Genomic DNA, 102910 nt, shown 5'->3' on the forward strand with positions numbered 1-102910 from the left:
GTATCTTGATTCATTCGAGTCGTATCATTATTTCTTAATATAATAATAGATTCAATAATTATTAATAATAATTATTATTGATCAAAATCTGATATTGAAACTTTTTTAGGGTTATAGTTGTATATGCTCGAATTTGATGGTCTTGAGTCGTTATATGATAGAATTTTAAAAAAATAAAATTGAGATGGATTTTACGGAAGAAGTAGTTGACTTTTGTTAGTTCACGAAAATAAAAGGAGCCTTCACACCGAGGTATGCAATTTCATGACAAAATCATTCATGTAAGACCTTTCAAGGCCCGGTGCTAAAAGAAACTCTTTCCATTTAGCATGGTTAGCTTTCGCCTCTTTCCCCAACTCACTCTCATTGTCCATTACAGCTTTCACTGCCTTGCAAACACCGTCTTTTGTAAACAGTCCATCTTCTTCACCTTTCTCCACCTCTACTCCGATTCTCAAGTCTCCGGCCATCAATCTCGCGTTGATTATTTGATCCCCAACATGGGGTAGCAGCAACAGTTGACAGTCATTCACCATTGCCTCCGCCAATGAGCCTGAACCACATTGGGTCACGAAACACCCCACAGAAGGGTGGTTTAAGATCAGATGTTGTGGCACCCAACCTCCATGGACGAACCCTCTTCCTTTTACCCTTTCTTGGAACCCTTCCGGCAAGGCTGACTCGATTGTTTCGGCTCCCATTGGTTGTTTCAGGGCAACCAGAAGGCACAAAATATCAAGGTCTTGGCTTCGAAGTTGTTTAATAGCTTTTTCCATCGTTCTTCCAACGCCATTTTCGGCGGGTCCGGCACGACCGGACCGGCGTAAAGCACCGGCTTTCATAATTGGTTTCCGATGTATTCACAATAAGGCCCTTCAATCTCCTTGCATGTCTTGAAACCGAGAGCATCACATTCACTTAAAGATCTCTGCTGACGCTTGACGAATGAAAAACCACTGCCGTAATCCATCGTTGTTACAACAGTTAATCCTCGAGCTTCGTGCGCATGTAGCTTGATACTTGAAGAAGCGAAACCTTCGGGTGGCTCGAGGAGATCGGGTCCGGTTAATCCTCTCTCGACAATCTTTCTTGCAGGGGTAAGAAGATATCCGATTGTTGCGGAGCTAATGATACAATAAACCAGGGCCTTGATCCCTAGCTTGAGAGTCAATGCCGGCAACCAGCAAGCGAAATCAAAGAAAACGAAATGGGGTTTGCGATCGCGTAGGGAAGCTTCGATCTCCGGTTCCGTGAGATCCATGGCGGTCACAAGGAGTGGATGTAAAGGGAAAGGAACTTCGTTTGTTGTTTCGGCACCAAGAGGCAAACCTTGGACGTGTGGAACGATGACCGGGATAAAGGCTATGAGATGCGGGTGGATATTGAAAGGCTCGACCTTGCGCAATGTTCCAGCGGGCAAGAAGAAGGAAATTCTGTGGCCTCGTTCTGCAAGTTTGTTAGCCATGTGAATGAAGGGAGTAATATGGCCAAGGGCCAACCATGGATACATTGCAATGTGAAAGTCTTTCTTTGCCATTGTCGATGGGTGTAGAAGACGAGGTGGAATGCTTCAAATGCGATCCATGGAGTTGCTTATATAATACAATGCCTAGAAACCTACAACGCCATGCTTTCCATAACGACGCCTAGTTGGTTTCTTGCAAAATAGGAAGGGAGTAGTTAATTTCGTTACTAATGTTACAAAAACCTTTCTAAAAAAACCAATTTATGCCTAAATTTTATAACTATCTGAACCGGCAAATTTCGTGGGATAATGGTGTGGAAAAAAAAAATCATGAGATAATGTTATTGGAGAATTAATTGTTGAGATAGAGTGTTTGCTACAGGAAGAGCATTGGTCGCCAGGAGCTCCGGGCAACGTTGGAGGTCGCCAAGTATGCCAGGCGACCTATAAGGTCGCCATGTGATCCCCACCCATCCGATTCCCTCCTGCTCATGCTGCTGCTCATCCAACGTGAATTGGAGTTTAGTCACATGCATTGTTTTTGCTTTATTCTTTTAGAAATTTAAAATCCTAATTTATGCCATTTCTATTTTTATGTTCTTCAAATACTAGGGTTAAAAAAGAAGAAATCACCCTTTAGTCCTTTTTATTTCGGCGTGTTTTCACACTTAGTTCACCATTCCTTTGTTGCTTTCTATGATGTTCGAACATGTTATACCTATTTTGCAATTCTTCATCTTTGTTTTGTTGTTCTGATCACATTTTTTATTATTCAAATCTAATGTGCTTTGTTTATTTATCTTGTATTCGATCTGGATGTCTTGCTTGTCGTTGTTTCGAATATGGTCTAATATCTCTATGACGTCAAATATCAGTATTTGTCAGTCAACGTTTCCAAGTGGGATGGAATAGCAAACTGGTGGAATGGCAGAGCATAGTGGTTGGAATATAAATTCGACTATTTATAAATATAAATTCGACTAGTTATAAATTCAATTATTTATAAATTTGATTTAAATTGAATAAATTCTATTTAAATATTTAATCATTATTAAATAATTATTAGTAATCATTATTAGTCATTATTATGATTTCATTATTACTAATTATTACTAAATCATTAGTATCAAATCATTAAATATTAATAATAAATCATTATTAGTAATCATTACAAAATCTTATTATTACTAAATCATTAAATATTAATAATAAATCATTAGTAGTATCGGTACCATTTTGAGGTTGTTTTCATGGTTTCGGTACTGCCTTAGCAGTACCGGTACTACTTAGTCTAAATTGAGTTTTTTACTCAATTAAATTATCCTATACTATTTATAAAAAAATAATATTTTAAAATATATTTTTGTGAACCCTAAACTTTAAAATATTTTGGTTATTATTGAAAACCCTAAACCCTAACAATTCTCCCTCCAATCAATTTCTTCTTATAAAAAACAAATATGTAACCACCATCGTGGTAGATATCACCATCCTCTACCCCTTTAATTGCCCTCAACATACCATGAATTTATAAAGGTTTTAGTAACAACCAAAATATTTTAAGGTTTAGGGTCCACAAAATCAATATACAACAAATAATATAAGTAACTATTGATTTTGTGAACTATAAACCTTAACCCCTAAAATATTTTGATTGTTGCTAAAAACCCTAAATACTAAACCCTTAAACCCTAACAATTCTCCCTCCAATCAATTTCTTATAAAAAAACAAATTTGTAACCACCATTATGGTAGATATCACCATCCTCTACCCCTTTCATTGCCCTCAACATACCATGAATTTATAAATGTTTTCAACAATAACCAAAATATTTTAGGGTTCAGGGTTCACAAAATCAATAGTTACTTATATTATTTGTTGTATATTTTATTTTAATAATATATTTTAAAATATTTTTTTTATAAATAGTATAGGATAATTACAATATATCATCACTTTAGGATGTTGAGATGAACTCACACTCCCACTCGGTAGAGAATATTCAGCTTTATCAAATTAATATTTTATATAGAAAATACATATAGGTTATATATAAGATAAGGCACCAATATACAATGTATAGAAACTAAATATGTAAAAAAATATAAATAATTCGAAATTAATAAAATAATAAAAAAACGATGACAAAATTGTAAATAATAAGAGATATTAGACCAAATTCGAAACAACGACAAGCAAGACATCCGGATCGAATACAAGATAAATAAACAAAGCACATTAGATTCAAATAATAAAAAAATGTGATCAGAACAACAAAACAAAGATGAAGAATTGCAAAATAGGTATAACAGGTTCGAACATCATAGAAAGCAACAAAGGAATGGTGAACTAAGTTTGAAAACAAGCTGAAATAAAAGGGACTAAAGGGTGATTTCTTCTTTTTTAACCCTAGTATTTGAAGAACATAAAAATAGAAATGGCCTAAATTAGGATTTTAAATTTCTAAAAGAATAAAGCAAAAACAATGCATGTGACTAAACTCCCATTCACGTTGGATGAGCAGCAGCATGCGCAGGAGGGAATCAGATAGGTGGGGATCACATGGCGACCTTATAGGTCGCCTGGTATACTTGGCGACCTCCAATGCTCGAACGGCTTGGTCGCCCGGAGCACCGGGCGACAATGCTCTTCCTTGCAAACACTCTATCTCAACAATTAATTCTCCAATAACATTATCTCACGAATTTTTTCCCACACCATTATCTCATGAAATTTGCCATCTGAACCGGTACCTATAATATTATTTAAACTACTACTTGTAAAGTTAATTATACCATTCGTTTTTAAAATATAATTTTTGTTCTAAATTTGTCTCTATTTTTTTAATATCATTTTACATTAATTCTTAAGCTTTTAAATATTTCCATATAACTTTTAAATTATTATATTCATTTTAAATTAATCTTTAAACTTTTAAATATTTTATTTTATACAAAAGATTTATACTAGTCACTTCTCTTTTTTAATAAATTGTTAAAAAATTGTTATCTGTCATGTAAAAATGACTGAGAAGGCCTGTGGTGCTCTCTATTTTCTCGCTCAAGGTTATGAGGAGGTGGGTTCATCATCCCTTTTTGTTATTTTTTTTTTAGGGTGTCAACATGGATTGTTAAAGTTTGAGTTAAAGGTCAAAGGGTGCAACGTGTTTAGATAGTATCAATTCAGTTGTCCAAATGTGTCACGTGAGTTTTTTATTAATAGATAATAATAGTTAACAGTCAAGTGATTAATTTATTACAAAATGATAATATTAATGATCTTTTTGTTAATTTTAAAATTTAAATACTGGAAAAAAATTAACGAATACTTGAATGACCATTTATAGCGGTTAATCTTTTTCTAAAGTTGGCCAAACAGGAAAAAAAAACCCAGAAAATCCCGCTCAAAGTACTCTTATATTTTCAATTTCTCTCATTGTACACAACAATACTATAATTTTTTCATTTAATTTCTATTTTTCATTGTTGAGATTGTTGAATTTCACTCTCTGAGTTATCCACCAAATGACTGACGCTTCCGAGGAAGAAGCCAAGCAAAATCGAGAAGCTCTATGAGTTCGGGGAACGCCTCAACGAGGCCAAGGATAAGTTCCAGGTTCGCCCTTCATTCCTTTCTATTCCTAAGGTCCACTTTTCTCTCTATCTGTAACTTGTTTAATTTCTGATACAGAAGGTGAAAGAGTACTACGAAGGAATCATCAATTCCACTAAAACGAGCTTGAAGGCAAAGCAATTGGCTGCTCAGTTAATTCCTCGCTTCTTCAAGTTATTCCCTAACCTCTCCAGCCGTGCTCTCAATGCGCATTTCGATTTGATCGAGGAAGAAGATTTGGCGGTTAGTTCATATATGATCTAAGAACTTTTACCATATAAAGATTGGTGAATTAAAGTAGAATTGATGATAATTAAATTCGAATTTAGGTTCGGGTGCAAGCGATTCGGGGGCTCCCTTTATTTTGCAAGAATACAAATGAGTATATTACTAAAATAGTAGACATTTTAGGGCAGCTACTTACTACTGGTAAAACTATAGTTCTTTTTCAATAATTTGTACCATAACTATTTCAAAGAATGTGTTTATGTTGTGTATTTAGCCTTGCCTTCGCTTTGTTTCTTATAGATGAGATTGTGGAGCGTGATGCTGTTTATAAAGCCCTGATGTCTGTATTAAGGCAGGATGTGAAAGGTAATGTTGCATTCTCGTGAAACCTTGTTAAGGCTTTTGTAATGGCGAAATTTGAGTGCAAGTTATAGGAAGTATTACATGCTTGTGTTCTTAGCCTTGTTGATTAGATTGTCTTGTGAATGTAGAGTCCTTGACAGCACTATTCAAGCACATTTGAAATGTTGAGGAATCAAGTCAATATGACATTATTCGTGACAAGGTTTTATGCTTTATACGAGATAAGGTGAAGACTGCTTCTTTGTTTACCTGTTGTTGATATTCTTGTGCTTTGTACTGCGATGATAATTGAGGGGAAATCAACTATGTTTTTAGGTTTTTCCAATTAAAGCTGAACTCTTCAGACCTCAAGACAAAATGGAAAGACACGTAACTGATTTAATTAAAAAGGTACTGTGTTTTGGTTTGCTACAGCATTCATAATCAATCTGATCTCTCCTTCCCCCAACATAGTTAACTTTCAATTTTGAGCTCGGAATGCTAGATGCAGAATTGATTTTATTCAATTCCATTGAGAGTTTAGGAGATGTAACTGGAGCCGAATTCCGAATGTTTATAGACTTCTTATAAAGTTTGAGCATATTTGGGAAGAAAGCTCCTCCTGAGCGCTTGATGGAACTTATTGGAATAATTGAAGGGCAGGCTGATTTAGATGCACAATTTGATGTGAGTTTTTGTTCGCTGAATATTGTTTTTGGATATTTTCTTAATGATGCAGAAGCTGTAATACTTTACCTCTTTGCATAAATTAGTTTAGTTATTCATTAGAAGGGAAGTGGTACCATAAAATATTAAAAAGTAGTTTTACTAGTCAACATTGTCTCTTTGAGGTTCACCATTCCATTGTCATTGTTGTGAAATACTGAAATATGTAACTCTTCGAAATGCTTTTGAATGCAGGTCTCAGATGCAGATCATATAGATAGGTTGATATCATGCCAGTTCATTGCTCTTCCACTTTTTGCGGTAGGGGCTGCATTTGATATTACTGAATATCTGTTTTCCGTCCATTAAATATTCTTCTGATATATATAGCTCTTTGAGCTGTCTCTCACCTCTTAATCATTTTTCAGAGGGGTGCATCTGGCAGCAAGTTCCTCAACTACCTAAACAAACACATTATACCTGTTTTTGATAAGGTGACATACTATTTGTGTCCTCAATGACTGCAACACGTGTAATCTAAGTTTTTTTTTTGTTAAACCTGATTTAAGTACTGTATAAACACACTTAAATTCACTTAGGTGGCGTTTGGTTGGCATGAATCCCTTAGAATTAGGGGGAATTGGAATCCAATTTCATCACTTTCTCATGTTTGGTTCAAGTTTTCCAAGGGAATTGGAATCCCTCATGGCTTCAACTTTCTATCAAATGAGGGAAAGTGAATTACATCCAAGAATGGATAGAAATCAATTCCCTTGGAGGGAATTGAAATTTGACCATACTACCCTCATCAATATTTTGGTAACTTATTCATATATTGAATAAAAATATTTTTTTTATTTCGGGTCGGGTGAAATTTTATTTTGGTCGGGTCTGGTCGGTTTTTTTTAAGTGTGATATTTGGGCCGGGTCGAGTTCGGGTTTAGGGTGAAAAATACCCGACCCGAAAATATATATAATTTTACCTTATATATTTAGGAATAATTACAATAATACCCCTCTATATATAATTTTTTCAATTAAGTCATTGTTTTTATTGAATAAAAATATTTTTTTATTATTTTCGGTCAGGTCGGATTTCTAATTCATATATTCGGGTCGGGTCGGTTTTTTTTAAGTGTGATATTCGGGTCGGGTCGGGTTTAGGGTGAAAAATACCCGACCCGATCCAAAAAATATATAATTTTACCTTATATATTTAGGAATAATTATAATAACCCCTCTCTCTATATATATATATATATATTTTTCCAATTAAGTCATTGTTTTTATTGAATAAAAATAATTTTTTAATTATTTCGGGTCGAGTCGGTTTCTAATTCATATATTCGGGTTGGGTGAAACTTTATTTTGGTCGGGTCAGGTCTCGGATGGAGGTTCCCTTGTTCTCGGGTCGGGTCGGGTCGGGTGGACCAAAAACCCGACCCATGACCATCCCTAATTGGGATGATTTTAACTTATGATATTTATTAGCATGATTTTTATAATTTATTGAAATGAATAATCAATCAATAAAATTAAAAGTTTTTTTTTAAATTTTTTATAATATATTGCTACATGTAATTTATAAAACAAACTAAAATTAAACAAAAAAAAAAAGAAGGACAATCCTGTCATTTTACATTACTGAAATCAAATTCATCTGACATGTCTGCGAACCAAACAGAATATGAAATTAGATTCCAATTCAATTTTCTGCCAACCAAACAGAATATGGAATTTGATTCCAATTCTTGACAAATTTCAATTCCTTCACAGATTCCAATTCCCTCAGAAATATTCCAGCGAACCAAATGCCACCTTAGTTAATTTTGTTAAACCTGATTTAAGTACTATATAAACACACTTTAATTCACTTAGGGTGCGTTTGGTTCAAGGAATGTAAGATTATCAGTGGGAATAAAAGATTACCAGGGAATAAGATTAATGGGAATGTTACATTACTGTGTTTGGTTGGTTTGGCAGAAATGTAATATTACAATATTTGGTTGAAGGAATAAAAGATTACTGGAATGTATATTTTACCAAATTATCCTTGTTCTATATTTATTTTTTTAACAAGTGAAATTCTAAATATTTAAATAAAAATTATTTATATAAAAAATTTATTTGTTGATAATATATTACTTGAGTATTTAAATATATCATGCATTATTTTAATTAATATTAAATTTTACATAATTTATGTAAAAATATATTAAAATTTTACATCAACATTTAACTAAATGTTTACATTGTGGAAATTCTTCATAGATATTTATAATAATAAAAAGATGTAAATTATTTTTGTTATCTACGATATAATATTTACTATATCTTCTATATACAATAATTTACTTATTTTCTTTTATATTTATACTTAATTCTACCTACTTTATCATTATTATTTATCTCATTAATTTATATTACAAAAACATAATTTAAATAAGTAAGAAAATATAATACTAAAAATCATATTATTTTGTGCTCATTGTTTGATTCTTTCTACCGTCCCTTCATGTATTTTTGTGTTCATTGAGATTTAGAAAACACGCGAATAAAACCAAAGTTAATACGTGTCAAGTGTGCCCCCGACGCAAATCAATTTTTGTTGCATAATCTTTGTGCAGGGTAAAGCGAACTGCTGCCGGTAATGGGTCCAATAATTCGGCGACGAAGAAAGGTGGTGGAGCTGGAGGCATGCAAAACCAGCTTGTCAATAGAGCATTTGAAGGTATATCAAATGGTGGAAGAGGCAGGGGAGGGGTTGATCAGGACGTGGAAGAGGAAGAAGCTACTGGTAGTTCAATCCGTGCATCAAACTATGACGACGATTAAAATTTCAAGAATCCATTTTTTCCTCAAGAACATGGAGAAAAACCATTAACATGTTAAAAACCTAATCTCGTTTCGGGACAAGTTTTGCTCGATAAAGACGCTGGTGAGTTCTCTAGATTCATTTTAACTAAAAGGGTATTTGACTAAAAACCATTAACCTTTTATTTTGCTAGGTAAAAGGGAGTTGTCATGGGTATTTGGTTTTGTAAGTTAAGTAATAACTTGATTCCAACAATGTTCCGTATCTCAGTTGGTTAGAGCGTTGGTCTTATGAGCCGAAGGTCGCGGGTTCTCGAGCCCCGCCCACCAATGCTGTGCAATTGGATGAAGCATGAAATAGGTTTGAAAAGTTTTTAACAGTTTGTTCAAAAATTGTCTTCACCATAGGTAGGGTTGTCAATATCATTACTCTTCTTCAAGGGTATTAAAACGTTTCATCCAAACTCATTTTGTTGTCTTCATCTTCTTCATTAACCACATTAGTTTAGTTTCAAATTCTTCTCATTTTGGCTATCATGGCATATTTATCGCTATTCACCGATGGTAATGTTTGCCGGAAGCTCTAACCGAAGTTTATGTTGCACGGTTGTCGGTGCTTCTGAATTAAAACTCAAACCCCAAACCTTAGCATAAAAGCAAGGAACACTTACAAAATACTCTTTACATTTAATATATATTTTTGAAATCCAAATAAATAATTAATGCATTGCTAATAAAATTAGGATTGCCTTTTGGCATTACTTAATGAACAATTATTAATTCATTTATTAGCCAGAAAAGCAGTTGATGTAATCCATGTGGTGCGTTTGTTATTGGACTTCCAAGGTTTTTTTCAACTTCGGTATAATTTGGTTTCAGTGCATCTACTATGCTGAAGTTTTTATTGTTAATCCCTCTACTCTTATAACATTGTTAATAAATTCAAACTAATAACACCGATAGTGCTTTAATTAAAGTCATTACATAATTTATTTTTCTGTTGTTCGATCGTACAATCAAGTGACATAAAAATATGTCAATTATATTAATCGATAATAAATTATTAATTTTTGTCGGATTCATAAGGCTATTTTGAAGAAAAATATTAATTTAACGGCAACAACAACTAGCGGTATTATAAATTTGAACCTATTAAAAATAGAGATCAAATTGCGTAAAATTAAAGTAGATGGACTAAATATCAAGTTTCAGCATAGTGAAGGGATTATTAGAGCTTTACATTTTACCTACCGTTCATAATTGAAAGGTCAGCCATGGCTGCTGTAAAACCATAAATAAGACATCCGCGAGCACACAGAACAGGAAGAAACAGGACATCATGGGTTCTTACAACAATCCAAATCCTGGATCTGAGGCCCTTGTCAACTTAGCTCAAAGGCTTCGCCTTTATAAACCAACTCGCATTCATCAAATCCCAGACTCAGTTTCCCGTGAAACACGATTTCCCGTTGTAAAATCCATCAGCAACACCCCGGAATCAGATCACCGACATCCTCAAAATCTCAAGAGAGCTGCTGTTCTTGTCTGTGTTTTTCAAGGAAACAATGGCGATCTCCGTGTTATACTCACCAAACGTTCATCAACTCTCTCGTCTCACTCCGGTGAGTTAGTACAGATTTCGAAAAACATATAGATTTGAACCGCTGATTTTTGTTAATTTATTACATATGAATTGTTTAACTACTGATTTTTGCTAATTTATTGTATACAAATCGTTGAACTGTTAGATTTCATAAACCGGAGTGATGAAATTCAGACTTAGAATATATATAACATATGTTATGATGTTTTCTTTTGGTTAAAATATGTTTCATGTCCTTGGTATTCTTCTGACATTTGAAATTAGTCCCTCTATTTTTCGGATTAAAAATTCAATTCTAATTGTTAACCTCTAACAAAAAAGAATGTCAAGTCAACGAATCTAACCCAAAAATATTAAGGGTATAAATAATTAGACTTCAAATTTGAGATCTGAAAAGTAGAGGGACTAAATTTCTAACATACGAAAAGTACAGGGACTTTGAACATATTTTAACCTTTTCTTTCTTTCCCGGTGTTTATAAAGTGTTTGATTTTAGGTGAAGTTGCTTTGCCTGGAGGGAAACGTGATGAAACTGATGCTGATGATGTAGATACTGCATTGAGGGAGGCCAAAGAAGAAATTGGCTTGGACCCTTCCCTTGTCAATGTTGTTGTTGTCCTTGATCCAATTTTCACCAAGGTTCATCTAATCGAAATCCGCATATATATATATAGATTTCTACATGTTCATGTTAGTTCGTGTATTTGTGCTTTGCTTGTCGGTTTGTGCTTTGTGTTATGTCGTATAGTAATCGTGCCATAATTGGGTCGAGATCATGTGGACGAAAATCTTGAAACTGAGCAAACTATATCAATATGATCAGATGATGGAAAATCCACAGATTTTGGTTTGATAGATGCCGGTTTTTTTCCGCTCGCAGCATCGCATGATCGTCGTCCCTGTGGTGGGCATACTATCCGATGCAGAGGCGTTCAAGCCATCTCCATGTGCAGATGAAGTGGAAGTTATATTTGATGCTCCTCTAGAGATGTTTCTCAAGGTAGTATTTTCGTTACTGGTTTGGAGGAATCATGTTGCTTTACATGGCGATGATTTTCGGGTTTATTTTACGCCGAATGCAGGACGAAAACCGATGGGCAGAGGAGAAAGAATGGAAGGGAGAAAAATATTTACTTCATTACTTCGATTATGAAACAGAAAACGTCAGGTATCTGATATGGGCTTTAACTGCTGGTGTCTTGATCAGGGTTGCATCCGTAGTTTACGAGCGACCGCCGGCTTTTTTAGAGCTCAGGCCGAAATTCTGGGATATGGCGATTACCGAAGATGTCTCTGTGGGGTGAGTTCATGGCATTCCCATGTTTTCTTTACAGTCCTATCATAGAAGATTGTTTATTTTTATTTTTATGTAAAACAACTTTGATTAGAAATTGATGTCTTTCCCGTACTCGTCATCGAACAGTTCAAATACCACAAATCACTATGAATAACATTCTTTTTAGAACATCTTCGGGTCTTGAATATATTTGCAGCAACTTCGACCAGGAGTTCGAATGTCAACGATTGTATCGAAAGGGAGGCTAGCAAAATATGACGGGGGAACCAAAATGAGAAAAGAAAATGAGATAATTGCGTAGGAGGTCCCCGAACCATGATCTCCATTTTAAATTGATCTTTAAAATTTTGAAATATTTTATATTCATACTCAAATTATGAAAGCACCTTTAAATTACTCTTATACTTTAATATTTTATATATCAATTTTCAATCTATGGTATCTTTTCATTTTGATTCTTTTATTAATGCGTTATTTACTTTATTGGTTAAAAAATCAACCACGTTAATTTTTAAGATCATCGAGGTCCTAATTGTAAGAATCACCAAAGACAAACTCGGTTTTAGGTAGTTAACCGAACCAATGACCAAACAGTTGTGGATTTCTCGGTTCCCGTATCACCTTCCGATCTTGGGATCGATCACATTCAAATTCATCTCATCTTGTCCCACTAGCAGCAAATGGATTCACTGGTTTTGACGTTCTTTAGGAGCAAGCTTCTGAGCCAAAAAAAAAATCATTAAAATTAGAAGTTTAATCATGCTCCCATCCATGTACTCTTAGTGCTTTTAATTTGGTCCCCCTAATCTGACTTCAAGGAATATAGTCCTCCACTTGTTTAATTTGAAAATTAAAGTCTAATTGATAACACTACAAGTGGATTTTGGTTAGCTTGAATTTAAACCGAAAAGCTATATTTACAATTCTCCTAATTCAATAGTACTCTATACTAATTCTTGTCTGATAAAACATTAGGTACATGGTTACTAACTCTAATCTTAATATTGTGAATAGAAAAAACTGATTTAGAAGGATGGTCTCGTATAATAAATTTATATATATATTTTAAAAATTAAACAAACTTAATTATTAATAACATCCAAAACAGTAAGATTCAAAATATCATAAATAAACTAAATAGGAGAACGACAATTAGAAGCTTAATGAGCTAAGGCATAAGCGACACTATTTGCGTCTCAGCAGATGAAAGTAACTTTAATCCCAAGATGTAAGGCTAGTAATCTACGAGCTTCAAACATATGCATTATTTATTAATAATCACGTTACGTTATATGAAAAGTAAATTTAATGAACTTCTATAGGTAAAAAATTAATCGAACACAACTAAATATAAACATATTCATTATTTATTAATGATCACATTACATTATATCGTACAAACCATAGGGAATCATTTATTAAGACAAGACAAACCGAATTACGTCCTAAGAGTTGTTGAGATGTATGCATCTGTCAAACAACTTACTATTTAATTATTAATATTATAACATTGTTCCCTTAAACAAGCCGACAACACACACACATGCACGTGTGTGAATAATTAAGGAGTTGGAACAAACTTCCAGTGGCTGTTGTCCATTTGAACCATATTGCTGTGTTTGGCACCGTCCCACCATCTTGGAGGTATGTTATAGAAGTCTTTGAGGGCATCCAAATATTTGTTTACAAGTGCAAAATCATGGTCCACTTCAAAACCAAATCCAGTTTGGTCCAAAGCAATTGCATGCAGGTGAAGATCCAAATTATGAGCAGCCAAGTCTATGGTATTACCCCGTATGGTCTCGGAAACATCCTCCGGCGGTGGTTGTTTCACCTGAGACTTTAGGAAACCAGACTTACTGCTATCGATTTTCAGCTCTTGTCCCAAGTGGGTGTAAGGCCAAAAGAATATTCCAAATGGAAGCGAAGGAACAACATCCTTATTGTTTACGATCCGTAGGATATGAAGCTGATCTTGGAACGAATCGTATATTTGCTTTAAACCATCGTTCCCGACACGTGGGCTGGCGTACACAAACGCCGTGACCATGCAACCGGTGGGGAGTTTTGAACTGCCAGTCGGCTTGTTATAACAATTGGCCACGATGTCCATTGCGTTCAACGTCGCCAAGGCTGCCCCTAAACTGTACCCCACAATGGTGATGCTTATCTCCTCGCCCTTGTACTTGTCGACCAGCTCCCGCACTGCTTTCAAAACCTAAACAAAGGTCGATTGCTTCTTAATATATATATAGTTAAAAGGATCGCAAATCAAGTATCAGGATTCGAGATTTGACCTACCTGTTGTCGAGCACTGATAGGGGTTTTGGAGTTGGTTCCGGTGTAAAGAGAAAGGAAGCCGGAGTGAACTTTAGCGTTGTTATCATCACCAAATAGTTCCGACGGCGATGCTTGAAGGAAGTTGATATTTTTTATCCACTCGGCATCTGTTTCCGTCCCTCTCCAAGCAACCAAAATATCTCTCCTTCCAAGACCAACTTTTCCCTCATCCGTACTCACCGCCACATAGCCGAACCATGCCGATTCATTAGCATTGGAGGCGATGTCGAAGAAGTGAGTGACGACGTACTTGAATATATTATTGTTTTGGAGAGTGGCACCGGTGAAAAACACGTCTTCTGGGTATAGACTATGGAGGTAGCCATTAGATTGGTTGTCTTTGTTTAGGAGGTCTCCGACGGCCATGGTTCTTTGACCGTAATGAATGGCATAGCGACGGAGATCGGAATCGATAGGGTCAAGTAGACCCTCCCAGTTCTTCTCACCACTCAGTTCCCTCCAACGAGATGCAATGGAGATGGCCATCACCTTTATTTCTTCTTCTTTTTTATGAATAATTTGCGTTGTTGTTTGTGGGATTGCGGTTAGTAGCTTAAGTTTGGTTGCTTTATATAGTGCTCTCTCCTCTTAAAGAAAACAAATGTTATTTGATAAGTATGAGACTTGTTTATTGCCCTTAATTAGTAACATATGATTGAGGCGGCTATACAATTTGTATTCGAATTTTGTATTGTTTGATTTAAAAGGTTTATATTACGATTCGTTTAGTAAATAATTAGAGTTAAAAAAAAGAATAAATAATTTACGATGGATACAAAGGTTTTCTCATTAATAAAGTTTAATATTTAGGGATTATTGTTCATAAACTCATATGTATATATTTAAAAAAAATCTCACATCTTCCTTATAATCTTATATTAATTATATTAAATTTGTTATTTTCTGTTACCTTTTTTTTATATAAATCTATGTAAATTTACTGTCTATAATTTAGGATTTGTTATTACGAACGATGAATTAGGGTTTTCTATTATCCCACCAACTCTTTAATTTGACATTCTTTAAAGGTGGTGTTATTTATTTATTTGAACGATCTTATCTTTACTGGGTTTTTTCTTCTTTTGTTCGCAGTGATCTGTATTTGCTTATGCTTTGGAGACTTATACATTTAGCATGGAACATTCGAAAAACGTGTTAGACTGCAATTATTATTTATTATCAACTTGTAAGCACTGATTGTAGTATTTATACATTTAACCCAAATTATGAAAAAAAAAGACTTGTTTTAAAATTATTCACATGGTTGGTTTTTATAATTTAACGCGGTTATTCTTTTTATCATTTCAATTTTTAGATCGTATCATTTAAAAACAACGATATCTACTATAAATCTTATAGTTGAAATATCTAATTTTATTTATTTAAATTATCCTTAGATTATATTTGTAACACCCCCTACCCATACCCGACCCGGATATGAGTCAGAGATACTACATTGACTTTAAAACACAACTCTTAATAAATAATAGTAAAATATTTGAACTTATATTAAGAAAATACAATAATATACATACTGTAATATAAGTTCACCAAAATATTCAGAGCATACACAACTTAACCCTTTAATTACATGCCAACTGCTATTTACATAACAAAATGACCTACTGATTAAGTTGCTTCTGATCTGGTGGTTGCAGGAGTAATGCTGTCAAGCTGCTTCACCTGTCTCGTCTAATTCCTCGGATCCTACGTGTGAAACACTCACACGCTAAGTCATCGACTTAGTGAGGCAATAATAATAACAAGGCAATGTAATGAAATGAAAATGTCAGGATCATATGAGATGAGATGCAAACATGTACTTAATCAATGTAGTATACATCATCAATATCCATACCTGTAAGCGTATGACTGTAACATTCATGAATCTGTATTAATAAGTTTATTGGCCCATGATAGCATATTGAGAACCTAAGGTATCGGAGTAATGTGAGGTTGTGCACTATGCTGTCACCACAGCTCGTATAAATGCACCGAAGTGCCCCGTAGAATTGCACCGTAGTGCCATATAATGATGTCCATAAGGACCACATAGAATTCCTTAAGAATCATATACATATACTATGGATCAAGTATGTGTCTTTCAAGACTTCACACAGGTTCCAAAGGATATACATATGTCCTAAAGAACCGCGTAGAATTGCACCGTAGTGCCATATAATGATGTCCATAAGGACCACATAGAATTCCTTAAGAATCATATACATATACTATGGATCAAGTATGTTTCTTTCAAGACTTCACACAGGTTCCAAAGGATATACATATGTCCTAAAGAACCGCGTAGACCCTCTACCCTTGGCATGCCAATTATACCTATAGTTCTCATCTACATAACATGGGCTTTTACATTTCACGTAGTCTATATCGCGTAGACATGTAATTTCTTACCTTTTCACATAGCTCATAATTTTTCCCACATATTCATGTCATATAATGCATTTTATATGAATTCATGTCATGTCTCATAATACAGAATATGCTCATGTATCAAGATATAAATCTAGACTTATCACAAGTCTAGAATGCAGGATATTTCTATAATCATGCTATGCATATGCACTCACCTATACTTCTTTGCCTTTTCCTCGATCGATCCTACTTGTAGATTGTTCCCGAACTCGAGTAGGCTCGGTATCTACATAAACATAATTTTCAAGATGATCATCAGATGTCTATGTCTTGAAATTATGCTTTAATAGCTTACTAATTTAAGGAATTTATAGCTTAGTCTTTCTTTCTTTTCTTTCTTTTTTTTTTCTCATGGGGGAATCGGTTCCCCCTCCTGGGGGTATCGATTCCCCTCAAGCATTCTGGAATTTCATATACGATGAGGGGGTATCGGTTCCCCCCTGGGGGTATCGATTCCCCTCTAGCCTTCTGGAAATTCATATTCGTTGAGGGGGTATCGGTTCCCCTTGAATGGGTACCGATTCCCCTAACCCAGAAATCCTATTTTGAGCCCGGAAATCATCTCATTTCAGCTCAAACATACATATTTCAATCCCTTTAATACTCTTAGCTCTCATACACTTACTTAAACTAATTATTATCCATTCAATACCTCTAAAACTAAGAAAACTACTCATCCATATAGAATTGAAGAATCTTACTCCAATTCCAACTTGTTCTAATTTCAATTCTATTACTTCATACTTCTTAATTAGCTTATTGACAAGTCAAAAATCTGATTCAAACATCAAAAACTCATCCATATCAAAATTTCATCTAAAAACTCATTTTCCAAATCTATCTCTAAAACACTTATCTTGTAGTTTTAATGTCATATAAGCTTTCCTTTAGCTTATATAACATACAAACTTCATTTCCAATCTTAAAAATCAAAGAAACTACCAAGGTTCAGTTTCTTACCTTACTTGCAAGCTCCACGTTTGGAGAAGGAAGAGAAGAAGATAAGAAAGAAGAAATGAGAGTATTCTGGAAACCTAATACCCACGTGATTTCTAATATAATCCCCAAGGAATATTTATTTCATTTACTCAATTACTCTTTTACCCTCTTAATTCCCCTTCTTTATAATTACATCCTACACCAAATAACTCAAATAGATCATTACACTCTTCCATCATTTTACTTAAATCACCAAATATTGAAACTTTGCAAATTAATCACTAACCCGGCATGGAGGATGTTACAAATCTCTCCCCCTTAAGAAAATTCGTCCTCGAATTTTTCATTGTACGAACAAATGAGGGTATTGATGTCGCATATCCTCTTCACGCTCCCACGTTGCTTCTTCTACTTTGTGATTTCTCCACAACACTTTGACCAAAGGAATAGTCTTGTTCCTCAATTGCTTAACTTCATGGGCTAAAATTTGAATCGGTTCTTCCTCATAAGTCATATCTGGTTGTACCTCGATCTCTTCTGGATTTATGATATGGGAGGGATCCGATCGATATCTTCGAAGCATTGAAACGTGAAAGACATCATGTATCTTTTCCATCTCAGGTGGTAAAGCTAGCTGATATGCTACCGGTCCTACTCTCTTTACAATCTCATATGGTCCAATAAACCGAGGACTCAATTTTCCTTTCCGACCAAATCTCAACACCTTCTTCCATGGAGACACTTTTAAAAACACTTTATCTCCAACTTGAAATTCAATTTCTTTCCTTTTTAGATCTGCATATGATTTCTGCCTGTCTGCTGCAGCTTTGAGATTACTCTGAATTATCCGGACCTTTTCTTCTACTTCCTGAATCAACTCAGGACCAAGCACTTCTTTATCTTTAAGCTCATACCAGTTCAAAGGCGTACGACATTTCCTTCCATAAAGAGCTTCATAGGGAGCCATCTTTATACTCGACTGATAACTATTGTTGTAAGCGAACTCTGCCAGCGGTAAATACTTTAGGATTTGTTATTACGAACGATGAATTAGGGTTTTCTATTATCCCACCAACTCTTTAATTTGACATTCTTTAAAGGTGGTGTTATTTATTTATTTGACTATTATCCCACCAACTCTTTAATTTGGCATTCTTTAAAGGTGGTGTTATTTATTTATTTGAACGATCTTATCTTTACTGGGTTTTTTCTTCTTTTGTTCGCAGTGATCTGTATTTGCTTATGCTTTGGAGACTTATACATTTAGCATGGAACATTCGAAAAACGTGTTAGACTGCAATTATTATTTATTATCAACTTGTAAGCACTGATTGTAGTATTTATACATTTAACCCAAATTATGAAAAAAAAGACTTGTTTTAAAATTATTCACATGGTTGGTTTTTATAATTTAACGCGGTTATTCTTTTTATCATTTCAATTTTTAGATCGTATCATTTAAAAACAACGATATCTACTATAAATCTTATAGTTGAAATATCTAATTTTATTTATTTAAATTATCCTTAGATTATATTGTTTTACGATACAAACTCATTTCAAAAACCCTATCAGTGTTATTATAATAGTAAAAACCAGAATTATAGGGGCATTCTATTTTCATCTAGATATCAAAACAAAGAGTATAGTTATGTGAACTTATTAAGCGATCTCAGTGATAAAGATAATACAATTTTCTTTAGAGACAATGGGTTTGAACAACTGTGTCTATACGTTGTGTATACATTGTCAATTAATTAAGAAAATTTTGAATATATATTACTTTATAATTATTTCAGATTATTCAAAAAAGAACATAGCTATATATATAATAGCATATATCATGCATGCGTGTATATATTTATGCATGTTTGCATCGATTTCACTTTATCATTCACTAAATCTGTAATTTATATATATCATTCACTAAATTCGATGGTTTGTTTTTTGCTAGATAGAATAAAATGGGGTTATTGGTGAGATAGAAACATTAATTCTTATAATTAATAAATGATTGACCAACTAAATTAATTCATATATATTATCCATTGGATTTTATCTCAGTTTGTATTAATACATACATTAATTTAAAAAGGGTAAACCACATATTAGTACATAAACTATCAGTTTTTATCCGTTTTAGTATCTAAACTTTTAATTTTTGTAAAATTATACATAAAATTTAGTTTTTATTTCATTTTAGTACTCACCATTAAATTTTGAAAAAAAATGAAAATCTAGGTACCGAAACACGTTTAGTACCTAAATCATATTAAAGTTTTGATTTTTTTGTTGTTGAAAATTTAGGTACTAAAATAGATCAAAACTGATAGTTTAGGTACTAAACGCGTTAAGTTTTTAACAGCGTGTATTAAAATAAAACAAAAAGTAAACTTTAGGTATCGTTTTGAGAAAAATGAAAATTTAAGTACTAAAGTAGATTAAAACTAATTGTTTAGATGGTAACTGCGTGATAAAAATGTATTAATTTTTTGTTTAAAAATTTAAGGGAATATTGGGTAAGAAAAACATGGTCCCAAAAACAAGACAAGAGAGGCCTAGAGCAATACAACTCTTTTCCATAATATGATTAAATTTTGGCCGGCCATGACGTAAATACTGCAATCATTGCTTCCAAGATGATAATAAATACTAAAAATTACCCCTTTTTTTGTAATTTTTCCCACGTTGCATGCTCAATGAAATGATATAATCTATATTTAGTTGATGACACGCATATAAAACCTGCAATTCAACACGTTTTTCTTTTAATTTCTTTCAATAAATTATAGAGTAAATTTTTTAGATTGAAGTAGATGAAGTTTATATCAGTCTCTAACGTTGTCATGCCTCCTCAATCATATGTTACTAAGGGCAATAGACAAATCTCATACTTATCAAATAACATTTGTTCTTTTTTTTTAAGTGGGGATGGTGATGGCCATCTCCATTGCATCTCGTTGGAGAGAACCGAGTAGTGAGAAGAACTGGAAGGGTCTACTTAACCCTATCGATCCCCATCTCCGTCGCTATGCCATTCATTACGGTCAAAGAACCATGGCTGTGGGTTACCTCCTCAACATGGAGTCATGGACAACCAATTTAATGGCTACCTCCATAGTCTGTACCCGGAAGACGTGTTTTTCACCGGCGCCACTCTCCAAAACAATAACTATTCAAGTACGTCGTCACCCATTTCTTCGACGTAGCCTCCAATGCTAATGAATCGGCCATGTGGCGATGAGCACCGACGAAGGGAAAATTGGTCTCGGAAGAAGAGATATTTTGGTTGCTTGGAGAGGAACGGCAACAGATGCCGAGTGGATAGATAATATCAACTTCACTCAAACTTCGCCGTCGGAACTATTTGGTGATGATAACAACGCTAAAGTTCACTCCGGCTTCCTTTCTCTTTACACCGGAACCACTCCAAAACCCCTATCAGTGCTCGACAACAGGTAGATTAAATCTTGAATCCTGATACTTGATTTGCGATTCTTTTAACTATATATATATTAAGAAACAACCGCCTCCGTCAGAAGTTTCCGACACCGAACGAGGTGGAACCATAGACGTAGCGGCTCAAAATTTGGATCTTCATCTGCATGCAATTGCTTTGGACCAAACTGGATTTGGTTTGGAAGTTGACCATGATGTTGCACTTTTAAACAAACAGTTGGACGCCCTCAAAGACTACTACAACATACCTCCAAAATAAGAGTGGCGGCGGCAAACACAACAATATGGTTCAAATGGACAACGGCCACCGGAAGTTTGTTCCAACTCCTTAATTATGAGTAGGGGCGAAACTCGACATTATTTGTTGGGACATTTAAAAAGTATTTGTACATATTCATCAAAATAGCATACTAATAAAAGAAAATTTTAAAAATTTTTAAAATTTATCCGTTCGCATAAAGATTAAAAAAAATGCATCGATAATAATATTATCTAGAATTGTGAACGACGTTCTTTTAAAGAAACAAAATCCTCAAGAATTGAATTTGAAGTAAAAGTCTCAGCAATCTCTCTTTCGATATTAATAATCAAATTATCTGCAAGAAATTCATCATCCATCTTATTTCGCAGTCTTGTTTTGATGATCTTCATAGCTTAAGTGGATGAGAAGGAAGTTGCCATCCATGCTTCCTCATTTCTTATTAAAATGTTACAATTTAAGAAAAAGTAAAACTAAAATAAAACAGAGACAAAAAGTATGAAACAAAAACAAAACAAAAAAGTTAGATTTATGTTTATACTTATTTTCTTGTATTTTCTCTTATTTTCCAGGTAAAATAAATACAACTCATCTCACTTGATCACCAAACCAAACAAAAGTAGCATTACCCCTTTTTACTTTCGCGGATTTAATCATCAAATCAAAATGAAAAGAATAAAAAAAAGAACTAGAACTTGATGAAGATAGGTATGGATTGCAATGTTATTTTTTTATTATTTGTGTAGTTTCACTCAATCGTAGCACTGCCTCATGTAAGGAAAGAGAAGGGACTGAAAGAAGAAACAAGGGCTAATATGGGTTTTTGGGTATTCTTTGTTTCATGAAGATGAAGTTAATGATAAGTTTAGATAGGCGTTGAGGTTTGGAGATTTATGATTAAGAAAAAGGATTTTGATTTTGATTTTAAATTTTATTTGACATTAATAATAATAAATGTGTCATGTCATACTAAAAATAATAATAAAATAATCTATGTCATCAAGAGAGATCAAAATACAAGTAATTTGAAAATTTAATGATTAAATTGAAATTTTTTAAATTTAGTGATCAAATTAGAATTGAGAAGATAGTTGAGTGATAAATCGTGTAATTTACTTAAATAAATATACCGTGTTGTTAACTTTTAACGATGAGATACTAAAATGAAATAAAAAAATAAACGTTAAGTATGATTTTGGAAAAAAATTAAAGTTGAGGTATTAAATAGGAATAAAAGTGATGGTTTAGATATTAAACATATAGTTTATCCTAAAAATTATAATTTAATTATAATTCTATTAAAATTATAATTAATTTATAATAAATGCTTAATTTTAAATAAATCTTTATACTTTTTAATATTTATAGAATAAGAATAAATTTATTTATAATGTATTCCTATATATTGTGATATAGAACGTAAACTGTAAAATTTTCTCATTCAGCCGAATAATTGGGAAAACAAACATGGACTACTGAGAATATCGTTGGATAGTAAAGAAAACAACACGACACTAATTTCCATTGGCCGGTGACCTAAAATTAGGTAATCGAAGCGCTCTCCTTCCCTCACAGGCACTCCCAAGTTCCGCCATAATCCAAAAAACGGCTCCGTTTCGCCTAAAAATCCTACAGATATTATTACGTACACAACTAAATAATCCTATACATATTCCCCCAATTTTCCACCACTTTTTTGAAAATTTGAAAATTTGCTTTCGAAAAATAGAAAGGAAAATCCATCGATGGTGATAAGCTGCTAACATATCATCATCGTCATCGTATTCGTATACGAGTGTTCTGGTGCAGATGGTGACATAGCATCAGAGAACGCAAATCGAGGGGAATTTGTTTTTTTTTTCGTCTTTTCTTGTTCGCGCTTGTATTGGGAGAGGGTTTTAAGAGAATACATAAATAGAAAAACCACATGGCAACGGCTTCTTTGATTCAAGTAGGATGTAGGTTTTCTCCTATTTTAAGTAATGCTAGCAATAATTGTAGCTTTAAAACCTTTTTGGTAGGTCCGTTCGGTTCAATCTCGTCTTCTTCCTCCTGCTCCTGTTCTTCATCTTCCAACAATTTGAATTTCTCTACAGGTAATGTCCTTTTATTTGATTTTTTTCTCTTTTGAAGTCATGATTGAATCTACTCCAAGAAATTTGGGATTTGATTTCTTTAGTAAATTTGATTCGATTTTATTCTAGTTAAAGTATTATTATTAGTGATCTAAGTTCGAATTTATTCTGATCTAGATTTAAATTTACTCCGTTTATTTGTTCGATCAAATTTTATAATGGTTGATTATGGTTATAGTTATGGAATGTTATATTATTTGTAATTAAATTTTTTATAATTCTTGTAACTCGAAGTAAAATATATTTTTCACTCATTCATTCTTCTTCCTTTGAGGAATTGAGATTTAACTAGGAATTTAGGGAATTGAAATATGTTAATTGGTGATGAATGTGCCAAAATTGCATTAATGGTCATTTTGAATTCTTGATATTGCCTTTTATGTTTGACTGACTCTTGATTTTGTCTTTAAACTTTTTAAAGGAACAAATAGTCACTGTAAACATCAAGGCCTTAGAGCTCAAGCAATGAGTACCACTGCAAAAGGTGACTTTGCCGCATCCAACCTTGTTGGAAATGGAAAAAACGAGCCCGATCACCTTCTTGTTCTTGTTCATGGCATCTTAGCTAGGTATGCATAATAGTATTGAATCAACAACTGACACTAAAATGTGATTTGTTATGTTTTTTTCCCGATTTTGATGTCGAATTGGTTGAAACATTTCCATAATGCAGCCCTAGTGATTGGACATATGCAGAGGCAGAGTTGAAAAGGCGGCTTGGAAGGAACTTTCTTATTTATGGTCTTTGTTCAGATTTTCAATCTCATGTAATTTGTTTGTATAAATATATTCAATTATGACTTATTTGTTTAATAATTTCTTGCAGCGAGTTCGGTTAACAGCCATACTAAAACCTTTGCTGGGGTTGATGGAGCTGGGAAGCGCTTAGCAGATGAAGTGAGTAGTTAATTTCATCTCAAACTTTTGAGTTTTGCCGAAGGACTTTCAGTTTGTTGCAGTGTTGATTACTCCCTTCACCTTGTTTCGCTTTAACAGGTTCTGCAAGTTATTAAGACGACAGAAAGCCTGAAAAGGATTTCATTTTTAGCCCATTCTCTTGGGGGCTTGTTTGCACGATATGCAATTGCTATGCTTTACTCAGAAAGTGACTCAACCCAGTCTGATAATGTACCAAATTCTTCAGATGGATATTTACAAACTTCAGTCCCTTCAAGGCGAGGACTGATTGCTGGACTGGAGCCAGTCAGTTTTATTACCTTAGCAACGCCACATCTTGGGGTCCTAGGGAGAAAGCAGGTTAATTCTTAATGTTGTTGTCTATTAAGTTTATTTCATAATATTTTAGGGTACAAATTGATGTTCATGTCCTATAACTCCAATGTTATTGCCATGCTTCTGCTATCTCAAATCCTGTTTTCAATGATTAAAATGTTTATATAGCTTTGGGTTGTACTACAATCATCTTTCATATGCATTTTGCAGTTTCTAATATTACTCTTTGTGGTGCCTCAGCTTCCATTTCTCTTGGGAGTTCCCTTTTTAGAGAAACTTGCTGCACCAATTGCTCCATTTGTTGTTGGTAGAACAGGTAAGCAACTATTTCTCACTGATGGCAAACCCAGCAGACCACCACTGCTTTTGAAGATGGCATCTGATTGTGAAGACGGAAAATTTTTGTACGTAAAGTGAGCTTTTACAGGACTAAAGACGCTTTTTTTTTACTACTACTACTACCACCACTACTCGTGGGAATACCATGAAGCCAAGTCCAGGCTGTTTCTATGACTGAATTTATGATTATAATTTCTATTTTGCAGATCTGCCCTCGGTGCTTTTAGGTCTCGCACTTTGTATGCAAACATATCTTATGATCGTATCCTTCCGAATCATTCGTCTTTTACTATATTTAACTACATATGTTGCTTTTCTACTCGTTATTCGTCTCTGCCACCCGATTGGAACTTTCTTTGACATCGGATAGATATGGTCGGTTGGCGTACATCCTCTATTAGGAGGGAGAAAGAACTTGTCAAGGTAAACTTTCTTGTAGAACCATAGTTCAAAATTAATGGGGGAAATGAAGTACTGAAAATGAGTCACATGATTTAATGCATACGCCTGACATTTATATGAATTTGGCAGCCCCCTCTGCGATCTTTGGACGGTTACAAACACGTCGTCGATGTGGAGTACTGTCCACCGATTTCTTCTGACGGCCCTCATTTCCCTCAGGAAGCTGCCAAAGCAAAGGCTGTGGCACAGAATGCACCTGATGCAAAAAATACGGTGGAATATCATGAACTCATGGAAGGTAATCGTTTCGGCTAACATATGTCGGCGTGGCATCTATATGATTATGATTCTCCTCAGACATTAACACACCCCATTCATTAACAGAGGAAATGATACGAGGTTTACAGAAATTGGGATGGAAAAAAGTCGATGTCAGTTTTCATTCGGTGCTTTGGCCCTTCTTCGCGCACAATAATATCCACGTATCGTTTCGATATTAGAACTTTGGATTTGGAAATTTGTTTTTCCTTTCAATTTCTCACATGATCACATCTTCTTACTGTTTCAGGTGAAAAACGAATGGTTTCATAATGCTGGCGTCGGAGTCATCGCTCATGTTGCAGATAGTCTCAAGCAACAAGAATCGTCCCCCTCGTATATTTCTGCAAGCATGTAGCCATGAATTACATGTAAGTGCATTATGCCATTACGCTTGAAGTATACTGTAAAAAGTAAAGTGTAAGATAGGATGAAGGAAATGAATTCTCACTCATTTACTCTTATCGATACGAGTCCTCCATATCTTCCAAAAATAAGCATGGGATTTCAATGCTTTCTCGGTGATTATCTCGTTTAGTGACTGATCGGTACTAAATTAATCACATAAATCGAACATTTCTTCTAAAAAATTTTAAGTACATCAAGTAGCCATCTAAGAATAAAAAAGAGACCAAGAATAGTGTTAAAAATCCAGCTAACACTAAGATTAATATATATATATATATATATATATATATATATAATAATGATGTCTCGATAATTTGACAATACAACAATTCAATTAGATATATTTTTAGTGATTGCGAATGTTTATCAATATCTATCTCAAGAATTCAAAACACGTATAGATCAATAAGATAAGCAAATAAATGTCATCCGGATATGGAGATGCAACGTCGAATTTAACAATAAAAAGAAAAAAATGTGTTATAAGAATAGATAAAATCATCTACCATTTTCCTACAAAAAGAAAGGATTAATTAAACAAAGAAAAAAACATAATCCACATTATAAGAGAAGCAAAAAAGAGAAGAAAAATTCAACGACCAATCTAAAATCGTACTGCCATCAATAATAAAATATTATTTTAATACTTCTATAAATTAATTACTATCAATAATCTTTACATCTATAGAAAAAACGCATATCCTGAAATTTTAATGGCCTTTAATTATATTATAATATTATCAATTTATTGTGATTTTTAATAACTTTATTTTCAATTAGCATTTACAATAACTTTTATTAGTATAGGGATAAAATTTAGTCACTTTGGTGAGTTGATCTAATAAGGTTATAAAAGTTAAGTGTGGAAAGGTTTCAATTTGTTAATAAGGGTATTAAAATTGAGTGGGAAGATGTATGTAAAACATGAAGGACTCTAATTATGTAATAAGGAAAATATTATAAAAAAAATTAAAAGCATTATCACCCATGAAAACTCGAGAATCTTTATATTTACTATAATCTTCTTTTTTAATAATTCTTCACCAAACTGATAGTAAGATAAACTGTAAATCACAATCTTTTAACATATACCATTATGAATTAAGTTGTATTAAGAATATGATAGAAATACATGGATAAAAGCAACTCAAATACTAAGCTACTTTTCAACCTTGTAGCTTTTGTATTGGTTGGGTCCAATCCAAGAAATCGATTCATTCTACTTCCCTACAAAAAATATCCAAAGATGAGTGCTCATCATCCAATCTCTTCAGATTTCATATTGAAATGCTATTAGGCACTCCTCTGCATGAAACTCCAGGTTCCGAAGATGGCACCAACAGCTGATAAGGTGAAACCCCAGCCCCGCATCGATTTCTAAGCTTCGGGTCGCTGTTTCTTTTTTCAATCTCTTTCTCAATTGCCCTCATCTCCATTGAAAACTAGAAAAACGCTTCTCTAATCTCTGGGTTTCCTTTCCATGTCCATACATCTTTTCGATCCCCTAAGTACTCTTCATCAGCTGAATGTGTGGATAAGATATACAGTACCGACATTAACACCGTCATATCTTTTAAACTTGGCAAAGATGATAAGAAATACCCTTCCGGATCCGAAACGAAACTCGGGTAATCCGGATCGTCTTGGTTCGGGATGAGCCGTCGCATGTACGACGGACGTACGGGGACATATCCGCCGTAATGGTACTGCCCGAAGTTGAGAGCGGCATGTTCTGCCGATGAAATCCAAATGAGGGTGGTTAGGATGGAGATGAGATCCTCCGGAGTCGAAAGCTTGGGCCACCAGGTCTCATGGCGGAGATCAACATGGCCTACGTTGATGGACTCATAGTACCATGCATTGAGTTCTGGATCGGATCGAATACTAATTGAATCTGGGTAGTAATAATTCACGTAGTCCTTAACCAGTCTCTCAATGGCTGACCATATAAGTAACCCATCATTGGCGTATGGATAGTCTTGGATGTGTAATTTTATGCCATGCGGCTCCGTTGGGTCTGGTAATGCAATCCCTCTGCATTACAAAAGTAAAATTCGAAATCGATCTTAATACCTAAAAGTTTAAATAAAACCAAGTCGAAATCGAGCCGAACAAGAAACAACCCTGTTGTATACCTGCGGATGAGGTCAGCAGGGAGGGATTCCATGTCGAAGCGCCAGTTTTTGAAAGCAAAAGAAGTAAGCTCCATTGAATATTGCTTAGTGGAGAAGAGAGACTCAATTAATCCGCCGGCGCTAATGAGAAGCTCACGAGCTCTGGCGTTAATGTCCAATGTGTATCGCATGTGAGGATGAAGAAGCTTGTGAACCGGATGCATTACACTCAAGTTTTGTCGTGCTGCTATGATAAACGTGTTGACTAGCACCGAAAGGTGCCTAAATTAATGCACCGAAAGGTGCATGGCCCCTTTTATTGAAAATATAAAAAATGGGATAATTCAATTTAGTCACTAAATTTTAGGGTATTTACAAATTAGTCCTTAGGTTTCAACTATAAATATCCTAGCTCATTTAGCTTCAAAATCATCCCAAAGCATTTTAGCTTTCTTCCAATACTAGAGAGATTTTAGAAAGTTTCTTGAGAGTTGTTTTCTCATTTTTATCTAGAGAGAATTATCATTGTTTTCTCCTTGGTAGATCGAGAGAGGTTGTAATTCCTATTTTCTCATAGTGAAATTCTTCTACCGCTGCCCGTGGTTTTTACCCTAAATATTTTAGGGGTTTTCCACGTAAATTTTGTGTCTCTTTTATCTTCATTTTTATTTTCTCAAATTATCAGTTGCGATTTTGCTCTATCCGATAGCCGTCTTCCGCAACAATTAGTATCAGAGCTAGATTAGAGTGTATAATATCTGCTTATTGTCTTTGTGGTTGCCACCAAAAGGTGGATCCTCCAACATAAGAAAGTAAGAAGTTATTACCCATTCTTTGAAGGTTCCAGATAACTATTCACGATAGTGAAATAGTGGGAGTTATCCGTAAAAGAAGCTATGGCAACGAAATTTGATATTGAAAAGTTCAATGGGAGAAATTTCTCATTGTGGAAATTAAAGATGAAGGCCATCCTGAGGAAAGACGGGTGTCTAGCGGCTATCAGTGAAAGGCCGATGGATTTTGCAGATGACAGCAAATGGATCGAAATGGACGGAAATGCTATGGCAAACTTTCATCTAGCATTAGCAGATGAAGTATTGTCAAGCATCGAGGAGAAAAAGACAGCTAAGGAGATATGTGATCATCTCACCAAATTGTACGAGGCCACATCGCTGCACAATAAAATTTTCCTTAAGAGAAAATTGTACACTCTCCGTATGCCAGAATCTACTTCAGTGACGGAACACTTAAATACACTGAACACTTTATTTTCTCAGCTTACATCTTTAAGCTGTAAAATAGGAGAACAAGAACGTGCTGAACTTCTACTTCAAAGTTTACCGGATTCGTATGATCAACTCATCATCAACTTGACAAAGAGTAATGTCACCAGTCTAGTCTTCGATGACGTTGCAGCTGCTGTTCTACAAGAAGAAAATCGGCGCAAGAACAAGGAAGATAGACAAGTAAATCTGCAACAAGCAGAAGCGTTGACAACGATGACAACGATGAGAGGGAGATCAACAGAACGTGGCCAAAGCAGCAGTCACAAACATGGTAGATCGAAGTCGAGGAGCAAGAAGAATTTAAAGTGTTACAACTGTGGAAAGAAGGGTCATCTGAAGAAGGATTGTTGGAGTCTAAATAAAAACTCCAATCCACAAGGCAATACCGCAAACACTTCAGATGATGGAGATGCTCTATGCTGTGATGCGTCAACCACCGTGGAAGGAAGAAAACAATTTGCAGATATATGGCTCATTGATTCGGGAGCAACATATCACATGACCTCAAGAAGAGAATGGTTCCATCATTATGAACCTGTCTCAGGAGGATCTGTTTATAGTTGCAATGATCATGCCTTAGAGATCGTTGGCGTGGGAACCATCAAATTGAAGATGTATGACGGAACAATTAAAGTTGTTCGAGATGTGCGGCACGTGAAAGGCCTGAAGAAAAATTTATTATCCTACGGATTGTTGGATAATAATGCAAGCAAGATTGAAACACGGAAAGGAATCATGAAAGTGTTCCGTGGAGCGCTTGTGGTACTGAAAGGCGAAAAAATAGCTGCAAACTTGTACATGCTGAAGGGAGAGACTTTGGTAGAAGCAGAAGCCTTTGTTGCCTCATGTAGTTCAGATTCGGCAATGCTATGGCATCAGAAACTTGGACACATGTCAGAACAAGGAATGAAAGTCCTTGTGGAGAAAAAGCTACTTCCAGGCTTAACAAAGGTATCACTTCCTTTGTGTGAGCATTGCATAACAAGTAAGCAGCACCGGTTGAAATTCAACACATCAAATTCTAGAGGCAAAAGTGTTCTAGAATTGGTTCACTCTGACGTATGGCAAGCACCAGTAACGTCCCTAGGTGGAGCAAAATACTTTGTCTCATTTATTGATGACTACTCCAGGAGATGTTGGGTGCACCCTATTAAGAAGAAGTCAGACGTGTTTTCAACTTTCAAAAACTTCAAAGCGCGGGTGGAACTTGATTATGGAAATAAGATCAAGTGTTTCAGAACAGATAATGGAGGAGAATACACAAGCGAAGAATTTGATGACTTTTGCAAGAAAGAATGCATCAAAAGAAAGTTCACAGTGGCGAATACTCCTCAACAAAATGGAGTGGCAGAGCGGATGAACAGAACCTTGTTAGAAAGAACAAGAGCAATGTTGAGGGATGCAGGCCTAGAAAAATCATTATGGGCAGAAGCAGTCAATACCGCTTGTTATTTGGTGAATCGAGCTCCATCAACTGCAATAGAGCTGAAGACACCAATGGAGATGTGGACTGGTAAATCAGTTGATTATTCAAACCTCCATGTATTTGGATGTATTGTGTACGTGATGTACAACGCCCAAGAAATTTCAAAGCTGGATCCAAAATCCAGGAAATGCAAATTCTTGGGGTATGCTGATGGAGTAAAGGGGTATCGCTTGTGGGATCCCACTGCCCGCAAAGTGATCATGAGCAGGGATGTTATCTTTGTAGAAGATAAACTACAAAGAAAAGAAGACGATGATAGCGCTGAAAAGTCAGAGACTACTCAGATACATGTGGAAAAAGAGTTTGAAGAAGGAGATTCTTCTGAAGCAGAACCAGCACATGATGAATAAGTACCAGAGAGTTCTGAAGCTCCAACAACTCGTCAATCAGATCGTGTGAGAAGACGTCCAAATTGGCACTCGGATTATGTTATAGAAGGTAATATTGCATACTGCCTTTTAACAGAGGACGGTGAGCCATCAACATACCAGGAGGCAATAAACAGCTCAGATGCTTCACTGTGGATGATGGCGATGCAAGAAGAAATCGAAGCCCTTCATAAAAATAATACATGGGACCTTGTGCCACTACCACAAGGAAGGAAGCTAATTGGTAACAAATAGGTCTTCAAAAATCAAGCGAAATGGTGACGATCAAGTTGAGAGGTATCGTGCAAGACTGGTGGTCAAAGGATATGCTCAAAAGGAAGGTATTGATTTCAATGAAATATTTTCTCATGTGGTTCGACTAACAACAGCTCGAGTAGTTTTGGCAATGTGTGCTACATTGGACTTACACCTAGAGCAGCTATATGTTAAAACAGCTTTTCTTCATGGAAATCTTGAAGAAGAGATTTATATGCTCCAACCTGAAGGTTTTGAAGAAGACGAAAAGAAGAACTTGGTTTGCAGGTTGAACAAATCTCTGTACGGTCTAAAGCAGGCGTCGAGGTGTTGGTATAAGAGATTTGATTCCTTCATTATGTGCCTTGGATACAACAGACTTAATGCAGACCCTTGTGCTTATTTCAAGAGGTCTGGTGATAACGATTTTGTTATATTGTTGTTGTATGTAGATGACATGTTGGTTGCAGGACCCAACAAAGACCATATTGAAGAATTGAAGGCACAACTGGCTAGGGAATTTGAATTGAAGGACTTGGGATCAGCAAACAATATTCTAGGGATGCAAATTCACCGAGACAGAAGTAATAAGAAGATTTGGCTTTCACAAAATAATTACTTTAAGAAAATCTTGTCACGATTCAACATGCAAGATTGTAAGCCAATTTCTACCCCTCTTCCTATTAACTTCAAATTATCCTCCAGTATGAGTCCTAGCAGTGAAGAAGAGAGGATGGAGATGTCTCGAGTACCGTATGCATCAGCAGTGGGAAGTTTAATGTTCGCTATGATATGCACAAGACCAGACATTGCACAAGCAGTGGGAGTGGTTAGTCGATACATGGCGAATCCAGGCAAAGAGCATTGGAATACAGTAAAGAGGATCCTAAGATACATCAAAGGGACCTCAAATGTTGCATTATGTTACGGAGGATCAAACTTACTAATAAATGGGTATGTTGATTCTGACTATACAAGAGATTTGGATAAAAGCAAATCTACTACAGGATATGTGTTCAAAGTTGCTGGTGGAGCTGTAAGCTGGGTTTCAAAATTACAGTAAGTTGTGGCTACATCCACAACAGAGGCAGAATATGTAGCAGCTACACAAGCCAGTAAAGAAGCAATTTGGTTGAAAATGCTATTGGAGGAGCTTGGGCACAATCAAGAGTTTGTCTCTCTGTTTTGTGACAGTCAAAGTGCATTGCATCTAGCAAGGAATCCAGCATTTCATTCAAGGACAAAGCACATACGAGTTCAATACCATTTCATTCGTGAAAATGTGGAAGAAGGGACGGTAGATATGCAGAAGATCCATACCAAAGACAATATAGCAGATTTCATGACGAAGGCAATCAACGCTGATAAATTTAGCTGGTGTCGATCCTCTTGTGGCCTGACAGAAACGTAAGCAACATGATGGTACAAGGTAGAAAGAATGGTGTGAAGATATGATTGTTCTAATCAAATCTTCAAGTAGGAGATTGTTGACTATCACCGAAAGGTGCCTAAATTAATGCACCGAAAGGTGCATGGCCCCTTTTGTTGAAAATATAAAAAATGGAATAATTCAATTTAGTCACTAAATTTTAGGGTATTTATAAATTAGTCCTTAGGTTTCAACTATAAATATCCTAGCTCATTTAGCTTCAAAATCATCCCAAAGCATTCTAGCTTTCTTTCAATACTAGAGAGATTTTAGAAAGTTTCTTGAGAGTTGTTTTCTCCTTTTTATCTAGAGAGAATTATCATTGTTTTCTCCTTGGTAGATCGAGAGAGGTTGTAATTCCTATTTTCTCATAGTGAAATTCTTCTACCGTTGCCCGTGGTTTTTACCCTAAATATTTTAGGGGTTTTCCACGTAAATTTTGTGTCTCTTTTATCTTCATTTTTATTTTCTCAAATTATCAGTTGCGATTTTGCTCTATCCGATAGCCGTCTTCCGCAACAAAACGGCTCCATGCACGCATGAGTCCGCAACCTGTACAGAATTGAAACTCCTCATTCATCGAAACCCTAAACACTAAAATCGAAATTACTAAACTGATGCTTATAAGGATCGAAATTTACATTCCAATGCTGAATCAATTCATGAACTCCGGAATCGTTGGAGCAAACATGGGCTTTAGCTAATTGCCATTGCCAGAAAGTAGTGGCATCAACCGGAGGTGTAATCACTTGCTTCGTAGGAGTGTAAGGGTTCATCGGCGGTAGGCTGAGCTCGATAGAAATCGGCTTCAATGTTCCCAACTGAGTCAAGAAGAAAATCGTCCGAGTTGCATAGGCTTTTCGATCAGGGTGAGCATTGATGCTATTGAGGAATGGAAGGTAAGCATTGTGATAGTCCAATATATACAGTTTTTTCTTTTCAATTGCCTGCAAAAAGTTCAAATAATTGGATGACCAAAAGTGTCTTTTACCCAATTCATTTCGTGAAAATGACAAATATTTCGTACGTAGTAACAATGGCAACTTGCAAAATCGAACAAGTCAAGTCATTTTCTTTCATTTTACCTGTTGTACAGACATCCCATCTAGATGAGAGATGATGTGTTGTTCTCTCAAAGCAGACTCTTGTGGACCATAGACGGAGGATTCCAGTTTGCTTACCGGCGGAAAAACCTCGAGCCTCTCGAAGCTTAAGGGATTCATTCCGGCGAGCGTTAGCCGACCAAATTCATCGTCTCGCAAACAACATGAAGCATCTCCTGCAAATATTCCCATACCCTCATTTTCTTAATCTCTTTCCAATGTATAAACATATCATATTCCTGAGTTGAAGAAAAGCTCTTACTGGAGACGATGTTTGGAGGGTCGAATTTGAAAGCGTCGGCCGTCGATTCTTTGATCATCTTGTTGATATGCGAATGGTTTCGGCATTCTTTGTAGAGATTATTGATATCCGAGAAGGAATTTACTGCCTCCTCTCCTTCTGTTGAATGTTTAAAGAAAGGGAAAAGATTGTTCATCATTGCTTTCCGGCTTCCTGCATCCACTGTCTGTCTTTTCACGCCTCCGAATGCGTCGTCTCTCGGTACATACATCGGCATGGACTCGTCTGCCTGAGCTTCTGACTTGGGATCTGTGCCATTTTTTCATGGAAACCACCATAAATTGCTTCATACATAAAATTTAACATTTATGGAAAGAATAATGAAGTTAAACTCACCTGACTCAGTGGAAGGACGTCCGGTACGGCATCGTCTAGGATAAGGTCGCCGTTCTCCTCCTAAAACAGGCCTTGCAAATTTGGTTCCTTTATCAGGCTGTCCCAAATCATTGTAAACATCGTAATCATAAACTCGATCCGATGAAACCCTAAAGCCCTCTCCGTTGCCCCTCAGTTCCCTCAACTCTTTCCTCCTCAACTCTCTTAGTCCCATTGGCGTTTCGCTTGGTAAAAATGCCTGCAAAATTAGGCAACTCAGTTCAAGCCATTTAACCATTATTTCACATTCTTATAAGCAAAATTGATAAAGATTTTAACCTGATTAGAAAAGAAGATTCTTTTCTCCGGCTGAAGCTTCTGTGGTTGAATCCAAGATTCACAGTCGAAATTAAGCGAATCTTCAATGGTGACGCTCTTTAAAAGCAACTCATTTTGATTTGTGTTGGTGACGAGAATAGCTCCGGGAAGCCCGAAGTTTACATCCACCACAAATTCAACTTTGTGAGTTATGAATTTATCGCCACTTATGCCCAAATGTCTGGACCACTCTATTATGACTTCCTTGCTCACCTTTGGCTTGCCCGTCCCTTCATTCATCATTTCCAAACACATTAAACATTACATATCAAATACATATATGCTTACTTTACAAGAATCAATGCTTACTTGGGTCAACATTAGTGCTAACAAGCTGAAGAGAAACACCTCTCTCAGCATCATTGGCGGTTTTAGAAGAATCCCACCATTGAAACATCAACTCCTTCATCTTCTCCTTCGCATCGTACCCCACTGTTACCCGACCCGACACGGTGAACTGCAACGGACTTTCGGGGATAGCCCTGACGGAATCAAGCTCGATGAGCTTTGTCATCATGGGAACAGCTGCAACAGCCGTCACCACCTTCCTCACTTGCACTGTCCTTCTCTCCCGTGATTTCAACAACGAGGTTGAATGGGAAAGAAAGTGATTATTAGAAATCAATGATTTCGAACCCAACATTTCATTAGTCTTATTTGCTGCCATTGATGGGGGGAATCAATTAAAATTCAAAGAAAAGATATAGGGTTTGCTTGTGAGTTTGAACTAGGGAACATGAAGTTTATCCCATATACTTATAGGCAAAAGGGAGCTGAAATTGAATCAACTCGGAATCTCTGTTGGCTTTAGATATGTGTGTGAATTGTGAATCACATGTTTTTGCCCCACGCGTTCAGACTTCAGATACGTTTGGATCTTTAAGTTTTACTCGGACCGATTGAATTATGTTTTGTCTCACTAGAAACATAGAGCTTCTTTGAAAGCTAAGCCTAGGTTTTGTCAGTATCATGAGTTCACTTCATGGAAAACAAGGTTGAAAATCATAATTTAAACGTTTTCCGATAAAGACACAAACAGTTCAAAATTTTAGGTTTTTTTTAGTTTTCTTGTTGATCTAGTTTTAATTTAGACCCCGAAGTTAATTCTCTTATCTTGATAGGTATTCACAATCATTTCATATATATCATACTTGAGTATTGATAAAGTCAGATATTAACATATAATTGTGTTTGTGTTGATGGTACTTGTTGAGAGATTTTTCAATTATTTGGTTAAAATACTTAACAATTGAAAATGAAATATTTTCTTAGGGTGTCCGTATGTCGTTTTATCCTTAGGAGAGTCTCGGATGTGGAGAACATGATCCTTAGGTCATTTGACTTATTATCGTGTAGTTCATCCATGTAGGTTAGAGTCACAGAGAATTAATTAACATTATTGGGGAAATCAAAACCGAATGATTTAAGGATCATATTCTTCTTCTTGAGGAGTTTCCATGACCCTCTTAGGGGGTTAAGAGATAAAATATAGAGACTAAAATAAAACCCAAACACTTTAGGAAAACAATAATGTTATGATTGTTAGAGATTATGACTGAACAGTCTGAATATCCTTTAATAATGTTTAACATTCATCATCGACGGTAATGATTGTATCTTTTATTTTTCAAATTATTTAGTTTGATTTTTAACTCTTCCTTATAAGATCCTATTTTATGAAATGGATAATTTAGACTTTTTTTAAATATATATATATCGCAAAACAAAGATTTAGAGCTCAACATTTCATTAATCTAAGTTACAAACATCCATGAAAAATCTATCAAAATTAAAAGCTAAAACACAATTAAGAAGAAATGATACGCAATTGATCGTGAATCATATTCACTATTAAAACTTTTTTATGTTTGATTTGAATTAAATAAAATTAAATATTAAATATTTAATAGTTTAAAAATTGATTCCTGCAAAAATAATCTCTACTTATCATAAAGTTATGCCTACAAATTCAATTATAACACTAGTGAACAGGATGAATGTAAGATTTTGTATTAGGTGGTGAATTTATAAAATTTGAGAGGGAACGAAAATAAATTATCATTGGAAAAAAAACTCTAAAATATATGAAAATTTGAAATTTTCATTAAGATAACTGCATTCCTCAATCCATCCTTATGAATCACACAACCAAGGATATTGTAGTTTTGGATAACGTATATACATAAGCAGTTGTGAACCACACAAAGTATACGCGGTTCACTTGAATTGCTTCTTTGTCTCACTTGAGAGAAAAGCCAGTTTGTTGTTATAAGCTTTTAGTTTCCGTCTTATTTTACTGAATAAATACTTAAAACGTTTCCACAAAGCAAAAAGTTTGGGTCTCTAAGGTTTACTCGGACCAATTAAATAATTCTTTTGTGACGATAATGTTTGTGTTTTTTTTATTTTCTTAAAATATTTAGTTTAGTTTTTTTAACATTATTCTTGTATTATTTTTTATATAAAACGAATAAATTAAATTTTAATAAAATTACAAAACAAAGATTTAGAACCCAACATTTTATCAATCTTAATTCCAAAATTGATCGAAACGTATCAAATTCAAAAGTTAAAAGGCTACTAAGAAAAGATATGCAATTGCTCAGTACCGAAAATCGAATCTTTGTTGTTGTTAATACTCTTTATATTGATTCGGATTAAATAGTTAATATACTTTTTTATTTAATATTTAACAGTTTAGAAATTTAGTTTCATGAGAATGATTTTTACTCGTCATTTTATTATTATGTGAAGTGAAGTTGTTTATACGAATTTAATTATTAAAAAGATAGAGAAAACGACTTTTGTACATCTTCCATTGTTGGCTAGCCCTTTAACTAAAATCCATCACTAGGTTAAGTGCTGATAGTATTGGCCCATAATTACACAGTGAAGCTGTTTAGATTTTCATACACTGAACATTGAAGGTAATCAATCATAAAGGATGTTGTAGTCCTGTACAATGTATATACATGGCAATTGTGAACCACATGGTTTACAATATTTTACTTCAAATCGAATTAAATTGATTTGAATTCAAGTTAAATAATAAAAATTTATTTATTAAACTTGATTATAAATACCATTAATCTGAGTTAAGGCAAATTATTATTTAGGTGTACAAAAAATTTTAAAACCAAATTGTAATCTGCCCTATGAACAAATAGAAATAGATCGAGAGAGTATTGAGAGATGATCACATCTTTGAAAATTTCGTACAATTTAGATATTATCTATGTATTTTAAATTCAAGTTTTAAATATATATAACCGATCACATTGAGTCAGATGTGAGTTTTTACTTAAAAATTGAGTCACTTTCAGATCAGGTGAATCCTCGTTAAATCTTAATCGAATCATATGACGAAAAAAAAATATAAAGTTTAAATCAAATTCAAATAGGATAAAAACCTAATCCGATCTAACAATGTCGATCCTTAATTGAGAAGTTTGTTTTAAAACACGTTAACTGCAGAACAAATTTCGTTGCTGATCATATAACAAGCTTATATTCAACAATGAAAAAACAAATAAAGAACTAATTTTCCAATGAAGAAGGATAGGATTAACGCCACTAATCCCACTTAATAGAAACAAATACGAACACAATAAATAAATACATGGGTAAACTACACTGATAGTCCATAAAGCTTTAGGGCATTTGTATTCGGTCATAAACTTTTTAACATTGATTATAAAAGGTTGGCAAACAAATTATAAGTTCTCTAAAAATTCAGTAACTAACATTGTAGTTTACCCTAAATAAATAAATAAAATCCGTTCAAAGAAAAGGGTATAGTAACGAGTGCAGAACCAAAAAGGGACAAAAAATCACGGAGACGATAAAGTTCAATTACTAAAAAGCCATTTGCCAAATATTTTTTATATAATATATATTTTCTTCTTCTTATTATTATATTTAAAATTATCTCTGAAAATTTTATTAATTACAATTCGGGGAAATTATCGAAATTAATATCTTACACAGAAAATTCTAAAATCATGTTCGTTCCAGTAATTAGGTGATTAAAGGGTATTTTCGAAATTCAATAACAACAAATAAAAAAATAAAAAAAGATGGATAGAATCTCATGCGCTTTCAGTGTGCCGTCTCTCCCTACTCGTTTTCTGTTTTTTAGTTGTTCTTCATTTTAATCAATTTTGCTTTAATTTTTTAAATTTTTTCCTTCTATGGCCGCACTATGATCTACGGTAACTCTTTTCTCTAGCTGGATCCTTTTCTTGCATCGGCATGGCTGACGATAAGGTAAACTTCGTTTCTTTTTCTCTTTTTTGTATATATATATATTTTTGAATTTTTATGACATCGGAACTTGGAATTTAGTCTTCTGTCTATTGTTTTGGTCTGATTTTGGTGAAAATTTTGTTTATGATTAGTGATTTTATGAGTTTTGTGGATTTAATTTTTTTATGTTATTTTATATTTTATTGCGATCTTGTTAGTTGAGCTGGTCTGGGAACTCTAGATTGTGAAAATTTGATTTGCATATGTTTCGATCTATGATCTCTATCTGGATTTTGCAGCTTTGAGCTTTTATTATTATTATTATTATTATTATTATTATTATTATTATTATTATTATTATTATTATTATTATATCTTTATTTTTTTGGAGTTCCTTCGAAGACTTGTCTCAGTTCTTACACCAAGCTTTTCTTAATTTACCAGGAAATGTCAGCCCCTGTTGTCGACAGCAACGATCCGGTCATAGGTCACATAATTTCAACAACGATTGATGGCAAAAACGGAGACCTAAACAGGTATGCTTCTTCTTGGGTTTCGCTGTTCAAATTTTGCATTAATTACGATTAACATGTGGTTAAGATCAACATTAAGAATGATAACCAGTTTTTACTTGGGATTTCATGTTTTTGATGTTTTATTATTGTAGACTATCAGTTACATGGCCGAGCGTGTTGTAGGAACAGGATCGTTCGGGATTGTTTTTCAGGTACTAAGACATGGTCAGATTGTAGTCAATATTACCTTCTTCACATTCTGCATGCTGATTTGATCTCTTCTTTCAGGCAAAATGCTTGGAAACGGGAGAAACTGTGGCTATAAAGAAGGTTTTGCAAGACAGAAGATATAAGAACCGTGAACTGCAATTGATGTGTGTGCTGGATCACCCAAATGTCATTTCTTTGAAGCATTGTTTCTTTTCCACGACTACCAAAAATGAGCTTTTCCTTAACTTGGTTATGGAATATGTACCAGAGAGTATGTATAGGGTTTTGAAACATTACAGCAGCGCAAATCAAAGAATGCCACTTATCTATGTGAAACTTTATACATATCAGGTTTGTGTGGTGCCCTTTTCTGAGCTTTAAGATTTTTGCAATGATATTTATGCTAACTGGATGAGGTTCTACAGATATTCAGGGGGCTTGCGTACCTCCATGGCATTGTTGGAGTTTGCCATAGGGATTTGAAGCCTCAAAACCTTTTGGTATGCTTTTTTTATGGTTGACTTTTTGTAGAATGGCTTGACAATGTTTCTTAGGTTACTGTTTCTTTGTACAGGTTGATCCTCTGACTCACCAAGCTAAAATTTGTGATTTTGGAAGTGCAAAAGTGCTTGTAAGCTGATTTCCTTGTATTAATTTTCCAAGTGCTTCCTTTCAGATTGCTTGCTGACATTTTAGTCAACAATTTATTATTTCTCCAAGTGAAACATCATTATTTGGTCCATAAGTTTCTAAAACTAAAATAGGATTTTAGCTGTCTATTATTTAAATGGTTGGTTTTGATTGTAACTTCTAAATGGATTGGCATACAATCTTTTATCTTCTGCTATTCATCAGGGGTGCAACATAGCACTTTGCAAAATCACCTTTGTGATAATGTGATAAGTGATAACACAATTTAATGTCTTATCAAAAAAAAATAACACAATTTAATGGCCCTTCACTGTTGATTGTGCAAACTGCTGAAACTTGTTTAACCTTGGTCTCTCCTTTTTTATAATCATAAATACTTCATTTAAACTGGATTTTAACTGACAAGGGATCTTTTTGCCAGATTGGTTGAAATAAGCACTTCTCCCTTGTTAGTGTTGCCTCTTCTATTTAGCTTTCTTGTTGGCCTCTTTGTTGGGGGTGAAGAGTTGGAGAAGAAATGATTGAATTAGATATTAGCATGTCTAAGATCATCTTTTTCTTGTCTTTTTTTCCTTAAATACTTCATACTTACCAGTATTTTGTGTGTGACCAGGTCAAAGGTAAAGCTAACATTTCATACATATGTTCGCGTTTCTATCGGGCTCCATAACTTATCTTTGGTGCCACTGAATACACAACCTCAATCGATATTTGGTCAGCCGGTTGTGTTCTTGCTGAACTTCTGCTGGGCCAGGTTTGTTTTTGCACTTTTATTTTACTTGATTTTTATTTTTCTGAAAACTTCTAACACCTCTGCTGATCGGTATCTATTTTTCTTTTGCTTGTGCAGCCATTGTTTCCCGGTGAGAATGCTGTGGACCAGCTTGTCGAGATTATCAAGGTACGATTTGCTTAAGATGCATGGAGTTACACCATTATTTTGTATCATCGGGAATCTGCTTCTTACATCTTTTCCTACAGGTCCTAGGTACACCCACTAGGGAAGAAATTCGCTGCATGAATCCCAACTACACAGATTTTAGGTTTCCTCAAATTAAAGCACATCCATGGCATAAGGTTTTCCTTTATTCCAAGAACTGAAATATTTGATTGATTTTGGGTAATGCACTGCATCTTTGCAACTTAAATGTAATGGTCGATTACCCTTATATGTTTTTAGGTTTTCCATAAAAGGATGCCTCCTGAAGCAATTGATCTTGCTTCACGATTGCTGCAATACTCGCCAAGTCTTCGCTGTACAGCTGTGAGTTACTAATGTCTCCATCTTTTGTTTGGTGATCTTGGAATATGCAAAATTCTTCAATTACCAATTTAGCTCCCCAAAATATCTATGTTTTTAGAGATAACCAACCCCAATCTCATGTGCTATGACAGCTGGAAGCATGTGCACATCCCTTCTTTGATGAGCTTCGGGAACCTAATGCTCGCCTGCCAAATGGGCGGCCTTTACCGCCACTTTTCAACTTCAAACAGGAAGTAGTTTTCTTAACTAAACTTCATTTCCATGTGCCTTTCCATATACGAAGATACATCTTCATTGAATGGCATTATTTCTAGCTAGAATTTTGTTTCTTGTTCTAGTCGATACTTTGTTATTCATTTTGATTCTTCTGGTTACAGTTATCTGGGGCCTCACCGGAGCTTATTAATAAGTTGATTCCGGATCATGTGAAACGGAAAATAGGGCTACAGCATTTCATGCATCCAACTGGGACATAATTTTTTATAGTGATTTCAGATTTGACATCTCTAGTTGATGCACGACACGAAATAATTACTATCTTTGGATGATCGCTGGTAGATGTAAGGCCTATCCAGCATCATTTTCTGTTTTCCCACTACACTTATAGCCTCTGGCAGTGTGGTGGCTGCCTTCTTTTTATCCGTTTACGCTAATCATGCCGCTCTTGCTCCTGTATTCTATAAGTTTACATTTTGTCAAAATGCCTTTTAGTCATGTACATGTTAAGATTCTAAAAAGATTAGAGTAAGACGGATGGACCGGAAAGCTATGGAGGGAAGTTTATAAGTGTATTTGTGGCCGGGAAGAATGTCCCGAAGAAAAAGGGGGTGGGTGGGTTTTTCGGTTACTTCCGTTTGTTCTTTGTTTTTAAGTTATTCTGGTTGCTGACTTCAAATTGCAAACGATTATTATTATTGTTTGTCCCAAGTTATATCATTACTCTCTTTCTACCATTGCTGCTTGTATGTAATATTGATAACCAAGTTTCAGTTAAGAGATATAATGGAGCTGATGTTCATTGCCGATTCCAGCTCCAGTCCCATATTTCTGTCAAGAAAAGCCGATGTGCTGAGCAGAGTCGACCACTGGAACTCGGCCTAAGGTAAAATAGTAGATTATTTTCTTTCTTTTTTTGGCATAGTTGAGGTTGTTGGGTCGACAAGTATTATGGATAAATCACATGAGGATTGGCAATTATTGATAGGGGTTGGATTGTGAATATAGGGAATGGCATGGGAAGGTGTTATAATTTCATTCTTTCTAAAATTTGTATACTTTTTTTTATCTAGATTTCCTATATCGTCCCTGTTTACGATATAAGATGATGTCAGCCATTTCCTACGACAATTACAGATGCATGCATGGCCCAAAGCCAGAAGGTTTACAAAAGTGGGATGACACCCAAGATTTGACCGATACATCCGTATATGTCCATTTGCATAAGCCGCCTATTTTTTCATATACCCATCTTTACGCATCTTTCATATATCTTAAGTAGTGTACGGTTTACCAAATAAAATTGAAGAGAAGGGAAACGATGGGAAAAAAGTCTAGAAAAATTATATGAATTTTATATATAAAACAGGAACGTGCGTAGTTTGTGTTAAAAAAACATATATTAACATAACAACAGTAACACATATATGTGTGTCTTGTATTTAATCTTTTTTATATGTATATTAAAAGACTACATTTAAGTATTTGGAAAAATTAATATCTAATGAATGTGGCATTTGTATTACTAAATTTATCATTAATTAGGTATTGATTTATTCAAGTACTTAAATATAGCCTTCTATCATTCGCTTAAAAAGCGGTTAAATACGAGACTCATACAAGTGTGCTGTTGTTGTTGTTTGACTTGTATTTGGGCCAACACGTCATGTATTGCATATGTTCTTTTTTTAGATAAAATTCATTTAGTTTTTTGAAATGTTTTTGTTAAATTTGATCATTTGATGTATTTTTTCTGTATTACATAGATAAAAGCATATAATGTCATATATATTTTAAAAAATAAAATTAACGTGACGCAATTGACATGAGATGTTTTCGTTGGAAATGTTATTTCAAATTTTGATATATACTTCTCTTGAGAGTGTCATTTTTACAAGTAAATTAAAAATGACTCATATGGGCAATATGGTTCTATCATTTTTGTTTATATTTATTTATTTAACTAACACTACAACAAAAGTGTTTTGTAGCGGCGTTTGGGGAGTAAATGTAGTAATAAAATAGTATTTTAGTGGCGTTTTTACAAAAATATCGTAATAGGGTTCACATATAGCGGCGTTTTGGTAGCAAACGCCGCAAATGATTCGTATTTTAGTGGCGTTTGTACAAAAAACGCCGCAAATGTTATTAACATTAGTTTCGTTTTTATTTAAAACGCCGCAAAGTTACCCTTCAGTGGCGTTTGTGTTGTTAAACGTCGCAAAGTCTATTTTAATTCTCCTCTAGCCCTAGCCATTTTTCCATCACGATTTTCTTTTCCCTCCCGCCGATTACAATTTACCCAGAAAGCTACAACAGCCATCTCTTTCACTGCATCCAAATCCAACACAGCTTGTTCTTAACCCTTCTTTCCCTTCGATTTCTCTCTGATTTGAGATCCAGATCAAAAATTTCGCGACGAAAAAGAGAAGCTTTTCGCGATACCCAGGTTAGGCTTTCTTTCTCTTCATTCGTTTGCCCTCTTAGTAGTGTTTATAAGTTCTTTCTTGTTTTGGTTGAGTTGTTTATAATCTTTTCGCGATACCCAGCTTTGGTTTTGGTTTGTTTTCTAATTTTTAGTCATCTAGAAACTCAATTTGTGGGGCATTCAAGAGAAACCATAGGATTAAATCGTGATCTTTGAGATCTTCCTCCAGATTAAAAGTTGAACCCTTGATTCTCTCATCGCCGTATCTCTAGCGAGTCTTCTCCCTCGGGTCAACTCCAGATTTTCTCTCAAAGAACTACACGAAAATCTCTGTGCTTTGGTTTGCTGCGCCTTTTGATTATCTTCACAGCTCATTCGATCTCTTCGGATTTCAGTGGAATAGGGAAATTGGGTTGATTAAACAAGTCTCATAGTTTCTGGTTTTTCTCTTTTTGTTGTTTGTTTCGTTATTTCAAGCGTTCTTGGCAGGCAGGACGTGGTCCGCCTTTTGCTGTCGCTGGGATTAAATGCAATCAGCTTTCTTAGTTGGTTGAACATGTGAAACCGATGAGTTGGTATTTCCCAAGTTGCTCGACATTCTGATGGTGATTTATAGGACCCACTGCCCTGCTGGCTTTTAATCATTTTGCGACTCGAACAAAGGATTCATCTTCCCATATTTCAGTGGCATGATAATCAATTGCATAAACGATAACATATTCACACATCGACTCATATACTACACAATTTTATATTCAATCTAATTATTAAATAATTACGTAATTATTAAATTCTTCATATATGTTTTAAAGTATTTAATGAGAATAAAAAGAGATTATATCATATCCTATATTCTTATAAAATAATCAATTAATGGTTTTTTTTATCCAAATCAAAATAAATAATTTATAAATTATCGATTTTTCACTGTCTAAATTATTGTAAACCACATCTCGCCTGTTACACAACAATATTGCATTTTTTATCTGTTTTTTTTTTGGATTCCTAATATTAAAGAGGTGTATAGGTTAGGGTTTTGTGGGAGTCCCACCTTGCAATGAACTAGTTGGAGACAACAGACAAGTATATTCCCAAGAATGTGACCCCTCAATATTGTCCATAAATTCTTCGTTTTCAACCAACCCAATTGATTTCAACAGTCTCTTTAATTATATATATATAAAGTAAATTGAAACTTTAATTGATTTATACATATCATGCATAAAGTTAATCAAAATTATTTTTCAAAATATAAAATGAGAAAAGAACAATTAAGCTAAACTACCACTTCGTGTCGATACAGCTACGGTCATCTCCTATATAGCACAGAGCCACAGATCCAATCTCTGTAGGTGGATTTTGGAATGTTTGAGCGCCAAACGTCGTTTTAGTTTTGATTGACATTTCAATTTAATCTCAGATAATTCTCTCCATTATTGAAATTAAATAAATAAATAATACTTTTATTGGTCATTTTCGTTCACACCGTCACCGTTGCATTTACATCCAAACAATAAATGCTACCTTATTGTTTTTAAAATTTCAAGTTACAATAATCTTTTCGATATTGCAATCTTTAATTGGGATAAAGATCATTTTATCCATTACTGTTTACCAAAGAAATTTCATTTGCATTAAAAACAAAAGTAAATTATTCATTTTAATAAAAATATTAATTTTTAACGTTATTATCATTTCATCTCACTTGGTACTTCATGTATATGTATGAACAGCTGATTGGCAAACAAAGCATAAACGACAACCTTAACCAAAGATTGTGGGAACCTCTGTTTACATCACCACTTGGTTTTATTTTTTTCTTGTTTGTTTCCGTGGAAAATACGTCTTCTAGTTAGTTTTCACTTACCCGGAAAATACCGATAACATAAATTTCGATGGCCAATTTCAACATAAAAAATCCTTATACTATGCATTTTTTATAGATGTAATCTTTTTATTATATAATTCGATCACATTTACTTTTATTTTTGAAATATGCATTTTCAATTCCCAGAATAAATTTTTTTAAATAGCTTCATCAAATAATTCGAGGTGATTTATTTTTCTAAACATATAATGGCCCAACAACATTTTTTATAATTGGATATATTTTTATCACGTATAAACACTTATTAAAAAAACAATAAAAGACTAAAAATGATCAAATTACATTAGAAAGACTGAATTTATCCAAAATGCATAGTATAGGGACCTTTTATATAATATGAACTAAAATGATTGACTCTACAATAAAGACTCGTTTTATTATATTTTTAGGAACATCTCTACACCATCCATTAATTTAGTAATAAAATTATAGTTTATATATTGTATATTAACTTAGCATTAGTGGACCGACCAGCTAATTAGACCTTTGGTAAAGAAAATAAAATTGGTCAAAGGAATCCTAAGTACATTAAGTATGTTAATTTCAATGATTGGTATGAGTTGTATATTATATAAATTATATGTTAAAAACAATTGAAATTTAGTACATTAGATGTGTATTCTTCCAATAAATAAACGATTATTTATACTTTTAAAAATGATATTTTTTGTTTTCAAGTATAACTTGAATATCAAATTTTAATTTAAAATTGACATACTTAATGATTTAATTTGATTAATTTGCAATAGAGGGAATGGAATTGGATGAGGTTAAAAATAATAATTTTAAATCATGATCAATCAAATGAATATAATATATTGTATTTTAAATTATTGTTATATAATTTATCTATTTTAATTGACAAGTAATTTTATTGAATAAAGAGAAGATATAGTGAATTATAAGACTGTAGAGTAGTCTAAATCATAATAATTGTTTTTTTAAATCATTTAAGTGTAGCATCTAATAACTAAAAACTAAAATTGGATCCTAGAAAAAATTAAAAATTTAATTAAATAACTTAAAAATAATTTATATAAATACATATTACTATCAACGAGTGGAAGATAAACGCCATCGACACTAACATAAAATCTATACAACAATAATAATACATTGATAAGCTAATTTTATCATCACTCATTGTAATCTATCTTTGATAATTATAGGTATTTATCGATAAAATAAAATAGATTGAAGGATATAAAAAATAGTTGATCAATCAAATAATTAGATGAATGTAAATTAGAGAGATATAATTAGAGTTGATTCTGAAAAAATATTATAAAAACAAATAAAATTATTCAACATTTTTATTAAAAATAATTAAATGAAATAAAATAATACAATCTAAATATTATATATAATGCGTTTCTGATTTTTTTATTATTATTATTAAGCGTTTTTTAATTTGAACGTGTTAAGGAAAGCCTTTGTAAAGGGTTTACTTTTTTAAAATAAAGTCATATCCATTTTGAAGCACAAACTTCGAGTAAGAATCCTAAAATAAATTAAAATAACATATGTATCATCGATAGTTGATTTTATATATTTATATTATATTTTTTATTAATCGATTTGATACTATAAAAGCGAGAGTGATTCTTCTAATAATTTTTTTATGACGTTTGGAAATAGAGTAAATTAGATTAAAAGGGTCGTATTTACTTTGAAATACTCGATCTAAATTAATTGATTAAATTAAATATCGATGATTATAAAAAAAATAACATAATCTAAATATATATAAAATTCAACTGTCCATGATACTTATGTTATTTTAATTTATTTTAGGATTCTTACTCGAAGTTTGTGCTACAAAATAGATATGATTTTATTTTTTTACAAACCTTGACACATTCAAATTCAAAAACGCATTGCATATAATAATTATAAATAATAATTAAATACTGTTCTATCAATATTTATTATTTAATGTCAACCTTAATTTGCATTATTTACGTATTTTTCACTCAACCTATTTTCAATTTTATACCATTTTCTCCAAGTTCATTCCTTTTACATACCTTCATTCAACTCTCTCTCTCTCTCTATATATATATATCACAATTGATTTTGTATTTCAATGGAGGATGCACCTTGTTCTATCAAGTCAATAAAACCCCTTTTTTCTATGAAATTTCTCTTTCGATGGATGAGTTTCTCATATGAAAGTTAGCATTTTTATTCCTTTTTTTTCTCGTGTCAACGTTTTTTTTAATGTAATTTTGATTATTTGCTTGGAGTTCAAGTGATAACATGGATTAGGTAAGGATCTGATTCTGCGTTGTTTTGCAAGTCAACAAAGGTTCGATTTTTATTTGCTTTAGAGAGAGAGTTAATCAGCTCTTAATCACTGTTAATTAGTGTTGAATCTTTGTGATTATGGATTTGCTGATTTTCTGGGGATTTGTATGAGCATGAAAAGGGATTGAATTTCAGGGTCTGGGTGTATCATCTTGTTCATGGTCTTTGAATATTTTGATAATTTTGGAGGTATTTTCGTAGAATTTTCTAAGTTACCTGAGATTAATGGATCAAGAGGAAAGGGGTGATAGGATAGAAACTAGTCAGAATTCGAGTCAAATTGATGGAAATTCGAAGAATTCGAATAATGAAATTTTATATGAGACTGTTACTGTGAAAAATTCTGAGGAAAATGTTGAGTTGGGATTGTGTAAGCTTCAGGAGATGGGTTATGTGAGAGGAATCGGTCCGGATTCAAGTCAAAACGATCGAAGGACCGGGAAATCGAGTAGTTTAGTCGAAGGAAATGTAAACAATGAAGTGGTATCAAGGGAGGGATTCGTTGAAGTGAGCGAGGAAATAAACAAGACGAGAGGAGTCGATGAAGTTGATCGAAGAAGTGGGAATTCGGATGATTCGGCTGATGGATGTGTGGTTGAGACTATTATTGTTGTTAACACCCAAGAGACTGAATATGTGAGTGAAAGTAATGGTGTTGTACAATTGAATGACAACGGAACTGGTTCAAGTAAAGTGTTAACAGAAAGGCCAACGAGAAAGGCGGACTCGTGCGTCATCGATATAAACGGAAGTGTTGGTGGCAAAATACGGTTTAAGGAGAGTTCTGACGGGGAAAGAGTTTGTCGGATTTGCCATTTGACCTCGGAGCAGTCATACGAGTGTACTGATAGTATGCCAACTACTGCAGCTGCTACGGATCTAATTCAACTTGGCTGCGTGTGCAAAGATGAGCTAGGAATCGCACATAGTCATTGTGCCGAGCATGGTTTAAGCTGAAAGGAAACAGGTAAATGTTCGTTCTCTTAGGGGGGGAAATATGTGTTGTGATTGTTGTTTAATTATGCTTTTTCTCAAACTGTTATTGGTTCTCTTGCAATGGAATATCGATTCGGACTGTGGAAATATACATATGTAATGTGCACATTGATCAATATTGAATATGAAATTCTAGATTACAGTCTTTTTCATAACTTTGAGTGAATTGTTATCGTCTATGTGATAGAATTGGTTTTACAGTTCACTAAATAGGTTCTGTAGATGACATTCTGATTGGCGATAAATGACTCTTTCCTACACAATTAGGTTTAAGAAGCAATTTTTTTTTAATTTCTGTTTGATATATATCTGAATTGCTTGTATCGGAAACGAACATTCGATGGATACGAAATAACTTGGAAGCAGAACATGTTGTCAATTCACTTACATGTACCTTCTCATGTTTTATTTACTCTGCAGAATGTGCGAAATATGTGGTCAAACAGCAAAAAACATCACCGGTGTTCGAGATAATAGATTTTTCGAAGATTGGCATGACCAAGGATCTACCAGCATCGGTTTTAGCTCACCGTATCAGGGTGCAGGATGTTGGCGTGGACAGCCATTCTGTAACTTTCTGATGGCATGCCTGGTAATAGCCTTTGTACTTCCATGGTTCTTCCATGTAAATATGTTTTAGTTCCACCATTTTCACCCGCTTCTCGAGCGGCTTCTCCTGAATTTGGGTGGATACGAAGTTACTTGGTGTGTCTGGTTTTCAATGCACATACAAACATAAGTAGACCTAACGGCTTGAGGATTCAGACTCATTAGCCGAGCCTCGATGAGACTATGGCGTTGTTGGGATTTGTTGTTCGGTCTGGCATACATGTCGAAGCTTTAGACGATGATGGCTTAGGTTGTCGTCGTACCGGGATAATGTTTCATGTTTTTGTTATTGTTTTAATGATATAAATGTCGCATTATATGACAATTTCATTAAGGGAATTCCCATTTGTACACATTGAATGTAATCACAGATTTGGTCAGTACAGATTTCATTTTATAATGAAAACTCAGCTCTGCAATTGCATTTCTAAGCCACATAGAACTGGCCATTTTCAGAAAGCCAGGTGCATGTGATTCTACTTTATTTTGGCTACTTGAACCGGCACAAAGAATGGCAGGCCGGATGGAATAACCATTCCGTTACGGGGTCTATTTGGTGTGCTACAACGATGAAGCTTTCGGTTTATCAAGAAACCACAGACCCTAATATCATGTGAAGTTGAATTTGGATTATATGAACGAATGACTTCCGAGATTTAACTAGACTCGATGTCGAGTTTAGGTTATTTGATTCATGGACGCTTTTAAGAGGTGATATCGGAAGAGATTCAATATCGGACCTGAGAACTAATGAGCACGTTGTAAGTACGATTGTTTGGTCCATAAATCAGAGTGGATGAAGGTGAATGTTGATGGGACGAGAAATGCAACGACGAGATTAACTTTTGTGGGAGCTGTTCGTAATTATAATGGGGGGATTGGTCATTTGGCTATGGATGGATGATTGATTTTGTTCGGTTTTTGAAGTAGAGTTGTAAGGTGTTTTTGACGGATTGTGTGAAGTTTGAGATATGAAGGCACATAATATGAACCCTAAACATATGATCTTATCATCACATTTGAAAATTTTATGTTCTTCAAAGATTTTGATGTAGAAGGCGTTGAATATTATCGCTCATCAGATGATGAGATTGTGCATTATATTATTTTCCTCCATTTTATAAGGAATTATATAGATTAAAATTGCTTTCAAAGGAAAAGAAACACACATTATATATTAAATAATAACACTTGAGGTAAAATTTTAAATAATTACCCAATTCTTTTTTCCCGAAACCCACCCTGAAAAGGAAGTCACTTGGCGGGTGTGGAACTCATATAAGAACCCTAAAACCCTAATCTTCAAAAAAAATGTTAGATCTATCAAGCAGCTTCTCTCTCAATCTCCTCAAAGTCGCCACGGTATCTTTCTCTTTCTCAAAATCTAATCGCTTGATTCGAACATTTCTACTCTTTATATTCATCCATTATCTCATTACCATTTTGTTGTTTTTGGCTAATTATGGAAGGCATCGGAGAAGAAATTATCGAACCCAATGAGAGAAATGAAAGTTCGTCCTCACCATCTCCGTCGGTGAAAGCGGTGATCGTCTCACCCGTGCTGCCAAGGTACCCAAAACACATTCATTTTCAAATCCCAAAATCTATTAACTATGTTTTTGTTTTTTGTTCAGGTCTTGGAGCAACTCAGTGGTCAAACCCCAGTTTTCTCCAAGGGTAAAAATTCTCAACCTAATGCTGCCTTTTAGTTTTTTTGGTATAAATATGTTGTAAATCCTTGAACTTTGAGATTTAATCGGTGTTCTTGAACAATTTAATAAAAGAGTTTAAATTTTGATCTTCCTGCAATTTTTATTTAAAAATCTTAATTCAATCTTTCGCGCTGTTCATATTATCTGTCAGGTTTTGTCAATTTGGCATGTTTGTTAGCAGATACTTTTTTTAAGTTGGCAAAGTTATAAAAATGCCAAAATGAAACATACAACGGGGCATATGCTTTTGAATAAGAAATCTTAGTTTTTTTTTTTTTACATTTTAACTACATCAGCCAAATCTTAAAATTTGAGAAATTACAGGGATTGATGCTATTATGTTTACCCTTTTGTTTCGTTTTGGTTTTAATGAAAATAAAAATTTGGGTTGATGCAAGCAGCTAGATATATTGTGAGATCTTTTGGAATAATGCTAAACGAGAAGATTGCTTGCTACGTTACGGTGAGGGGAGAGAAGGCAATGCAACTTCTTGAGAGTGGATTGAAGGTTAAGGAATATGAGCTTCTGAGGAGGAACTTCAGTGATACTGGCTGCTTTGGATTCGGTATCCAAGAGGACATTGATCTCGGCATCAATTAAGTTTATTTTGGGTAACCGTTACTATCAAATTTTGATTTATCAAAAGTTAACAAGAATGATCGTGATAAAACTATGTTAGGTATTTTTGCTTGCCCTAGGCTATTGATTTTCGCTGAATTTTGTAATTAAAATACTATAACTTGAATGGCAAGGCACTTGTTTGTATGCTGCAATGCTATTGTTTTCGAGTCAGAGTTTTCGACTATTTCAACTTTTGGGTATGTAGGTTCAAAATGGCATGAGGATTTAAGTAATCATCCTTGTGGTTGGTATAGTATAAGTATGAGAGGAATCTTGTGGATGTCTTATTGCCATAACTGAGTTAGTACAAAGAAGTTATATCAATGGATTCATTCTACTCGTAGTTACATTCAATATTCATGTTGTGAACTTCGTGAGAGAAGAAACTTACAACTATTTCTATCTTTCTAGGTATGATCCTTCAACTGGTATCTATGGTATGGACTTCTATGTCGTTCTCGAACGAGCCGGGTACCGTGTGGGTCGTCGCCGTAGGTGCATGTCGCGTGTTGGCATTCAACACAGAGTTATCAAGGAAGATGCCATGAAGTGGTTCCAAGTCAAATATGAAGGTGTCATTCTTAACAAGTCTCAGAATATTGGAGCTTAGGAGTAGTTGCGAGCTAAGTTGAGTTATTTTCAGGTTTCGGCTACTGGATATTTGTTAGGTACGTGTTGGTTATCTTTTTCTTTAAGAGATTTATGATTTGGCTTTATGAATCATTGCTACTCCTTTCTGTTGGTTTATTTACATTATTAATGTATCATCCGATATTGGGGTTTAGTCCAAGGGGTTGTTTAAATCAAGGGTAAAGTATAGTAATGGTCACTGAACTTTTCTAAAGCTTTCATTTAGATCCCCCAACTTTTAAAACGTGCAATATAATCCCCCCAACATTTAGTCCGTTTAAAATATGGTCCCCAACATTTAGTCTGTTTGCAATATGGTCTCCTACGTAACTGTTGGGGACCATATTTTAAACGGACTAAATGTTGAGGGATTGTATTGCAAGTTTTAAAAGATGAGGACCTAAATGAAAGTTTTAGAAAAGCTTAGTGACCATTACTATACTTTACCCTTAATAATATCCAGTGTTAAGATGTTGCTAACAATATAAAACTGCTCTATCCATTCTTAAGCAATACTAGTAGGGGAAACAACAAAACCCTATTCTCATATGCAATGGGGTAAGAGGGAGATATGTTAGTAGGCTGCCCCCAACGCTATGTTGAGAACAGCTTCCGTGAAAGACCTCCGGCAGTAAGAAACTTAAACATAAAGATAAAATGCAGTGCATATAAAAATAATTAAATAAATACATAGTTGTACAGCCTTGATATGCAATCTTTATATGCGCGTATGAAATGGGAAGTAATCCCTGCAAATAAATCCCTGCGTAAAAATCTCTACATATAGACAAAAACGTAAGACCCTGCTAAATTTAAAAAGAGGGAACCTGAAGATAAAGATACATAGAAGTCAACGATAGCAGGCAACGAGAAGGAATAAAGTCAAATGGTTTAAAACCTAAACTAAGGCAATACTACTTTGCTACCCTAGTTCTAAGTCTTTATAGATTCCAATGACAAAAACATATAAAAATTAGAAGTCATGGGTTTTACTACAAAGGCATTAAAAAGAAGATAGAGATGTTACACCCTATGGTTGTGACCCGCACTACTCGGCTACCCTGGTTTTAAGTCTCCATACTTTCCTATCAGAGGTCATGTCCTCAGTAAGGGCTAAATCCTTTAAATCAGATCTCAAGCAATCTTCCCACTTCCGCCTAGGCCGTCCTCTCCTTCTGGCACCGTCGACTGTAATCGACTCTACCCTCCTAACCGTATCAGACGGTTGTCGCCTAAGGACATGTCCAACCCACCGTAGTCTTTCCTCCCTCAATTTTTCGGATATCGGCACCACCCCCAAGGATAATCTAATAGCAGAGTTTGATGTCATGTCCCACAGAGTTCGACCACATATCTATCGAAGCATTCTCATTTCTGCGGCCTCCACCCTCCTTACCTGATCCTTCTTGATTGCCCAACATTCTGATCCATACAGCAGCGCTGGTCTTATTGCCATTCTATACAATTTTCCCTTAAGTTTTAGAGGCACCTTATCACACAAAACTCCAATAGCAGCCCTCCACTTTAGCCATCCCGCCTTAATACGGTGTGTAACGTCATCATCTACACCCCCATCTTTATGTATCATAGACCCTAGGTACTTGAAAAAATCCTTTGTGGGGAGAACGTGTCCTTCTATGCATACTTCTACATCTTCATCGTTTTGGTTCCCACTGAAGTTTGAACATAAATACTATGTCTTTTGAATATTGATCCTTAGACATTTTTCTTCCAAAGCAGTCTTCCAGGTAGTCAGTTTACTATTCAACTCAGTTTTTGTTTCAGCAACTAGGACTATGTCGTCAGCGAAAAGCATACACCATGGAACACCGCCTGGTGTCGCACAAAAGATGTCGTCCATAATCAAGGTGAAGATGTACGGGCTAAGAGCCGACCCCTGGTGGAGTCCGATTTCCACCGGGAATGACTCGGTGTCACCAACTGTAGTCCTGACATATGTAGTTGATCTATAGTACATATCACGAATCGCCCGGATATAAGTAGTTGGGATCCGTCTCGTTTCCAAAGTCTTCCAGATCGTATCGCGGGGAACACTATCATACGCCTTCTCAAGGTCAATGAATGCCATGTGCATATCTATTTTTTTCTCTATATTTCTCCATAAGCCGTCGAAGTAAATGAATTGCCTTCGTAGTAGACCTACCTGGCATAAAGCCAAATTGATTTTTCGAAACTCTAGTAACCTGTCTCAACCTAGCCTCTATCACCCTTTCCCATAGCTTCATGGTATGGCTAAGTAGTTTAATACCTCTGTAGTTGCCACAACGTTGGGGATCTCCTTTATTCTTAAAGATTGGTATCACCGTAGACTCTCTCCTATCAATTCAAAAAAGGACGACGAATTACTATTTTCACGATGGGGTTCTTGAATCTTTGATCCTCATCGATGTACTCGACTCCAGATGGGGTGTTTACGCCTCTGACGCCATGCGGGAAGCTTTTTGCGCCCTTGTTGTACATCGTACGCTGCGGTGGTTACACTTCTCGTGGGATGACTATTTTGACGTCGTACGGAGGATTTGGGTAAAGGAAATTGGGGATTTGGAATTGTCTGGTGCCTCTGGCCTTCTTTCGACTGATTTAGCTAAATGGAGGAAGGATATTGAAGCGACACTGTGGGATCGAGAGACCGCTAAGAGGCTATTACGCATTGAAATTGCTGATGAAGCGCGGCGCCTAGTTCGGTTTTATTTAGAGGAGGCCTTCAATCGATTGACAGGGGACACCACTACAGATGATGTTGCCTATGCTCTTGCTTCTGCTCCTACTGAAGGGAACGGTAAGCTCCTCTTCCCTTTCTTCTTTTGATTTTATTCTAAAGTCTTATTATTTTTAGGGTAAAGTATAATAATAGTCACTAAACTTTTCTAAAGCTTTCATTTAGATCCCCACTTTAAAACTTGCAATACAATCTCCCAACATTTAGTCCGTTTGTAATATGGTCCCCAACAGTTACGTCGGGGACCACATTACAAATGAACTAAATGTTTGAGGATCATATTACAAACGGACTAAATGTTGGGGGACTGCATTGTAAGTTTTAAAAGTTAGAGGACCTAAATGAAAGTTTTTGATTTTATTCTAAAGTCTTATTATTTTTAGGGTAAAGTATAATAATAGTCACTAAACTTTTCTAAAGCTTTCATTTAGATCCCCAACTTTTAAAACTTGCAATACAATCTCCCAACATTTAGTCCGTTTGTAATATGGTCCTCCAACAGTTACGTCGGGGACCACATTACAAATGAACTAAATGTTTGAGGATCATATTACAAACGGACTAAATGTTGGGGGACTGCATTGTAAGTTTTAAAAGTTAGAGGACCTAAATGAAAGTTTTAGAAAAGTTCAGTGACCATTTCTATACTTTACCCTAAAAATATTAAGCCTTTGGAATAAAATCAAAAGAAGAAAGAGAAGAGGAGCCTATCGTCCCTTCAGTGGGAGCAGGAGCATAGGCAACATCATCAACAATGGTATCCCCTGGCAATCGACTGAAGGTCTCCTCTAAATAAAATCGAACTAGGCGCCGCGCTTCATAAGTTGTTTCAATGCGTAACAGCCTCTTAGCGATCTCTCGATCCCACAGTGCCGCTTCAATATCATTCCTCCATCTAGCTAAATCAGTCGAAAGAAGGCCGGAGGCACCAAACAATTCCAAATCCCCAATTTTCTTTACCCAAATCTTCCGTATGGCGTCAAAATAGTCATCCCACGAGAAGTGTAACCACCGCAGCGTACGATGTACAACAAGGGCGCAAAAAGCTTCCCGCATGGCGTCAGAGGCGTGAACACCCTATCCACGGTCGAGTTCATCGAGGAGGATCAAAGATTTAAGAACCCCAGCGTGAAAATAGTAATTCGTCGTCCTTTTTTGAATTGATATGAGAGTCAAGGCTTTAGTATGGAGACAAAATTGATCATAGTCGTTGTCGCCATTGTTTCCGTTTGGCTGAGTGTAGAATTGCTTAAGAATGCGTAGAGCAGAAGGCGAAATATCCTCCATTTTTCCAAAACTTTCCCCTACTAGTATTGCTTAAAAATAGATAGAGTAGTTTTATATTGTTAGCAACATCTTAACAATGGATATTATTAAGGGTAAAGTATAGTAATGGTCATTGAACTTTTCTAAAGTTTTCATTTAGGTCCCTCAACTTCAATATAGTCTCGACGTAACTGTTGGGGGATATTGCAAACGGACTAAATGTTGGGGGACCATATTACAAACAGACTAAATATTGGGGGATTATATTGCAATTTTAAAAGTTGGGAGACCTAAATGAAAGCTTTAGAAAAGTTCAGTGATCATTATTATGCTTTACCCATAAATTTAAAGAGAAATTCGAACAATTTAATTTGATTTGGAAAAAATTAATATAAAATTGAAGTCATAAAATAAATCTTGTCAACTTGTCTAACTCAAAATTTTTAATTCAATTTGATCGAATATACACTCGTACCGACAACTCCTAAAGGTATCGTGAAGAAACAAAATGATAAAATGGATAATAAGGCAAGCAAGACGTTAATGATGGAATTCATTACGTCTACAATTGTAATAGATGTAGAGTAGGCATCGATTACTGCATTTTAAAAACTACCTTCATGCATATAACCATCGTGTTGCAGATACCGCATGGTTAGTGTAACTTGTTTAGCAAACACTTTTCCCAAGCCATCAAAAACTTCATGCATGGAGGCTCTTCATACATACATACATGCATGCATGCATGTGGAACCAAGTTTAGCTACATCCAAAGGAGATTTGCCCCGTAACCGTAATGCATCATGCATTTCCTCACTCACTGTACGTATATGATGATTGCTTTCAGTTCAGCCTGCAGTTTTCAAATCCATGAAAGTCTTAATGAAAATTTCATATCTACTATGGTTTCCCTATATATTAATATGAATAGCACATTCCACAAATGCTTTTCAAGCTAAAGTTTGTTGCAGACATTTCAAAGCCATATATCCTAACCACTGGACGACAATGGGTGCGAGTCGAGTTGCATCGAGTGAGATTTTTTTATTTGGTCAAGTTCACAAATCATATTTATCATTCAGTATTTATTTATTTGAAATGAATCCAAACCATCAAAATGGTATTTCTTTAAGAAATAAACTGGTTTTCAACATATAGAACAAGGCGACTGCAAAATTATACTTCATTGCTGGCAGTATTTTCAACACCATTATCCTTTGTAACATGCAGCAAAATGTAAGCAATTCCTACACTAATTATACAGAACACCATTGGCATCCCAATTGTAATTCTTCTGTAAAAATGAAATGAATTGGAGAAACCGCCACCCCAACTCATATTTTAAATGCAATACTATAAAAACAATCCCCACCCACATCGGTAAAACAATCAGACTTCTTCAGATTAACTACATTCTAGCTTGAACAACAACCCCCTTTCTTCATCGCGGAGACATCTTTACCGACATCGATTTTCTCACCTTTGGAGGGAACAACCGAGTTAATCCCTTCTTCGCCCGCTTCCATGGCTTTTTTGCTCACGATATGGTAGATTTGTGTAAGAACTTCAGCAAATGCATTTTCCACATTTGTAGCATCGAGAGCAGATGTTTCCATGAAGTAGAGGGACTCTTTCTCGGCAAAAGACTTCCCGTCCTCGGTCGGGACGGCCACAAGATGACGGAGATCTGATTTGTTACCGATGAGCATGACTACAATGTTGGGATCCGTGTGATCCCTTAACTCTCTTAACCACCTCTCGACATTCTCAAACGTGGAGTGCCGGGTAACATCGTACACGAGAAGCGCACCAACAGCTCCTCGGTAATAGGCACTTGTTATGGCACGATACCTATAAGTTTGAAGAGAGAAGTTGAGAAAACATAAAACAAGCACAAGAAGTATGGAACATAAAGATTTAACACTCGTTTCAGTAAAAAAGAACTAGCTTTCAAGTACAAAGAGAGCATTTGTTCTGAAAACATCGAGCTTCAGTGATGCATTGATTCATAGGAACTAAAACTACAGTAGTGCAGCTATTATCATGATGACGAAGCAATTCAATCATACCACCCTTATCTGAATTACGAATCTAAACTATGTAGAGATTGTAAACCTCAGAAAATTGCTAAATGTATGTTTCCATTGTTCTTCATGGCCTATCCTCACCTCCTCCTTCCCTTACTTTCCGCCGGTCTAGAGAACGGAGGGCAATGCTTTAGTGGCCTTACACCCTACTAAAACAGGGAAACCAAAACCGACCAAGGAAAAGATAATGGCAACATCAACAATTATAGCACGTGTTCTAGGATCCAAGGGACTTTTCATATTGAAATGTTTTATTTTCATATGCAATACCGAAATTCTTGGTAAGTTGACACCGGCCAACAAAGTATGAAATCGGCTGTAAATTCTACAAAACCAACCAGGGACAAGCTAGGGGAAAGCAGGGCCAAAGTTCAATTTAAGTCTTTTAGCCCTTTAGTTAAATCAAAAAATTATATTTTTGATCCCTCCTAAAGATTAATATGCCATAGTGCATTAAAAACCATACGTATCGACTTCTCTAGCACATAAGAATGAAAGAATAAAATATTTACAGGAAGCAAAAACTCGTCCCAAACCGAACCGTGTAATAACTAAAATATCCCAATGACAACCTAACATCTATTTGCTGGTTCAAGCCATTTCTTCCATCACCAAATTCGCCAAACCGTAACTACAAGGTCCCATTGACCACCTAAAAGATTATGCTAAGCACCAGATTCTATTCGCACACTCGGTTAAACGATTGTCTTTGGGACTATACTGACAGAATTATGAAGCAGGAAAGTAATGAATAGAGACGAAGTTTACGGCCGCCAGTGAAGTTCATCGGTTTCTTGTAAACCATACTGTGGTAGAACTCACACAAGTCAACTAAATTACCACATGAAAACTCAATTACAAGTTGGAGAAATATTGAGATTTGTTGATCAACACTCCAATTCTATGTTCAAACCGAACCGTGTAATAACTAAAATATCCCAATGACAACCTAACATCTATTTGCTGGTTCAAGCCATTTCTTCCATCACCAAATTCGCCAAACCGTAACTACAAGGTCCCATTGACCACCTAAAGATTATGCTAAGCACCAGATTCTATTCGCACACTCGGTTAAACGATTATGTCTTTGGGACTATACTGACAGAATTATGAAGCAGGAAAGATGAATAGAGACGAAGTTTACGGCCGCCAGTGAAGTTCATCGGTTTCTTGTAAACCATACTGTGGTAGAACTCACACAAGTCAACTAAATTACCACATGAAAACTCAATTACAAGTTGGAGAAATATTGAGATTTGTTGATCAACACTCCAATTCTATGTTCAAGCTATTCAAAATCCAAAACCTAAGCAACTAAATTTGTAAGAAAAAAAGACGCATGCAGCTGACAGATCTAGAGATATGCAAGAAAAAAAACTACCTAAATCCATTTTCAGGACAAATCAAAACACTTCCAAAATCAAATTTCAACCCAAAATAGATATTTCCATATTTCATAAAAAAAAATTGCAAAATCAGCTGAGAATTAAAAACACCCAGATCAAGAAACGAGGAAAGGAAGACAAGTGAATGGTAAGAGTGAGACCTTTCTTGACCAGCAGTGTCCCAAATCTGAGCTTTGATGACTTTGCCATCGACGTTTAAGCTCCGAGTTGCGAACTCAACGCCAATGGTGGACTTGGATTCCAAGCTGAACTCGTTCCTGGTGAACCTTGAGAGCAAATTGGACTTCCCCACGCCTGAATCACCGATCAAAACCACCTTGAATAGGTAGTCATAGTCGTCCTCTGCTCTATAACCAGCCATCTTTTACTTTTACTTTGTGCTTCGCTTCGAAGAAGGATTAGTTTCCAGTTTATTAAGAGCTTTTTCTCAAGATCGCTCTAGAAAATAAATACGATCTGATACCATCTGTCATTTTATTTGATGTCGGTATGTGTATATATATATATATATATATATATGTTTTTATTCAATTTGGTATCTAAATTTGTTTTCTTTCTAATATGGTAATTGAATTTGTTAGTTTTTTTCTTTCTACATTTGGTGCTTGTGTTTTCTGTCTAACGTTACATCTGAATTTATTTTTTTGGTAACTGAAGTTTTATCAAGTTTTTATGTTAAATATTAAAGTTTCAAAAATAATATTACGATCATTCAAATTATCGATCAATTACAAAATAATCATTTTGGTATTAACTATCATTATATCGATAACATGATACAAATTTAACACTTAAATTACTAAAATTTGATTTAATTTTAAATAATTTTTATTTATAATTTTAAAAAATAGGGTAAAGTACATCTATGATCATTTAATAATGAAAGATTCTAATCTTACCGACAACTTTTAATTTTATCAGTGAGATCACTTATTATTTAAATCATAACAATCAAGTCACATGATGTTAATATTTTTCGAAGAACTAATGTAACAGTTAATATATTAGTATAATTACACATTTAATTCTTTTTACTTGTACATTTTATCAATTTAATTTTAATTTAAATTAAATTTAATAAATATATTTATCTATTTTAACTATTAATCCTTGAATTTTATTAATCAAACTAATTAACTATTTAAATAATACTAACCAAACCACATATCATTATTATTTTGACGAAACAAATTAACGTTACAATTTATAAAAGAAAAATTATACAACGCTCGTCGAGTGTGGATGAGCAACTTTAACAATGATCACCATTAAATTAAATTATAAAACATTAAATTATAAGTACTAAACATATAATTGTAAATTAGTTAAAAATCTAAATGTAATTTACATAAAATATAATATTTATAAAATATTAATTTTTAGGGTAAATATCATTGATCACTTAACTATTTACTTTTTTTACTTTAACAATCGATTTTTCAATTTTGTATAGTTTACCTAAAAACTAATATTTTATAAATATTGTATTTCATTTAGATTTTTAACTAATTTATAATTATACGTTTAGTACTTTATAATTTAATGTTTTATATATTAATTTAATGGTATTCATCCGTGCACGTCGAGCGTGGAAGCATCGTCCTTTATAAAATTGATATAACTATACATTTTATCCTTTTTACTTATATAATTTATTAGCTCAATTTAATTTAATTTAAATTCAATAAATATATTCCTTTAATATAATCTTTTAGTTAAATTAAATTTAGTATGATTCACAAATTTTATAATTACACCTAATCATACTTAAATCCAATCACACAATCACTTCCCAAACGCTCTCTATAAAAGACAAATGGAAAAAAGGGAAACGGGTTCGTGTTTAAAGAACGGCAAAGATCAACTTGTGTACGTACCATCGAACGGCAAAAGTGAAGTGGCGCCACCTTGCATGCTTTTTCTCCAATGTCGATTGCCATATAACCAACACTTGCAAGCTGCATGCAGAAAGGAAAAAGTAAAAACAAACCCAAAAAAGGCCAATTTTTTCTTTTGATTTGCAAATGTGACTCGTTGAAATCAACAGAGGACCACACAAAAAAAAACCCTGAATTCGTTCCTCCCCTTGAATGAACCCCATCCGAGAAAATTCCCAATTCTTGACAAAAAGCTCAGTGCTTTGAAGGGTAATGTTAGTTTCAATGTTTCATCATTTGCATTCATCCGGCTCATAATTTGGTTTTTTATTTTATTTTTGATTGAATTTTGATATAGTATTCTTTTGGGTATTTTTAGAGTTTTTCTTTTTTGCAATTTTGGATCGAATTTATTTGATTATTGTAAAGATGATGTCTGCTTCAAATACTAATGCAGATCGTGCCAAAATTAAAAGAGTAGATTTTGGGAGAGAAATCAAAACCTTGAAGGATCTTGTTTATAGTTTTGATCTGTTCGATTGTTGTTGAGGGTGATAATTAGAAAAGAGGGGTAAAGATGATGTCAAGATCGTATACTAATCTTTTAGATTTAGCCGAGGGTAATTTCCCGGTAATGAGTCATCCTCGCGAGAAGAAACGGCTGACACGAGTGATGACCGTTCCCGGGGTAATTTCCGAGCTTGATGATGATCCGGCTAATAGTGTGAGCTCTGATGTACCATCTTCGGTTAATCAGGATCGAATTATTATCGTAGCGAATCAATTACCTGTTAAAGCTAAGCGTAGACAGGATAATAAAGGGACTTTTAGTTGGGACGACTATTCGTTGTTATTACAGTTAAAGATGGTTTGCCTGAAGAAATGGAGGTTTTGTATGTTGGTTCTTTGAAGGTTGATGTTGATGTCAACGAACAAGATGAGGTTTCGCAGCATTTGTTGGATAAGTTTAAGTGTGTCCCTGCATTTTTGCCGCCCGAGATTTTCATGAAGTTCTATCACGGTTTCTGTAAACAGAATTTGTGGCCACTTTTCCATTATATGCTGCCGCTTTCGGTGAATCGTGGAGGTAGATTCGATAGGTCTTTGTGGGAGGCATATGTTGCTGCGAATAAGATTTTTTCTCAAAGGGTTATCGAAGTTATTAATCCGGAAGATGATTATGTTTGGATCCACGATTATCATTTGATGGTGCTGCCTACCTTCTTGAGGAGAAGGTTTAATAGATTGAAAATGGGCTTTTTTCTACATAGCCCCTTCCCTTCGTCTGAGATATATAGAACTTTGCCAGTGAGGGAAGAGATCCTAAAGGCACTGTTGAATTCGGACCTAATTGGTTTTCATACTTTGATTATGCTCGCCATTTTTTGTCTTGTTGTAGTCGAATGTTTGGTTTAGAGTATCAGTCGAAAAGGGGATATATAGGACTGGAGTACTATGGAAGGACAATTGGGATAAAGATCATGCCTGTAGGAGTCCACATGGAACAGATCGAATCTGCACTGAGACTTGCTGATGAGGAATCAATAATAGGTGAGCTTAAAAGACAGTTCGAAGGAAAGACTGTATTGCTTGGAGTCGATGACATGGATGTCTTAAAGGTGTCAACTTGAAGCTATTGGCAACAGAGCAGTTGTTGAAAAGGCACCCAAAGTGGCAGGGAAAAGCAGTGCTCGTACAGATCACGACCCTGCTAGGGGAAGAGGGAAAGATCTCGAGAGCACGCAGGCTGAAATAAAGGCAAGCTGCATGAGAATAAATGAGGCTTTCAGACAACCTGGTTATGAACCAATTGTCTTCATTGATAAGCCAGTATCCCTAAGTGAAAGGGTTGCATACTACACTATAGCCGAGTGTGTTGTAGTCACGGCTGTGAGAGATGGGATGAACCTTACCCCTTACGAGTATATTGCATGCCGGCAGGAGTCTCTGAATCAAATGGGCCTAAGAAGAGCATGCTAGTGGTATCGGAGTTTATTGGTTGCTCTCCTTCACTCAGTGGTGCAATTCGGGTAAACCCTTGGAATATCGAAGCAACTGCTGAGGCAATGAATGAGGCAATCTCAATGGTTGATGCTGAGAAGCAGTTGCGACACGAGAAGCATTATAGGTATGTTAGCTCACATGATGTAGCATTCTGGTCTCGTAGCTTCTTCCAGGATATGGAAAGGACGTGCAAAGACCATTTTAGAAGACGGTGTTGGGGTATTGGTTTGAGCTTTGGATTCAGAGTTGTAGCACTTGACCCTAACTTCAGAAAGTTGTCTATTGATCACATGGAATCTGTGTATTTAAGGTCCAAAAATAGGGCTATACTGTTCGACTATGACGGAACAGTAATGCCTCAAGCATCACATAATAAGGCCCCAAGTGTGGAGGTCATCTCAATCATAAACACGCTCTCTGATGACTCCAAGAATACAGTTTTTGTTGTAAGTGGAAGAGGAAGAGAAAGTTTAGACAAATGGTTTTCTCGATGTAAGAAACTCGGAATTGCAGCTGAACATGGTTATTTCATGAGGTATGTTGTTTACGCCTTTTCCGCCTTTTTCTTTTTGTTGTAGTGGTTCTTCAATTGGTGCACTTACTTCAAAGTTGTCGGTTTTTCAGGTGGTCTAGTGACGATAAGTGGGAAGTTCGTGGACAGAGTAGCGAGTTTGGGTGGAAGGAAATAGCTGAACCTGTTATGAAATTGTATACAGAGGCCACTGATGGCTCCTCTATTGAAACCAAGGAGAGTGCTTTGGTCTGGCACCATCGAGATGCAGACCCGAGTTTCGGGTCTAGCCAGGCGAAGGAGATGTTAGATCATCTCGAGAGTGTATTAGCAAATGAGCCAGTGACTGTGAAAAGTGGCCAGTATATCATTGAAGTCAAACCGCAGGTACCTTTTTAACTTGGTTTAGATTTTCCAACTTAATGAAATGCAATATGTGTCTTTCGTGTATTTCTCGATCGTTTCTTCTAGTTCGTATGTTAAAATCGGTTTTACACGCGGAAAACTTTTTCTTCAATTCCTTTATTTGCGATTACAGAACGTAAAAGATAACTTTGCAATCAATTTTGGGGTGGTTATATTGTTCATCACAAGTGATTTAATAACATAGTTTCATTAACTGGATGAATGCATGAATTGATGTTAATCAGCTCTCTAATGTTGCTTTTAGGGACTCACTAAAGGCGTCGTCGCCGAAAAGATATTCACGACCATGGCCGAGAATGGAAGGCAAGCGGATTTTGTTCTCTGCATTGGCGATGACCGATCTGATGAGATGTTCGAGATCATTAGTAGTGCAATTTCCGGCGGCATCCTCTCCTCAAATACGTCTGTTTTTGCCTGTACAGTTGGTCAGAAACCTAGCAAAGCCAAGTATTATTTGGACGACCCGGCTGAGGTCGTAAACATGCTTCAAGCTCTCGCGGAAGCTTCAGACCCCGTATCCTTAACAGACGCCGAATCCGACATTTCCCTCTGAAATATCGTCAATAGCTTTATAAAGAATTCCAGGGCCAGATGAGAAGAAAGTCATGCATGACCTGATGTCAAGGTAGATTGTCCTTTTTCCACTTGATTTCGAAACCCGTCAGTCGAAAGTTCGTGTCTGGTGGCCTATGGTCCGAAGACCTCGAATCGAAAGCAAGCCATCAATTAACAACTATAAATCACGTAATGGTTACTAGAGCTTTCAATATGTGCAGAGCCTTAACACTGATGGTGTGTGATTCAAATGCATCACTTCATTTTGGGAAAGATCACTTCTTACGGTGCTCACCTGGCTGAAAGTCTCTTCAATGAATATATCATTTTTCAATTATATATATATATATATATCGGTTTTTTAATGCTCGATCGATAATCGAAATATATTTGACAGATCAGAATAAATAGAATTCACTTATAAAGAATTTTTGTTATATTTGATTTAGATTAGTAGATCGATGGATGAAATATTAATAAATAATTTAAATTTTTATATATAAAAATATGATTATTATACAAAATTAACGAAAATACCATATAAGTCAGATATACAAATTAATCCTTTTTATTGTGTTATATATAATAATATATTAACAGAGTATTTTTGACATTACATAAAATTTTCTAAAGAAAATCTCTAGTTCCTCATAACCTAGCTGCGCCTCATCTTTCTCTGTAGTGCTGCGCCACTACACTCGCCGCTTAAAAACACATAAACCACTTGAAAACAGCAATCAGCTCTTCCCACCTCACTCCACCACCGTAATCCTAGAGGCGCGTGTAACAAACGGGAGATAATAACACCTTGACAACGTTTCATCTAAACTAGAAAAAAAAAACGATCAACGACTCACCGGAGGAGTAATCACCGGTGACAAATAAACTTGACTTTGTATTACCGTTTTATCGATCTTAAATCCAGGAACCACAGTGAACTGACTCTGATGTCAACTTCTCCGCCGTTGAATTCACCGGAAAAAAGAGATTCATCGCTCACGTTTTCCATATAAACCTCCGAGAATCGACAATTTCTCTTCACTTCGAAGACTGAAACATCTTCATTCATTGAGAATCCCAGGCAATGCAACAGCCAAAATCTCTTCGCCATCTCTGCAAACGCCGTGAAGAAAACCGAATCTGGGAACCCATTAGCGGTTAAAATCTTCCTTTGATTCAAATTCTCAAAGAACGAACACTCCATTTTCGCATGAACGAGGTTGAGATACTTGACCCTAATGAATTTCCCGAAAGAAGAATCTGGATTTCGAGCTAAAAACAGCTTTGGATTTGCGGATTTCAGGGCCTTGAATTCATTGAAATACTTCCCCGGGTCTGTTCTTTTGGATTTAACCTCTTTGCCAAGGCCAAAATCATGGAGATTGAAGCCTTCAAGCATTGTTCTACACACAAAAGATTCAAACGCAAAGCACCTGTGATTTCGTTTAACGAAAACGGCCCCCGGTTCAATGGCTTTAGCCGCTGCATCGAGATCCCAATTCGCTAACTCCATTTCCTTGATCATCAATTTGACGAAACTACGAACCGATCTCAATGCTTTATGCAAAACTTGAAGAAAATGACTCGGATTCAACGCTGAAAGCTTGTTGATATTATCGAACATCGATAACGGCCCACTAGCGTTTAATTTCTTCTCCAAAGACTTGTTGAAAGCAAGGCAATCTTTAAACTTTTCATGGAGTGAATCAATCTCTGATCCTTTTGATTCAACGTCGGATTCCAGTTTCTTGATCGTGATCTCGTAAGTCTTCATCAAGCTCTGCTGCTCTTGAATTTCTGCTAGCATTAAAGTGACTTGAGGCGAAAGATCAAGCTCTTTCTTCAAGAACTTTCGCTTTAGCTCCGAAAGTGTTCTCAGTTCTTCAACGATGGCTTCATCAGCAGCTTGGATAGCGACATTGTTGTACGGGTTTTGCGCCATTTGAAGCTCTGCATAAGCAGCTTTGATGGTTGTAACACTAGCGAAAATCTTTGCAACCAAAGCTTCTAACACAGCTTTCTGCTTGGGATTCCCATGAGAAGTGATTTTACTATCCGGGTTTGGATTGTAACACTCGAATTTGTTTTGTGATGGGAAAACGCAGATTCCAATACCATTGTTTGAAGAGAATTTTGCTGAGGACTTTAGGTTGATGACTTTGAGAAAGGTTCTTGCGAGCTTGCTCTTATGGCTATGGCTGCTGCCATTGTTGTTGTTGTTGCTGTTAAGATTGATGTGGTTAATTGTGGAGGTGGTGCTGTTGCAGCTTTTGCTTCGGGTGAAAACTGCTTTTGGTTCGAATATTGGATCCATTTTTCTTTCGAAAGATGACAAAGAATTAGAATGAATTGGAGGGATAGAATGTTGTTCGGATCATTAGAAAAGAAAGAGGACCAAAAAAAATTGATTTTGTGACTCTGTTTGGAGCAAGTGAGAGAAACTGACAATATTTGAAAAAGCAAAACAAATAGAAACCAAATTTTTTATTCTTTCGCTTGAAAAAAAAAAATCGGATTTAAGGAGCCGGAAAAGAAATGAACAGACCATTCACAGTCTTTTGCTTCTTTTACTGATAAGAGACCATTCATGCTCTCTCTCTTCTCTTATCTTTTTAAATTCCGATCCAGATCTTCTTTCTCATTTAAGTTTCATTTCATCTATCGGTGTTAGGAAGCTCTTCAATGGATCTAATCCTTCTTTCGAGAAGAAGAATGTTACGTTTCTATCTTCAGAGGTGATCAATCCGATGACTAGGACCTAGTACCTAGCATAATAGGAAGCCTTTATTGTCGTAGTTTTCTCGTATGGATTTTATTATCTACGTTGATGGCTTCTCTCAATATTTTTGGGTCTGCTTCTTTTATTTTATATTTGAATGTTAAAGTATCTTTCTCTTATTTGACCGCCTATTCTTTATTGGTATTGTTTCACGAATAGCATCACCCTTTTCCTTTTACAGATTATTTATGAGTTAAAATTGTTCTGTAAATCTTAATTATTTGGTTCTTATTATTTTATAATAAATCCAGATGTGGATATCTGAGTTTATTAAATCTTAAATAAAATTTTCATTATATATATAATAGAGGGGACGATGATTATATGTAGGGTAAGATGTTCAAGCAAGGAGAAATGGTGGATGGAGCCCATAGCTATGAGTTCTCGAGGCATTGGGCAGATATGGAGGCGTTGTTTCACACTTTGGGTGCACCCTAAATTCGCAATAAATATATGATGAACATGGCACAAATGACATATTGTTAATATGTAATTATTAAAAATAAATAAAGAAAATGGTCCAAGAAGCCATGGCCGAAAGAAGAGAGCGACTAAAATGTCCATTATTAGTAAGTTCTTGAAAATTGAAATTTGGACCTTAAAAACACTTTAGAAACTTACATTGAGATTCCGATTTAAAAGCAACACAATATGTTATTTTCTCAAAAAGCACATTATGTTAAACTAAATATAATATGTTTAATTTGAATAATAATATCAAAATTCTTTAATTGAATTTATCAATGTAACTGTTTGAAATAAAAGGAAGAAATAGTATCTTAACATTTGATATGTCTAAATTCAACATAATTTTTTTATGATATTAACAATTAAACTTCAAATTCGAGAAGTAAAAAAACTAAATTCCAAATGTACTGAGAGTATAAGAACTTGGAATATATTTAACCTAAAATATAATTTAATATATATTTTTTTATTGGTAGGAGAAAAATAGTTTACAACAAAGTGAGAAGGAATATAGAAATTTTGATTTTACATGAATTTGTGAGAAATTATTGATCTAATTGCCGTGAGTGTTAAGAAACAATGATTGGTAGCAAATTATGGTTTTGAACATATCATTTAATTATCCTTTGAATTTGTCTATAAAAATCAAAGTCGTTAGGTTCCTTATTTTAAAAAATTATTAATTATTAGTCGGTGTACTGAGACAATATGTTAGGCTCTTCAAATAATATCAAAGGTTCAATCCTTAATATTATGAGTAGAATAAACTAAATTAAGAATATCATCATACAATAAAATTTTTATAATATCTAATTCAAATTAATTAATTAATAGATCAAATATCAGTAGTTATACTAAAAAAATTTTATCTGGGTTTTCATAAACAAACCATCTATTCAAATAAAAACTACTCAATTTATTTGTCTTGTTTGATAACATCAAGAATTTAAATGATTAGGGGAAAAAAACCTAGTTAACTAATCATGAAGACTTGTAATCATATCTTACATGGTAAAATTTTGATCTTTTCTACTAAGTAAAACCCTAAACTTTAAATTTAAGGTATAAACTCAGTTTAAGGCTTAGTTACGATTTTAGTTTCTTTACTATGCTGAAATTCGAGATTTGGTTCCTTTACTTTATTTTTACATAATTTGGCATATACACTTGTATAATGTTATTAGTATCTCTTTTAAAGTATATATTTTAAAATAATCTAAATATTTATTTAACATATAGAATTATTATCGGTTAAACATAATTGATAGAACTTAATTACGGACTCGAATGACCGAGTAACATTAAATAACTTCATATTGCCACTTGTGGTATCATTAAAAAGAAAATTATAAAAATAAATGAACCATAAGTATACCTAATTAGAATATAAGGATCAAATCTGAAATTTTAACATACTAGAGAGATAATTGTTCTCAAACATCATTAGCCGACAAAGACATGCCTTGTCTAAAAAGGTTGTTGAAAATTATTGGAAATCACAAGAAGTGACCCATAAGCCAAGGAGGGGGTGTATTTCAAGGGTAATTTTCTCAAAATTTATAATGATTTTTAAATAGAATTTTCTATTCATATTTATTATTAACTTGTTGGTATATTGTTGAATTTTAAATAATTTTAATGTTGAAAATTCAAATATTATTATTTTGAAAGGAAAAAAAATAATGTGCTAACTTAAGTACATAGTGATAAATATGAAATTTTCTAAAATTAAATATTGGCACTTCTACGAAATCAATTATTAACTATAATAGAAGACACGGCACAATGATAGTAATAGACATGCAACTATAATTTCAGTTCATGTGTGTTGTGTACACTTAACATGTTCATATATATATATATATATAAAGTAAAATAATGACATTGGCTGACTTTGAGATAAGATTTGCTCATAGCAAATTATTACATTTATAAAATACAAAATAGTTAGAGGAGTCCATTCAATGTGAGGCTTGGTAAGGGGATTTGCCCCATGCTTCATTAAGGTGATATATATATACACACACATTAAATATGAATATATAAATTCGAATAAAGCACGAACTAAGCGACTTCAGTGATAAAAGAAATATTGTTATTTTTTGAGGTATCGTATCGGGTTCAAGCAATATGAATGTCAGGGGTGCGAGCATTCAATATCAAATTATTGAGAGTTATGTTTAAACATATATTACCTTGTACATACCTTAGATTAATCAAATAATAGATAGATAAATAAAATTTTAATGAATGTCTGTTATAAAATTGAGTAAGATATTAATAATGAATCATAAAATAATAATATATATACTTTTCATGAAAAAAATTAGATAAAAAATTTACGAAAAAGAAAAAAAAAATTATAATAAAAAGAATATTGTAATTTTAAGTAATGCTAGATGCATAAATATATATGTACAGATATTAAACATCTTTGAAATATCTTCACGTCTACTATTAATCTTACTTTTTCTTTTAAATTAGTTCTTCATTAAATATATGACACAGTAATTTTTTAGAATTGAAGTAAACAAAATTAAGATTAATCCTTAAGAATACAAAATGAACCCATTTGTTAATTAAACTTTTATTTTCTTAAATCAATAGGCAATATTTGACCTTGATTAATATATTTGTCTTATAAAATAATATTTTTTTAAATCATTAATTAAATCAGATAGAATGGAATTAAAGTTACTATCTTTACCATAATATATATATATATATATATATATTATAAAATTGAAGAGGAAGAAAGCATAATGGAAAATGATATGTAGCAAAATGAAAGCAATATTATATATACACACACAAGCTAAAGAGTAAGTCATCTGTTCTCCACAAGAGAATCGAATAGAGTTCGGTTAAGATCTATTTGATGCTTAAATTATGACAACTAGGCGTCTACGTAAAGACTTGAAATAAAAATTAAAAATAAAAAGAATCTAGGTTTTATATGTTATTATCTCATTCCTAAGATTTTTATATAATTATTTATATCTAAATTATTAATCAATTAATTTAAATTAAAAATACAAAGGTTAAGATTAGGATTGAAATCACTATTATGTCTATATTGATATGTACACTTTTTTTCCTCCATTTAGATTTAGGGAGTTTTTTAACGAGGTTCATATCGTTGTTTCTGTTTTGTATGTGTTTCGAATAATAAAATAATATAAAATATTTTTTTAAGAAAAAAACTCGAGTTTAGATCGAATCATTAAAAAACCTGATTCAACCTTACCTATACCCATCAATGTGTCTAACCCATTTTTTGTGAACTTTCCCTCTCTTGATTTTGTGATAAATGTCAAATCGGATAAATCGTTGAATCTCGATTTAACTGACTCTCCGGAGATGTCTAAGGAAAGACAACCTAATATACGGCTAAAGAAAGGCGCTATCTGAAATGTTAATATTTTTTTAGCATTTTCGGTAAAACTCTATCTAAAATATTATTTTTTTCTATCGGAAATGTTAATATTGGGCGCTACTTAAAATGTTATTTTTTTCTACCGGTAAAAGGTCTTTCCTTAACCGTATATTAGGCTGATATTAATCACAACTACCCTGAATCTCCCAATCAATCTATTCCATATTTTTTAAATGGTTAAAATTCGAAAGAATAGAAGCAGAGGTACATTGGGGAAACAAACTCAATTGTTATGAATGTGAAGGGTCTCTTTCGTTTCCTTATCCAAGTGGCAATTGGAAAAAGTATGTACATACTTTGAAGAATGCAGTGTAGTTAATGTTATACCTGCTCAAGAAGATAGGCCTCATGACAAGTATTACAAACGTCCAATTCGCACATGCTATGTGAATAATCAATATAGATTTAGAAGGAATTAAATTATTAAATTTTAAAAATATAAAAAGTATTAAATATTTAAATTCAAAATTCGAGAATAAAACTATAAGATAAATCTGTCTCATCCCTTCTTTAATTTTGTCCCGATCCTATATAATTCCTTATAAATTTACTTGGCCGTATTACTTGATGTCATAGAGATGTGTAAGTGAAACCCTATTTTCTTCGTATATAGATTATTAGTTTTATTTATTTATTTTTTTCATAGAAGATATTATTAAACTTATATAATAATACCTTAAAAATTAAATTTGATAATATTTTCAAAAGTTTTGTAATATGAAACCCACATATTTTCTAAAAAAATATGTAAAAATTAATAAATTTATGATAATATCACTTGATTGCGGTATCAACCTTAGTTAAATAAATATAATTCATTTAAATGAATATAATTCATTAGCATGCCATTGGTATCAATACTTATATTAATGTATTAAGTAAATCGCACTGATGATTACTAGTGTTTAAATAAGTTGTCATTTTTCTTACTGAAATTTTAAAAGTAATAAATTGATTACTAACATTATCGATTTGTAACAAAATAATCACTCAACTATTAACCGTTAAATTGATGATGTTGCACTATTAATAAAAATGTTAATATTAAGTTTTACCCCTAATCTATTGCTAAAACATTAAATAGATCCTTCAACAATTATTTTATATTTAATTTACCCAAAAGCTTTTTAATATTTTTTTTCAAACACCCCATTATCTCCGGTGTGATGAAGTCATCGTTTGAGAGGGTTGAAGAAGATGACATGGGATTCACGGAGGAAGAAGGAGAAACAGATAGTGAAGATGAGGAGCAAAGAGAGGAGATTCATGATAAAGGGTGGTGCCTCGTGAGAGATTTGAGAGTACCGACTTTCATATACCACTCAAACTCTGCAAGCTGCTGTACAGATGCTGGCAGTAGCGGCCCCGGCGGAGGTGGTTGTCAAGCTGATGGATTTGGTGTCGATTTGAAATAGGCAAAGCAACGACGACACAGAGTCTGCAAGTCACACGCCAAGGCTGCTTTTGTTTCGGTTAGGGGCAATTGCCAGAGGTTGTGCCAACATATCAACAGATCACACATTAACGTCCAAATTCAAGTCCTTTTGTTATGTTTCCGAAAGAGATTTTGGCACTTGTGCCTCCTCACGTTTCTCATACAAATTATATTTGCGATTTGGTGAATTTTTTGAGCGTAAACGCTTGTTTCAAGAAATTTCAAAATTCGATGGTCGATCCATAACGTCAGTTTTCGAAATTTTAATAAGGAAGACGAAAACTTATTCAAACATTAATGATCATTAGTACAGTTTATCCAAATATTAACCGAGTCTGTACTCTGAAACGAAAAATCTACAAAGTTCAGGTTAAAAAACAAAGATCATAATTAAAGGGCTAAAACGACACCACATTACAGTTGAGACCTCAATTTGTTCTAACCGGGGGGATTGTTTTAACAAAAGGTGGAACCTACCCTACCATTCATTTCAACTTAATAACTCAAAATTTTGAACAAGGCTTCTCCACCTAAATCGGACTTTGGAGTTTAGAGGCCGAAGAAGCCCAGTTCGCTGGCTCTCTCCTTCTCGAAAGTCTCAAAGTACTGATATATTATTGTTACGGCAAGCAAGATTCCAGTCCCAGAACCGATTGCTCCCATGAAATCGGCTAGGACGGTTAATGCACCGATGCACATTCCACCGAACGCAGCTGCGGTTGGAATGTAGCGGTTCAGTTCTTTCTGCAAGTTTGAGTCTCTATGCCCCGGCATCACCATTTGTTGTTCCTACAAGAAAACGAAGAACATGATCATTAAAAGTGGCAACAAGGTAGGTTTAATCAAATCGAAATCATTCGATCACATATGGAAAAAACTGTGTAACTGGTGGGGTTCAAAAAATTTCCAATTCATACATGAGGCAAACAAACATGATTAAAATGAGTCAGCTCACCTTGAGTTGCTTAGCGACGTCCTTGGCTGAAGAACCGGAAACTTCGATCCAAGTTTTCGAAAATAAGGCACAAGCTGAAAGCATGAACACCAGATAAAACAGAGCATGGAAGGGATTTGCTGCCATGTCCGCCAAGCTGTAGTAATAATCAGATAAACCCAGGCATCAAAATATAAGAAGAGAACATAGCTAAACAGGAAATAAAATCAAACATTTCATCGGTGCAAGAAAATTAAAGAGATGGAAGACCAAACACGAACAAAGATCGGTTCTAACCTTGCAGGGGCAGTAACATAGTATGCTAGACCACCAACGGGAATAAACTGACCACCTGAATATTCGGATTCTTTCCACTTGCCCAAAAGATTCACAAAGAAGTTACCACTGTACTTCCTGTACAGCAACTGCAGAAAACAAACTGCGCTAAAGAAGTGCGCAATGTTACAAGTAAAATGGAGCCTCATTCAAATAGAGTAAAAGGGTACCTGGGAGATGAAATATAGGTTTGAAACAAGTGCGGATTGAAGGATGATAGGCATGTTGGAGGTGTAGAATAGCTTAATGGGATATGATCCTTGTTGTCCACGAGCATTCTTGGATCGTACGGGCAAAACAACACGGAAACCTTGGAAGTAGATGACAATAAGGAAGATCAATACCGTAGCAAGTAGATTTGTAACATTTGGAAGATTCTGCCGGTAGAAAGCCTCGCGAAGTGCTCGAACTTTGTCTGTCCTAGTTATTAATAGATGGAACATAGCAATGACAGCACCCTCAAATTCAGCCCCACGGCCGCTGTTAATTGTTGTAGGGCTAAAAGCTTTCCAAATAATGTTTTCACTGAAGAATCAAAATAGTAATTAGGATAGCTGCTTCCAGGAATACATTTGAGTTGAGTTTAATACGGAAAGCATTGTAATAAGGTACCAGATATTGGTAGCTATGAAAAGGGAGATCCCAGAACCCAAACCATATCCCTTCTGGAGAAGTTCATCAAGGCAGATGACAATGATTCCGGCAAAGCAAAGTTGAATAATAATAAGAATAGCATTTCCAACACCAAGCTGACCAACACTGCCATACATACCAGACAGTACATATGCCACTGCCTCACCTACAGCAATCAGGATGCCCAACAACTTTTGAGCCCCATTTCTGCAAAGCACAAATAAGCATGATAATTATAATATGCACATAGGAAATACAAAGGATACATAGAATTCCGTTCTGAGCTATCACATGTATAAAAAGAGAAAATAGCCGTTTAAGGTAAAAGGCAAAATAAATTATAATGAGAAAATACTTACAAGAGTGCGCGATCCTCCCGAACGCTGTTGTCAACCTCAATGATCTTTGAACCAGCCAAGAGTTGCATCACCAATCCGGATGTCACAATGGGGGTAATCCCAAGTTCCATAACAGTTCCACGGTTGGATGCAAGGATAACACGCATCCAATAGAATGGATCGGCACCAGTTGTAGAATGAATTCCATAAAGTGGAAGTTGACTGCACACCAAAAAGATGAAGAGGGAGATGACGGTGTAGATGACCTTTTCTCTGAAAGGAATTTTCCTGTCAGCACTTTGAACCTCGGGCAGAAATGAAAGGAATGGTCTAACCAAATGCAGTACTCTGAACCCTCCTCCCATGTTGGCTATTCAGAACTGAATTACATAAAAAATTCAGCAATTGTTTGTCAGTTAGGGAACTCGCAAAAATATATGATGAGGAGGGAGGTAGCAGCCACACATATCATTGATAGTCAAAATTAATAAAAAGCCAGTGGTTATGAATTGAACAAAATAACTGAAACATTTTCCTTTAGATTCAGCAAATATTAGAACACAAATATGCAAGAAATGAATCTTGCATAATAAGTATCTGATTTTATATTAATATCTAACTCGCTGTCCAATTCCGAAAACAAGAACAATGTTACTTATAAAAAAAAGCATGCATAAGTCCTACAAAACCGTTCTCATATCCAGCCATATCTGAATAGTCGAAACATGCAATAAAGTAAATCAATCCGATCTAGAAATTAAAAGTCGGCATCCGAAATGAATTACCAGAAAATAATACAGATCAATTCAAATCAATCCGATCTAGAAACGTGATTTCAAATTCTATTCAAAACAAAATATACGATAGTTTTAAAAAAGATCCGTTCAAAAATCAGCTAAGCTAGAAGGAGGGAGAAAAACGAGACAAACACCAGCTTATGCATAGATCAAGCAAAATTACCAGCAGATCTACAACTCTCGAAATTAAATCTGGAAAATAAAAATTCCAAAACTGAACATTCTAAAACAAAAAATTATACATGCACATCCAGATCTGGTAACAAAAACATAGATCAAATCATTTCCCAGGAAAATAACCAAATTCTCAAAAAACAAGCTTCAAAAAAATTTAAAAAAATCTAAAAAAATAAAGACAGTCATAGGCATACGATTACGATTCGGTGAGCAGATCTGAGAATTGATATTAATTCGAATAGAAAAGCTTTACCTTAGAGAAGAGTTCTTCGGATTTTCCAAAGAGAATATCGTCCCCGTGCTGGGCTGAAAATGAACGAGACAATTGAAATTTTTATAGCGCAAAAAATAAAAAAAAAAATATTTGAGAAAGGTTTGCCTTGCCACGATATCTTACCCAATAAGGATTTACCACCTGTAATATTGGCGTATGATTAGTTATTCAGCTTCGGATCTCAGCTATGTACCCATTACTAATGTTATCTTATTAAGAATTCATCCAATCCATTAAAATGTCCTTTTGAAAAATGTATTAAACTCTTTAAAAAATAAGTAAAATTTTGTTTTGAAATTTTTTGAATTAGTATTAGTTTGATTGGTATTATTATTATAATATATAAAACATTATTGATTTTTTAAATTAATTATATTTAAATTCATGTACATACATAAATTATATTACTTAAATCGAATCATTAAGGAATAACAAAATCTCTTTAGCATACACTAAGAGTTCAACATTGTTGATTTAAATATATTTAATTGTGTATTAATTTTGGTCATTAAATTTTAAAACGTTTCAGTTTTAATACTAAAAATTTAAGTAGTCTTTTTAGATTGTTAAGTAGTTGACAATGTAATGGTATGATAACTTATTCCTTGCTTTTATATAAAAAAAATTATCAATTTATTCTTTTATCATTATCAATCAATCATCGCCTGTCATTGATCGTGGTTAACTATATCATCAATATCAAATCATTCATATTTCATTCATCTTTCTTTTTCTCGATAAGATATCAAAATAATGTTTAATTTTGTTCTAAAATTTGTAAACGTGGATGCATCAACATAAATCTTTTTAATTTTATTTTATGATTATTCACTTATTCAGTTTCGTGTTAACAATAGGATACTGGTGTTGAACTTGAGGGTGAAGGAATTAATGGTTATAGAGAATATGATAATAGATTATCAATGCGGACTAAAAGTATAGAGGAGTTGAATGATAAGGAAAAAACAGGCATAAAAAGACTGGAAAGTAGTTGTTTTATGAGTCCCGTCTTGCTGAGGACACTGGGGTATGGATACTGGAGGTTATTTCCCTGATGGGGTGAGTTCCTTGGTGAAGAGAATGGGTTGAGTATGTAGGATGTGATAGTTGAGATGATACTTGCTGCCCGTGCGAAAGTAAATGCTTTAACTTCTGGGTGAGGCTTATCGAGTCATTTGCTTGACCAATCTTGGCAGGAGATGGCTCAGACGCTAAACGAAGCGAATATGGGTAACGTGAAGAAGATTCTTGAAGCGGAACCGCCAAAGTGGTTTGCGGACAGTGCTACTTTTGCTTGTATGTTGTGTGGTATTAGGTTTCATCACCCCATCACCATTGCAGGTTTTGTGGAGGAATATTTTGCGGTGTGTTGTAAAGGAAGGAGTTTAATGCCCCAGAAGTTTCGTGTAACGGATCCACAACGTGTCTTTGATGTATGTTGTGTGCGGCTTGTATCTGTCCACCCATAATCTCTGTTTGAATGTGTAGGTGTTTTTGTTGGATGTTCACTTGAAATATTAAAGGTTAAAGGGTTTAAATAAAGATAAGAATCAAAATATGTTAGGATGGTTAAATTACCCTAATTTGATGGGTCTCGACTTGATCTGATTTTATAGGGCTGATTTTTTTTTGAAATTTCGGGGTTCGGGGTGGAGTGAGACAAGTTATATAGTGTATAACTTTAGAGCCAGCCAGAATCAGATTTAAGGTAAAAAAAAATTGACCCGACCCGATCTAATATAAATTACTAATTTATTCATATATATATAAATAATATTTAATATCTTAGAGATTTTATTTTTATATTGTTAAAAATATATTCTTTAATTATTAAAAATATAATAAAATATATTATTTTAACCATTTAAAATATAACAAATAATTATAAATATATTGTTATAAAATATATTTTTTAATTATTTTAAAATATTAATATATTTCAATCTGATCGGGTCGGGTAGAGGTTTTAACCTAAAATTCGAAGCGGAGTTAGACCAAAAAAAAGCTAAAATTCATTGAGACGAGATAGATCGGATATAAGGAATATATTTTCGGGTCTATGTTTGTAAAAGTATTAAATTGGTTAAAAAAACAACGATTAACACATTTTGGGTACCAATTGTGTAACATTTGTCAATTACAAATTTCGAATTAGTTTATAAATAAGGTAAACTATACGTTTAGTATCTAAATTATTACTTTTGTTTTGTTTTAATACTTAAAATTTATTTTTTTTCAAAATCATATATGACGTTTAATTTATGTTTCAATTTGATCTCATCATTAAAATCTTAACGGCACCGATGAATTAGAATTTATATTACAAGACGTGTGAAATATCGAAAAAGGGAAAATAATTCCACGTCATCTTTGTCACTAAGTTTTTATTGTGAGATACAAAATTAAAACCTAAGTTAACTGTTATGTATGATTTTGAAAAGAAAAATAAAGTTTAGGTATTAAAATAGAATAATAGTGATACTTTACGTATTAAACGTGTAATTGACCCTTATAAATAAACAGAAAGGCCACATTTGTAGAAATTAAGAAATTCAAGTACTAAATTGTATATTAAACCAAAGAGAAAAACCGTCTAGTAAATGGGTGAATATTTGAGATTGACTTGCATGATTGCGTCGTCTTTTATCCTTTACTCTGTAGTTTCACTTCATTTCCACTGTTCTTCTCGTTCTTCCCCAAGTTTCTTAATATAATCAAAGTTCGGCCATGGCTGAAATCTCCGAGAGCAATGCAGTTTCGGTTTTAAACTTTAACGATGAACCCAATGATCAAAATCCTCCACCGTCATCCGCCATTACCAAAGACTCTCACATGTTCTTCTCAACACCTTTCATCCAAAAGGTATATATATAATGATTTTGTTTTGTTTTCAAGAGACATAAATGGTGATTTTGTTTCATAATTTGCAGTTGTTAGCCGAAGTTTTGGGCACGTATTTTCTGATATTTGCCGGCTGCGCATCCGTAGTTGTCAACGTCAACAACGACAAGGTCGTGTCGCTGCCGGGAATATCTATGGTGTGGGGCTTAGCCGTGACGGTCTTGGTTTATTCATTGGGACACATCTCCGGCGCCCATTTTAATCCGGCGGTCACCATTGCTTTTGCAACCTGCAAAAGATTCCCACTCAAACAGGTAAGTGGTGCCGTTTTATTTAGTTTTGATCATATATTTACATGCAATGCTTGATTTGATTTGTTGATTTAGGTGCCATTTTATATTGTGGCTCAAGCTATCGGCTCTACAATGGCGGCCGTGACCCTCCGCCTACTGTTTAGCTGTCTGCATGATGTCTTTGCCGGAACGTCGCCACAGGGGTCAGGTTTACAAGCATTCGTGATCGAGTTCATCACCACTTTCTACCTTATGTTCGTTGTGTCCGGTGTTGCCACTGATGATAGGGCTGAAAGTTCCCCACCTTCATAATATTATATTACGATTATAATGTTTGTTAAGGATATTGCAGTCGTTATATAATGTATAATTACTATCCAATATGTGATTTGTTTTTCAAAAATCATTTCGAAATCTTATCTGTAATATTGAAAGTGACATTCTGATTCTGTCACCTTTCCATATTCGTATAGATTGGAGAATTCGCGGGACTTGCCGTTGGCTCCATCGTGGTGCTTAACGTGTTGTTTGCTGGGTATTACCTCTTCTTTCCTTAACCTATTTTAATAGCTCGGCGAGCAAAAGATATCAAAGAAAACAAACGTCACCTGAATTGAGTTCATTTCAAGTCATTCGTTTTGATTCGGAAGATTTTCAGTTTTGGATTGTTAATTGGGTTTGACAGGCAGATAACTGGAGCATCGATGAACCCGGCAAGGAGCTTGGGGCCTGCAATTGTGTGGAACCGATACAAGGGAATATGGATATATCTTACATCGCCAATCGTTGGGGCAGTGTCCGGTGCTTGGGTTTATAATATGTTGAGGTTCACCAACAAGCCCTTGCCACGCATTACCAAGGCTGCTTCTTTCCTCAAAACTTCATGTAATTGTGATTAAAAAAGAAAATTTTCTATTTATTAATGTAAAAGGTCGTTTATTGTCTTATTAGTACCTTCCAATCCGCATCACTTTGAATCCGTACTTGTCACCGGTGCCTACCGGCATAACCGTCTGTTTTCCTCATTCGCGGGAGAAGAATACTTCTACAACAGACCGAAATAAACAATAATTCCGTCGCGAACGACGCGATGCTAACCCATATGAATACAGTTTTCTTCCAATACCATATAATTCTTTTGATGAAAGGAAGTTTGGATTCAAGGGTGAGGGATGCACCATATAGCTCGGGAATACCGGCGCCCTGCCCGTGTGCTGCTTGTTGTTCGAGTACTACCTTTAAGCAAGCGGTGGGCACAGGGCCTTTGTTCAAACCTCTGATCTTCACATTCAGGGTCTGGATTTCAGAAACAAAGCCGGCGACTACAGGTGCAGCCTTGAACAATGTCAACAGAAGGCGGATAGGTACGCTTCTGAATCTCATCATGCATGGATAACTTGAACTGGCAAGTGTTTCACCATTTACAGAAAGAAAATCTGTCCTTGCCTTCAAAAAAAATTGCACTAGCATCCATCAATGCTGATAAAGGAAAACGAAATCAATTACGGTCTATATTGCTCGGACACTTTATTTTTCTTAAAGTACTTAAGTTGGAGATCTGTTTTCAATGCATATTTGGGCATCGGTCTAGGATATGACCCTCTAAGGACGTATACCGATATCCGATACTCACATCCAAGTTGCACCTAGTATTCATCAATACTGATAAAGAAAAACTAAAACCAGTACGGTTTGTGTTAACTCGACACTTTATTTTACTTTACGTTGAAGATCTGTTTAATTCCAATGCATATTTGGACATAAGTTTGGGATACGACCCTCAAAGGACCTATACCAATATCGACACTCACATCCGAGTTGCACCTAGCATTCATCAATACCGATAAAGAAAAACGAAAATCACTAGTATGTATTACTCTGATACTTCATTTTACTCGAAGTACCTATGTCGGAGATCCCTTTTTGATGTATATATGGACATTACTCTGCGATATAACCCTTTAAGGACCTATCTGATATCGGACACATTCGAGTAACATGGTAGTTACATAGGAAGAAACACGTTTTTGAATAGAAGTGTATCACAATCCTAAAATATCTAAATACATTTATTACTCTACAACATAGTATGCCATGTAAGGAATATACATGAGAATCAATCATTAAAACACTGAATATTAGACTCGAATCGACAAATCAGAATACATCTAGATGACGAACTATAAAAAATATTGATTTATAGACCAATTAACATAGTGAAAACATAAACATATAAGGGCAATTTTCATACCTGGAACATCCCCAGATTCCTATTGTAATCAGACTCCGGCAATGTCAAAGAAACAGTGACCTGCAATTCATGAAAAGGCGGTATAATCCGAGACCCCAAATTCATCCCCACATCAATCTTCTTCTTCTTCTCAACAGCAGCACAAGAAACGATGGGAACAAAGGCAACTGGACTATTCTTAGTATACTCAAAATTCAAGGTTTCCTTTACCACAAAAGGTCGCTCCACCAAATACCTCATCAGAATCCCACTAATCACAAGCGAAGTAAACACACACCCACATAGAACAAAGGCTAAATATGCAGCCCACAAGATTCCCCACCCGAATCCGAGAACGAGTCGACCGCACGGTGAATTGACCCACAATTCGATCAACTTTGAGACCACATAAGATGTGATTTGTCTCAATGGTCTAAAAGGATCGATCACTAAAATGATGAGATAACTCAACGCTGTTATGGGTAGCGTAATAGATCTTATTATCAATTTTAACAGAAACCCAATCGATTCCATCGTTAAACGGGATATAAACATTAGTAAAGTTAACGAAGAATATAATGAGTCATTAAGTTCAGTCCCCGAGTCGGCGGAGTTACGACCCTGGGTGACCAATTCATCGTTTTTCTCCGTGGTGACAGTCTGTTCGACGTGGGTTGTTGAATCGGTTATCTCGGGAATATCGTCATTTGGGTTCAAATCGCGGTGGAATTTGTATGTTTTAGAACTTGTTTTTGAGTCGGTTTCTATAAGGGAATCTCCGAGTTCATTGGGGGAGCTTCCCCGGTGGGAGAAGAACCGGTGGCGGAGAGTGGATGATTCGCCGAAGGTAGAAGGATCCGATTGGTCGACGGTGAGGGCACCGTGAAAGGAAACGTCTTCGTGGAAGTGGTCCTTTTCGTCGGTGATTTCGGATTCCATTTGAGCAAGGTGACGATATGATGCTTGCTTTCCTTTTTCACATTTAAAAAAATATTTTTTTTTAAATTTTTTTAAATATATTATAAATTCTATCACTAAACTTTCTTTGCACTCTTATTTTTAATACTATTTTTTATTAACTCACCGAGTTTTCAATTTTCACAAAACCTAATATTATTAATTAAGATTTAGAAAGTAGTTGAATTAAATACTAATTATAAATGGATTTGGATTTAGATTTTACTAAAATTGTAATTTTTTCCATTATTATAATTTTTTGAAAGACCCGAATTTTACGTATTTAACCAATAAGTTTAAATTAATTTATTTGAAAACATTTAATAAATAATTAAATTTAAAATTCTATAAATGTAGCAGCTTTTAATTTTTTTTATTTTTAATAATTTTAATTTAAAGTATTTATTTTTCTTATAATAAGCAGTAATAACTTTATTAATAAATTAACATGAACCAAATATTAAAAAATTATTATCTAATTATATAATAATTTAAATATAATGTTTTAATATTTAATAAACTCTGCATCTGCGATTTCTTTCTTTCCAAACGAAAATACACGTAAAAATGACTTTGTAAACTCTCATTCCTTAGAACAATGACACTAAAGGTTGAAACCAAACTTAGAACAGCAAAATAGTGTAAATCACAAAAAACAATATCTGTTTGTTATCTCATCAAAGCCGCCTGCATTTTATCAGTTATCAGAGCTGTGCAAGACGGTGGATATCGATCGGATAAGCATCGGACAGCGACTGAGCACTGTATGATCTCCTTCCTATGATCACATTTGCAGCCTCAGTTGGATGAAAAGCATCCCAAAACAAGTACTCATTCCTATTCCTACATGGCCTTTGTAAAGGCAAGCAAGTGATTTGCCCATTGTTCCTCCCAACACCACAACACCCTGCATTTGTCACCCTAAACCCTGAAACATAACACATAGTAACACTCAACCATGTCGGATCGATAAGGTCGATAAACGCCGGTTAACATTTTTTTCTCGGATTAGTAGTGTTCTTACCGAGAGCTGAAGGATTGCTTGTGATGTCTTGGAAAATTCCATAAACATCAATGTAAATGAACTTTGCATCAGAATCATTGGAGGTTTCAAGTTCAGCTCCGAAACAGACAATACCTTATCACACGAACGCGGTTCGTATACGTAATGATGAACGTAGAATACGAACCTGAAGCTGCTGAGTATACTGTTGGATAAGAACATCAGCATATTGCTCAGGGCTAAATCGCCTGCTGGTGGAGTAAAAAAGAGGCATGAAATAGTTGTTAAGGTAATCATTGCTGCCGAGTCCAATTGAATAAATACATTTGCTCAAGTAACTTGATGCGTTTGCTTCTCCCCCAAACAAGTTCACCACTTGTGCAACTGTCTGCCTGTAATTTCTAACTTGTCCACTGAAACTGATCCGAGCTCCAAGTTGTTGTCCGGTTTCTTCTCGGATTCCTGCAGCCGCCGACGCGTAGTTAACCCCGCCGAGTATTTGTCTGCCTCTAGCATTCGAGTAAGGAGGAATGTAGCTTTCGAACCCCAAAAGTTCAGCTGTGGATAGGAACATATATACAATCATACGTTAAAATTGAATTCGATATTCAAATATGAGTACAAGACTATAATCCGAACCCATTTTAGAGAGAAACCCAAAGTTTCTTTTCGTCGAACACAAACAAGGAAGAAGATAATACATACACATACACATATGGAAATTTAGAAGCTTACTAATGACATCGACTGTGGTTTTGCCATTGGAGAACCTCCCGGTTGGACCATTAGGGAAATCGATTCCATAGGGCATGTAATTAGCTTTAGCAAGCGATGATAATCGATTGTTATTCCCATTATCAACCAATGAATCCCCGAAGATGAAGAAACAAGGAACTTGGGGTTCTCCATTGATTACCCCAAAGCTTAAACTCAGAGCTAAAGCTAACCCAAAACCAAACAGCGCACACATTGTTGCTGCCAAAGGAAAGCTCAAAGAAGAGAGAGAGGAAGAAAGGTTGAGATTTTGATGGACACAATGGCGTCTTGTGAGGGATATATATAGAGATGGAGAAGGAGAAAGAGTACGCAGTGGAGATATCGAAAAGATAAAGGCATGCAAGTGATTGCTTTTACAGTTGAAGAAACTAGGTTTAATTCATTCATTTCACGCGGAGTGGGAGTCTCTCTCGTCTTGTCTGTCCACAGTCAGCTTGAATGCAATATACTACTATTATATTAGTGTACTTATATATACACTATTAAAAATCATATATTTAATGATATTTGAGATTTTCATTTTTTTAAGAAAAAAATAATGTGATTCTTAAATTAAACTGACTGTTACAATAATAATATAATGTGGAAATTTACTATACTAATATAACAATCCTCGTAAATTAAATAACCCATAGTTTGGATTAATATACGGATATCATTTCTCATATTAAAATACAAATTTAAGTGTTCTTTAACTTATTTTTGTGCTGCATGATATCGGAAATATATATACAAAAGTCAAAGGGTAGCCTTTATAATCTAGGAAAAAGAACATTGCGAAGTCAAATCTCAAAAAGGCTATCAACTTGGTGAAGAAAAGAGAAATGGGAACTCAAATCACATGCCATTACAGTGACCAGATATAGGCATACTGTGGTCCTATTCCAGTATTCCTATGTGTGTGTATAAATCAACTTGTTGGCATTTCATACATAGCATCTAATTTAGGGTTCATTTTGACTATCTTGTCATTGTGCATGCCTTCACTATGGTCATTGAATCTTTATGTATGTATGTAGTGATTAATGGTTATGGCTGGTGGGTAGGCAAAATTTAATGGTGGAAAGAGTGGCATACCTGAAGTAACATGAGTGTTTGTGGACTTTAACTGGCTTGTCGTTGACCTTCACCGACATCGGGGTCTTACTAGTTCCAAAATGCAACGATACAAAACTTTAATCATCAGTTCATGGAAACAGGATTGGATGATAAATTGGGTAGCATTTATTCAATGGCTTATGCTGTGTGTTGATCCCTTAATTAAATTTCCCCTCCCCCCGGTTCCCATCCCCACCAAAATTTGGAAATATTATGAGCGGGAAAAATAAGTAGGGAAATTAAGCTGTTGGGTAATTGTTTTGGAATTTATACTATTTGATGTATTATACAAGAATTTTGTTATTTTTATACGACGAGTTCTATAAAATATATTAAAAATTAAAATTTATCGTGTGAGTTAGATACAAATGAAACTCGTCATGTCCACATAACGAATTTCAAATACACTATAACAAATAATTTAGAACCTATATTTATTTTTCATCACCTGTATATTCTATTATCCCAAAATCTTTTTCCTACTTGAATTATTTCACTAAATATTTCTTCCCACTCATGTCATTTCTATAACCCATATATCATTCAATGTCATATAACTCATATAACCCCTTCATTAGCAGCACAAACCAATCGACTTCGGTGGTTAAAGGATTTATTATTATCCCTTAAAGTCTCAGGTTTAAATACTTTATATGTTAGGGGTATGAGCGTTCATTGTCAAATAATTAAATAGTGTTTAAACAAATACTATCTTATATTCACCATATATATATATATATATATAAGAACCCTTCAATAACTCATGCTTGTGCTCCTACAAAATAAGTGTTTTTGATATGTACCTTACAAGTTTATTCTTTTATGACAAAATTTGTATTTTTTTTTAAAATATTTTTTGACCAAATTTTATTTTTTTTTTCTTTTATTTTAGTTCGTTCTAAATGCATTGTCGCTACATAGACAGAAGGTGCATCCTGCAAAAAACGTTTTTTCTAAAACATATCTTTATTTTATGTGACAAAAAAGAATATAAGTTCGGGAAATAATCAAATATAGATATTGGAAAATATTTTTTTAATAAGTAATATTTAGGTAAAAGAAGGCAACCAATGCAAAAGCTAACAAGGTTTAAAATTAAATAACTGAATAAAAACTAAAGAGGCTTAAAACTAAATGATTTTGCTTTTTATTTAGGGTAAACTACATAAATAGTCACTAATATTTGAGTGAATTTTTATTTTTTTACTGAAGTTTCAAAAATAACAAATTAATCACTAATATTTTTTATTTGTTATCGATTTGTAATAAATCGACTATTCAATGCTAGCAATCGTTAACTAGATGACGGAAAGCTGATGAGACACCTTAAATCAGTAACCTAACACCATTTTATCACGGCGATTTAACCAAACTAACACATATTTAACGAATATTTACCATTTTAGCACCGTTTAATATATATTTCCCGAAGTGGCACCCTTTCGGCTGAGCTGGCGAAAGGCGCGTCCCCGGGGACGCGCTTTACCCGTGTTTTCGCTGAGTTGGATGCTATGTGTGGAAGGCGCATCCTCGGGGAAGCGCCTTTCGCCAGCTCGATTGCCATGTATTTTGTTTAATAATAAATATTTTATTTTTATTATTATTATAAATTAGTAATATATTATGTAAAGTGTTTCGATTATAATGTAAGAATTATCAAATGTATTTTGTTAATGTGTGTTAAATGTGGAGTGAATTATTTACATTAATATGATAGAACAATATATGAAAATCAGTTTTGATTTTATTGTAGTTATAGGAAAAATGTATGAAATTATAATATAACACATATGGTTATATTATTATTTTTGATTTTGATTATCGATCTAATAATTTTATCAGTTAATTATTTAAATGTTATCAATCTAGTCATCTCTTATCAATATTTAACGAAAATATTGATGCATAAGTTAATAAATTAGTATAATTACATATTTAATCTTAAAGACTTACATATTTTATGAAATTAGTCTTATTGAAAATTTAATTTAATAAATTTAATCCTCCAATCAGAACATGAAATGTGTCATCGTATACATAAATTTTTTAATAGCTTTTAATTTGTTTAATTTAATATTTTTCTCTATTTAGAAGGTGGAATTATTATTATATTTTAAAAAATTTATAACTAATAATATTAATTATTATATTAAATAAATATATTGAAAATATTTATGTATTTAAAAGTTAAAAAAAATTATTTAGGTGTACATACATTGACAAATTATATAAATGCAATAACATTAAATTATTAGAAACAAAAACATTCATCTAAATACAATATTAATTACATAAGAGTTAACGGTTATATGATGATAAAAGAGCTGGACATTTTTTTCTATTGTGCCCGATGTTTCTACAATGCCCACATCATTTTTGTTCTGTTGACTTCTCCCGAATATCCATATCATAATGTATTCTAGTAGATTTTGGACGACCTGAGTCCCTCAATAGCAATGGATCTGGTACAATTGTAAGCCAAGTTTGAATCTCATTTGGGTCTCTTTCGTTTCCTATGGGCGGAAACTCAAATTCATATACCTTGAATACTTGTGAAAGTTGGTATACGGGATCAACATAATTTTTGTAGTCCAAATGCGAATGTGAGCAAGATGCAATGACATGAGAGCATGGATATTTGAGTGCTTGAAAGAAACCACAATCGCACCACCTCTCTTGCAGATTAACTCTGAAAGAGTTAGCTCCAATCCCTTGCAGCGGACGTGGCATTTCGGTTACACGAAACAATTCACTGGTGTGAGAAAAATTTGTAACTAACATCCCATTTGATGCAGCCACTTTTTTCTGTAAATCAACTACTAGTCTTGGGTGGTAAATATGGTCGTTTTGCATCCAAGTAAGAGCTTGTCCACCGAGCTTTGCAAAGAGTTGACCCAAACGAAAATAAGTCATTTTAACCAACGCCGTGACTGGTAAATGACGCGCCCCCTTTAAGGTTGAATTTATTGCTTCAGCCAAGTTTGTTGTCATATGATCATAGCGATACCCCCCGTCGTATGCATTTGTCCACATTTCTTTGCTGATGTCCATAATGTACTCACACCCCTTCTTATTTTTGCCAAACAGCTCTTGTAGCATCGACTCAAACCTTTGAGGTAAGAGTTCGTAACCTAAGCCATTCGGAATATGTAATAGTTAATATGAAGTATAAATAAGTAATAAGAAATTGATAGAAAAATTGGGAAAAAGTAACATACCCATCCGCACGACTAACTGACGTTCATCGTTCTTCTTGTATTTTCCGTAATAGTTTGCAGTAATATGACGGACACAATAACGATGTTGAACATGTGGAGGTCTATACATTGTACCCAAAGAGTCCATTGCTGCTTTTATCCCGGCTCCTCAGTCTGAAATAATGCATACTCGTTCTCTGGTGACAACATGTAAACGTAAATTTTTAAGGAAAAAAGCCCAAGACTCAGTGTCTTCTCCTTGAACGAGGGCAAACGCAACAGGAAGAATATTACGGTTTCCATCTTGGACCACAACCAATAATAAAACTTGTTTGTATTTCCCATACAAGAAAGTACCATCAATTTAGACAACTGGTTTACAGTACTTGACTGCATTAATACACTGAGGGTAAGTCCAAAAGACACAGTAAAATTGGCAGCGATCGCGAACCATTCGATCATTCACGTAATGATGTTGAGTTTCGAACTCAAAAATTGTCCCGGGATTAAGTCTTTGCACAACATGAAACCAACTGGGCAGCTCGTTGTAAGAGGAATCCCATTCGCCATAAAGTTTGCAAATGGCATTCTGTTTTGCCAACCACGCTTTTTTATATGAGACAGTGTACCCATATTGTGACTGTATAACATAATTCAACACTGCAACTGCTATATGAGAGCTTTGCTTCACAATGGGCATGATTGCTTGGCAAATAATGTTGGAGTCCAAGTTGGGATGATCCTGGTTTATACCTGCTGCACAACATGTATGAGGACCGTTGTATCTGGTTAGTTCCCATAAGTTGTTCTTCCTCTTCCTCTTTGATACACGGACCATCCATTGACATCCGTTGTCACGTTGGACGCAGTAGCAGACATATTTCTCCATGTTAGATCGATCAACTCGAGACTTAACTGAGTTACAAATATTGTAACTCTTTATTGCCATCATTGCTTCCTCCTTCGATGCGAACTCCATTCCAATATGTAAATTACTGTCATTGACTAATGATTGAAGTCCATAGTTGCCAACATCAGGAAGATCTGGAAATTCAGGCTCATACATTGCATCATAATCAGCCTCATACATATGTGCAGGAAGTTCGGCTGGTGTTGTATTTATCAGAACGTCATCCTCGTCATCATCAGAATATACGTTAAACTGTGGTGAGTCAGGTTCAACGAATAATCTCGTTTCAACACCATTTGCACCTGGCTCCCGAAGAGGTTCTTTTGGTGGAGATGAGGGCTCCTCCGATAATCCAATGTTGAGGTCAAATAAGTTCCCGCTTGCGTGTCCTCCCCTTGAACTTGAGGCCATTGTATCATGTGGGATGTGAATAGACTGCCGTCTCGTTGGCATTTCCATATGTAAGTCGAAAACATTGGTAGATGAATGTCTGCCCCTTGAAGTAGATGAGATGTTGCCATATGGATTATTGGTGAAGCCACGTGGGTTGAGATCATAAGCAGTTGTAGATGAATGCCTTCCTATTGAACTTGATGGCATGGTATCTGGCGTTGGATCCGTCATTAATGATGTGAAATCATTACAGATCAGTTGTGTCGGGCTATCAACTTGATCAGCTTGATATGCAATGCCAAAGTGAGAGGAATATGAGAGACCACGAGTTGCACGAACCTTAATAAAAGTGGCATACATTTCAATAAGAGATTGTGAACTCCCCATATGAGCATCAACCATCATAGAAACATTATCATCGTTTGAAAGCTGAAATGATGTATACATGAGCGGAAAAAGTTCAGTAGGAAATCTGTACTGAAGTGAAGATAGTCTTCTCTGGCCTGCTACACGAATCCTTAACGAAATTTTTGTGATTAACTCCTCAATTGTGATGTTTCTCTTCAAGGTTAAGAGGATATAATGATCTGACTCAAAAACATCCCCCTCTTCAGCTTCCTTAATTTCTCCATCATACAAAACAACAGCAGAAAGATGACTCATTTTTAGAGAATTTGAGAATTTAGAGTTTGGGAATTTGAGAATTTGAAAGCTTGTGAACTGAAGTTTATTTTGAAAGTTTATAATACGTTGCATATAATAGTGTCTATAATCGGAGTACTATTCACATGAAGGCGCGTTCCCGGGGGCGCACCTTCCATTATTTTGTCAGAGAATATATTATCATTGCCCTGTTATGTCACTCATGTCCCTCGGGGACACTATTCATATCAGTACCTATTATTTCTCAGGGGACTTGAAGACGCGTTCCCGGGGGCGCGCTTTCCATTATTTTGTCAGAGAATATGTTATCATTGCCCTATTATGTCACTCATGTCCCTCGGGGACACTATTCAGGACTTGAAAGCGCGTTCCCGGGGGCGCGCCTTCCATTATTTTGTTAGAGAATATGCTATCATTGCCCTATTATGTCACTCATGTCCCTCGAGGACACTATTCATATCAGTACCTATTATTTCTCAGGGGACTTGAAGGCGCGTTCCTGGGGGGCGCCTTCCATTATTTTGTTAGAGAATATGTTATCATTGCCCTATTATGTCACTCATGTCCCTCGGGGACACTATTCATATCAGTACCTATTATTTCTCAGGGGACTTGAAGGCGTGTTCCCGGGGGTGCGCCTTCCATTATTTTGTCAGAGAATATGTTATCATTGCCCTATTATGTCACTCATGTCCCTCGGGGACACTAGATGGATTGTGAAATCAGGTAAATTATAACCAAAATTTAACTTCTTTTGAAAGTTCAGCAAGTTAAGAATAAATTATACATATAGATTAATTTAAGTTCATAACTTAAATTAAAACGTCATGTGAAGTTTGAATAAATTAGATAAAATGTTATGGATAAATTGAATAAATGTGAAGTGATAAGTTGTTTGTGACATTGAAATTGTATGGAATGAGCATCGAGATGTTTTTACGAATAAATGTGAAGTGATAAGTTGATTTTAATGTATACGTTTTAATATATATATTAATGATAAAATCATATGTATGAATAAATTTAATTTCAATTTAAGTATTGTGAACTATAATTGGAATATAACTTTTAATTTCGAATACAATTGGAATATTAAGTTGAAATTTAATGTTAAATTTCGAATACTATAATTTATATTTTAATTTTAAATTTTGAATAATATTATTTTTATTTTTATTTTAAATTTCGAATAATATAATTTGTATTTTAAAAACATTTATCAAACATTTGATGTTAAATGTGAATAAAAAATAACATTAAAAATATGTATGTAACAACCATGAAACATTTAAATAACATAACCAAATTACATAAAATTCTGAAATATAACTATTTAAATAACATTAAAATACAACTGGATCACCGATGTCGTCTTCTCGAATGAGTTCCACATGGCGGTGGTTGTCTATTTCGTGGAGGATTTCTTCGTGGAACTTGTTCTTCAGTCTCTTCATCTTCACTATCATCATCAGCAGTATTTTCTTCATTTGGTGTAGATGACGCTGAAGGGGCTGAAGGGCCTGTATAAAATAACGACCCTGGAGGAATGCTAGTAACAATCCCACCGCTCCCCGGGAACTGTGAAAACATTGGCATCGATGTCTGTGATCTAGATGGAGATTGAGGTGTCTGCGGAGAAGCACCACCAGCCAAATAAGATGCATATGAACCATATGTTAGATCATTAAACATAGTCGTATATGCACCTCCATATGGTATAAAACCCTGCGGGCTAGGCATGTAACCTAGCGGGCTAGGAATATAACCATGCGGGCTCGAAATGTAACCCTGCGGGCTCGGAATGTAACCCTACGGGCTCGGAATGTAACCCTGCGGAGATGGCATATGAACTGGTGGGCTTGGCATATGAAATAGAGGGCTGGGCATGTACCCCTACGGCATTGACGGATAAGGATGTTGTGGTGGGACTGATGTAAAACCGGTAGCGCCTTCTCTCAGTCCACGCGTCGGTGGACGATGATATTGAGACGGTTGACGTCTTTCTCGGCGCCTAGGAATGTTAACCCCTCGTGCTTCCGTCGAAAGTAGAAACGACTTCCCATTTTCATTAAACTAGTCCATATAGTTATCCATAACCATATGACCAGTTTCAGCGTAATATTATCGAGGGGCCAACAGTGTATATCGGTTCTCCCAAAGCGTAATCCAATCTCTGTGTCTCACCACCCAGTTAACATCTTTATTTCCTCGTCTATCTATGTTATGCACGTTGTCTAAATTCCTAGGTGCTCCAGGAATATATTGCGTACAACCATACTGACAGAGTACGATAATCAACTGGATGCCACTCAATAATAGCATAACATATAAGAGGTATAACCGATATCCATACCTCTAATGACCCACTAAGGTGGGGTGGGATGCAAGCTTTCACTTCATCGCTCGCATAAGGTATCCACTGAAACTGAAATATAAATATACAATTCAAATAAATAAAATATTCTAATTATATCTAGCATTTTAAATTAAAATATTAATAATTAAACAAATTTTAAAACATACCTCAGACCCAGCTTTCGTACCAATAAGTAAACGAATTTCCTCTAACCCAGTAGGTATACTTTTATGGTCCTTTCTTTTCATCGACCACCTATGAAATATAATATAAACTAAATATCAATCTATTTAATTGAAAATATTTAAATTAAAATTTAGTTCGAAAATTACCTCAACAATAAGGGGAATATGTATGGTTCATTCATGATCGGGCATAAGAAAGGCATGCGAAACCACGCCCATGATTGTAGAAGCAGTTTTCTTATAATTCGTCTCCCGACATATTTCTCTAAAGAGAAATGCCAAAACTACAGCGCCCCAACTATATCTTTCAGCTTCATCAAAATCGATCAGATGCTGCAACCACATACAATGCACCTGGTTGCGAGATTTTTCGGGCATCAATATTCCTCCAATTATTCGTAGAATATATGCCCGAGCACATGCCTTTGCTTGATCCTCTGAAGCATTTTCATTTAAAACCTCAAAATTAGCTTTCAACCAAGATAAAGCTATTCTACCTCCATTAAACTCTGGCGGAGCAGCTCAAAGATAATCAATGCACATTGACTGCCAATCACCATCCGCCATACCACACATCATATTTCCGTCGACGGGAAGCCCCAGATGTATAGAGACATCCTCCAATGTAATTGTGGCCTCTCCACATGGAAGGTGAAAAGTGTGTGTCTCGGGCCTCCACCTCTCAATCAGTGCAAAAATTAGGACAGGTTTGAGTTTGCAACCGCCAATAATTGTTGCAATATACCTGAACCTGGCAGAAGCCAAATATGGCAAAATACGTTCCGGTGTCGATATACGTGGATTTTTAATATAAGTCTTTAAAATACGATCAGTATCCTAAATAATATACATTATAAAAAATAAAAATTAATATAAATTCATAATAACTTTAAAATAAAAATAAATTTAAATATTAATATTAATTATAAAAAATATTACCATATCGCTAAAATGTCTGGAGATATGATCAATATCCAATCGCAACAACATTTCGTTTTCCATTATAATTGTAGACAAAACAATATAATTAGCACACAAAAAATTAATAATTCTAAATAAATAATAATTATATAAATATTATTTTAATAAAAAAATAATATTTACATAAATATATTAATATAAAATATAATAACTATTTAAAAAAATACTAACATAAAAATAAATTTCTTACCACTAATAACAAATTTAAAACTCAAATAGTTGGAGAATTTGAGTTATATAAGAGAGGAGAATATGATTTTGGTGTGAAGAATGAGGGAGGGTTGAGGGGGTTTATATAGGGGAGGAGGAGGGGTAGTCAGGGAAAACGGATGGGGGCATTTATGGCATTTAATGGAATGCGCGTCCCCGGGGATGCGCGTCCCTGGGAATACGCTTTCCACACGTGGCAGTCGAGCTGGCGAAAGGCGCGTCTCCGGGGATGCGCCTTCCACACGTGGCATCCAACTCAGCGAAAACACGGCTAAAGCACGTCCCCGGGGACGCGCCTTTCGCCAACTCAGCCGAAAGGGTGTCACTTCAAGAAATATATATTAAACGGTGCTAAAAAAGTAAATAATTGTTAAATATGTGTCAGTTTGGTCAAATCGCCATTTTATCACACGTTTGACCCCACAACTTTTGACCGGTGTCCTTTTCACTTTTTCTTCAATTGATGAACACCATAACACAACCATCATGAAATGTTGCAGAGCTCACTGTGCAAAAGCTGATGGCCGAAAACCACCCTAACTGATAGAGCATCAACAGCCTAAATGTGCAGGTATTAAATCCCCCCAGTTAGGATGGATTACTTGTCAATGTCGTAATCAACTCTTTGTCATTCTTGTTCCTTCATCCTCCAACCAGATTTCCCACATTTTTTTTATATTTTATTTGTTTCCTCTCCTTCACGGAAGTTAAACTCTCCGTATTTTCTCTTCTTCTATTCCATAGTTTGTCTTAAACACTAAAAGGGCTTGTGATTATGAACTCAGTGCCAAATAGCAATGTGATAAGAACTGGTCAATGCTCGTATGGTAGATGAAGGTACACGTTCTTTTCCGTTTTGATTTGAATTTTTGGAGACGAAATAAAGCATGAAATGGTTTTTTTTCTTCTAATGGTTCAGACATAAAGAGAACGCCATTGTTTCTACTATATTGAAATAATGGTGGTTGTTCTCTCTTTCTCTCTCTCATTTTTTAAGTATGCTTCTTAGTTTTAAGTATTCATAGAGTATATATTCCATTCTATGTTGATTGTTTTTTGTTTCTTTGAATTATTGGCGAAAATGGAAGTTGCTTCATCATTCATGAAAGTTCAAAGTATTGAAATCATTAGACAAAAATGAACTCTTTCCACACCTCCTACATCTTCATTTGCTACCAGATTTTTACTCTTTTATTTACATTTTTATTTTATTTTATGTGATCTTAGATGGCTTTGAATGTTTTACTCTTTGTAGTTTGTTCATTACCAGTACAATCAGACACTTATTTGTTATAAAAATCCTCAACATTTAAGTATTTTTTTTCTTTACCAGCGAGCCCTTTTGGTGGATATGAGTATGGAATATAATGTAGATTATCACATCATATTAAGCAAGAATTACCTCATTAGTGCAGAAATCATTTGATGGAAATGGTTAAAATTTTATTCTTCAACATTGGCATATAAGGTCAACCAAGGCAGTAATCTGTCACATGACAATTGTAATCTGTCACATGACAATTGTTCTATCTTCTTCCACCATTTTTTGGTTCTACAGAATGCATTGTCAATCCGCGATCTCTTTAATTTTCTCAATATACAAATAAACTCTTTTGAGTTACAGCTTCTGTCCATAGTTGCATGAGAAACCTGGGTTCGACAACACACCACAAAACCAAAAGTTCAAACATATCTGTACCTTCTTGTCTTCTACTACATCCAACATGTCCCTAACAAAAGAATTCCCCCCCGAAAAAAGACCCAAATTTTATTTTCTTTCAGTATTCTTTAACAAGCTTCAGACTTTCTTTGTAAAAATTACTAGTGAGTCGGAATTTTGATGAAAAATGAAAAGCGCACTAGGTCTTGTATTGTTAGGAACAACATTCTTGTTCGTTTTCATTATTTTCATCTTCTTTTTGTCAGGTTTTCACCTGAAAATGGCGAGAAATGATTGAAGAAACAGAGAGAAAGGTAGATTTACAGAAAAAGTTCTCAGTATTTTCATTCATAAATTTCATTGTTCTGGTACATTTCATATATATATTAATCAGCTTGTTCAATTATTTATTGATAGCTGTATATTCTTTCTAACAGCATAACTGCCGTGTCCTTCTCAGCATCTAGCTATGGTCCTCCTCTTCTGATTCTAATTACCTTCCAGCCCATTCACCCTCTGCAGCCCAACTGTCGTGCCCATCTGTTGCTTAACCCATGTATCAGCCTCCTCGTCTGCCCCAATAACATGTAACTCTCGAATTCCCAATTCACTTATCAATTCCCCATTTTTCTTATCCATAATCCCTAATTTATCATCCAAGGTCATGACAATACCACCTTCTGCAGTCGATGCTTGTCCCCAAGGATCAAAATCAAGGAATTGCGACTTCAGCACATTGAAATCCTCCCAGGTAGCATTCTCCGGTCTAAAGTTCACCCACTGAATTAACAATTGTGTGACTGCCGTCTTGTTTCTTCTCACTATACGTTTGTCTAATACCAGGAGAGGATACACACGAAGTCGACCCTCAGCATTAACCTATGGTGGATCTCTAGAGGTAACTACCTTCTCTCCAATTTTCCTTTTCAAAAGGCTAATATGGAAGACAGAGTGTATTCTCGAATTTTCAGGCAGTTGCAATTTATAAGCCACTGATCCAATTTTCTCTATAACCTTGTAGGGTCCATAATACCTGGCTGAGAGCTTCAGATTCTTCCTCAATGCCACCGATGACTGCTTATATGGTTGAAGTTTAAGGTAAACTTCATCCCCCACTTGTAACACTCTGTCACTACGTTTTTTGTCTGTATAATGCTTTATACGCTGTTGTGCTTTGTCAAGCTGCTCATATAGTATTGTATTCATGGTATCTCTCTCTTGTAAAAGTTTTTGTACATATGCTAGTCTTGAGTCTGTTGACCAAGTCATAGTGGGAGGAGTATACCCATAGAGAGCTGTAAATGGAGTTGTTCCCAGAGCAGTGTGGAAGCTGGTATTATACCACCATTCGACTTGGGACAGCCATTTACTCCAACTTGTAGGTTTCATAAAACACATTCCCCTCAAGTACTGCTCCAAGCATTGGTTTAATCTTTCTGTTTGACCATCAGTTTCTGGATGGTAGGCTGTAGTGAAAATAGTACTAGTTCCTAGTAGCTTAAGTAATTCTTTCCAGAAAAGACTTGTAAAAATCTTATCCCTGTCAGATAAAGCTATTTTTGATTGTCCATCTAATTTATACACTTGGTCCAAATAAACTTTAGTTACCTCAGTTGCAGTAAATGGGTGTACCAGGGGTATAAAATGTGCATATTTAGTAAATTTGTCAATGATAACCAATATGCAGTTATACCTGTTAGAGGTTGGAAGTCCTTCAATAAAGTCCATAGTGACAAATTCCCAAGCTTGCTGTGGAATAGGAAGTGGTTGAAGTAACCCTGGCTTCAAAATATGTTCATCCTTAATCCTTTGACAAATATCACACTGCTGAACATAGTCCTTAATCATCCTCTTCATTCCTTTCCAGTAAAAATAAGACTTCACTATATGATAGGTGGCTTGGATTCTTGAATGACCACCTTGGGGTGAGTCATGTAGAGTTTATATAATCTGCCTTCTTAAGGAACATGTCTGTCCAATGTAGACCTTACCCTTGTTCCTCAAAACTCCTTTTGAATAAGTCCATTCTGTTGTATCTTGAACAGAGACAGCTAGCTGAGTAATTATTTCTGTAGCCACTAAATCATTCTGATAACTCTGCTCAACTTCTTGGACCCAAGTTGGAATAATAACAGTAGCTGTTAATTGATGAAATTCCCCTTCATTCTCATCTCTTCTAGATAAAGCATCTGCTGCCAAATTATGTCTGCATTTCCTATACTGAATAACATAATTCAATCCCAACAACTTTGTGAGCCCTTTCTTTTGTATAGAAGTAGTTAACTTCTGTTCTAACAAATGCTTTAAAGCATCATGATCTGTTTTTATAATGAAGGACCCCTCTTCTAAGTAATGCCTCCACTTAGAAATGGCCATTAGTATGGCCAAGTACTCCTTCTCATAGATGGACAGATCCATTTGTTTAGGTCCTAAGGCCTTGCTAAGATAGGTCACTGGTCTTCCTTCTTGAGATAAAAACACTCCAATTCCCTTAGAGCTTGCATATGTTTCCAAACAGAAACCTTTAGTGAAATTAGGCAGTGCTAAAACAAGTGCCTGACACATTGCAGCCTTAAGTATTTCAAAGGCAGCTTTGCTTTCTTCTGTCCACTGAAACTGATCCTTTTTAAGCATAGTGGTCAAAGGTTTAGCAATTTCACCACACCCTTTAATGAATCTCCTATAATAACCTGTCAAGCCCAAGAATCCTCTTAAAGATTTTAAATTTTTTGGTAATTTCCATTGCTGTATTGCCTGAATCTTTGTTGGATCAGTAAGTACTCCTTGGCTAGATATAATGTAGCCCAAATACTCCACCTCCTTTTGACCAAAGAAACACTTGGTTCATTTTGCAAACAACTGGTTCTGCTTTAAAACCTCCAAAACAGTTCTGAGATGCCTGGTATGACTTTCCAAATCAATACTGTAAACAAGTATATCATAAAAAAAACAGTACAAACTTTCTTAAATAGGCCTCAAATATTTTGTTCATTAAGGCCTGAAATGTGGCTGGGGCATTTGTCAACCCAAAAGGCATAACTTTAAACTCAAAGTGGCCATGATGAGTCCTAAAGGCTATCTTAGGAATGTTTTTAGGAGTGATTATAATCTGCCAGTACCCTAACCTCAAATCCAGTTTAGAAAAATAAGCTGCCCCGCTCAACTCATCCAATAAATCCTTTACCACAGGAATATGGAACTTATTTTTTATAGTTAAGGCATTCAACTGCATGTAATCTATACACATCTTCCAACTTCCATCTTTCTTCTTAACTAACAGACAAGGTGAGGCAAATGGGCTTTTACTTGTCTGAATTATAGAGAGGACAACATTTCTTTGACTTGTTTTTCAATCTCTGACTTCTGATGGTAGGGCATTCTATAGGGTCTGATATTTACTGCCTCAACACCCTCTTTTAATATGATTGAATGGTCATGTTCCCTTTGGGGTGGCATTCCTCTTGGTTCTTCAAAAACAACTGAGTATTCCTCCAATAACCCTTGTAATTCAGCAGGTACTTCATTATAACTAACCTCCCACTTAACATAAAGATTTCTCCTGTGATATCATTGTTTTTTTTCCCATCAACTTTTGCAGTTTACTGTTTGATATCAGTCTAACAGTAGTTGAACTCTGCCCTCCTTTCAAAGTAACATCATTCCCATCCTTCTGAAAGCTCAAGGTCATATTGTTAAAATCCATTAATAATGGACTATATTTTCTCAGCCAATCAACCCCCATTACCATATCACTACCTTCCAGAGCTAAAACTCTGAAATCATGTTCAAACTGAGAACCTTGCATTCCCCATCTTAATTTTTTACTCATAGCTGAACTATACAATTTTTCTCCATTAGCAACTGTAATGGTTAAAGGATGGGTCTGCTCCAATTCTACTCCTTTAGACCAATGACCAATTATAAAGCTGTGAGTACTTCCATTGTCTATCAGAATGTTCAAAGGTTTCCCTGATATATGACCTTGAATTCTTAAGGTGTTGTGACATGCCTGCCCTGTTATAGCATTAATAGAAATTTCAAGTTCAACTTCCATGGATTCTGCTAATTTAGCCTCATTGTCTTCTGTTTCCACATTCACAAACTCTCCTGTATCTTCTATCTCCTCCATATAATTCAACTGCTTAACTTTACATTGGTGTCCTGGACTAAATTTCTCACCACATTTATAGCACAGTCCATGTGTTCTTCTGTATTCCACCAATGACTGTATACTCTGGTTAGTAGTCTGAGCAACTCCTTTTTGAGATTGACTCAGAGTAGGGTTAGGAGATTTGTAGATGAGATTCTGTCATGTAGATTTAATTCTAGGTTGAAACCTCAACTTCTTGCTTTCCACCTCCCAAGTCAACTCTATAACACCCATAACCCGTATAATTATACCTATACAGATTATAGATGTTATCCGAATTTCTAAAACCATTTTACGATTCGAAAGTAATTTAAAATTTATTTTCTTAAAATAGTAAATGATATTATAAAAATATCATATCATATAAAATTACGTTTCATTATAATAATTTAATTCAAAATATTTTTAATTATGAATAGTGAATAGTACTCGAATAGTGAACAGTGAACAGTAGGGGAATCGATTCCCTGTAGCAGGGGAATCGGTGCCCCTTTAACAATCTGGAAATTTTGCTTAAAAACCGTGGTTACTGTTCATGCTACAGTAACTTCCGCAAATTTACATATAAATTCATAAAAATTAACCTTTCATCACTATTAAAATTTCCAAAATTAATTCAACAAATAAATTGAACATTTTCAAATTACATGCCACTATCTAAAATCAAATTTCACTATAGGATGTGTAACATCCTCAATACCGGGTTAGTGACTAAATTGTAAGGTTTCAAAATTTGGTGATTTAAATTAGAATAATTGAGTGGTTTAAAGACTTATATGAGAAATGAGGTGTAAGATCAAATTGAAAAGAATGAGGAATGAAAGGATAGTATGGTCATTTGTAAAGAAAAGAAAAATATAATAATAATATATGGTTTATATAGATACACGTGGAAGGAAGGAAACA

The 102910-nt window shown here is 34.7% G+C and overlaps 8 protein-coding genes and 8 pseudogenes across 8 annotated transcripts; 8 read left to right on the forward strand and 8 right to left on the reverse strand.

The window, feature by feature from the left end:
* Positions 1-223: 223 nt before the first annotated feature.
* LOC120217171 lies at positions 224-1540 on the reverse strand (annotated as a pseudogene).
* A 2948-nt stretch (positions 1541-4488) lies between these two features.
* LOC120217292 lies at positions 4489-6853 on the forward strand (annotated as a pseudogene).
* Positions 6854-10417: 3564 nt separating this feature from the next.
* LOC120217221 (nudix hydrolase 11-like) lies at positions 10418-12460 on the forward strand. The gene is made up of 5 exons (XM_039214417.1): positions 10418-10750; positions 11228-11370; positions 11612-11731; positions 11814-12031; positions 12225-12460. Exons 1-5 carry the CDS (start codon positions 10468-10470, stop codon positions 12274-12276), a joined length of 816 nt encoding a protein of 271 aa, XP_039070348.1. The 5' UTR covers positions 10418-10467; the 3' UTR covers positions 12277-12460.
* Positions 12461-13585: 1125 nt separating this feature from the next.
* LOC120217223 (phospholipase A1-II 6-like) lies at positions 13586-24543 on the reverse strand. Its single transcript, XM_039214419.1, has 3 exons — positions 24516-24543; positions 14330-14857; positions 13586-14246 (listed from the first exon to the last, which is right to left on the reverse strand). The coding sequence occupies exons 2-3, from the start codon at positions 14852-14854 to the stop codon at positions 13590-13592; spliced, it is 1182 nt and encodes a 393-aa protein (XP_039070350.1). The 5' UTR covers positions 14855-14857; positions 24516-24543; the 3' UTR covers positions 13586-13589.
* Positions 23162-26346, forward strand: LOC120217222. Its single transcript, XM_039214418.1, has 11 exons — positions 23162-23554; positions 24015-24162; positions 24267-24334; positions 24420-24490; positions 24590-24850; positions 25067-25230; positions 25372-25427; positions 25536-25588; positions 25697-25865; positions 25952-26049; positions 26136-26346. The coding sequence occupies exons 1-11, from the start codon at positions 23386-23388 to the stop codon at positions 26241-26243; spliced, it is 1365 nt and encodes a 454-aa protein (XP_039070349.1). The 5' UTR covers positions 23162-23385; the 3' UTR covers positions 26244-26346.
* A 1164-nt stretch (positions 26347-27510) lies between these two features.
* On the reverse strand, positions 27511-36036 carry LOC120217224 (annotated as a pseudogene).
* Positions 36037-39441: 3405 nt separating this feature from the next.
* Positions 39442-43180, forward strand: LOC120217225 (annotated as a pseudogene).
* A 5644-nt stretch (positions 43181-48824) lies between these two features.
* On the forward strand, positions 48825-51058 carry LOC120217226. Its single transcript, XM_039214420.1, has 2 exons — positions 48825-50019; positions 50469-51058. Exon 1 carries the CDS (start codon positions 49278-49280, stop codon positions 50007-50009), a length of 732 nt encoding a protein of 243 aa, XP_039070351.1. The 5' UTR covers positions 48825-49277; the 3' UTR covers positions 50010-50019; positions 50469-51058.
* Positions 51059-51968: 910 nt separating this feature from the next.
* On the forward strand, positions 51969-53719 carry LOC120217293 (annotated as a pseudogene).
* A 5278-nt stretch (positions 53720-58997) lies between these two features.
* On the reverse strand, positions 58998-61543 carry LOC120217227 (ras-related protein RABA1c). Its single transcript, XM_039214422.1, has 2 exons — positions 61261-61543; positions 58998-59478 (listed from the first exon to the last, which is right to left on the reverse strand). Exons 1-2 carry the CDS (start codon positions 61479-61481, stop codon positions 59043-59045), a joined length of 657 nt encoding a protein of 218 aa, XP_039070353.1. The 5' UTR covers positions 61482-61543; the 3' UTR covers positions 58998-59042.
* A 1687-nt stretch (positions 61544-63230) lies between these two features.
* LOC120217228 lies at positions 63231-66504 on the forward strand (annotated as a pseudogene).
* A 543-nt stretch (positions 66505-67047) lies between these two features.
* LOC120217229 lies at positions 67048-68914 on the reverse strand (annotated as a pseudogene).
* Positions 68915-74979: 6065 nt separating this feature from the next.
* LOC120217230 (protein transport protein Sec61 subunit alpha-like) lies at positions 74980-78073 on the reverse strand. Its single transcript, XM_039214423.1, has 7 exons — positions 78021-78073; positions 76874-77232; positions 76494-76721; positions 76052-76406; positions 75843-75970; positions 75567-75702; positions 74980-75400 (listed from the first exon to the last, which is right to left on the reverse strand). The coding sequence occupies exons 2-7, from the start codon at positions 77215-77217 to the stop codon at positions 75161-75163; spliced, it is 1431 nt and encodes a 476-aa protein (XP_039070354.1). The 5' UTR covers positions 77218-77232; positions 78021-78073; the 3' UTR covers positions 74980-75160.
* A 2754-nt stretch (positions 78074-80827) lies between these two features.
* On the forward strand, positions 80828-82133 carry LOC120217294 (aquaporin NIP1-2-like). The gene is made up of 5 exons (XM_039214463.1): positions 80828-80962; positions 81031-81255; positions 81328-81524; positions 81707-81769; positions 81920-82133. Exons 1-5 carry the CDS (start codon positions 80828-80830, stop codon positions 82131-82133), a joined length of 834 nt encoding a protein of 277 aa, XP_039070394.1.
* Positions 82134-82215: 82 nt separating this feature from the next.
* Positions 82216-84424, reverse strand: LOC120217231 (seipin-2-like). Its single transcript, XM_039214424.1, has 2 exons — positions 83486-84424; positions 82216-82680 (listed from the first exon to the last, which is right to left on the reverse strand). The coding sequence occupies exons 1-2, from the start codon at positions 84401-84403 to the stop codon at positions 82222-82224; spliced, it is 1377 nt and encodes a 458-aa protein (XP_039070355.1). The 5' UTR covers positions 84404-84424; the 3' UTR covers positions 82216-82221.
* Positions 84425-84974: 550 nt separating this feature from the next.
* Positions 84975-86410, reverse strand: LOC120217232 (annotated as a pseudogene).
* Between the last annotated feature and the right edge of the window lie 16500 nt (positions 86411-102910).

This window comes from Hibiscus syriacus, unplaced genomic scaffold, assembly GCF_006381635.1.
Source record: "Hibiscus syriacus cultivar Baekdansim isolate YM2019G1 unplaced genomic scaffold, ASM638163v2 tig00110186_pilon, whole genome shotgun sequence".
NCBI lineage: Eukaryota > Viridiplantae > Streptophyta > Magnoliopsida > Malvales > Malvaceae > Hibiscus > Hibiscus syriacus.

What these genes read in the sequence shown, in the direction of transcription:
- LOC120217221 (XM_039214417.1), top strand. Translation starts at nt 10,468, where the DNA reads ATGGGTTCTTACAACAATCCAAATCCTGGATCTGAGGCCCTTGTCAAC. An exon ending in TTGATCCAATTTTCACCAAG is followed by an intron (nt 11,371 to 11,611) that starts GTTCATCTAATC and finishes TTCCGCTCGCAG; the next exon opens with CATCGCATGATCGTCGTCCC. An exon ending in ACCGAAGATGTCTCTGTGGG is followed by an intron (nt 12,032 to 12,224) that starts GTGAGTTCATGG and finishes ATATATTTGCAG; the next exon opens with CAACTTCGACCAGGAGTTCG.
- LOC120217223 (XM_039214419.1), bottom strand. Translation starts at nt 14,854, where the DNA reads ATGGCCATCTCCATTGCATCTCGTTGGAGGGAACTGAGTGGTGAGAAG. An exon ending in CTATCAGTGCTCGACAACAG is followed by an intron (nt 14,247 to 14,329) that starts GTAGGTCAAATC and finishes ACCTTTGTTTAG; the next exon opens with GTTTTGAAAGCAGTGCGGGA.
- LOC120217222 (XM_039214418.1), top strand. Translation starts at nt 23,386, where the DNA reads ATGGCAACGGCTTCTTTGATTCAAGTAGGATGTAGGTTTTCTCCTATT. An exon ending in GTTCATGGCATCTTAGCTAG is followed by an intron (nt 24,163 to 24,266) that starts GTATGCATAATA and finishes TCCATAATGCAG; the next exon opens with CCCTAGTGATTGGACATATG. An exon ending in TGCAAACATATCTTATGATC is followed by an intron (nt 25,428 to 25,535) that starts GTATCCTTCCGA and finishes GACATCGGATAG; the next exon opens with ATATGGTCGGTTGGCGTACA.
- LOC120217226 (XM_039214420.1), top strand. Translation starts at nt 49,278, where the DNA reads ATGGATCAAGAGGAAAGGGGTGATAGGATAGAAACTAGTCAGAATTCG.
- LOC120217227 (XM_039214422.1), bottom strand. Translation starts at nt 61,481, where the DNA reads ATGGCTGGTTATAGAGCAGAGGACGACTATGACTACCTATTCAAGGTG. An exon ending in GACACTGCTGGTCAAGAAAG is followed by an intron (nt 59,479 to 61,260) that starts GTCTCACTCTTA and finishes TCAAACTTATAG; the next exon opens with GTATCGTGCCATAACAAGTG.
- LOC120217230 (XM_039214423.1), bottom strand. Translation starts at nt 77,217, where the DNA reads ATGGGAGGAGGGTTCAGAGTACTGCATTTGGTTAGACCATTCCTTTCA. An exon ending in ACCTATATTTCATCTCCCAG is followed by an intron (nt 75,971 to 76,051) that starts GTACCCTTTTAC and finishes TGTTTTCTGCAG; the next exon opens with TTGCTGTACAGGAAGTACAG. An exon ending in ACGTCGCTAAGCAACTCAAG is followed by an intron (nt 75,401 to 75,566) that starts GTGAGCTGACTC and finishes GTTTTCTTGTAG; the next exon opens with GAACAACAAATGGTGATGCC.
- LOC120217294 (XM_039214463.1), top strand. Translation starts at nt 80,828, where the DNA reads ATGGCTGAAATCTCCGAGAGCAATGCAGTTTCGGTTTTAAACTTTAAC. An exon ending in AAAGATTCCCACTCAAACAG is followed by an intron (nt 81,256 to 81,327) that starts GTAAGTGGTGCC and finishes TTGTTGATTTAG; the next exon opens with GTGCCATTTTATATTGTGGC. An exon ending in CTTAACGTGTTGTTTGCTGG is followed by an intron (nt 81,770 to 81,919) that starts GTATTACCTCTT and finishes TGGGTTTGACAG; the next exon opens with GCAGATAACTGGAGCATCGA.
- LOC120217231 (XM_039214424.1), bottom strand. Translation starts at nt 84,403, where the DNA reads ATGGAATCCGAAATCACCGACGAAAAGGACCACTTCCACGAAGACGTT. An exon ending in GGAATCTGGGGATGTTCCAG is followed by an intron (nt 82,681 to 83,485) that starts GTATGAAAATTG and finishes TTTTTTTTGAAG; the next exon opens with GCAAGGACAGATTTTCTTTC.